This window comes from Chlamydotis macqueenii, chromosome 1, assembly GCF_036417535.1.
Source record: "Chlamydotis macqueenii isolate bChlMac1 chromosome 1, bChlMac1.mat, whole genome shotgun sequence".
In the NCBI taxonomy this organism is placed as follows: domain Eukaryota; kingdom Metazoa; phylum Chordata; class Aves; order Otidiformes; family Otididae; genus Chlamydotis; species Chlamydotis macqueenii.
Genome location: NC_141556.1, coordinates 149,010,439 through 149,154,617, shown reverse-complemented (window position 1 = coordinate 149,154,617; position 144,179 = coordinate 149,010,439). Strand labels below are relative to the sequence as shown.

The 144,179-nt window shown below is 41.1% G+C and overlaps 1 protein-coding gene and 1 long non-coding RNA gene across 2 annotated transcripts; both read right to left on the bottom strand.

The window, feature by feature from the left end:
• Positions 1-20,311: 20,311 nt before the first annotated feature.
• Positions 20,312-24,911, bottom strand: LOC147602316 (uncharacterized). Its single transcript, XR_015261360.1, has 3 exons — positions 24,814-24,911; positions 20,705-20,772; positions 20,312-20,601 (listed from the first exon to the last, which is right to left on the bottom strand). It is a non-coding gene; the product is annotated as an uncharacterized LOC147602316 (long non-coding RNA).
• A 22,158-nt stretch (positions 24,912-47,069) lies between these two features.
• NCK2 (NCK adaptor protein 2) lies at positions 47,070-135,424 on the bottom strand. Its single transcript, XM_086769709.1, has 5 exons — positions 135,174-135,424; positions 101,478-101,549; positions 79,547-79,788; positions 58,316-59,037; positions 47,070-48,447 (listed from the first exon to the last, which is right to left on the bottom strand). Exons 3-5 carry the CDS (start codon positions 79,770-79,772, stop codon positions 48,253-48,255), a joined length of 1,143 nt encoding a protein of 380 aa, XP_086625835.1. The 5' UTR covers positions 79,773-79,788; positions 101,478-101,549; positions 135,174-135,424; the 3' UTR covers positions 47,070-48,252.
• Between the last annotated feature and the right edge of the window lie 8,755 nt (positions 135,425-144,179).

Sequence of the window (144,179 nt, the reverse complement as noted above, 5' to 3'; positions counted from 1 at the left end):
GGTTATGCTGATGTGGCTGAAGGCCACTCATAAGGGACCTTCACTGCTCCCTTCTCCCAGACACTGCCTCCCATGGCACTGTCCTCCAGCCAGAAAAGCCCAAGAGCACCTCGGCATGCCACGGCCAGGGAGGTGGTGGGACAACTTGTAAGGCAGCTACATTGGAAAGACACACAAAGCAGCTTGCAAGCGAGAACAATCCCGGTGTATGGCCTGACCCAGGCTCCTTCCATGGGCTGTGTTTCCCTGCCTGAACATTTGTTACGTGGATCATTATCACAAGTTGCATATCAGATGGAAACCTAATTCCCTGCCTGTCCGGATAAACTACGGACAGGCAGCAACTCCGAGAGAAACCTTCCACAACACAGAAACTGAAATTTCAGCTAAGGGAAAACTCTGTATAAAAGGCTATCTGATTTTGTACACAGCTGCCTTTCTTATAGTCTGTGACCAGGTTTTGCATTTTTCATAACCCAAACTTCCCTGCGCAGGTCCAGTGTCCAGGAGAAGAGCTCTTAAGCAATACCCCAATTCAGAGGCACAAATCTTTGAGCACTACAACCGGTTGCCCAGATTTAGGTTGTTTTTTTTTTTTTTTGCAACAACTAACAAAATAAGGATTATGAAAACAGTCATGAAACAAATCAAATAAGAATGGGTGAGAATTTTGCCTCGGTAGATAGCCTTGTGTTATTAAACTGGTAACTGGAGCGGAAAGTTGCTTCTAGACAGATGCAAAGGGAGGGGGGGAAAAAAAAAGGGAGGGGGTGACGAGTCATTAGTCTGAATTACTGGAAAATGGGCAGCAAACTGACAGGTAGCTTCCAGCAAATTTCTACGTAAAGGTTCAGCAGAATCTTCCCAACTAAAGCTTTGAGAGGAATTTTGTTCCCCATGACTTAGAAAGGCTTAGACATTAGCCCGAGGAAGCGTCAATATTTAGAAATCTGATGATGCAACTGCGATGGGGAAATGTCAGCAGAAGGTGGCTGCTTTTAGCACCAGGGGAGCCAGACAAGAAGGGAAAGAACACAAATCCTGTTCATGAAGATATTTTATTTCAGATTTCTTGACCCATATTATTTAAATAGCACGTCAGCCCAAATTAGAAAGAGAGACAGTGTCCTTTTTTTTTTAACGTTTGCGATTTTGCTTCGTGTTGCCTATAATAGCAGTAAACAAATCCTACAGTTACTGAGCTCTACAGTAACTAAGCCAGCTATTTTGGGGAAATTCTTCCTGTTCTCCTGCAGACTCTGCCTCTTTTGGCTGCTGCCCCTGCCTCCTCACATACCAGCCGTGGCTCTGTTTCTACGGCTGTATTTCACAGCCTGCGTACCAGTAACTCAGACTGGAACGCGTTTATACCTCTCTCCCTTATGCTAACAGACAACGCTGTGAATGGGCCCTTCTGTGAGGACATGGGTGAACTCTCAGTGCTGAGCAGAACTTTCTTGAAGGCATCAGCACACAGGTACTCTGTTGCCAGTTTTATTCCGTAAATAACTGGAGCAGTATTTTTTTTTCTAGGGGGCAGAGGGGGGGAACACACAACATCCCCTGTCCCAGTTAAATGAGTGAATTCCTTCAAAATCCTCCTCCCTTTCAGACTTCAATACTTGTCTAAAGCAGATGGCCCCATAAATAATATATCCTAGGAAACCCGATCAGCCACCTCTGGGATACGCTTGAGCTCCTGCCTCTCATCGTATCATCACTAGATTAGCTCTGGGAATTCTTTTAATTTAATCCTTTTAACAGGTCATGTCTGCAAGAGGCAGTGACTGAGAAATTAGACGCTTTTGATTGGGCTGGCAGGTCCCCACTCACTGCTGTCAGGGGCTTTCGCCACCGCGCTCAGCTGCCAACCCCTTGCTGCCCAAATTTGAGGCAAGGGAGCCCAGGACTGATGTGGCTGAACATGGGGAGGCTGGGAAAGAGGGGGCAGGGTGTCTGAGGGACAGAGTATCTGAGCAGCATTGTCACACGCGGCTTGGGGGCTCAGCAGGGAAAACTATCCTTCAAGCAGTGAGGTGCTTGCTGCCTTCTCCAAGAGTGGAAAATGTCGTATTTATTTCAGGATATAACACAGAAATCTATAAATTCCATTTTCTTTGTCTTTAGTACGCCCTCACCTTTTCAATTTACTGGATTTCAGCAGGTGCTCAGAGAGGTCCCACAGGATTTATTCTTGCCCTCACCCAACTTCACTTCAGGCACCTGGGCAGAAATACCAAGCACCAGTGATGAGGTAGGTCCTCCTCACAGTTACTCCCGTGGTGACCCCAGCCTCAGGTCTTCCTGTCCTCCTCCCCTCCCTCCCCTGCTACAGCCTGAGCTCCATGCACATTGCAAACATTGGTACCAGTCCCAACTTGGCAGCTCAGATCCTTCCATCTCCCCAGCCTCCACTGTGCTGGGAAATGTGTTTACAGCACTGGCCTGTGAACAGCTTCACCAAAATGACCCCAGCCTAAAAAAAAAAAAAAAAAATCCTTCCTCAAAGCAAAGAAAGCAAAAAAACCCCTCCATTTGCTATTGTTAAGCTGGACCTTCCCAGGGCCTCTGTGGACAGAGCTGCTGCCTGGTTTTATCTGCACAGTTCCACAAACTGGGATGCAGAGGATGGAGAAATTGGACTCTTCTGAATGATTTCCCTCCAAGAAAACTGCATTGCAGACCTACACCCTGACACTGCACTCCAAGCACGCAGCTTCTAGCATGGGATGCACGAAACAGCCCCCTTCCCTTGCCGTGCATTCCCTCTCTCCTGATTCCTCCCAGGCGCCAGGGAATGGGCGCAGCTGAAGCCCCGGCCAGGTTTGCGCTACCTTCATTGCAGACATTCTCAAGGTTGGGTATGGAGGATGTGGTGCATCCATAGGTACGGGGGAGAAAGACGAGCACAGGATTGCTTTTCATGCCTCCATGTCTGTGGAGTCACAGCACGGTCCCTGCGGTCACGCAGGCTGCAGCGGGCAAGCTCAAAGACGCTTTTGGAAACCGCTCTGCTTCTTTAAAAACTAGGACCGGAAAAGAAAAGCTGAGCTTGAATACTTTTCTGGAAATGCCTGCAGGGTGCAAATATTTGAAAGTAGCACTGCTGAAACAGCAGGGCTTTTAAATCATAACAAATCATATCTTGCATTTCTGCAATGCCTTTCATCCTATGTTCTCTTCACAAACATAAACACATGGAGTTCAACAACACATCTGGTGAAGTATTGTGCTGTGTGGGAGCTTTCACATCCCAGTTTGGCAGACGAGCAGGCATGAGAAGTCCGTAGTGACCCCCCGCCCCGCCCCAGGCAGGATGTCTGCGGCAGCGGTTGGAACACGACCAAGATCTCCTGACCACCAGCCTTACGCTTGAGTTGGGAGATATCTTTCCCTGGTAGCCCTGTGGATTTATTTGTCAAAAGACCGGGTCACAGATCCAGAAAATAACATTTTGAGGTGGGGGGAGACTGCAAGGGACAAAACAAACTCACTTTTCCCAGCTGTCTTTTTTGAGCTATACAGTTCTACCCAAGGCATTGGCAATGTGGAGATGTCACCCCATTTAGGTTTCTGTCTCCTGCATGCCCGGTTGGTATCCTACTGGAAACCGATTATCAAGAGGCACATTTACTGTGTGGCGAATCAGAATTTGTTATTATCACCACCCCATTAATTTCCACACACATCTGCTGGAGTACTTGTTTCTGCCTGTGTCTCACATTTATCTTCATCTAATCCACTTTTTACTGCCCTTGTCTTGGTGCCAGCAACTATCATGAGGTGCCGTAAATACTTGTTAACCGTTTGTGACCGCCAGCTCTTGAAGCTCTGCATTATGTTGGTCATTGGAGTTTAGCAAGTTCAAGTTCTGTGATATTGCGATTACTGAACTACATTAGGAAATAAGTCACAAGCAAGCACCCTGAGGCGGTCCCAGACCCCCAGAGGTAGGAGGGGAGAAGAAATTGGCGATTTTCAAAGAGGTCCTGGAACCAAGGAGCCCAGTTCCTCCTGGATGTTAGTGGGGCTGGGCTGTGCTCAGCCCATGCCAGATTCTTCTAGGAAGCTCAGCCTAAATCCTTTGATAAGCAAATAAGCCAAGAGGTTTTGCACGACCTAAGCTTTCTTCAGGTCCCACACCAGCCTAAACCTGCCCCAGCAGCCCCCACCCCGCTGGCTGCTGCCACCCCTCCGAGGCAGCAGGAAGGTGGGATGCTGCTGACTGGTATGAAACCTCAGCCTCAGCAGCCTTTTATCTCCTGTCTTTCGGCTGCTGTCCAAATAGGACAGATCCCCAGCGAAGGGGAAATGTTGCTAAAAAGACAACTCATCCCGCTCTCAGACACGCCGGCTTCCTATCCGCGCCTACTGCCTACAGGACACCTCAGGTTAAATTGTTTTCTGCTGAATCAAAAAGAATTTCTCCCATACTACTCGACAGCCTCTTTTCCTCTGTCAAATGTAATTAGCTTCCTGTAATTAAAGGGCTGCAGCCATGCTCAGCAGGAAGTCGGAGGAGCTCAGCCCCTCAACGAACAGCTTTTCATTTCTGCTCTGCGTTCAGGCAGCTGAAGGCCAGAAAGCCCACGTTGACCTGCTCCTGGGCACTGCATCGTGTCAGCCATCTCCTGTTTGCAGACATGAGTGAAGCTTGGCCTCCAACAGCAGAGGAGGCTGCGCTGCTGCAGAGCAGGGGTGGGTAGCTGAAGGCAGTGCGTCCCGGAGCCTGTGGGACGCCATGCTAGCAGGTGGTCTGTGCTCAGTGTGGTGGACACCACCAGATGTTACCCAAAGGTTTCTCCTGGTCTAATTCTGTATCTGGTAGTGGGCTAAATAAAATGCAAAAGAGGTCTCGATACCATCTCCCAGCACCAAACGATTGCCTTGGTGTGCTGTGATCTGTCCTGCTTAGATTTATTGTGCCCAGTTGGACTTACTTTTCTTCTTTCTGCCTTAATCTGAAATACAATTCTAGTAGTCATACACTGATAGGACAAAAATATCCCCCAGAGCCCCTCAGGCAACTGCAGGATGCCTGGATGCAGGGAGGTTTGTTGCCCTAACGGCCTCACCAGCACATGCCAGCACTACCCAGCCGCAGAGCGCTCCCCAGCCTCTCCATGGAGCATGGAGACAACAAATGGGGAATCATCGTATCTTCTTCTGTACAGCCATCTGCAGCAGTGCAAATAACATGCATGTGTCTGTGCCAGAACCTCCCCTGCCCCAATTTCCCCTCTGCAGCTTGCTCCCTCTTACCTACTCACCCCTCCGTGACTTTGTACAGATTAGGCGCAGTCAATTTTAAGAGAGCAGCATTTTGTAGAGGGCATGTGTTATCCTAAACTGACAGAGGTGCCTAGTGTAGTCATGAATGGAGCCCACCTCCTCCCCTCTTCAGGCGCTCCGACATCCCATTAACTTTAGCAGTAGGAAATTACATCTTGTGTCAGGGTTGAATTCATTTGACTTCAATTTCTACCCGCCGGATCTTGTTATCCCCTTGTCTGCAGCTTTATACCACCCCACAGTTCCCTTATCAGACAGATTTTTCTGTGTGTGAGAACATAAGTCACTGCTCAGCTTCCTCCTTGGTAAGAAAGCCAGCCCATTTACCTGAAGTCACACCTGGGAAGGCTTGGTCTCCAGGCTGAGGGTGACCCTGACTGTCCTCCTGTGGACTCTCCCCAGTATTTCCTCATCCTCTATGCTGCGTGGACCCCATAACCGGGCATCTCACTCCAGAAGTAATCTCGTGCATGCTCCATAAAGGCCAGGCAATGTGCCTGCTTCTGCTTGAAGCCCCTCTTCTTGGGCAGCATTGCCCTGGGAAGTCGTGTCAAGGAGGTTATTCATAACCACTCTCACAGCCTTCCTGAAACAAACTATCCTGTCTTACAGGTACTCCTCATATTTTCCAAGCTGCATTTTGCCTCTATTTTAGAAATATTTAAACATTTTTTGGATGGTGATTATTAACCAGACATTATCCTTTCTCAGTAACCTGTCATTATCACCGTAGTTTCGTCCATTAACTTTCCAACAATGTGTTTTATTTTACAGCACAGTTTGATTGTAACACTTAATGATTTAAATATTAGATGAAATTTTGCTGGTTAAAATTCTTGAATTTTTTTTTTCCACAGGTCTTCTTGACCATAGTTAAATATTGGTCTCTTCCTCTTCAAATCTGTTTCAGGTAGTGGCTTGGACTATAACACTGGCTGTCATGATGCTGCACGTGCTAGTGTAGAAGACAAGAAGACTGTTGATCTCCATGCCACAGGTAAATCCCAGAAGCTTATTTAGAAGCAATTTAGCTTCTAAAGTTAATGTTTAATTACTAAAGTACCTGAACATTTACCAGGTTAATTAGACAGGATCAGCAAAATCTCATTCAGATGTGGTGGTTTCCGTATTTCCATTTAGATATGGATTTGTTTCAGCTTCAATGGAGTCTGCTGTGTACTTTCATACGCAAGTCAACAAAAATGTCTGCAGCATTTTTTCTCTTCCCGCTTGCTGTTTTTTTTTTTCTTTTCAATTTTTTTTTGTCAGTGTTGATTACATAGTGGTACTTTGCTTCACTCCAAATGAATAGTTCTATCTGAAACTCACTGAAGCTGATGAAAGTCCTTCCATCAGTCTCAGAAGACCCTACCTGAGGCTCATAATCTGTGCATTACCTTGGTGGTAAGCATCTGAGGTATGTAAAGAATATAATCTTTTTCTATCATTTCTTCTTTTTGTTCTTTTTTTTTTTCAAACATGCCATACGAGCTGTTAATGGAGCAAATGACATGGAAACAGGTTTTGTGGCTGTGCTTGCTGCTTATTCCTTATCAGTCCAAGCGATAAAGCTGTGTTGGTGATACCATAATTGAGTTTAGTGGAAGTGATTTATCAGGTTGCTAACAGAGAATGAAAACTTGGGGGAGGGGGGTGAGGGGGGAACAAGCAGCAGGAGAATATGAACTTTTCAGAAAAAAGAATCTTGTTTTTTATGCAAATGGTTGTGTTAATGAAAACCAAGCAGAAAAAAAAAAAAACATACTCACAACAATTTTGCTTACAGAGCAGATGATAGCTTATCTAAGGAAAAAAAAAGATTTCAAAGTTCTTCCTGAAATGTCATCTGGGTTTTGTTATCTCTCCGATAATGCCAAGTGTGTAGGATCTGTTCTTCACTCCTTGCTGTTAACTGATTAGGGATAAGTCTATAATTCTTCATTATGCAGAGAAAATGTGTAAGAGTTCCATACATGAATACAGGATCAACAAACATACTTTTAGTGTTTCTTTCACAAGAAAAAAAAAATTTTCTCGAGAGCCAAATCAAAGTCCTAATGGGCTCAAAAGAAAGGCCTCACTGATTTCAACAGAGATTGAAACAGAGATTTGTTTAGTTTATTTTCCTGTTCTTACTTTTATGAATTATTATCTAATATTTGCTTTGTAAGAGCACTCAAAAGCCCCAAACTCAGAGTTTCATCGTGCTGAGCTCCAGATAAGCATCCATAAAGACATCAGGTTTTGTAAGTGTGTGCGCACCTAACAGCTGATGAAGCTTGTGAAATGGCAGAGCCCTGCAGCCTTCCTTGGTAGCCTCAGGCATGGTGGTTTCCAATCCACCAGGCCTGAGGAGAAGAGTCCCAGCAGGAACTACTGAGGGGATCATGATCACCAACACCTCCTGAGGGTCACACCAACCTGCAGAGAGGGCAGCTGGTCAGATGTCCCATACCTGCAGCCACATGCTTGGTGAAACTGCACCTCAGGAGTTAATCAGTGAGCCAACAAGTTTAAAATCAAGCCGGTGCTTCAAAGTGTTGCTGAACAGCTTAGGAGGAAGTGCTGAGACTGGTATCCATAATTTAGCAATGCTTTAGATTGAGAGCTCAGAGTTTCTGGGCACTGGTGTCTACATATAGTGCTTACCATCTGAGCTCATCAATTTCCTCACCAAGGACAAAATAAATCCATTATCACAATAGCTTCAATCTTATTTGGGTGTGGAGAAGAAATTTTTGAAGAAATTCTGCTTTTTGTTTAATTCACTGTTTTGTTTTCCTCTCGAATGGTAGAGGAACTATGAAACAGCCCGATCAAGAATTGTTAATTTTGATAAATTAATCATCTCCCTGTAGAGTGACCAATTACATGAGATGCTGGGTAATGCACTTGCAGGTTTCAGAATGTCTCAAATTCGTTAGCTATTCCATTTGAGTTACAAGTTAGTGAGCAAGACAAAGAAAATGCCTTTGGAATAACTTTGCAGCTTCTGTGTTTTTAAATAGGCAGCTAACAATCTACCATTCCCTCCTTTTCATTTGTTTGTTTTATTTTTCATATGAAAGAGAATGTAATCAGCTTTTCTATTAAATAAGAAGATGAGGATAAAGCTCCCATTGTTAAATCATGTCTACCGGCATCTCCTTATCTCCACATAACAATTGTTATTTTCTAAATCTTCTATTTCCCATTATCCTGCGTGCATTTAGTTGCTGCTTTTTCAGTCAAGATTTCTCTAAGGCAGGCCTCTAAAATTGCTGCGGCAACATTTTGTCTCATATTTTCTTCTCTTGTTTAGTAGGTAGGGGTGGCTTCCTTGCTTATAACTCGTTACAGAAGCCAGGTAGGGCTCATCACCATGAGACCAGACTAGATCTTTCTGTCTCCCTTAGACCCTCCACGGAGCTACCTTGAGAAGCCTGAACCATGGTCCCCTGTGCTCTGAGTGTCTGAAAAGCCACCAGGATGCTCAGAGGCACTGGAGGTGCAATGTGTGGTTAAAGCTGCATTCAGACCCTTTGGGCATGTGAATCCATGATGAAGCCTTGAAGAGACACTTGGGTACCTCTGCCTCAGCCCCTGCGTGTACCTTGATCGTTTGCTCTCCAGTTCCCATGCCAGGGTAATGCCTCCTGGCCAGGAAGGTAAAACAGCCATGCAGATTGATTGAACACCTGTGGGGTGAGGATGCTACTCACATAGCCTCTATACACTCACTGTCTAAGAGACTGCACAATCCCACTCGATGAAACAGAAGCAACAAAAGGATGAGCAGGCATGAGACCATGGAGATAAGAACTATGCAGAGGCCTCCAAAACCCCAGAAGAAAAACAAACATGAAGGAGTCACCCACAACAAGTTAAGCCAAATTCTGAAGCAAACTGGTACACCGAATAAGTAGGTGACTGGGTCTGCAGGATTGTGGTGGCTGCCAAAAGTCTTTCCTGTTGGTTGTTGAACTATTGTTTCATGATTACAGCATCCAGAGGCCTCAGGCAAGTTTAGGACTGTGACATGTAAAGAGACTCCATTGCTGCACAGAGAATAAGAAAGTCTCTAAAAAAGCAAATTCAGAAGAACAGTACAGGATTTGACGTCAAAAGGCTTCAAATAACTGAAAGCTGCGGACTTCAGGCAGCGGGCTGCTCCCCTCGGCTCCTTCCTCTGGGTAACTCGTGACTCTCAGAGCTCATTACAAGAGTCCTTGTCCCAACTCAGGCCTGAATGCAAGTAAAGCATTGTCAGGGCAGTAGTTCAGACTCTCCTAGAAGCTCAGCTTGAATAACTAGTATCAGTAATGCAACTAGAAGAAGCCTGTTGAGTCATTAAATCCAGTTTTTGGCAGTCAGAGACAACCATATAATGGAAAGATCCACACCTCTTCTTTACTTTGCCACAAAACCCTTCATTAATCCACGACAAAATTAAGATCTTTGGTGCAGAAAGAAATAAAGCACACAACAGCCACCTTAAAGGAACACAGAAAGGTAGCAGAAGAGAACAAAAAGGGTCCTAAAGTCCTAGGACCATGCCAGAGCAAGAAGTCTGTAAGAGGAAAAAGCCCAGATGTTCTTCCAGAGTGGACTGCACTCTGTGCTACCTTGGAAGGCAAAACTCCTATTGGTTCTTGATATAATTCTCATTTCTAACCTGGTGATAACCTCAGTCTGAGTCAGGATGAAAGAGATGACCTATCCACTTGCAAGGTTGCTCAGTCCTACATGGAGAAGCTTTGCCTCCTGTCCACCTTCTCGTCTCCTATTGTCGCCAGTCTCTGACCTCCAGAAGGAGAAACATCAAGCATGGCCTCTAGTCCAAACCTTCCTTATTCCGCCACAGCTAAACTGAGCATCAAGACATGATGTGCTCTGGGTCCTACAGAGGGCCAGCAAGAGCATGGAATTAATTAATCTTTATCCCAACTTGACAGGAGTCACAATCAATGGAGCCTTTTGCCAGGGAAACTTGCTGATAATCTAGTTGCATTTTCTGGATTAACCTGGATTTGGAAGTTTAATTCTTAAGCCGTGGCTGGTCATCTCATATTGAAACATGAAAGCTCTAGGAAGTCGCAGATGCTAGCAAGGGACATGGTAGGTAGGAGGTCTATTGCTTGCCTAATTAATTTATTCAGGGAAACACAGTTCAAATCAAAGTTTAAGAAAAGAAAAAATAAAAGTTAGGGCACCTTTAAAAGTTCCTCAGCTCCTGCTGTTATTTTCCTGAATGATGTCATGTTCTTCTATTTTTGAGATTATAAACACTTCCACAGCAACAATTTTGATGTCACAAACAGAAAATAATGATTCCAGGAGACAGACAGATGAAGCAGGAGCAGATGACCTCTTTAAAATTAATAATAGTAATAATTCTCTTTTCCTGAAAATAGCTCTGGTAACAGAAAGATAGAAGAGAAATAAAAAATGAAGCGATGTACAAGTCCCAGAACTGTCACTGAAGACTATAGTTTGTTTTAAAGCCTCCAAACAAGACACAAGTGGGTCTTTTATCCTGTAGCTATTGCTGCCCCCAAATAAAACCCAAACCAAAATAAAAATGCTCCTCTTTCTTTTGTGGAATTCTGACCAGAACACAGTCTTAAGCACCACATCAGTGCAGTTCCCACGGAAGACAAGGTCAGAGTTTGACCCTTCACTTTATTTTTAAACACACTTTCTTGCATTTGAACATGTAAATAGTAGTACTTTAAGGGAAGAAAAAAAAAGAAGTCCAGGTACTTGATGAAATATCACAAAGGAATCAGCTGATTCTGCTTCCAGTTGACGCATTTAACATCCTCACTGCAGTGGCAGACCACCACAGTTTACTTTCAGAGGGACAAGCACATAGATAACATTCTTTCATTAGGGTGAAATAAAAGTCTCAGAAAAAGGCAAAACTGACAGAAAGGGAAAAAGAAAAACTCCGCCTATGAAATTAGGGCAAATTTATGATCTGCCTCTGGTCAAGAGAATACATAGGACAAATCAGGGAGAACAGAAGGATGCGATGTGCAGTTCTGAAGGTGGGCAACAGAAGACTTTCATTGAAGTGCCTTGAAAGAAAAGGAGACTTTGGAAAGAAAAGCTTCTTAAACATCAAATGATAAAGGACACCAATCAGGCTTAGCGAGTTAGTCTTTGAAATGCAGTACCAACTTCCAAGTCAGCAAAACACGTATAGATTTAAATATAAGCACAATGTTTATATATTAAGCACAATGTTCTCTTGTACTTCTGCAAAGTTACTTTCACAAACGAGACTGCATGCCTCTATTAACAAAATTCCTTTTTCTGCAGTATGCATTTCCAAAAATAAACCAGTAAAGCAGAAAATCCTCACGTTGAAAGAAATTGAGAGGACTGCCTAAGCTGCCTACTGAAAATCTTTTCCAAAGTTGGATGGATCCACTGGCTTATGTACGCTAGTGCACATCTAACTGCTGCAGGTAACAACCCAACCGCAATATGGAGTTCGGACAGTTTTGCCCACACAGGCCACTTAAATGATTGATTTTGAGGGCAGGCTGAGAGAGCTGGGGCTGTTCAGCCTGGAGAAGAGAAGGCTCCAAGGAGACCTTATAGCAGCCTTCCAGTACCTAAAGGGGTCCTACAGGAGAGATGAGGAGAAACTTTTTAGCAGGGCTTGTTGTGATAGGATGAGGGGCAATGGTTTTAAAATAGAGGGAAATAGATTCAGACTTGATATAAGGAATTTATTTTTTTTTTATGATGAGGGTGGTAGAACACTGGAACAGGTTGCCCGGAGAGGTGGTTGATGCCTCATCCCTGGAAACATTCAAGGCCAGGTTGGATGAGGCTCTGAGCAACCTGATGTGGTTGGAGATGTCCCTGCTCCTTGCAGGGGGGTTGGACTAGATGACCTTTAAAGGTCCCTTCCAACCCAAACCATTCTATGATTCTTAAAATGGGGCACTGTACAACACGACACTGTGTAAATTACTCTGCAGCCCAGACTGAGTACACCCGGTTGAACACGGAGTACCTTCCCACCCTTGCTTTCAGCTGGGAGGATGTTTTAGCGCTAAAACGGCAGAGACCAGATAGAGGAGCAGGAGGAGGACAGCTGCAGCACTGGTTGCGCAGCATATAGCAACCCAACAGGCAACATGTTTAAAACAACCACAACCATCCAGGCTGGTACAAGTCTGTGTTATTGGTTGCCATGAGATAAAAGGAGAGATAGAAAACACAGTTTCATTTACAGCTTGCAAGAGATGATTGCAGACAACTTGGAGAACAGCAGGACCTCTGAAGCCTATTTTCCAAAGGTGCTGCAATGCAGCCAGAGAAAGAAAACCACACTGAACTTTGCAAGAAGAGCTGAACACATATATGGTAACATAAGTGTATTATTGCATACATGCACTTTGGGAGCCACTTCCCCTCCCGTCAGCAGGGAAGTTTGCCAGCAGCCCTGTGCTGTGTGTGAGGTGGGGAGGAGCGGCGCTTCCTCAAGCCGCCCCACAGGATGGGATGAGTGTGGCCACCTTCCCCTTCAGAGGAGGCTTCTGAAGGGAAAACTTCCACAAATTCAATGGAGCAAGACAGAGAGGCCTGCTCTCTATTTAAAAAAATAAAACATTATTAGCATTTTGTTCTGGCCCCCCTAAGGAAGCCTGAGTAAGGGAGAGACAGAAGGAAGATATTTACCTATTAAAAATAAATGATTCAGCCATGAATTTTTGAGATTTGCACCATATGGCTGGAAAACTTCTGAGGGAAAAAAAAGTCCAGTCCTCCTGAGACTGAATTTCCTTTTGATAAGAACTCAAGCAACAGTGTGCTCACCGGGGGCCTTTAAACACGCCTTGTTAAAGCAGATGCCTGGCTGTTTACCTGTGGCAACGACACATGGCTCTTCCTTTCATCAGCGATTTGGTTTACTTTTGAGCGGTTGGGTTTGTAGCTCTTCAAGGACTTTAAAAAAAAAAACACGACTTGTCTTCTCTTCCTGTACACCACTCTTTCAAGCAAAGACCAGACAGAATACAAACTACATGCTAAATAATATTTAAATACATGTCATCTTTAGCACCCCTGTTGTTGGGAGGCAGCTCTTTGCTGGGATGACCTCCCCGAGGTGCTTCGGGAGGAAGGATGGAAAGAAAGGCTGCAGGCATCACACCACCTGCACCGCTCGGGTATGGAGCGGTAGACCAGGCAGGTGCAGCTCAAACCTAAAATCTGCACCAGCCCTGAGGCCAAGTTTCCGAACTGGGAGAGCCATTGCTTCACTACAGACTCCAGTCTGAGACTTAACCAAAGGCACTGGGCAGACTGGGAAGGAGTAGGGGGGGTATTTTGGCCAGGCTTACAGTGAACTTGAGAGGGAAATTCTCTAGAGCAAAACAGAGGCAGGTTAGGCATGCTGCATCCCAGGATTCAGGGTCAGACAGGGAGAGTCTTGACCTTCTCTCTCACCCGCACATTGGGGGCCAGGCAGTACGCTAACCATGGGGGTCCCTTCTACCCCACTATCCTGTCCTTTTGGTTGCCTCTTGTTCATGGAGGGCTGCAGCGGGAGCTGGGAAGAACAAAAACTCAAGCCTGTATGAGGTTTTGGCTCAGACATCACACCAAGGTTTTATCAGCTCTGTGATGAGGTGAGGAGCGGAGAAGGCAGGCTCTTGGGAGAGAAGGGATGAGACCTGCTGAGAAGAGATGGGTTCTGCTGCTTGCTCCTTGCAAAGAATGGGTTAACAGCATGCAATAGACAAGGTTACATATGCTTTTTAATTATGTGTCATTTATTGCTTGAATCCTGAAGGGTCAGGGTCCTGCTCAGGCAAAGGGACTGCGGAATAACAGAGGGAAAAACATCTTTGGGAGAAGGTTGTAGCAATTAGCTGGGAACAGTGCCGGGGAAGAGGCTACAGCCCCTGTATGTCAGCAATACATAGGGAGGGGGCACGGGAGCACCCCGGCAGCTGTAACGCAGCTGATGCAGGTCTGGCAGTTGATGAAGAGACCAGCTACCGTGCAGTAGCTACTTCAACATCTGGAGGGGCTTACACATCCTGGGCCGTGCTCTTTGGCCTTCTGGCTGTCACGCCTAGAGAGGCTCATGGAGCTGGGAGCAGGCTAATGACTTTTCAAAGACAGCAAAGCCTTGGGTGACGGAGGGCAGTGTGAAGCCCTCTGGCCACACGATGTGGTTAAGCCCCAATTCTTTAAAAAGCAAAGATAGATGAGAGGTCTTAGCCCAGGTCAAACTATTGTAACGGGGTCTCTTGGGGATGGTGATCAATCAGTAATTGCCACACACTCACCAAAAAAAAAAGGGCAGAGGAGGAGGGAGATGGAACAGCATCCCTGCGGACTCAGATCCAGCTCTGTTTTATGTTCCCCCTCCTTGGATGCAGGACTTGCAGCCATGCCAGATCTCCTGCCTCTGCCCTGAACCCCAGACAAGCTGGGGGCGGCACTCCCCCGTGCTGGCCGCACTCACCAGCCCCTGCTCTCCTGCTCACTTCAGGAGCCCAGAGGACTTCAACACACCATTACATCTTTTGGCTGCTTGCCCCCAGCCCACTGCTGCTTTTTAAGGCAGTTTCTGAAAGTAGGGCCTGTCCTCCAGGATGGCCGGCACATTCCAGGAGCTGGGGAGAATTGATGTGACTGCTTGGCTGGTGAGCTGCCGTGTCCTGGGGGCACGGGCACAACCCCTCAGCCACACGGCGAGTTGTGGGGCCTGGATTTTTTCCTTTTGTTTAGCATTTTTCCATATCTTGTATGGAAATGGCACCATGGCCCTCGCAAGGGTGGACATGTACCATCATGCGATGCTTAGCTCTCTCCTGCTGCCCCAAAAGCCTGATCTTGCTGCTATTTCCATCAACAGGACAACAGCGCTTTTTGTCTGGGTTTGCTTTGGGCAGCTGGGCCTCTGAAATATGAATGCATATATTTTCCCCTCCTTCCTTCTCCTTCTCCCCTTCTCCATAGACTCAGCTGAAGTGCCTGCGTAACAGATTGTGCCTTTGGAAGTCACATGTTTGTGTGCCGTTCTTTGCATTTCTCCTGAGACAACTCCATTCCTCCTCCCGTACTGAGGTGCCTCTACTCTGTCATCCCAGAGCTGCAGGCAGAACTGGACCCTCTGAGACGATTGCAGGTTTTGAGGTAATATCTGCGTTGCAGCATTGTTTTATTTGACACGTGGTGATCGGGTAGCTGTCATGGCTCTCCCTGAAGCAGATAACAGAGATATCTATGTCCCCAGCGCTGTCAGGCCCTACCAGCGCCTGCATCAGCCACCGAGAGTCCCTCAAGTGACACTTTCCATTTTCTTCTGCTTCTGTCAGCGAAAACACTGATGTTACTTCTACTGTTCCTTCCCTTCACTCAGCTCTGCCTTTCTGCCAATGTCTATTTGCTGCACAGGGCTCCCCTCAACGCCCTGAAATGGCAAACTCCATTTTAGGCCTTTTGCACTTAGCCAGGTTATTAGAAGCTATTAGTCCAGTACCTGAATGTATTGGGCTATGCAGAGAGATCATTACTCCATTTTCTATTCGCTTTTTCTCTTCCGTGAGTTTTCTGTCACAGAAGTCACATGCCAAACCCCTACCCAGGCACTTAATTTTCAGTAGGGATGCCTAGCAAGCGAGAAGCAAGATTGGAAACCCTTCTTCGCCGCTGCATCTGGTAAACATTATCAGCCAGGGGTCTGCAAGCTTTGATTCAGGTCAGCTGGCATCAAAGGAGACTTGAGAGTGTTTGCTTTCAATTCCAAGAGCGAACAAAATAATCTGGCCTAAAGCTCAGGCCTCTGCCTGACCTTCATCAGGGGTCACTTCACGAGGGGAGGAAACAGGAGAGAGGAGAAATGCTGCGCTGAGCAAAAGTCTCCGCTTTGTTCTTCTGTATTACGGCCAGTGTCAGCAGACCTCCAAAAGAGGGAGGTAATTGCGCTACCGCCTGTTCAAACATTTTGAATAATAAAGTTGTGAGTTAATAAATCTCCCGGAGGAGGAAGGGCTGCCCTAGTTTGGTGTTTTCCCCTTTGAGGCTGGAGAAGCTGCAGCCAACGGTTAGTGATCTGAGAGCGGAGACAAAGGGGAGATGGGGACCCAGGTTTAGCTTTTGTAAGAGGTTTCTTTTGTGTTTGATTTTGGACATGACAGCTGCGCCTGCCGGTTCTTCTCCATCTGCTCTTTCCTTAAATCCAGAGTGGCGATGTGCAAAGGTGGAAAAATATTCACTTTCCCTGCTCAGCCTCTGCCTTGCCCCAGACATTTACCTTCCCGTGAAGGCAAATTCTGCATCTGCACATACTCATCATTTTCAGCACCTTTGTATATTCTTTCCTTCTAGTAATTTCACTACATTTAAAATTTATTTTGTGCAAAAGGAATTATTCACTCTGATTTCTGAGTATCAGCTCTGTTCTCTCCCAGGAAGAGCTGAACAGGCTGCAACCCTTCATTCCTGGTTCTGATGGAGAGGAAGAAGGGTCTTGCCAGGACGCTGGGCTGCGACTCCAGTGATCCAGGTTTGCTTCCTCAGTGTCCTTCTGCCTCACCTGCGGAGAGGAGGGCTAGCAAATCTGCCCTCTCAGAGGTGCAAGAGGAAAACAAGTGATCAGAAAAGCGGTCAGATCCCAATGCGATCCATGCAGCTGTCAACAGTACATCATCATCATCATCATTAATATTATTATTACTACTACTACTACTACTATCATTATAGAGTCACAGAATCATGGAATGGTTTGGGTTGGAAGGGACCTTTAAAGGTCATCTAGTCCAACCCCCCTGCAAGGAGCAGGGACATCTCCAACCACATCAGGTTGCTCAGAGTCCCATCCAACCTGGCCTTGAATGTTTCCAGGGATGGGGCACCAACCACCTCTCTGGGCAACCTGTTCCAATGTTCTGCCACTCTCATTGTAAAAAATCCTTTTTCTAATATCTGATCTGAATCTACCTCCCTCTGTTTTAAAACCATTACCCCTTATCGTATTGCAACAGGCCCTACTGATCTTATTATTATTATTGCAACTGCCTTATGTTCGCTCATCTTTTCCTCCTGACAAGTGACTACTGAAGTGAAGTGAAGCAGGTTCAATAGGAAGGTGTGAGAGGCACCCAGTGAGCCCAAGAGAGAGAGGAGGAAGCTAACCTGTACCTACCACATCCTGCACTAATGCTGGTGTTTTCTGAGGGGAGGGGGGCCTCCTATTCCTCCCGCTGTACTTTTTGAGAAAGGCTTGGTAAACACATTTAATTCAGCACATCCCCCTGCGGCATTGCAAGAGGACCTCATGCTAGGGAACAGGGCATGCAACAAGGCCCCACCCTGACACTGAACACAAACCCCACTCAGAGAAACCATGGGAAGCAGTGGTCACTTACTCCTAGAAGAATAAAATCTACCTTCATGCAGCCAGTCATCTCCCAGGCTCATGAGATTTCCTTGGGCTTTCTGAATGTCCCTCCAAATGCTGTGAGCAGAGGCGACCACCATTTAAAAGCACGTTCTCAGCTTCATTGCATGAGTCGTGGTTGTGCAAGTCCTTCCTGCCTCTGGCTGAAGGTGCACCTCAGAAGCTTCCTAACAATTACATATAATGCAGAAGGACAACAGGCCCTCTGGACATACACCCAAATTCTGTACTGAGAATGGGCATGTTGCTCACTGTGGATATATAATCCAATAAACTCAGCCTCTTCTGTATTCTGGAAAAAAAATGTTCCTCAGCTAATTTTGTCCTGTGAGCGGGTTGTGATCTTTTGTAAGCTTTTGCAAATGCTATTAACTGAAATAAGTCACAACAACCATTGGCAAACTGTTATTTCTGCTTCTTCTTCATCTATTTCTCTGTGTGACTGCTGACTCAGGTTGGACGACATCATGGCAAGACCAGCTGAAGCCTTCACCCCACCAGTCCATTCACACCACCTCAACATCTATTAAAAAATGCTCTTTTTAGCTCTTTTTGGTTTTTTTTTTTTATTTTTTCCCCTAGCTGCTTCTTTCAAGCTCCAATCTGGTGGCACAGCCCCATCCCCAGAGACAGGGGAACTCTGCCCTGCAGCACTGCTGCAGAATTCAGTGCTTCATCAGATCACAGCCTACTTGTTAATTCAGTTAAATCACATAAAAAAGTGTTCTGGCTGTGGTGAAAGGCTCAGGAATAAATAATATATCTTGCTCTAAAGCATTATTTCTAGTAAAATGCAGCACATTTCAGGGTACAACAGTTTGATGAATAAGTCTTTCATCATCGACCTAGCAAGCAAATGAAGCGGTCAGATATGTGCCAGGGCTGAAGATTTATGGCTTTCCAATACACTCCCAACACCTTCACCCACACACCTGCTCCACCTCTCATTCCTCCCTTCGGCACCTTCCCCATCGCCGTCTCCTACAGATGGAGACCCCTTCAGCAACTTCAGCCTCTTCAAATCCTCCCTTAGACCCTGCTTCTTTTGCGCTGCCTGTTAAACTGCCCAACAACAGCCCCGCAGTGGCCATGGCACGGCTTTGGTGTCCCATGCCAAGGGAAGCTCTTCCACCCTTAGCTCACCCTGCCTTTCCTTTCTCCTGCTGCCTGCAGATCCGTGTATCTCTCTGGGTCTTGACTCCGAGGACAGATGCAGCAAAACAAAGCTTGTCTTTTCCTAATTATAACACACAGATTGGTTTTGTTTGTTTTCACGATTTACCTTACAGTAGGGACTTGTGATTTACTGCCAGTGTCATCCCAATGGCACAAGCCTTTCTGTGGGTCGTGCCTGTATCTGCTTGGAGTTGTTCATGTCTGTGTAGCCTTCTCTGCTAGACGTGAGGGAATTAGGTCCTGTCAGTGTAACTGCATCCATGCCAGAGGGCTGTCCTGATCTAATTTTTACAGATGGAGTCACCGCCCTTGTGCATCAAGTGAAGACACAGCAGGGCTCTCTATCTCTGCTGAATGAGGATGCTCAATGTAGCCTATTAATTTCCACCTCACAACAACCCGTGAGTTACCATTCATCAACACTTGACCTGGTACTCGCCTACGGAAATCCTTAATACAGCAATTTTCGTTCATGTCAGTGACTTTTTCCATTTTCCCTCCAACTTTCAGAGTCATTCTCCCTTCCTGGCCTTATACCCTCAAGCTTTCTGAAAAAGTAATTGCATGAGCTGCTGGTTTACCTTGATTTCCACTGCTCTAGTCTAGATTTGATCCTAAAGCTTTGTGTTGTGGCTCAGATTAGGGACTCACAGCCTTGGATGTAGCTGGGCTGATCTCAGGAAGCAGGTCTCCTTGTCTTGCTAAGGATCTGAGAAGCTACAGGAGATAATCCTCATTCGGGCCCATTTGAAATACTAATCACTGGAGGGCACATCACAGGGCAAGGATCCATTAACATTTGCTGTTCCATTTTCCAGATGCGTAGCTCATTCCTTTTCCAGATGGAAAATATTTCTCTTAATGCTCCATTTCGCTTTCTAGCTATCCAACACCATCTCCCTGGATTCAAGATAACAGGTATTCCCTCACGGCCCCAGAGTTTGAGCCGCGCATAAGATTTTGCGATTTGCTTGTGGAGGAGAGGAGCTCTCTGGTTGTAGGGGATAGCATGGAGAAAAGCAGCAGCTTCACCAGCTGGCAGGGATCACAGCTAGATCTGCTAGGATCTTCTAGGATCACAGTGGACCCACGGGGGCTGACAGCTCCTGTCTACTGGTGTGCTCCACCTCAAAAATGCTCGAACTCCCCCATGGCCCAGCTACCTATGGGCACAGGAGTTGTTTTGGTGTGTGGTCAAGAATCACCCACTAGTGTCACATGCTATGAGCCCTCCCATGTAGATATGGTGGCTATAGTTCTGGGGCAGATGCATGCTGAGGTTTCTGTACGTGCCCTGGGGGTGTACGCCCCAGCCTTCCCAGCATTAAAGCACAACAGAGGAGATCTAGAAGCCCCCAGTTAGACTCCTGTGACTTGAGCATATTGGAACATGGTGTACCAGAAGCTACAGAAAATCTTCTCTCCTAATACGGAAAGCTTTTTCTGTTATTGTTAAGTTACTTTCCACATGGGCAGACAGAGTTGAAGAGAGGGAAAGGGAAATTGCTTTCAGGACTCAGCTGCAGGGATGCATGGTTTGCTCCAGCTGATGGGTGGGAGATACTACATGAAAATAAACATGCAGTCTTCCTCTCAGCTCCGTTGGCAGGAACAGCGAGAGCCGGACGCAAAAGAACAGGGAGCTGGTTTGATCCCTCTGTTCTGCTCAGTTGGATGCCAGGGGAGGGTCTTCGAGAGTCGGGGAAGTGGTACTTGGCCTGCAGCAGAACAGACGGGAAGATACATGGTGTCTGGAGCCCATGTTATCACCACTCCATCACACAGCCATACCAGTGCACATGCATTACGGACCCATTGTACCCATTTCACAAGGATGTTGTCTGGTCTTCCTTCGTCCCCATAATTAATCACAGACACGATAGTGCTACCTGGCAGATAGAGAGGAAGAATGATATGTAGCACTCACAAACAGCCTAGCAACACATGGCTTTGTTAATAATCTTTAATTGTGCTATGGCTGTGATACTAAAAAGTAGTCAAAAGGAACATAGGTCTTAAAAAGTGAAAGTGAGTCACCTGATAGCCGAAAGGCAGGCTAAAAATTGTCAACATCTCAGCACTGGAATAGCCCAGTTATCCCTTGAATAGTCCAGTTTAGGAATAGTTACAGTAACACAATTAGGAATGGGACAAAACCTAACGTTCCAGTTGGTATTAGACTGCCAAAGCAACATGTAGGCTGAAAAACACTAACAACTGGGGGATAGGCTGCAAAGACATTTCTCCCCTCACAACTTCTTTATCTTGCCCATGGCTTGGTCTCTTTGGCAAATGCTCATCTCACACACAGGGTTTAGGGTTAGGTTTGGGCGAACGTCAAAGCCTAGAGCTCCATGTGGTGTGGGGCTGCCAAGGAGCTCCCCCAGAGGGAGGGACTGTCTTCATTAGGATTTTGCCTCTGACAACTTCATCATTGGTGTGGCTTGTGCTACTTGGTGATAGTCCAGCCAAGGCCAGTGTATAAGGTTAAGGTTAGGAGAGGGAAAATCCTCAAACTCCAGTTGGGTTGTGCCTGAAAAGGGAGGCTGTAGTAATATTTCTCCTCGATAGCTTCTGGATTTCTGCTATAGCTTCTAGTCCTTGGAAAAGGGCTTAGCCCAAGCCTAGAATCAGAGTTGGGGCTGGGAGAGGAACAAAGCCCAGAACTTCCATCAGCTTGGGGAGGGCAAAGGAAAGGACAGGATGCAAAAAGACTTCTCTAGGAATTTCTTCATCCGGGGCCATGGCTTAGTGTCCTTGGCCAAGCCTCAGTCAAGTCCATTTGTCAAGCAATGTCAGGACATATTTTTCTCTCTAAGTCAGTGGGAGTTGGATCATGTCTATTTTTTGTATTTCCCTCCCCAGTGTTCTAATCAAACCTTATTTAGATGTTACGTAGAAGTCCTTTGAAATAAGACTCCCATCCAAGTCTCACAAACTTGACTGCACCCAATGATTGCTTACAGCACTCCAAAGGAGGAAAATATCATTGATGTGAGGTAGACATCATAAATAACTCCATGAGACTGATGCTTCTTGGCTGTGCAAACCAGAGGATATGATCTTCAGACAAATACATCTTTTTTTTTTAAGGTGAGCAAATTCTGGTCACAACTTCGTACTTGCAAGCCTGCTGACATTTGCACTGAAGTAGCACAAAGTCAGTCCCTCCTGGGACATGGCCAATTCAACACTGTATTGCCACAATTGAGCTCTTCAGTGGGCTGTCATACATGCAAGAGGTTCATCCAAAACTTGAACATTACCTACTAAATGCATTCTTCAATCAGGGAGTGGAAGGAGGTAAAGTAATGGTATACTCTTACAACCTGCCTCTGCTAAGAAGCTGGTGGGGAGGGGCAGGGCTCACTTTAAGGCATTGCGATTTGAGTACAGCAAGAAGCCAAAAAGGCACTTGAAACTAAATAAACTCTTCCTGGCAGAAAAACCTGGATTAAGGAGAACTGGGGCAATAATAGGAAAGGTGAAAATGAGGAAAAGAAATCAGTGGAGAAAGAGAAGGCCAAGGGCTCCTGTTAAGGGGAAAGGACAGTTATTAGACTGGGTGTGAAATACAGAGCTACTTCTCATTTACATCTACAGCAGTAAAGGGGCCAAGGAGGAAGACTCTCAAGCTAATGGCAAACAGGTCAAGAGTGTGATGAAAAAGGATGCTCATGTATTGGCACTCATGCCTGGCACTTCTCTGAGGCAAGATAAAGACAGAAATAGACTTGACATCTCAGATAGGTTTGCAGGTATCGATGCCACCAGCTAATAGCTGTGCCTAGGTAACAGGAAAAAACGTGATTCATAGGAAACCCTGTGGAAAAACATTCACTTTGCTATCCATGAAACACTGGAGGAATCTCCAGGACACCACCACCTGTGCCTGCTACAGACAACCCGCACAACGTGGATCACTGATGGTGCAAGTGTTGTGGGTGGCCTTGCGTGACCAGCCAACCTGTGCTCAGACAACTGCGTTCACAGAGCAATGAGACCCAGGAACAGCCTGCCGCGCTGCCCAGCTGCCACACCAGGCACCCAGCAAAACTGCTTTCATGGATAAAGCCAAAGTGCCACAGGTAATTCCCAGCAGCTATACCCATCTCTGGAGGTCAGGGAGAGCGATGCAGGGACTCGTACCTTAATTTGGTATTTCCCGGTTCGCCACCATGAGTTTGGTGCTCTGGAAAGATGTCCATACTCAGCACTAACAAAGGCTGGGGCTGGCAGGGGCAGATGGGCGTAGAGGTTGTCTTGTAGTGTGTTTTTCATTGAAAATACAGTCCAGCACACAGTGAGACGTGCTAGGAGGTCCCATCACGTGCTTGCATCTGTACGCAGTTACACAGCTTGTTGGATCAAGGCCACAAGGGAAATATTTACTGGCATAGAAGAAAAGAAGGACAAAAAAATACAAGATCAAAACAATGCACTTGGCACTAGTATCAAGAACCTGTTCTGGTGCCACAAGGACTCCGGTTCTTCCCAAAAGCATACAGGGCTCAGAGTGTGACCCGTTGCAGGTCATGCTGCGATCTCAGACATGTTACAGGTTTGCAAGCAGCAGAGAAAGCATCGGTTTTTAGAAGCACGGATGCAAAGCTAACATGAACTGAAAGTAAGGTGTTTATGCCCTCACTCAAAACCACGACATTGAAATCCTATTCAGAATTAGCCCTGCAAAAATCGAGCAAACTGAATTGCTTATATTAAAGTTGGCCTCACTTCAGAAAAATTACTGTTGCCTCTGTAAACACAGCTGAGTCTCCATTTTTCTGCTTCCTATTGGCAATGTGTTTCACTTGCTAAATAAAGATATCCAAACAATATATCTTTGTAAAATAATTTTCATGCTTTCCCCATCAGTCTGTTTCAGTCAGCTGCTGTACTCTCTGTAGTACAGAGCAAAGCAGCATTCAGACTATGCATTATAAATGTTCGGCATTTTGGTCAAGATACTAACAGGAAAAACCAAAATTTTCTAGGTGTAAAGGCAGGGTGAGAGAAAGCCCCTCTTTCATCAGGTCTCTCTATGAGATAATGTCCTGCTACTGTTTCCGTAACAAAAATCTCATTTTTCTGGACAGAACTGATGGTGCAAATTTACTCCAGCATAAAATCTAATATTCAGAATCTACCAAAAAACTTTTTCTTGCATAAAGTATTTCATTTCTCTGTTTTATATCCCAAAATCACTATTGCTCAAAATGCATTAGTTATTTCCACAACATAAACACTTACTCTATAATGAAATTGCTTTTCTCTTTACCTTACCTTGAAACTGCCTATAACTAATTTCCATTCATCCGCACCCCCAGAGCGGGGTGAAACATCTGCGGGGCAGAAACATCTGCTCAAGAAGAACTGGAAACCAATAGCTTTTTCCATCCAGTCATTTTAGACTTTACACCTATGAGCAGAAATCACTGTTCAGCAGCCTTCCACTGACTCCAACAGGCTTTTGGGTTGAGGGCAATCCCAGCAGCAGTTACTCAAACATACCCCACCCAGGTGGTTATCTGAAGCAATTGGCCAGCTTCTCCAGCCACCCAACAACCAACGATGATGCATAAGGGAGCCGTAAACCTCTCCCTGCACCTCCAGCTGCAAACAGCAGCATTGCTGTACCCAGCCTGAATTTCTCCCAGCTATTAATCCTAAAAAGCAAGACCAGCATTAGTTTTGAATGCAGATGGGCTAGGCCAGGCTCTCCATGCACTCCAGCCTTTCTTGAGTAATTTCTCATGTGTCAGTCCAATTCCAGCTTTTTTCTAAACATCATCCTTAGATGAGGAGAAACCCTTGTGAAACAAATTGTTATGCTGCCAGTGTAGCCTGGTCGCTATTAAAATAAAATGAGGGATGATGATGAGAAGCCACACGCGTTACTAGGTCAAGAGAGATGAAAACTGTGTACTTACCGGTGGTGTCATCTGGACAGTCGTGTGGGCTCTGTGAGTGAGACATTTTAAGCACGCACAAGTCCTTCTCACAGGCTGCAGGGAAAAAGCAACTCCTCTGAGACTTGGGAAGAAAGATTTACTCGCCTCCCTATGCCTCGGCTTACAAGTGCGCTCCATTAATTTGGTTTTAAATGACTCCAAAGACAGCGCACAGTTACCGCCTAATCTAATCAAATTACTTGGTTTTAAAAAAAAAAAAAAAAAAAAAAAAAAGCTGTTGTCATTTCCATCTGACAGCGTGCGCTTCTCACTTCACCAGCTGCACAGGCAGACCTTTTGTGCAATAACCCTTACGCACATCTCCAGCGGCTGGCACGCAGCAACAGATTGTGCCTGGCAAAGAGAGAATGGGTGTGGAGAGTGTCCCACCGGTGTGATGGCCCGGTGGCTAACCACAGCCGGGATGAAGGCCAGGGAAATTCTGTTCAAGCTGCCAGAGTTCCTTAAGGGAGGTGGGTTTTTTCCTCCTCCCACCCCTGGTTTAGACCAAGTTTTGGCCCCTTGTGAATGTGCCCTATTGCCAGTCATTACCCAGCTGTTGCAGGGCTTGTAATTCAGCTCCATGACTTGATCACTGCGAAAGAGGTGAGAAAGAAGAGTCACGTATAGAGGAACATTGATTTTTAAATGGCATTTTGTTTCAGAGTAATACTCAATTAGAAGAGATTGAAACATCTCCCATTAGGCTTCTGGAAAGGAAACCTCCCCCAGGCTTTGACAGCAACAGGCACAGGCCGTTTGCCCCGGCGCTGCATCTCTTCCCCATGCGAGGGGCAGCCCAGCCTACCTCCCATCTGGGACTGGTGCGAGATGGGGAGTCAGCCCTGCCGTAGGGCTGGGTACAGACCCTCACGGGAACCACTTATCCCAACAGGCTGGGGCTGGGATGAGCCATTTCTCAGGGTCCTGCACAGAAGAGATGGCTGTGGGCTGTCTCTGGCCCTGCGCATAGGAGTCTTGACCCACATGCTAGACGCGTGCCACTGTCCCCATGTTTCAACAGAGAAGATGGTGAGCATTGGGACAGAAGGAAGAAGAAAGGTCTGCCTGATTTTTGCATCCTGCTCAGCTTCAAAAGGGTGTCAGAAGGACTTTTTTCTCCCACAAGAAGACAGAAAGAACCTAGAAATAAGTACTGATTATTGGGTCCATCTGCATTCATACTACTGAAAATAATTTTGAATTACAAACATACTTAGGGAATCTTGTGCTTGTACAGAAGCAGCATCTCCCATGGAGTGATTCAAAAGGAAAAGGTTTGGTTTAGCCTCCAAGTTTCACTTACTGCCTAAATAGCCTCTCTGTTCGGATCCTTGCTTTCCTGATCCCTCTTTCCGTTTTTAAAAAAGTAATGTAAATGACAATGCATTAAAATGCACAAGGCTTAAGATTAGACAACTGGAATGTTTCTCAGCAAACATGCTACTGAAGAGCAGCAGATCCAGAAAGTAGGAAACTTGCTATGAACAGGGATAACCTGTTTTTATAACCACCAGCAAGTGAGGACAGGGATGGAACAGCAGCAATACCACCAACTTCATTTCAGGCAGCTGCATAACTTCTGCATCATAAAAGTTCATGCATGTACTGAAAACACAATTGCTAACTTTCTCTACTGGATGAAGGCTTCTTCGGATCAGATCAGAGGTGCTGAAGTGAAATTAAACTGGCAGTTTAATTTTGCTACTGTACGGTGCCTGCTTTACGAACAGACAGCATCTACACCTGGAACTGTCAATCCCAAACCTTTCATTTACTTCAGAACTGAGCGCGTAAAAATTTATAAAGGGAAAAAAAACAAAAGGGGGGGTGGGGTGGAAGAATGCTATACCGCAATGCCTCGCATTACAAACATGTATCTGCAAAATTATAATAAGAATGCCTCAATCACAATGCTGATTTTACACAAAAGTGGAATGGCTCCAGAAATGAAACAGAAAGGCACCCTTCTGGGGGCTTTTTCTGGCTCTTCTAGTTGCATTAGACATGCAAACTACATGCATTTGCTTTTTCAGATGAACACACGGAGACAATGAAGCAATCATCTCATCCATGGCAGGTGCTGGGTGCCTACTTAATGCCTTTTACTCAACCTCCTAAGTCAGCCTTTCAGTTGAGCCAGAAGAGAAAACACAGTATCAAGCCCAAGTTCATGAACTTTGGCCGATGCCACCTCACCAGATGCTTCGCGAAATGAGAACCTGGGTGCTCGCTCTTCACCTCTCCTCAGCCAGAGCAGGGACAATATGGAGCACCAACAACTGCCTGCTCAGGTGCAAAGCCCTGGAAGAAGCCAGTGGGCTGCCGGCAGAGGCGGTTCCTCCAGTTCTTGCCGTGCCTCGAGTACAAAAACACAGCGTGCAGAGTGAGACGTGCTTTCGCAGCACTGTGAGAAGGAGCAGTGTAGCTGCAGGGTTGGTTAAAGGCTTAAAGACTTTAGAGCAGGAGAAGAGAGAGAGAGACCGAGGCCGAGTTTGCAGCCTTGGGAGAAGCTGCAGCCAGGGAAGGGAGGGAGGAAGATCCCAGGCTTCCCAAAGCATCGCAGACCCTGGACTAAAGAAAGAAGGGAACCATTGAAAGGAAATTGATACAAGCACACCAGAAATTTCTGCCTTAGACTGTATGTTTTGCGTGCTCGCCAAGTAACAAAGAAGAGCTGTTTTTAGACACTCTTCCCAAGCGGCTCATTAATAACTCAACAAACGACCCTGCGTTCGTGAGGTCACCCCGGCTGTGCATGGAGCAGCTCCACGCACGCTATGAGAAAGCCCCTGCACTTTCAGCAAATACGCTCTCAAAGGGGATGCTCTCCCTTGCCTCTCTCTCCAAAAGCTTTTCTGAGACCATCTAGAATCATCGGTGGCCTGTTAAGGGACACCGAACTGATTATGGATGTTTTTACTTCCCAAACGTGCTCACAGAATGACTTCGTTCCTGTTATTAGCCCTTGACACTACAGACTGGTTTTCTGGACACGGCTGCAGCTCCACTCAGTGCTCAGTCAATCCCCCGAGGAGCAATCCTGAGATGTGGCAAGTGGGTCTCACCTCTGGAAGGATTGATACCGGTGACTGAAAGATGTACGGTTGTCTCAGCTGCACAAGTACCGTGGAGCATCCCTGACACCAGTTAGCTCCCGAAATTGTTGGCGTTTATCTGCTCACCCATCACTTGCGTTAGCTCTCTCACTGCTGACTGCTGTGATGATCTGGTTCTAAAAGGTTTTGCTGCTGCTTTGTATGTCTTAAATTATACATACGGTGCTCTGCCATAGGAGAAGAGCAATCAAAGTGATTTATTTCTGGGTGAACAGAAAGCGTCCCCTTTGTCTCAAAACAGTAATTACCGCCAGCCACATTCCAAGGCTAGCCTTAGTCATGGCAGAAGTTACTAGAACAGAGATTATTTGTGGAGTAAGATATTTCTCAGCCAGCATCAGGATGTTGGTTCTCAGCCCTAAAGCGTCTACGTTAAATACCACATCTTTAATTATTTCAATTTATCTTTAATCAAAAGATGTGTAACTGCAGTGCCTCCCTTTCTCTTTGCTGATAGCTGCTCCCATAGATACACAGAAAAGCAATTAATTAGTGCAAATTTTAGAACAGAAATAGCTATGCAGATATCTGTGAAGATGCTAAAAATGTCAGGAGAAAAGCGAGACAAATGTCAATGGTATTAAAAACAAATGTCTACTTAATGCAACATTTACCCAAATGTTTGCCAGGAAAACAGTAAATACAGAATTTAAATCCTGATGTAGCACAATTACATACAGCAGCTCAAAGGGTAAACTCCACCCTTGCACTGAAAGGCAGTCTGAGATGAAAATCTCATTCAAAGCCTTGATATCATCTCTGCTAGCCCTCCGCACAAAAGTGGATTTTATCCAACATAACAGCGACTTTGTAAACAACCCACTTCCTTTTACCAATACCGAGCTTGGTTTTCTAATGTTTCCTTCCACATCCACAACGGCGCTTTATCAAACCCCACACCCTGGCAGAGCATCGGGATTTATCCTCCCTCTTCCACCCATCGGGGCCTCTCTGTCGCTGCTCTGCAGGACCGAAGCCTCGGGCCCCCGCTGGACCTGCTGCCTTGAGCTCTGAATAAAAACCCCTGTACCAGGCAAGTAATAAATGAGCGATTCCAACAATTCTCCCAGTTTATCAAATAAGTAGATGGCTCTTCCAGTGAGCTGACTTATTCATCACCTCGGCGGTCGGCAGCCTGCACGCACATCTGCAAACATTATCAGTAATGATTTTATGTTTTCTAGCAAGCTACCGATACAAGTGTTAAACAGGGAAAGGCCAGCAAACGATCCCTGAGGAACCCCGCTACACACAGACCAGCTCAGAGATTATTCCCTCCATCCATCTCCATTTGGAGATCTGTCAGTGTCAAAACCATTTTCCGTTGGACATTGTTCATTTTGTCTCTGGATCAAGATGTGAAGGAGGCCCGCTCAGAAGACGACTGCATCTTTTATCAGGCAAGCTCGCAATCTTCTTGGCAAAGTAAAATACATCGTGCTGATCTGACAAGATCCGCTTTCCTTAGAGTGAGGCAGATAGATGCTAACAAAGTGGTTCTCCCTTAATTCGTTATTAAAGGAGTCCTATTTCAGTTGTTCCGTTATTTTGCTTTGGATCGATGTCAAGCTGACAGACCTTACCACCAGCACTCTGTTTTCATAGCCTGTTGGCAACATGCTTTTTTCCACTCACTGTCTAAAAAGCAGCATACAGACTCCGCTCTTCAGGTCTTTAAAAATTCTCAGATAGGAATTTCTTTGATTTAATGATCCTAAAATGTTCAGTCAGCAGCTGTCCCATGTAATCTTCTCTAGCTGCTGTCTCAATGGAAAATATTTCAATTTCATCTCCTGAGAGAGCCACATCTTCTATTTGCTAGGCCACGCAAAACTCCGTGCATTAGCACTGGCTTGAGCACCAGTCTCGATAGAAACCATCAAAACTGAGCCAGTCTCCAGGTTGAACATCCAAAGCTTCCACCTGAAAAGCTCCTGGATGCCAGTTTCAGTTCTGCACAAGCTCATTCTCTCAAATCCATGAAAATAACTTTTCTAGATCATCTTTAAGCATTTTTGGCAGAGCTTTGACACTTGCATGATGGACTGGGATGGAGTATAGAGGGCTTCACGTCAACAAGAGTTAAACCTTTCCTAAACTAGAATAACATAAAAGTTTTGTTCTCCTTAACTTGGGTTATGAGCAAGGCCTTGGATCACTTCCTAATTCGACCAAACTGATATATTGCCCGCCACAAAAAGCCATGCTGGAAGCGATCACCTTAACACCAGCATAATGCTCAACTTCACGCACATCACAAGAACAGCGAGAGCAACCAGCAAATGTCCTCACACACACTGGCAGCTCCTAAACCTGCAGGGGTTGGACCGCCTAACAGGGAGAAAGCTGGGACCTTGACACTCTTCAGACTAATAAGCACATGCTTGACTAAGATTTGAACCGCAGGTGTAATTGCCATCTGCATTACTTGGTTCTCTCTTCGTACAAACAGTGGCAGGCACGCAGTTCTTGAATATTCAAGGAAGAAATTCAAGATATGTGCCTCCCTCTCACAGGCTGAGGCCCAGGGTACACAAGTTATCAAATTTTTTTTCACATACACCCTCTGCTTTGGATCACTTCTGACAATGTAGCGCTGCGGCTTGATCTTCTGTGAAGTTTTGAGTAAGCTGTAAAAACTCATCTACCACACGGAGGGCAGCAGGAGATACTTGCAGACCATAACAATTGTATTTGCATAGCCTAGATATTATCAGCTAATACAGAAACAGCATACCTCTTCTTAGTATCCCAGTGATATCTAACCCATCCTAATTTCCTGTTATTTCTTTGAGGAGATGGCACATCAGAACAGCTGTGGCAGCGAACACACCCTTCAACAAGCTGGAGATGTCGCACAGAGTGCTCCTGCTCTCACGTCACAGGAGTTTTAATGAAACAGCCCCCAGTAGATGCCTGTTAGCAACCCTTCCCTTTCCATCGCTTCCACTTACTCCAGCTGCTGGGTGCACAAGAACAGCCAGGCTTGAGTGAACAACGTAGTTCTGCTTAAGGAGAAGTTGGCATTGCCAGAGGCACAGCTCTTCATGCCTCTCGGAGAAAAACCACCCCCTCCCCAACAACGCTTTAAAAATCCATTGCAGACTCCACTGGAACTGCTTCCGACCACAGAAACCACGCTGTCAGTATGAAAGATGACACTCCAGCATCACAAAGAATGAATGCTCACTTTTGTGCAAAAACGCAATCCTAGAAAGCTACAAAAAAACATTCGAAAACAACGGTTCTTTTATTCTGGCCGCAATACGGCCCTCGTGTTCAGCCCAGTTCTCCCATTAAGACAACCACGTATGGCTAAAGATGACCTCATCGAAAAGCAGCTCCTAGGAGGTTTTCCTGCGCAGGAGGCTTTAACCACCAGCCCCGAGGCAGCCTGACCAGGAGCGGTGTTTGCTCAGCACATTCTGGTGGTTTCGGAGACAAAGCCAGCATTCCCAAGGCTCGAGATAATCAAGCAGATGAAGTCATGCACTCCGGATGCTCCAGAAATAGAAATGGATTTGGGGGTGGGGAACATCGCATTTAGCATTACAACATGGAAAAGGAAAAGGAAAAAGTGTTCCCATTTTAATGATTCTTTACACAAATGACACACTGGCATTACCAATAAAATAGTATTTGAAGGGATGAACCACTTAACTCCAGGAGGAATCAGACTCACAGGCAGCCCATCCAAACACAGGCACGGCAAGGGAGCGTCTGGGTCTACGTGCTCTTCCCAAGGACAAAAATCTCTGGTAGCTACAGAGGCAGCCTAAAGACAGTGGCTTCTTATTTTAGGGATCTCAATTAAGCATCAACTCGCTACCATCCCCATCTCTTTTGAGGAAGGTACTGCTAATAGCAGTCAACAACACGTAGAAGTAAAAGGTGAATCATGTGCTTACAACACGCCCTTCGATTTCGGAGGCTAGGGCAGAGGAGGAGCACAGGGCAGCTCTCAGTAGCGACACTTCAAAGGCAGCCCAAGGTTGGGATGCAGACCAGGGTTAGATATTGATAACCACAAACATTTTTAAAAGCAACTGGGGTTTTAAAGAGCCCTCGGATCTTGGAGTTGAACCCCAACCGCTTAAGGGAAATAGATTTTCAGGCCTTTCTAGAAAATCTTGTACTAGTTTCTTAAAAACTGAAATCACTGTATTGACCTACCCCTGAACTCCTATGCCTTCTTTTTATATCTATCTCTGCCTGCAAGCCCTCCAGCGAGGGATCTGGCCTCACACTGCAGCATATTTCTGGAGCTTACATTGCAATTATTATAATGGACAGCTTTCTTTTCAGATTAGGGGAGAGTTTGATGAAAATTCTTTCCATTCACATGTGTTTTCAATCATTTTTCCTCCTTACACACACACACCTCTTTCCAATTCAAAAATACATCATCTCCCTGCAGACAGCACAGCTGGATGGGTACTGCTCATTATTTTCTTAGAAGCTCCTTTCAAACTCCTTATTTTCATTTTAACTCTTGCTTTGTGCTTTCTTCCACCTCAACATGGATTATAGGTATGGTCTCTGCTGCGGGACAGAAGTGTACTATAGTCCAGTTATCTGCTGCATATTAGATACAGTCACCTCTGGATAAACAGGAAAACTCCCAAGGGAGCATTTTTGGACAGAAAACCTGTGCCAGGTGCCATGCCAGAATTTCTCCCCATACAAAACAGGCAGCTGCAGTCAGGTTCTATTCAATCCTTTTGCCGCTGAAATGGCAGCATGAAACTTTAAACAGCAAAAATAGTTTACGCTTAGGCATTCCAGCCGTAGAAAAAAACATAGCTAGCATCTCTGTTGTCAAACATCCCGCCGATTCTCGCCGCATTGATTTCACTTCATGCTGAGTCTAGTGGCAAAATCTCCGTGCTAATGAAGTTAATGGGAGTTTCGCCATTGCATTTGAGAGGGCTGGGATTTCACGCAGACTCTTCAGTCATAAAATTCCTTCCGCTCACCTCTGAGCTTAAAGACTCTGCCCATTACACCCAGCACGGAGGATCTGGGGCTGATCCAATATCCTTTTAAGTTAATGGAAAGGCTCCCACTAACTTTAATGAGGACAGAGATAGATGGTTAGTGGATGAGAGCATTTCACTTGAGAGAGGAAGATGCTGTTCTATGCCCACTGACATTGTCTTTTTAACCCCTCATGTATTTTTTTTTGCACTTCTCTTATCCCCTATGTTGATCTCGGTTGTTGCTGACAATGATTTTGCAAGAGTGAGGGAAAGGAGTTGCCCATCATAATCACTCAGGTTTTTACTCTTTCCTCCTCCTACCATTTAATGCGAGCAGTAACTATCCAGGAAGTCTGAATATCAACAGAAGCATTCAGGAGAGAAAAATACAAAGACGTAAAAATGTGCTAAAAAAAAAAATAAATCTGTGTAACTGTGGTAGAGAACATGGCATGGCCTCAGTTATGCCTCCAGCTCAGAGCAACCTCTCTGCTTTAAGGTAACGTCTTTTGTTGGGAGGAGACCATAGTAACCAAACAGCTGTGACAGTGGAGCTGTACTTAAGGCAAAAGAATGACTTTTGTACTGATGCCAATCAATAGATTTGAGTTAATGCTCTTCCCTTTCTGTGTGAGTATCAGTGGAGGCTCATTCCTCCCCCTGAGCTTTCCTGTCACTCCCCTATCCTTCTTGCTGCATCAAAACCTCACACTTGGGTACCCCGGATTTCTCTTGTTCTATCTCATGCTTATTTTTTCTTCAAATACCATTCTACAGGGCATCTCCTTAAAAAGGGTTTATTTACATCTCTTACTACTGCCCATCTGGGTTTTGTTTTTTGTCCTACAGCTGGGAGGCAGTGTCTTTTATCCTGGATGAAACAAGGCACGAAAAAAGAGGTTGCACTGATAATCCAGCTAAACCAGGTCTGATCCAAGTCCTCGTGCCTGTGAGAGGACTCTGGATGTCAGTGAGAGCTGGATGACACTGAAGCCCATGCAAACCTTCACTGTGTTTCCTCCCAAGCATTGGCATGAAATAGGGCTTTTCTTAATATTTCAAGTCTTTATTTTTACTGCTCTCTTTAAGCTCTATCCCCAGTACGACACCACGCTTGGAAACTGAGCAGAAAGTCACAGGGCCACGTGCAGGACTGAAATGATCGTCATGGGTACCTGAAGCATCAGCCAAGGGGTTTTAATTCCGTGCCACTGGAGGGAAACACATTTCATCCCTGGCCTTCCCAGTCTCAAGTCCCCACGTCCCCATTTTTAATTCTTTTTGATCCCAAGTGTATTCTCTGAGCAATGTATTCAAATGGAAATGAATAATCACCAGCTTAACAAAAGTCATTAATCCCCCGTAAGCATGCTTCTGCATGAATCTATTAATTCTCATTTCCAAGTTTTCAGAATTAAAGTACGTGTTTGATACAGTACGTGTTACCTATTCTCTTTAATTAAACAACCTCCCACTGCTGAAGTGGGTGAAATTTTTCATCTGTCAGCAGCATGCACAGCCCTCATGGAGAAAGTTTCCGGGCTTGCTTGACACACAATAAAACACTGAACATCAGCTGAAGTTTCTCGGCTCACGTTAAATCCCATTTGAGGCAGAAGCAGCAAGGGAATTAATTCCCTGGCATCTTTATGATGCGTACCTCACAAGAGAATTGCACAGTTCAGATTTATATTGAACATCCTCTGCACCCTTCCTCACAGACTAAAGCATGGCTCAGATCAACAGCAAAAATGAATGATTAACAGCACTGCTAATCACCTGAATGACAGCAAATCAGCGACCTACAGCAAAGAGTTTTGCAGCACCAATGCCATTTCAAGGGAACGAACATCCATGCACTAGTGCAGTTCACCACTTGGCAACTCTGGCAAGGAATCTGAGTAGCAGAGGGATACACCGTCTAAGCAGTGGTGAAAAAGGAAGAGACTAGCCATCTTTGTACTGCTCAGTGCTGCAAAGCAGGTGGAAGAAGTGGGAGCTTTAACAAGCAGGTGGTAGAAAAGGCAAAGTACCATTTACTTTTCTAATTCTCTTTTTAATTCTGTCTGGTTTTTTTTTTATTTCTGTACAGCATACAGAAGTAATCTTCTGACATTTTCTGATTTGTTCTTGTTCTCATAAATAGAGAATGGAAACACATCACTCTCTCAAGAAGGTGGGCTTCCATATATCCAACATAAGCAAAAGTCTGTACAGGTTTTTTAATGGTGCCTCATATGTAGGCCCCAGGGTTGTGCTTTGGTTCTATGCGTGATCGAGAAACCTCACACACTAAACACACTGATAGAAGAGAAGGGCACAACCGTGAAAGCACTGGGGCAGTACAGACATCGGGGGGTCATTTGACATGTGTGCCCTGCACACACGTGTGCCCATGACCCTGCTTGCACAGAGGAGCTTAGAACTAGAGAAGAAGCGAGAGGGAGAGCTGAGCATGGGGCGAGGGGACTCACCCTAAAGAGCTCAGGCACTTCAGTAACTCATGTTTTGGGGTCCAGAACTAAAAACTGGTGGTTTCTTTGAGACTTTGAAGCTTTTAGGTCACTTTGAACCAGCTTCCCTTAAATGTGTGCAATTCAAGCTATTCCAGAAAGTCCCAGAGGCCTGACCTTGTTCCCTTGATGGAATCAAATTACAAGGAAAACTTGGGTCATCCAAGAAACATCATCTAATAACAAAGACATCTCTGGAAGTCCCAGTGGACTGCAGCGTAGGAGGCTGTGAATCACCGAAGACGTGGGAAAATGGCAGCAAGAGAAAGGAAAAAAGCCCAGCTTGCAGCAGATAAACAGGTGTAACCTCGCTAAATCCTTCTGCGAGCAGTGGTCAGAACCTGACGCCTGCCTGGAAACTCGCTGCTCATTTCTTTAAGCAGTCAAGCTCTGATAGTAAACATCTTATCATGAATTCCAGAGTAATTACTGCAATATTAAGTTTGTGAATCTGGCCAACTCCAGCCAGTAGAGAAGAAAACAACACCACTAAGCTGCAAGGACTGGGAAGCAGAAACAAAGAACCCAAGAGGAAAAAACTGCCAAACTTAAGCTAAGATTTGTGCTATATCACTATACCATCACAAAGATAAACATCAAAACCCTAGAAATGAAGAAACTGAAAAGAAACATTCATAATTTAACCTTCGAGCTCATTCATGTATTGATAAAATTTTCATTACAATGACACAACAAGTGACGATCTTGAAAACAAGTCCCAAAACTGGGAATATGCCCGGGAACTGTCTGCTCTGTAATTCCAGAAGATTGAGAGAAAGTATGTTTCTAGACTCAGTTTATTTTTTAATGCTGGCTTATTATAGATGAACAAAACATGCAAAATATCTATGGGATGGGAATGTCAAGTCCAAGAGTGCAGGCACCATAATACCGCAGTGTTCTTGGAGAGCTGGAACATTATTTGAAAGATTAAATAAAACAAGAAAGCAATAGCATCATTTTCTTCTCCAATCTGAGGTTACTAAATCCAGAAGAAGTATAATACTCTTTAAACTTTAATAGTAAGAAGGTTTTGTCCATTGAAAATATATCTATCACTTAAACCACTTTCCTCTAGCTAGGATAAAATAACATTAGGAAAGGGAGTCAGAAGGCTGAATTTTAATAACCAGAAAATCTGGGGAAAGCCATAGCAATTCTATAGCAGAAAGCCTAGGAAGTCAGGTTCAGTTAAAGAACAGTGTGATAGTTGATACCAAAGTAAGCATGAAATCCTCTATCTTGTGACATTTTCTTTGCAGATTTGGCACCATCTCCACTTTTTATCCTTTTTGCAAGACTGGTTAAGTAAATATGCTTTGCCTATGATAGTTTAGAAAACATAGATGTATAATTCAGTCAGCTGCTTTGGAACAGAAGTTAACAGTTCTGATCCCCTCTATCCTCTAAAATTAGGACTCTTAAAACCATAAGGGTAAGTGCCTTAATACTTTCTGATATCAAACAAAGAGTCAATAAGAAATGAATTGTTTTAGAGTTTGATCCACAGCCAAGTCTAGTCACTTTGATCTTTCCATTAAATCTCAGCCTGCCTTGGTATAAGCCCACAGAAAACACGCAAAGTAAATGTTGACGCTCGTTGTGGTTACTGGGTAATGTTGCGAGGCTCTTCGCAAACCATTTTCTCTTTCTGCATCTCAGTTCATGGCCACTGCCCATTAAAAACCAAAGCATTACCAGAGTAACAATCAGCATGCCTGATAAAGGATATGAATCTGCACGCAGTATCTGATTGTGGAAAGCAGCCATGTACACAAAGGATCAGCCAGAAGTCTACAAAAACATGTAAAAAAATTAAGTAAACACTATCATGTTCTAACACCTAAAAGAAAAATGTTAAAAAAAAAAAAAAAAAACATATGCAGAGATACATGTGTGCTTATACCAGCGTACACAGCATCACTGACGGTCAGTGATTTTGTGTCTGTGCTCGCATAATTGCGCAGGAATCCTGCTGAAAGTCTACATTCAACAAATGTGGCGAGTGTAAATTTTAAGCATTTACTAGAAGGCAGTACAAAAACTGGCCAGTTTCCTGAGTTCTGGGGCAAGAAATACGGACGGGAAGAAGCATTGCCAAACTTCCCTATGGGCTGGAAAGGCCAAGGCTTACTGGAAGGGTGAACGACATTCAGAGAAGGAAGCATCTTCATCAACTCTTCCCATTTTTGCAGTACCTGGCTATCTGTCATCTTAGATGGGCATGAAAAGCTTTAGTTGTCTAGGTCACAAAAACATAGCTTAATTTCAAAACACTGTTTTTCCTAACTTCTGCTGAAACACATACAATATTTTGGGAAACCATCTCTGCTTTCTTTTCCAGGCCACTAAATTATGGATGTGGTTTTCATCACCAGGAAGCACAGCAGTCAAGGATTAGCTCAGAGCACCATGCGAGAAGTTCAGATCCCACTTCTACCATCCTGCCTTGAAGGAGATGGGTCCCATCCAGAAGTCAGGTCTCACAAGAACTGACAGGGAACCAGCAAAAAGACTGGGTGAGTCAACACCAGCAACAAGAAAGGTGCATTTTAGTCCAGAAGTGAACAAAAATTAAAAAAATAAGAAAGAAAAAAGCCAACCTACTGAGGGAAGGAAAAGATTCACTACTTTTGCAACAATTAGGTACTCCTGCTTTAGAAACAGAAGCAGCACAGTGAATTTCAGTGCTTTTCAGGCCTTACTTCACGCTAACGTATGTGTACTGGTATATCTTCTTTTAGAATTGTACGGCTACAGGAGGGCCAGCACAGCCATTCAGATCTCTGCATTGAAGAGAGACAATTCAGAATTAACACGCATCACACTTTACCACTTCTCATCACGTTTCACACATCATCAGCTCCCAATCCAACTCATATCCACGTGGATGTGGAATGACAACAGTGCTCTACATGGAGCCTCATACTGCCGTTCCACTGGCGATGCGGCAATCCTTTATTTTCTAGATGCTGATGGCATGCAACACATTCATCTGGTTACGGCACTGGACGACCAGGTTCCCTGGCTGGCGTGTGTACAGCTACACGAGTGCAGCCATTCTTAATATTTAATGGGAAAGGCTTGTATGAGGAGAAGTAGACTCAAGTTGGTTTCGTTATTTTTTCCATCAAAATATCAGACTTAAAATTGGAATAAATTTGAACAAGTATCAGGGCTGCAAAACAGTCTGCAGAAGCCAAAGGCATACGCAATCCCAAGCAATCAGCATGGTGGGGAATGTGGAAAAGTAGAGGACTTTTCATACAGTCATGGGCACAACTGCAATTGTTCAAACACCGTCTCTCCCTTCTAGAGAGCACTGAGCTCATCAAAGATTAGTCACCTATGTGCAAGCCTAGGGCAAGTCTGCACACAAGTTCAAATGTAATCAAACCTTTCCCCAATAATCACCCCGCTAAGGAAAGGTGTGCACCAATTCTGAAAAGATAAGCAAGTTAGTTCTGTAAAAAATACAATTTGAAGAAATCTTTTAAACAGAGGGAAAGTAAACACATGCACACACACACACATCTGTGACAAAGGGGATTTCTTAGATGTCTTCATTTCCTGCTGCAGAAGCAGAAGCTGGCTGCTTATTCAATCCCACTGCTGTTTATACTCGGTCTCTGCATCTTGAGAGAAAAAAGAAAGAACTGCTTCATGAAGAAACTGAAGTTCCTCTGGCACGGCCCTGCCAGGCCCAGGCCCTCAGCACACGCCTTGTGCAATCATTTTGAACTTTCCTCCTGCTCGCTGGTGCCAACAGATGTATCATCATGTTCACGTGGGTGAGCGCGCTCCTAATAGCGTTATCTGTCACCAGTCCTTTCATGATGCTTCATTTCCATGGCTCCTCGGTGTATGCTCTTTGTCTGCTTTCTGTCATCATTATATGGTACACAGCAATTATTCCGGCTGCTCTCTTCAGTTTGAGCCATTCCTTCCTTTTGTGCGTGGGCTGGGGGTATTTTTTTTTTCTTTTTTAATTAAAGGGCTTTATTTACACTATCAGGTTTTTGAATGAAGATTTATAGCAGACTCTATAATTCTAACAGTCCCAATAAACAGTGCGAACCGTCATTTACAGCTACAACACAGCGTTATAGTTACATGCCAGCATAACATCTCCACTGTGTCAGCCTAACGATGCATCAATGCACTTCAAGGGAATCAGATATCACAAAAACTGCTAACTGCTGAATTGCAGCTCTTTTGGAGGAATCCTTGGTATTTTCTCTCTTCAGTACTGGAAAATACCATCCAGTAAGTCAGGGAGAAGAAACTTAGGCAAGCAGGAAAGGAGGAGTGGGCAACTATGCTCAAATACCAATGTAACATAAGAATTTCACTGCCCTATTTTGATAAGCACGCTGCGTGACATTTGGGGCAAATATGCAGAAATACTGACCATGTCATTCTCCCCTCCACGTTTCAGAGTTGCAGCTGCTCAGCCAGTTTTGAGCACCAAGCCTTCAACAGCGAGAACACACGCACTGAAGCCCTAAAGTCAAGCTGCTGACTTAGGCTGGGATTATATCGTCCAACAAGTCACCTCTGCGAATGATAAGCATGGGTTTGCTCAAGCCATGCCGTTGTTTGACGGCCTGCTCCTTGCTGTGCCCACAGGACAAATACAGCTCCACCTGGGGAAGGGGGGTTGCTCCTCTGCAACCTGGATGTGTAATTAAGAAGTGTGGAGTAGAGCAATTTTTTTCCTGTCCATTTGGTAGGCTCTAAATATTAAAGGTTGAAAATGGAGGGAAGAGTAGAGATAACTGAAGAAAGGAAGAAGGAGCTGAAAAACTTGAGAAGATTTAGGGTACAAGAGAAAACAGAGGAGGAAAGGAGAAAAGGTGGAGTACGAGACCAAGTGCAAACGGGGCAGGAAGGCAGTGCAAAAGAACAAAGCACAGGACAAGCACGATTCCTGGAAACTCAACCAGCTCAAATGGAAGCAATCCCAGACCACACCAGAAAACACACAAGAAAAATTCATTCATGCGAGTCATCATAAAAGTAAAATCCTTGCAGTTAACAGAAAAAAAAAAAACCAAAAATTCAAGCTAGATGACTGCGTGGTGCTCTATCCTCAAAGGTTCAGAGCTGTATTTAATATGCACAGCTTGGTGTGGATATGTTTCTGAAGGTGGTTGGGTTTGTTTTTCTAAAATTCCATGAGTATTGCAGAATCAATGTTGTGCTAATGCTGAGGAAAGCAGTCTCCTCCTTCCATTGGTAACTAAAGTAGCTCCTGGCATTGCTTTATATAATGAGCTTCTCCATTCTTAGTTTTAAAATTATTCAAAAGCATTTAAAGTGATTTGATTTCAACCAGAACTGCAACCTGTTCCTTTTTTGGGTTTCTTTTCTAGGGAATGGCCAGAGCTCATTCCATTACCATGAAGTGCTTCCAAGAACTAAAGTAGGTAAGCACTTTGGTTCTTACTTCCTCCACCACAGGATCATGCAATTCATCAGGAAAGGTATTATTTCCCATTAAGCCAAGACTGGATGGAATGCTGTTGTTCCAACTGGTCCACAAAGTTTCAGAATGGCGGCCAAGGAGACTTCCCAGGAAGTAACAGGGCTGCCAAAGACAGATGCATGTGCCTTTTTGAGGACAAGGTGGAGGAAAAAGGAAAAAAAAAAGGAAAGAAAAAAGAGAGGGAGGAAAAAGACAAATCTGATGTTAATTTAGTGAGACAAGTCTCAAAAGACCACTATTAAAAAACATGAGATATTGCCATCAAGGGGCCCATGATTGGTAATCTAACACTCACCACATGGCAAAGGACGGAGTTGAGATTGCTGACTTTTGAAACATGCTCAGACCTCTCATTTCTGCAGAAGAGGTTACACCAAAGAGCATCAGAAGGCTCACAATGTAGGTGTGCTATATACGGCACCAGAAATGCCAGCTAAAAAGAAATGACATAACATCTCTTAATCCTGAATTCCATAGCAGAATGATTTCAGAGAGACAAGCCCGAGAAGTGCTGCATCTGATCAACGTCACCTGTTAGCACAAGAAAAAACCCTGTGCCTTGTTAACACAGAACATCAAACAGTGATCACCTCAGCATTCACTGCTGAATTAATAATGGCACTGGACAAAAATAACTGGATTAAAAGGGTTCTCTATGACACCCAACCATTACTGGTGACCACTCTTTCAACCCCTTGCTCTTCTTTTCACTTTGAACTCTGTGCTTAGCCCAAGCCGGCCGCACAAGAGTCTTGACTATGGAAATCTCTTCTAACTCGATCACAGTTACGCTGTCTGCAGTGGAGACAGGTTATGCCAGCAAGAAGTCAGGCCGATGCCAGCGCAAAATCAAGTAATGTGGAGGAGTACCCCAGTTTTCTCTGGGATATAAACCTGGAAGGGTTTTCTGTAGGAAAGCTGCCACAAACAGCAGTACCCTTCACTTTTCTTAAGGCCACTTTACCTCCTGCAGTGCCAATTCCTGGAATTTACTTCTGAATAAACAGACTGGACACCAAAAGAGAGTTCAGTTTCACTTTTACAAATTAGCTATGCATATTCAAATGAAAATAAACATCCTAATTCTCCAAAGATAAACCATCAGATGCTTGCTTCATGATCCCAGGAACCTGTTCTCTCTGCCTGTCTGCTGGTGCCCTTGCCCGCGATGCTTTATGGCTGTATTATCATCATCATCTATGGACTTAGTATTCCAAACATACCAGCCGCCCACAACCGAAGGGCTTCCTTGTATTACAAATTACAATTGCACTGAATGCACTACTGGTTCTGTGACATAAAAAGGAACAACAACAAAAATCAAGCTTATTTTAATGTGACAGAGTTGAGCTCATGTGAAAAGGGAAGCCCACAGAACCCACTAATTACCATATAGATGTATGTATCCAATCTAATAGAGATCAAAATTAAAAAAAGTAACCCATTGTTCACCATCAGTTTCAATTTCAGATGGAAAATAATTCCAGTTAACATATTCTCTGTGGCTTAAAAACTGGAGCAAGACACCTCTTTTGAAGTCTTTCCTCAAAAAAATAAAATAAAAACTACCACCACCAAAAAGTCCCTAAAATCACAGCTCTCCCCTTTTAAAATTAGTACTATTTTCTACAGTAGGACATTGAGATGAACAATCTTACCCATCCATTCCTTCATTAAGACGGACTAAGCTAGCATTAATTTGTTAATCTTTCTAATACTTCACAAACTACTTCCAGATGATGTCAAGCTAAATTCCAAACTAAATTCACCTAAGAAAACAAAAAAGAATATGTCTTACCTGTTACTTTTTTCCTCATAACTGTAGACTCCCACTGCTGAAGATCATCTGTCAAGTTAAAGAGCCTTCTTTTTACTTACTTTTTTTTTTTTTTAACCTCCCACTCCTAAACCATTTAATATTGCCACAAATGAAAAAATGCAAGGAAAAACTTGCCTACTCTGTCAATGGTTACATGCCACTTCTGTTAGTCAGCTTCCGTATGAACTTGGGTAGATATTTCAAATAACAAGGGAGACAATCTATTTTATAACAAGAAAAAAACCACCAAGAATATGCCAGAAAAACTTGCATTTTAGAATGAAAAAGTAGCGTAGGGTTCCAGAGGCATGCAAAGAACCAGGAAATAGTATAGTTTTAAGTGTATTATATATAGGTTATATTTCACATTAAGTCAATTTAAGTCAAAAAACATTGTGTGTAGATTTTCCAATGAACTATATCCCACAGCTACGGATATGAATATCCACCTCAAATAGAGAAAAAGACAATAAGCTCTCGCTTTTGCAAGACACCAGCACAAGAACATACACATATTAGGCATTGTTATCACATACTAAAGTTGGTGCCCATTTGGGTTGTAACTTCAGCACACTTTCGAGAATAGTATTGCACAACTCATTTGTTATTTAAAAGCCTATTCCACCCAGGAGCAGCTACTGAATGAACAGCAGCATTTACCTGCACCCTCCTTTTACTCTGAAACCTTTCATTCATGTGGTCCAGGTAATCTGTAACACTATTTAGGATTGTGCACCCTGTACTCATGCCAGTTTAGACTTCTCCACTTCTTAAAAAAAGATACTCCATTTCAGATGTACTGAAGAGAAAGGAATAGAAAGATTCACAGTTCCTAGTGCATTTTAAGAGCTGAGAGTTACTGTAGCAATACACCTTTAACAGCTTAGCAGTATAAATACATTAACAAGTTTCCATTTAAAAATGAGTCATCCCATCCCCACTGGAGTAAGAAAACAGCACTCATCAGATTCAGATCCTGGAGACTGCACAGGTTTCATTTACCTCTAAATCACTAAATTAAACTAGTTTACGACCAAGAAGGAACGAAAGCCCTCAGAGCATTTAGTAGCTTTTGCGAAGTAAATTGCCAGACCCAATAAAAAAAGAAATGTGATCCCTTTTCTAGTTTTTTATTTATGATTTAGGCAAAATTTGACTCCGTTTTATAAGTAAAACTGTAAAGCGCTGTTTTAAAAGTACTTTACCTTTGTGTTATAACAAAATTTATCATTCTAAGTGTGGAAGATCTCTATTTCCCCTTAGTGAAACCATTAAACTAGGTAGCAAACTTTACAGTATAGAAAAGCTACAATAAAGGCTTGGAAAAACAGCTGTAAACTTTAAGGATTTTGTATAAATTTATGAGACAAAAAATATCTGAATAGAGAACACTAAACAGAATTATTCAAGAATGGGACTTTACAGTCCATTCATAGAGTCAATATTGACATTAATTACCCAACTGCACCTCTTTATTACCTGTTCTCTCCCCAAAAGCAAAGACAAAGCAAACCCTTTGCTAAGACAGTAGATCCATATGAGTTTACCTGGTGTGCTCTCAGTTCACCCTTAGATTAATCCTTTAATAATTTGTCCCCACCTAATACATGACTACCCTCGATACTAAATCAGGTCAGCCATGGCTACCTGGTATCCATCTGTGCAGTATTTTGCCGACAGATGGTCCAAGTCAGCTGAACACTGTGCAGCTCCATTGTTCTTCTCTGCGAGACTCTCAGGCTGAGACTCGTGCTTCTTCCAGTTTGGAACTGGCTAGCAGCTGCTTGGCTTGGGTTCTGTGCAGAAGTTTGTGTGCATTTACCTGCAAACCTTGATGCTCTCCAATGTTTTTGGCCAAATACCACCATTAGTAACAGCAGCATGGCAGCGTAAGTGCATGCACAAAGAGCAGCGGCTCCCAGTTGGCATGGGGCTATACACCACTCTGGAGTGGCTGGCGTAACACGAGCCTCCCCACCCCTTGGAAAATGTCTCATACACAAATATTTTCATAAGACTGGACAACCATAAAAGCTGGGACCAAGGACTACACTGTAGATACTTGTGAAGAACAGCTACCACAGCATTCTTTCAATAAAACATCCTCAGCAGAGGAGTGCTACAGAACGGATGGGCTATGATGTGTAAGTTCAGACGTGACGGGATTTTGACTGTCTTTTTGTGCCTACTAAGGCAAGGCTATTTGGTAATACCACTAACTTCCACATAACTGGAAGAGCTAAAAGTGAAAACATGGATGTCAAATTCCTGCCATTGCATGGAAAGTACAGCAACTGCTATGGATTCAGACGGCTCATTCACATTCTTATGTAAACACCAGTAAGGCAAGAAAATATTAACAGCAGTACACGAATAATACTTAAAAATAAGCCTTATGAACCAGGTATGCCGGAAAAACCCAGACTGAATACAGTAAAAAAAAAAAAAAAATCACCACTTCTACTCCATAGGAAATTATTTGAGGCTTTAATAAAAACTGCAGGTGAAGAAACTCAGGTCATCACAATTCCTCTTATCTTAAAAAGACCCATACACTCCCAGTCCCAAGCTTTGACAAAGAGGCTTTAAGTAAATGATAGAAATGTATGTATAAAATAGGAAAATAAAAATAAAATCCATGTCTATTGCTTTTTTATTAATCAGTTAGCACTGAAGATTGTTAACACTTTGGCCCAGTCCAGCAAATGAGGTCAAAAAGGCAGCAAAACTTGCAGAAACTTATCTCAATAGAAAAGACAGGAACAACTGAAGAACTACTAATGAGCCTGTTCAATGGAGAGCATGTTGATTAAATACAAAAATACAATGTGGGCAAAACTATGATAAGGCTTGTTTAAAAAAAAAAAAAAAAACAAAACCAAAAAACCAAACCAAAACAAAACAAACAACAGCAACAAAAAAATCCCCAAAAACTTTGAGCTCATCATTCACACTGCTGGGTCATAAATTAACTAACTACTTCCAAAATAAGATATTTCAACAATTCACACATCAGTACACAGAAGCTGTTTACAGGAGATGAGGTAACAAGAAAAAAAAATTGATAAATTCATTAGATTATAAAGTATATGGTAAAAACTTCAATTATGTGTCTATCTGATTTAGTTCTAAGCCACTAAGACTAGAAAGGGATTAGGAACTAATAGAGCTTGTAAAAAGGGACTATAAAAAACAGTGACAAAAAGGATCACAAGAGGCATATGAAGGCTCCTGGAATGGAAAACACAGGGAACATTTCAGAAAAATGAACAAGGGGCATGAAAGAGTAATTGCAGTAATCAGTTTACTGAAAAGGAAAACCGCTCCCATATAGCATTTTTCCAAATACTACAAAGAGTCAATGAGACTGAAAAGCACTTCACTCAAACCTGAAAATGCTCATACAACATACAGTTGACTTTCTTAACGTCACTGCCATACTCTGTACATGCTTAGATTCACCTAAAGGAAGAACTAGGTATTAGAAGGCAAAAATCTACATTCTCTGTGGAATTCACTTATGAAGTTTAAGAAGCAGCTCACTGTAGAGTCCTTCTGTAGGCAGATTGCAAACAACTGGTACTTCTCATCAACTTCCTAAGGACAGCTTCTGTATTCTTAGAAGATAGTCATGGGTAGGTGCTCTTCAGGATAACGCACGACCACTCTGGATTGCTCTGAATCACTGCTTTCCTTCATTAAGCTGGACCAAGCAGAAGTGTCACTGCCCAATTTTTAGTTAATGCACATATAGAAAAATACAGTTGTTAATTCAAATACAGTTGTCAATTCAGATCACAATTGAAATTTTGAATAAGATTTCAAAAGTGGTGGGAAAATAGTATGTGTGTAGAACTTCAAAAGTTGTACTTGCCTCCTGGGTCTGAGCAAGACTGCAATTCATTTGCAGATGTACCAGGGCAGTCTCCTGGCAGTGGTGTGATTTACACCAAAGCAAGTTACACAGCACTGGTGTTTGCTTAACCCACACTGGCGTTACGCGCAGAGGTAGCTGTACTACCACTAGCTGAAATACAGAATAGGTAAGGAATATGTTTTAATAGCAAAAAGGTATCAGGAAACAGCTCCATCTTGCAGTTTTCATTAAAGCTATCAATGGACTTACTTATCACAGAAACAAGTAACACAGAGCTCATTAGACACTGCCTCATATCAAACTGTCCTCTGCAGTTGCAGAACTTTTCTTTTTAGGCCACACAAATTCCAAGACAAACAAATTCATTACTCATCACTCTATTTCACCTTGCTAAAGCAACACCAGGACTACCACCCAAGGATAAATCCAGTACTCCATCATGACATAATACCTTTTTTATTACAATATCCAAAAAAACTGAGTATGCAAGATTTTGAGATCTCACGATCCCTTCTTCAATCTCAGGAATGTGCCATCTAAAGACTGTATATTTAAACCATAAAGGAGTTTAAATGTAAAGAAAAGAGAAAAATGCATTTTCTTCATAAACATTCTGTGTGTCTCTTCCTACCAACCACACCATCCTCTGTAAAACCCGAAGATTTCTTTCTGTAAAGCAAATATATATATAGTGTTGGTAGCCCGCCCCACTCCATCCCAAGATCAGTTTTTATTAATCTTCTGTATTAGTGTCAACAATCAGCTACAGATACATATTACTTTGAGAATTAAATACATAATCGTTTAATTCAAACAAGCAGAAGGGCAAGAGGAAAAAGCATTATGTTGATGGCACATTTGGTTGTAGATTACCAAAACATTCAGTCTTTACAATTCAATGATTCTTTCTCTAGTAATCAACTTTCAAATAAAATTTCTCTTTGTTGCAATTACAGACCAAAATACACTAGATAGTTTTCTTTTACTACAATCTTACCATAGTAGTTTAAGAAGTACTATTACAAAATGCTTTTAATTAGTGTACTCTTTACAAAGAGTCAGAGAGGCAATGTAATAGCAGAGTACAGTGTAAAGAGTGCTTCTAGGAACTAGGAGTTTTTGGAATATACTACTCGGTAAGCGATATAGCTACAGAACTCACAGCCACAACTGTTATGTCTACTCTCTCTCACTTAAGTAGCTGCAGCTTCAGTGCATTCAAACTGTGCCCGGTGTCTCTGAACGGAGAGTTCTGCCTGCGTGAGCAATCTGAACAGATTAACACTGGTTTGAATTGAAAACGCCCCTCCTTGATCTGAGCTAACTATGTAAACGTACACAGGAGAGGGGAGTTTTGAACTCAGCTGGGAAGGTGAGCGCTCGCGACGGCCACCCGGGGGACACTCTCAACCTGAAGGGAGATGGTCGGAGATTAACAGAACTGGAACACAAAAAGAGGCAAACAAAAAAAAGAAGGACAAACAGCAACCGACAGAGCAAACACTTTAGAAAGAGCCTATTCCTTAAGCCTGCCTCACATATTGCTCTGCTCTATAAAAGTGAATTTAGGACCTAAGGCTTGGAAGTTATTAGAGGCCCAGGTGGCCAAGTCCATCTTCAACGTCACTGAAGTGCTTTCACAAGATATAGCTTTTCCCCGTGTTCACTGGTGAAGATTGGAGCCTTTTTGTAGTGTTCCACCAACTCATCCATAGTATTAAAGCGACGCTGGCCAATACAATAGACATTGTCCACGAGCTGCACCTTGAAATGTTTGTTCTTCCCCGACGCCTTTAGAGATACTGAGAAGTCACTGGGCTGTTGAGAAGAATTCAAAAAGAAAAAAAAAAAATTACATAAAAGTGAACAAAATGAAGGCATAATTTTGTGGTTTCAGGAACAAACCGTGTCATACAGTTGATGGTAATTTATGCTAGTCTTTGTTCCACAGCTCAGTGCATTAGCTACTTAAGAAACCCAATAGTCTATTATTCAATAAATAATTGCCATCATTATTAACGTGCACAGTTAAGTCAGTTAAATGAAAGCTCCCCAGATGCACAGTCTGAAGTTGCCAATTACATGACTAAATTGCAAATATTATCTTTGTTACTCAATCTAGAAGCACGAGAATGTCAAGGAGAAGGGAAAAAACTTTCTTCGTGCATGGTTTCCTTGCTAGAGAGCCCTGGAGAAAGTAAGTATTGCAATACTGCTTGGCTGAGATGAAGAAAATTCCCCTTATGGCTTTTTTTTAGAGCCGTGACCACTAGAGGGCCTTTCTTGCTTTGCATTGCAAAAGACAAAAACATATTCACCTTCTATCTACATTATCACATATATGGGGAATAATGTCTCCTATTGAGTACATTTTTTTTGTAAAAGAAAGATAAAGTTATAGAACAAAACCACAGTATGAATCTCACCATTAAACCACCGACCAATAAGGATAAAATTTAAGCACTAATTAAGTTACTCAGCACAGAACAATTTCACATGATATATTTCTTCATCTTGGCAACTGGTTGCTTTAACGAAGAGACAGTTGTCATCCAAACAGTCAGGATGAGACCATTCTGCTTTCTGCACTACATGCCACCGTAGGAGGGTAGAAAGGACACGCTGTCCCTTGCTTCCAGCTGAACTCCATCTCCAGCCATCCACTGCTGCTGGCTGGTCAGAGAGATGGGAGTATGGGCGAGAGGTGGCTGGAGGCAAGTGGCGCCAGCCAGCAGGAAAACAGAGTAATAAAAAATAAAAAGCACACACCGGAGTTTATAGCAAGCACTTAATGGAGATAAGTAACGCCTGATGCAACTCTGGAGGTACTGCTGCAGGGTCTTTGCATGCTGAAGGCACGGCTTCAGGCAGAAACCATCCAAGGCACGTGCCACACTTCAGATGCAGCCTTCCTGCAGTCCCTCGGTCCTCCCCCTCACCACGCTGCTTTTTTGGTCAGGCCAGCACTATGAACCTGAACTCGTCCAGGCTAAACAAAACCCACAGGGGACTATCTGGTTCACAGCACTGCCTTACAAACAACCCTGACCGCAGCTGCAGCAGAGGACCAAGCAAGGGGAGCGGGAGCCCTCCCACATTAGTGCTGCCACCAGACTCTGGTTCAGGAAACCACAGCCCCCAGAGTCCTCTCCACTGTGTTTTGGGGGATCAGGTAGACACTTGAGCACGTACCTAAGTAAGCTGAAGGACAGCATTTTCTCAGGCACGCTATCTTTTTTTCCTGCAATCATGTGGGTCTCTCCCTCACATTCTGCCTGTCCCAAAATCTCGTCCCTTGCATCTCTCCTTCACCTATTGTAGTATCGGTGCCCTCTGCTTTTCCTTCCTACTCCATCTGCCCTGCCCAGAGCAAACAAAGCTCCTGCTGCGCCTGTTGAACTGGCTGTGGCCCAACTGCCCAGGCCTTCACCTCAGCTTTGGGCAGCAGCCCTTCCCCTCCCACACTGCTCAAGCCAGCAGCTAGCTTCCCACACCTCTGGACTAAACTCTCTTCTACCTCAAGCCACTACATTCCAGATCCAAAAGTACTGCTTCTTTAACAACTACTTTACATAACATCCATAGGAGAATTATTTCTTCCATCTACGACCTAGTGCCACTGGGCCTTGGCTGGGTCCATGCAGGCTCCGGCAGGAAGGCAGCTTCAGGCATCGAGTTGCTCCAAATCCACCAGCTCAAAATACACGCAACACCCCTGCGACTGCCAAGAGGAGAGGACTGGGGAGGGTGAGGGACGGAAAGAAATGGAATGAAATAGCATATCTTTGGTGTTTCCAATGCTCCACCCGAAGTATGTTTCATGCCGTACCATCTATCCCTAGCTCCACGTTTGAAAACTACTATTTTAAGCCAGCTAGCTCTGATATTAAATCCTTGCCTCAGGAGCATCACAAACAAGCCGCCACAGAGCTCACACCAAGACTGACCTGTTTTCAACCCCTGCCCTACTGGGTTAAAGCTAACCAGGTTTTACCAACATTGCACTGTGGTCAAGACTGACTGTACTGTGGACAAACCCTGTGACAGCCGTAACCACATACGTCTAGGACCCATTGCAATGGGCATCTCCATAACCCTAAGCAGCAGCCATTAAGCGGTAACAAAGCATAGGTCTGCACAAACGAATCTCTGCAGAAGCTCTGAGACCCTGGGCTCATGGAGAAGAAATTCAGGGCCTGGGCTCTGGGCAGTGTGCTGATTGCTTTGTTCTAAACACAGGCTACCATGCAGGTCCATAAGGTCTCTTCAAGGACAGCACTGAGGGAAGAACTTATGGACTAGCTGCTTAGGATTCAAAAACCAAGATCAAGTCTTGCTGACTAAGTTCTGCTGCTTCCATGGGTGACGCCTATGCCAAACGAGAACAAGTAACCAGAAGGTTCTAATTTAAAATAGAAGAACTTACAAATAAGAAGCTCATAATCTGAACTAATATTTTTTTTGTTTGTTTTAGGAATAGGAAAAGATGTTATGACAAAGGTTTAAAAATAAGTGAAAGAACCACTTTGTGCTCAAAGTTTTAATGTTTTCTGATAGAGCACAGTTATTTTCAGCATGTCAAAATTATAAGTTTTCAAAGCTCCTTGTATCTCCTAAGAATCATTATCTTTAGACCAGAAAGGATGTGCTAATGACACACAGCGAGGGGCTGGAATAGGTCTTAGACCTCTGATCTACTGTCCTGTGTCCCAGACACTGGCCAGACTTGGATCTTTGTGAGGTGATCGACACAGTACATTAAATACTTTTCCTGCCATTTTAATTATAACTTTAATGAATGAACATTCTCCTGAACTATTGTCCATTTTTCCCAGCCTTGGAGCTGCTAATTAGATTGATGCATAAATAGAAGACATTATAATCACTTATTTTCTCCAGAATATGTTACAAAGTTCATTCTTTTCACGACCTGATTTAATTTAAAAAAAAAACAAAACAGAAAGGCCGATCTAACTCTTTTGAGAGCCATCATCCGGTGCAAAGGGATGGAAGAGCTCGAACAGCTGTTGCAAAAATCCTGAAACCCTTTACTGGCCTCAGCACAGTAACTTCCACAGGATTCAAGAACAAACAGCAAAAGCAACTGGACTTGCATTTGTTTTTATTTTGGTTCTTTCCCTCTCTAACAAACATGCAAAATGGTTAAAAAAACCTATTTTAAAAAAAAAATCTCTAGATAAACTACTGCTCTTAACATTACCATTTCAAAGTACGCCGGTTCGATGCAGCTTGAATTGGCTCCCTGCTGTCCTCGCTGGATTCGCTCCAAGTCTGTTTATTTTATTTACTGTTTAAGCTATTTTGTTTCAACTGCTGGCCAATTTTTCTTCCTTCTCCCTCATAAATTAATTGCTACGTTTCAATGTTTGCACACTAACTTTTTCAGGAATAAAAGCCTCACATAGACCAAATAAAGGCAGATCAGAAGTAACCCTTAATCCCTGAAATTTATACAGGAGTTGATGATTCCGCAACAGAATTACAGAGCACAGCTTCGTGTCAGGGAACCTGTGAATATTTCTGTACCATCATAATTGCAAAAACCTAAACCTGAAGTTAGATCAATTCCTAAACCAGAAAACTGAGGATTAGCTGTTACGCGTCTGCAGCTCTTCAGTCCAGGTGTAGTAGTACTTTGAATTGTTTCATATTCCTTTATTTTAACTCCAGCTTACAACTAAGATGACCACAGGCTAGCTGGTGCCTACAGCATGTGGTAAACAACAGGTAGGAAGACATTCCTTTAATTTTACTCCTTTGGTCAGGAACTTCACTGTCTTTTCAAAGAAGATGGAAAACTTTACCGTGAAGACAAGTTATAAAGTGATATAAGGGAAAACATGCGAAACCAGGAAAGAATGTTCAATCGTTACAATCTCCATTTGAGAATAAAACAAAACAATTTTATCATAAATGGCAATGTTGGGAAAAATAACTACCTCTGAAAACCTTTTACTGATCCTGTAACTTTTTCTTTTTCCTTTCAATCCAGTTCTACTTGGCAATGCCCTTCCTCCATGAAAGATATTCTCATCCACTCATTCTTCAGACTACTCTAGACTCTTTGAGCTCCCATCTGTGAGCCTGCCCTGGAGCTCCCCAACTCCTTCCACTTCCACACCTGAGTTTTCCCTCACTCTTCATCCTACTTAGTCACCAGTCAAAAAAAACAAGTTACAGGTTTTAAGGCCAGGCCGGACAGAACCATCTGGGAGGGTTAAAAATTCATTTTTCTACCCCTTCCACCTCATTTGGATATAAAAAAATACCCTTCCTCTCTACGTAATGTTCAGTATGCTCCAAAATCAACATTACACAGGTTAAAAACATCAATTGGCTCCATCGATCTTCAAATACACTCTAACAAAATTTCTATTCTTCCACTTAAAATAAACCGTTAGGATATTCCCCTAAGCCTGTTTTTAGATAAACTTTCTCCTCCTCTCTGCTGTACTCATCAGTCACAGCATGTCAAAGAACATGACAAATGCTTCAGTTTTTTAACAGTTGCCACATTTCATTGCTTCTATCCAACACCTGCAGGATTAAAACCCCAGGACTATATGGGGCACCCTGAATGCTACAGAATTAGCACCACAAAAAGCATACAAACTCTCAATCTCTGCCTCCTCCCTCTGCTGTCACTATTGCTGGACAAAGAGCACAGAAGCTAAATGCGATCTCAAAGGACTGACACAAATCCAGTTGCACCTACAATCCTCAGAATCATCTTAATACTATACCCTGCAACTCCATTCAGGACTGGTTACTATAATTTGATAGCTGTGACACTACTGGCAGAAGGTAACTATTACTTCCTAATGAATAATTGCTCCCGAAATTGTAGCAGAAATAAAAGCATAGCTCATTCATGCCAATAAACAGAACTGGTCCGAGAAAAACAGCATCATCTCTGCTTCATGGGAAGAAATCGTAGGGCTGTGAAGCAGTGGCATTTATCTGATCACCAGTTTCACACCCGCTAGCAGAGGAGTGCAAGGGGATTGCACGTCCTGACACAAGCTCCGTTTGAAGTCTAAAGGTGTCAGCAGCAAAGGATCTGCTCAGAAGCTAGAGGTGTGGTGTGGCTGTCACCAGCCACAACCTACTACTGCTTCCTGTCAGCTACAGTACTAACAAGAACATTTATTTCCCAGGGTGAATCTGATCAAAAACTCCCTCTTCCTTCCAAATTTGCTTCTCTCCCCAACGGAATCTTGGATCTTCAAAGCATGACGATCACCCACCCAACCCAGGCCAACAGTGTCAGCCAAGACTTGTTTGTCTTGTGTTAGGTACTATACAAAGAGAACAAAATCTGACTGCTAAAGAGCCTGCAATTCAGAAAGGGTAAGAAGTGGCCGTACAGAGACTGCACAGACTAAGTCTGCATTATTTGTTCAGGACTGCTACTTAAATGAGACAATAAACTTCAGTTTTTATCAACTGAGCAGCCTGCAACAGAAAGAACAAATCAAGCAGCACTTCTAACTGGGTATGTTGCAGTCGGTCTCCTCTTTTACATCTCCAAAACTAAGGTGACACTACTTAGGCATAACAGAGTTGGGCAAAAACATTATCAGTAGGCAACTATGCCTGTTACATAAACTATCGGCTTAATTGGTTCAAATAAGTTTATGGTTCTAATAATAACATCTTGTAACTAATGAAGATAATCAGGCTCCTAGCTACCTGACAGAGTTCATCTCAGGATATTCTCCACTATGGCAGCAGCATCCCTCAGATCTAAGTGTAACTGAGGAGAATATTTTTGGCTAAAGGAATCTAGCTGGGAGACAAACATCCGGTAAGTTAAATCCAGAAAAAAAAATTGTAAAATCTTGTACCTACTAAAATCTGAAATGGAAAAACATGACAGTCTCACCAAGTGAATACAGAATAATACAGAGCTTCCATCTATCCAAGGAGAGCTTTTCATAGCTCAGTAACAAGAGCAAAGTCAAAGAAATCTAAGCAAACTTTTATACAGATGACTTTCTGTAACTATGGTGATGGAAGGCTATAGAAAACCCTAAAACAGGTAAAAAAAATCAGGCATGGGATTAGTAGGATGACTCACAGTTTTATCTATGGGCCTTTTTAGAAAGGAATAACCCCTGCATCCACAGCTTTAATAGGTGCGTTCGTAACACAATGTAATGGGAAGAGCTGATCTGCTGGAAAGACGAGCAAACAACTTTGCTCTGTTCAGTCTGGTCTCTAATCAAGATCTTTTGCTCTGATCATGCGGACACTCCTGGTGACTTCCAGCCACAGCGTGAACAGCCTCTGTAGTCATGCATGCGAAATACAGCAACCATCAACAATTTGAGTTATTTCTAAAATCTTTGTTCCATACATAATCAGCTTCAAATAGATATTTTAGGATCTTTTTCGCAATGCTATCAAGTATGCCCATTCGCTTACTGTATCACTCGTGGCACTTTGGAAAAAAAACCAAACAAAACAAACTAGCAACCGCAAAGCTTTTATAATTCATATATGATGGTATGATATACAAAGATTAGGGCAGACTAAAGTTCAAGATGTGACCTTTAAAGGTTCCTTTCAACCCTAACGATTCTATGATTCTATGTAGTAAAATATTTCTTTAAATCTATTAAAAGCTAAAACTCTCAAGTAGTACTAAGACAAAGGAGGCATTTACATGCTTAACTATGGTCTCATTGCTCAAAAAAAAAAAAAAACCCAAATACAGGATTTGCAAGACCAGATCAAGATTACAAAAAGAAAAAACGTAAGTTCCTCAGTTCAGTACATTTTTTTTAAACGTGTGTGCAAAAACCTTGCAGTTTTTTGAACTGAGTAAGTTTTCTGGGATTCCAGTAAATGTTAGATGCTGGAAGCAACTTGAAGACCACATTCAGAATGAATCTTTTTGGGCTTCACAAGCAACAATTTCCCCAGCAACAATACAGGTAGCAAATTTGAAACTGCTTTGAATACAAGTACATTTAGTGTTATGATGTCATATGAAATTAAAAGGTTACTGTGTCCTTTCAAGGAAATTTGTTTACTCATGAGGTAGACTCTTAAGAGCAAAGAAATGAGACGTAGCATAGTGGTCACTGTGACATGGCGTGCACTGAGAAATGGCCACGCAGTTTTGTATTTTAAGTATTGTATTAATTTGCTAACTGTCCTTCTCGCAGTTTCCCAAAAGGCAGAAGAAAATAGATAGCTGCTGTCTCAGGATAACCCAAAATGCAGCATCCAGATCTGAAAGTTAGGTTCTACATGCTGGACAAACACATCAAGGGTACACTGCATTGACGATACCCGCCAGCCCCTGTCAGACAGGATGCTCCCTTGAAGAGACAGCCGAACCACTGTAATTTAATTATTATCATAGTCCTCTACTGGCTTTCTAAATCTTAGAAGACTGTATGCCCCACCTCAATCTTTTCTTCTGTTGACTAAACAAACTTGATTCTCCCAGCCTCTCAGTCAGTTGTCTAAATTTCTATTTTTCTTCCTGTTCTCCTCTGGTTTATTTGCATTTGGCTTCATTTTGTGATTATAGTTAATTAAGAGCAGAAATAGGAACTTAACGACACAGAGCTTCAAAGAAAGGGCAGTTTGACCTCTATCATCTTTTCTACAGAGCAAATTCATCAAGGAAAGATGCCTGAAATTTAATCAGACAATACTATATCCAGAGGAAAAAAAAAAAAAATAAAAAAAAAAAAAATCAAGAATATTAGAGAGTTGTATTTTGTCAGTAATTTCACTTGTGATGTAAAAATGTCTGGGAATACAAAGAGTCCTAACTTTAATAATAATAATAACAACCACCTACTAAATGTTTTAAAAAAATTAGAATGGAATGTTTGCTTGGAATTTAGAAAATCCTACAGAATTAACAATTTCCTTGTATTTCAGCTGTTGTTCTGCTGTCACTAGAAGCCTTTGTTCATCTCCTTCTCCAAGAGCCAACATGCCAGCCAATCCCAAATTTTAGTATCCTTGTATTAAAAATGCAGGCTCTGTTAATTCAGAAGATGGATTCTGCTCATCTAGAACATTGCCTTTTAGTTTATTAAAGAGTTGTTAGGAAAGAGGTTTTATTCTGAAGGGATAGTGTGTGCGCTACCTAATTAATCTGCCTCAATATTATCTCAGATTTTGACTTCATTCTGGGACCTCTTCTGAGTAGCAGAAATTTTAACTTAGGAAGAACAGAATCAGCAAATGTAAGTGTGAAACATGCTTCCAAAAACTACTGGGAGCTAAAAGGATCTTTACTTCCAGATTTGAGCTCAAGCTTAATTCTCCCCCTTACTTAAAGCTAAATCTTTGTTTCCCAGCACGCAGTCATGCCAACACATACTATTGACTCATTACTGAAATAATTTACACGAAGAATAGTATATGGGAACATTTTTTTCCCAATTTACAGGCAATTATGATAAAGGATATCATAAATTCTAATCAGAAGTGATATATGCAATCAATACAGCCTTCTGAAGACATGTTAGAGTCAAGAAATCTTTTAAAAATCATATTATGGGTCAAACTATAGGCAGCTGACATTGCTTTCATTTATATTCGCAATCTACTTTGTAAAGCAGCATAACCCAAAATATGGGCACAGAGAAACCTGATATAAATACAGCATAGAGATTGATGTCTGTAGCTGTATGAGGTATACTTATTTCAGTAATTCTGTATACTCAAATTAGAAAACTGAGCCAATATATCAATTTTGAATTTTTATACACGAAGCAACAAAAAACTTGGAGACATCTACTAAACAACAATTTGCCTTCATGGAATGGTCCTCCAATTGAAACAATGAATGCAGCAAAGTCCTAATCACAAATTTAGATTCAATTTTTTTTTTGTAGCTTTTGAAAGATGTATTAGGAAATTATTAAAATTTGTCACCTTTTAAAAATCACAGTTAAGGGATAATTAAATTTTGAGAGCTTTAACTATGAATTCTCTGGCCTCAGCATACATGAAAGGTCTTTCGGTGTAATTTTAAATTCAAACTTCCAAAATTACAATTCAAACTTCCAAAATTACAGCATTACTCATATCCCCCGATGTCATCAAGGCTCAATTTACAACGCGTATGAGCTGCTGACTTGACCTTCTCTGTTGTGTATCATAATCTTAACAACTGCGTACAATAACAACTTTACCTTATTACAACCTAAGTAATCTAAGTAGAGTAGAAACATATTAAAATGGAATTTTAATCAATAAAGAACTTAAGCTATTACTCAATTAAAGGCGGAACAAAATGGAACAATGCAAAGATCCCATTTGAAATTAGCTTTGAATTCAAATTAATGACCAAATTTGCAATTCAGAAGAATTATTTCTCTTGTAGCACTGAAAATTTGAAGAGGATTGCACAGGAGGAAAACACGAAAAGTCAAATAGAAGCCTGAAATGTTTAGCTGCTAATTAAGAAACCCTGGATAATACAGTCCACAGCTGTTACATTTTAGTGTAAATGTCACTGCACTTCAGTAAGATACTGATTCTCACCAAGCAGTAAGCTTATCGGTTGCTAACACCGAAGTGTTGCTTGCTTCTTTAAGCCCTCTACTGCAGATAGGGAAGCTATTAACTGTCACGCTTGTTAACCCAAGCACCAGGTATTACAAAGCCTGCCGGGCTGAGTACCACTTACCGAAGATTCACTGTCTCTAACAAGGAAGTCTCCTTCCACTCCCCTTTCGTTCAGGGCACATTCTGCTTGGTGTCGGGTAACATTCCCGTAATACCACTCTCTTCCAGCAAACCGTCCAGTAGAAGATGGTCCCGTGTAGCTTATCGGAGGCGGATGGGAAGTGTTAATGGTAGGACCATCGCTAATGATTACTACATAGTTTTTAGGAACCAGACCAATTTGCCCTCTGGAATTTTTACATTTCCACCACTCTGGGTCATTTTCTGGCTTTTCAATGACTTCCATCGTTTCCCCTTTTTCAAAATTGAGCTCTTCTTCTGTGACGGAGCTGAATGGATACAGTGTCTGAACAACGTGGAGTACTTTGGTGCCCTGGCCGTTACTCATGGAAGCGCCTTTCCTTAAGCTGAGAAAGCTGGGTGAATCTGCAGTTGCCTCCTCAACCTCCTCTACCACATAGTTCGAAGGAAACCAGCCAATCTGTCCATTGTAGCTACCTCTCCACCAGCCGTCGCTGCACTTCTCCATGACTATCACCCGGGATCCTTTAACAAGGGACAGTTCATCCTCCCTCTCCGCGACATAGGCAAACTTCACGTAGGCTGGAATGTTAAGATCGTAAATCCTGTCGGCGCTGCTGCCATTTGATGGGTATTCTGCATCCGTACTAGGAGTGGGCGAGGCGTCTCTTGCGCTCGTCTTTCTCTTGGTTTTTCCCAAACCTGTAAAAGAGAGAAACATAAAGTGGTCACTCGGAATGCTTGTCCCCAGACTGTAAACACTCGATTTGGTGGCGCGCTCCTCCTCACTTTAACAACACTGCTAAATGGAGATCTCTTCTGTAACACTACATAGTCAGGAAACAGTAACACTTTTAAGAGATTATCTTTAACATCCTGCTGCTGAACCATTAAATTAGGACCAATTTGTGTTATAATGGCTCTCTTCCTTTCCCAGAAGGACCAGAGCTTTAACCCACTTAAAAACAGTGGTTTCTTCACTACAAGAACAGCTAATCACTGGAACACTTGCATAGCTTGCTGTTACATTTCTTAAAAATTCAGCCAAATGATCACACCTTTTAATTTTAGTGATGACTTTAATCTGGCTCAAGCAAAACATGAAAGAAAAATCTACAAAAATAAACTAGCACAGTAATAAAAGCTTAAATTTCTCTGCAGATTACACTTTGCTCTCTCCATTCTTCAGTCAGTCCCCAGGCAGCTACAGCTGCAACTCCTTCCAACTGCAAGCCCCCTTTTGAAATCCACACCTCTTTCATCTGCTTTTTGTCACGTACTGTTAAAGCACAAACCTGATGGTGAGGAAGACCATTTGCATACGTTCCCCTATAATCTGTAAATTCTGATGTACTGTCATGGCTTTAATTATAGCATGAAATACAATGTACTAAAGAAACAACAGTAACATTAAATACGTAACTTTTTTTTTTCTTAATTAGAGGAACCATACTAATGTCTGTTTAAATATGGAAGAAAAACTGTGCAACACATTTGGTGTACTTTTTGAACTGCAGCAAGGACTGCTTAAACTTATATATAACAAAGATAAAGCAAACAAGTACCACTCGCTTGTGAAATTCACTTATAAAAAAAGTTCTGAAGAGAAAACTAGAGATGAAGCCTCAATATAGCACAAACAAAACAACACTCAAAATGTCATGCAGGGGACAGAAAGCAAAAACCAACACAGAAATAGGAGCTTTTCAGCTTATCTCCATGCTCCTAGAATCTTGCTTGCAGGCAAGAGATTCACTTGAGACACAATGAGTACATGCTGATTATGGCAGATTGAATAGAAAAAAAAAAAATAGGACTTAGCTTTTGCTTCTTCAAGTAATCTGACAGGAGATGTATGCAAATTCATTTTTTACCATTTGGGACTATTTAATCTGGCCACTCGACTGCTGAAAAGTGTGTTCAGTTTTTAAATATATGTACATGCATATACAATGAATATAATCAGCAAAGCTGTCTGCCCAGTGCAAAACCACCTGGTTTATTTCACAGTTTTTTTTCACAGACAAACAGGACACAGGACCACGCAGGGATTGCTAACTAGAAGGGTTAAATCCATTAATTAATACAGTCTTCATGTCTCAGAAGACTGCAGAAAATTCTGATGATCCTAAAGTGTTTCCTGACCTTCCCCAGCAGCTCCATGCTTCCTGCTGGAGCTGCTTACATCCTCATGTCATTTTAAGTACAACATTTCAGTCGAGAGCCGGTGCCTGCACTTTCAGGCAAAACGAGGGAGAGCGGCTTATTGTATGAGGGGAAACAATCGCAGGAAAAGTATGTCCAAGCAAGCACTAATCGGAAGCTGGCCAGGCTCTGTTCTCTGCCAAGAGTGGAAATTTTCATCAGTTTAGAGATCATTTTCAACCAAAGACAAGGATGCATCAGAACTAGGGAGTATTAAATCAGGGTGATATAAATAAACACAACTTAAAGGTTGTTCTGTTAGGAAATGGGGGAAGTTACTGATTATAACTTCATGGGTAACATGGGTAACTGTATTTCAATACATTCACTTTACATAAAGCCCTACACTGAGAATGAACCTTCCACATTAAAAGCTTAGGTTTTGATGTGCTTTGTAATGGAGATGTGTAGCACCACTTCTCGGAGTTACAGTAGAACTAATAAAATAAAAAAAAAACCCTATCAGATGATGAAGCAGCTGGCCAGGAGAAAACTAGATGAAAATCAGAGCAGAGATAACTGCGAGATATTGGGATGTAGTGTAATAACAGAAAGCCATAAACTGAGGTATCTAGAGAAAAAATTGTTGACAAACAGGTAAAAGAAACAAATTTATCAAAAAAAAAAAAAAAAACAACCTGTGAAGTCTGATAAAGGAAACTAAACATTTAGCAAAAGGTTATCATTCAAGCACTTTATTTCACTTGGAGTTTTGTAAGTTGCATCTTTTTCCACAAACCTTCCAATGCTGTGTCTAACATTTTAAATGTTCCTTTCTATACTCCCCATTCAACACAAACCATAACAACACGGGGAGGGGGGGGGGGGGATTAGAAACGTAACTTTTTTCCTTTTAAAAAAAAATAAATCAATAAAGGCAGTCAGAGCTCTTCAGTTCAAGCTGAATATTTAATATAACCCAACTTTTAAAGGCTGATTAGCATGGTAATGATTAGCCTTTTGCAATAGCAGCGATGTGCACTGAAGATTGTGTTTCCGGCTGGTTTGACCAAGGTACTAACCATGCAGAGACCCATCTGCAACCAAGCACAGCGAAGGGCATGCACAGCATTAGCTAACACTCAGGTTTTTTTTTTTTTTTAATGTGAGGTTATAACATTCATAACTACATCTACGACAGAAGAGGAAACAAGTTGTTCCATGAGCAGAATGAAGGAAATCTGTTCCTGTTTTTCTCCTTACACCTCCTGCTGCACCATTCCTCCTCTGCCTCCTCCACCTCCTGCAGGATCTGCAATTAAGCCCCCTTACCATGCAACTGCCTTTGCATCCTCAGGTCCTTCTTATACCTCCATCTCCCCCTTGCAGTCTCCAACCACCCTCAAAGGACGCTCCATCTCCCCTGGCGTTGGCCGTGCTACCTCCGTAGGGCTGGCCAGCCAAGCACAGTGCCCAGCACCCCACTGTCTTTCAGCCCCACCTGGACCAAGCCAAGATTGCTCTGGCTTCTCCTCCAGTGGGGGACACCAGCAATGACCCTCCCAGGTGCGGAGCTGGAGAAAACTAGTTCGTTTCTCTCTGCCAGTCTGTCAAGTTTGCTTAGAATTGGCTGAGTTATCACGGGTGGACAGATGGACGGACGATGACAGTTGACTGTGACAGCATGACTACTGTAAGCTTCATTTCCTTAGGAAACAAGTCTAAAAATATAATTTAGTAGGATGTCTAGTCATAGCTAAGCAAGAGTAAAGTTAGGACGATTATAACCTTTTATGCATCTATGACAAAAAATAACACAACTCCAGTAAAGTACAACCTACACGAGTAATCTCTGGGAGAGTAGACACTGCGATTATTTGCTACTAACAGAAATGTTCACTTACTACTATTCGTAAGGATATCCCTATTCTTATGTTTGGATGGAAAAACTCAGGTAAGGAATTTCATGGAAAACAAAATATTCAAGCATTTTGGGAGTAACAGTTGGAAGAGCCCTTGTGACTGCAGTCACAATTTTGGCATTTTTATTGCCTTTGTTTTAATGAAAACTTATCTACTAGTGAAATATAACTGTATTCTTGCATTCTGACTCATTGGTTACCGTTTACCTACAATTAGTTCTTGTAAGGAGAAACCTAAAGCAATGGATTAGCTTTCAAGAGAGGGGAAAAGAGTGGGAGCAAAAGCATAGCAAAGTAGTAGAAAGCCTGTTTCATGTTATGGCGTTTCGTAGGAAATAACACTATTCACAATCTACAGTTGACCCACACTAAACTAGTTCATTTTCATGCTTACAAACAAGTTGCCAAGTGATCCGAGTAGGCTGAATTTTTAGCTGGATATATTGCCAAGACTGAAAAAAAAAAAAAATGGTTAGCATCATTTCCACAGAAGGGATTCAGAGCAAATCCTCCTTCTCTCTGCAGTGAAAGAAACGCTCTAGCCCCAAGGCTAGTCCTGGGGAGACTCAGAAACGTGCCTGTCGCATTTCTTCATGCCCTTTTCCTTTCCTTGCTCAATTGCAGCTCTAAAGAATAGCTTGTTTTTCAAGAAGGAAGACCAGTTTCCTATGAATTTGCTTCCTGTCTCTTAAGTTTCCATTGTGCAAAGCCCAGCTCTGCACCCTTTCTTTACCAGCTTGTCCCTGTGACAGGCTTCTCCACTGTACCCACAGGTCCTCCAGCTCCCACCTCCAATGCTCTCTCCCTGCAGCACTTCCCGCCTTCCCACCTCGTGCTCCTTAAGCTCCTCGCAACCCCAAACCTCCAAGTGGTGGAATTTCCTTCTGGTCACTCCCCTTTGGCTCAAAATTGTGATACTGCCAGTTCCCCAACCCTTACCTATGTCTTCTGCCATGCTGGCCATGCTCCCGTTCCAAAGCTTGGCTGGCTGTCAGACAGCACAGATGCCCCAACTGCCCAGCCTTCTCCTGCTAAAACCAGAAGAAGGATCTCTCTCTCCTCCTTCTGAAGGCACTGAAACCAGCTGCTTAGCGACAATCTGTATGAAAATCGGTGCTTAGGATAGATAAGTTCAATTCTCTTTAAAACTTTATCCTACTCTATCAAGTTCATATGTAACGGTTGTATAGAAAGGGAATTTTTTGTCACTAGTCAAGATTTACATCCAATTTGCTAATTTTGGTTTATATTACATACTACGTGTAGCAGAAAAAGCCTATTTACAAAACACACACCTTTTCCTAATTTTAGGAAGATTCATTTGATGAGTTTTTTCATGCTCCTGTGAGCCGGTGTCCTTGCCTGAAACTGATGAGTGATCACATTTTGTATTTTAACTGCTTTTGCTCATCCCCAGAGGTGAAAAAACAGATTCACTGACGCAGCTGTATAATGCATCTCCGCAGGCTTATTTGTAGTCACATTTATTTTATTAAGTTCCATTTAAGAACAACATGCACTAAACACTGAAGATATTTGCAGTCAAGTTGTCTAGCATCCCCCTCCCAAGACTGCTCCTAAATTTATTACATCTCGTATATAGCTTAACTTACACTAAATACAGCTGCATTCCTTTTCCAAAGGAATTTTAAGTTTATTTCATACCTCGGACTACTGACTTTTCCATTCTCCCATTTTCTGTATATAAAAAAGGTCAGTCAGTACCCAAAGCCAATTTCTGAAAAATACTTGGCAAGTGAAACTAGCATAATCTGAATTCTCCTAACCTATCTCTTCTAAGATCTTCTTTGATTTTAATACATAAATCATGAACAAGAATATTTCCTGTAGCTTATCAAATCAAATTCACAGAACAAAAAAAAAAAAAAAAAAAAAAAAAAAAGATGCAATACAAGAAAGCTGTATTGCTTTGAAAAAATCATAAAGGCAACACTAAACAATTTACAAAACAGAATTCCTCAATCCAGAACTCAATGAAAGAGACCATACCACTAAATATGTGAGATACAACTGCTTAAGAAACCTCCAACAACATATTATTAAAACACTGAGAGTAATTAAGGAAGGATTCCCTCCCCTCTCCCAAGTAAGTGACCTTGAAACTATGTAAACCACTGCAAAACTAACAACGAATGTGCCTCCATACAACCGAGTTCTTGGAAACTACTTCCTCTTTAAGGGAACAGATTTCTACTAAATGGCGTCCTTCAAATATCCTGCACCACTTTTGAGCTAGCTAGCTTTAAGTCTAAATATACAACTGGAAATGTAATAACAAATGCTGCTGAGTAAGGTTGTTATCTTCCCTCTCCTTGCGGCAATCAGAAAAATCAAGTTTTTATACGTTTTCCTTTATTGCTATATTTCTATATCTTACACATTATTTTTCATAACAAGTTAGAACGGATTTTTATATCTTGTATTCAACCTTTTACGTTTGAAATTAGTTTTTCATCAGTTACTACAAAACTGTAAATCAGCAAAAAATTAACTCAACTATGATGAGGGTCATCAAACAAGATATCCTGAATTGATATAAATCAAATACTACCAGCTACTTACTTTCATACTCTATTTACAAATAAGACAAGGTTTTCCTCAATTAAAAAACTAAACTATGCTGTATCACCTAGGCAAAACACAGAACCTGATACTAGAGCTGAATTAGAAGCACACTCACATACAGTCAAAAACAAAGGCAAGTGAAAAATGGTATAATTCATTTTTATCTCTCTAAACTAAATTTTGTAGAAGTTTTTACTTTCTAAATCCTCCAGAAAGAGAAACCTGATGCTCTGCCCACTTGGAAAGGCAGGCAGGGCTAGTGAGGATCCCTGCCTTCCCACCTCCTGGCTCCCTTCCAGCTCCCATGATTTTAGCAAGATGAATATAACACGGGGCTGGTTTTGACGGGTCAGCAGGAGCACCGCAGTGTTCCTCGGCTCCCGGCTTCTGCGCTGAGGTTGTGGTTTGATGGGTTGAGTGCCTTCCTCCTTCCACGTGTTAACATCCTTCCCCAACTTCCCAGTTTGCACTTGATGGCAACACTTTTCAGCACGATGCTCAACTTCAGCAATGAAATTTGTAGCTATCTGGTATCAAACTGACTAATATATAAAAAGGAAAGTATTGGAAAGAGGAGGAAAAAGGGAGAAAATTCTGAGATGGTTCGTTCACAGCTTCTGCCTTACATCTTACCCATGCTGCCACAACTCTTACGCAGGCTGCCAAAGCACAGGTTTTAAACACAGTATGAATAACTGTATGAAAATGCATTTACAGCAAAACGTAATAAAAGAAAGGATCTCTCATTGGTCTTACAAATAACCCAGTAACTGAAATTTCTTGACATTACTGGCCATTCTTCTCTGAATTAAAAAAAAACAACAAAGCAGCTACTTGTAAATTTTTTTCATACAAATTTTAATGCATCTCAATTTGTATATCTTCCTTTTAGAGTAAAATGCTTTAAACAGCACTACTTACTTTACAGTTAAAAAAAGATTATAGAAGCCATCACAAAGAACCGAAGTACAGTATGTTTTTAATAAAAATATTTTCATTTCAATCTGATTGTTAAAACTATGTTTTTCCTCATTAAAAATAAACCTATTATAATTCAAATTGAAACAAGGCACTCCAGAGCTGAAAAATCTAACATCACTATAATCTATTAAGACAACTTCCATTAAACAGCCGAAAGGTTCAAGCAAAACAAGTTTGGGGCTGATAAATTTAAGGAAGTAAAACAAATGAGCCAAGAGAACTCCCAGTATAAATATCTAGGGCAAGAGCTTGTTTAAATACTGAGAAATAATAGTCATTTCTGAAAGAGGTAGAAAAAACATTTTTGAAATAATTTGTTAAGTTTAGTGACTTACATAAAAAATTAAGAAATCAGTTTCAGCTGAGATGGAAATATGTTTTAGTTCCTGCAAATATAAAACAAAGTTTTATAGAACAGCTCCCCTAGTTCTAAAAATCTTCAATGACAAGGTAACCAGAAATTCAATTTACTAATCAAGCATTTTGTGTTAGGTGCAGTAGAAACAAGCAAGCTTATCAAAATCTATTTTTATTTAGAGGTAAAGTTTAAATAAACATTGGCTAAAATGTTGAACAATATACTTAAAATAATGATTTTTCTTGTGCATTTTAAAAGAATTGCAATTCCATCTGGCTTCACACATATGCACTTAAAAAAAATGATCCTTTTCTTTTTAACAAGTTATTAATTTTCTAATACTAAGGCTCTGAATTATATTGCATATTAATGCATACAGTTAATAAATATCCAAAGTTTACAGTGTCTTTTTTAAAACAAACAAAAAATTGTATTAAGAAAGAAGTAATTAACTTTTCAGGAGAATTCTTAAGAAAAAACATGAACGATGTAAATTAAGTAATTAATTCACCCAATACAGAGATAAACACATAACTTGTTGACAGTTGGAATGTCCAGATCAGACATTCATTTAGCTTTATGTTATTTATTATTATTTTTATAATTTTGAATTACCTTATCTTTGCTTCTGTATTAAAAAGGAATTCAGCAGACTGAAGTTTCTTTTGTTACATAAAAAAAAAAAAACCCAAACTTTTCTGCACATTATTAGTCTGCAGCCTCCCATCCCTTCTTCTCCCCCTCCACCTACGCTTCCAGTTTCCAAGCAAATGTTCAAAGGCCAAGATCCATATGGGATAATCAGTACTTCAGAAGCAGCATCTCCATCAATAGCACTCTTTAAAGGACACTGCTATAAATTCCAGAAATCTTCAACTGCACTTTTGATACAGAAATGAAGCCTTACAGCTCTACTAATGACTTTTTGTGTCTTCTTTCTGAAGCCCAATATCAAGAAAAGCTATGCAAGAACAAATCGGAAAATGGAAACTCTTCTTTAAATGTCAAAGTGAAAATCTGACATTTTGACAACGAGGCTGCTTTATCACTACATTTTTCAAATACAGGAAAAAGTAGTGTCAAAGTTTCCCATACATCAAACACTATTTGGTATGAAGGCTTCCATAAAGAAATCAACTTGACCGTATATAAAAACAACTACTGCATTAATTCTTGTAAGTTAGACTGCGTTAAACATGCCTATCTGTTTTCAGGAAAGGCACGTTCTAATTCCAGTACTAGAGAGCAAGTTTCCTGTACCCAGAGCATTTTAGAGGAAGTTAAAATGAAAGATGCACTACAGGGATGTATGTGGACAGAGTCTTCCAAAGGTGTCAAACACACAAACCAAAGGCTTCCATCAGCCACCTCGTGTATGTTCTTGCCCCGATAGGAAAGTGAAGCGGATGAGGTCTTACTAGGCAAATTTAAAATTATCTGGGATTTTAAATCCCCTATGGAATAGGAAAACAGTTGTGCCAGTCTCAAATAGAAGGCACACAAATGAATAGAGTTTCACAAGATCTATGACTCCCATTTCTGTCTACAAATTGAAATCGAATACAGCTTGCTTTAAACACAGTCTTTGCTTTCAAATGGAGATCATTTAAAGATATTTCCACCTACTTTGTAATCTTATTAACAATGCTCTCTTGATTTTGTAGGATGCTACGATAAGACAAAATAACCAGGACTGCCTTAAACCTAAGGCAGCTCTGTTATTCTAAGAACAGATTTATAAGGTTATGGGGACAAGGCACAGGAGCCTTGTAGGACTTCCCAGTGCTTTCTGTTCCCTTGATGTAGAGAAGGAAAGCTACGTCGTTTTGCCTCTTTTTCACAAACACTAATAGAATATTGATAATGAAACTCCTAATGTGCATGAGGTGCTCCCAACTCTCTACCTCAATACATCCTCCTGTCTCTCAGCGAGTATACAACAGCTTATGTTTCCCCTCTTCTCCTGCATTCAATGGAAAGATGACTTATATTTAGCTATCTCATATTTACATGAAGTAAAAGAGGTACACAGGACAGCTTTGGATACAAATCCAACTTGCTAACACAAACCCACTCAATTTTTCATTAAAAAAAAAAAAATACATCATACAGCAAGGATAAAGTAGACTACCCTCAATTTAAGATGATGACCCTCCAATTTAAAGACTCTTCCAGAAAACTGAGATGAAATCATTCTATTTTGGATACGGATGATTATAGTACTAACTTGGTCTTTTCACTGCTTCTTGTTTTCTCGTATTTCCCCTCAATTCTGTACATGAAAATTAAAGGCTTAATAGGTGTTACAAATACAGATTGAAGTTCAGATCATCAAGCCCAAACCTGAACAGATAAATTACATAGCAGTAATTACACAGCCCTCAATGCAAAGAAATGCATTAGAAGACAAAGCAAACACTGCCTAAAGAAGGACAATCTCTCTGCATCAAAAAGCTCAAGAAAGCTCCCTCTTCAGTGTAACAAGATTAGTTACTGTTTGAGGTTATAGTGTTTTATTCCAGTTGGTCCATGCCAAAGTCAAGCTTTAGTAATTCTACTGTAAGGTCAGAATGACACTGCTATACTACACTAATGTTTCCAAACATTAAATACCATGTTACAAGAAAATCCAAGGTGTTTATTACTTTTCTCTTTTGAAACGTTGGAACTCCTTAGAAGCCTGTCATAGATACTGCAATTTTATTCAAATCTCCTTTTAGGAAAGGAAAAGAAAGTAAATACAGCTTTTTCTTTACTAACGTCCTCTCTGAATTGCCCATAGCTTCATTAATCAAAGGCTCTCGGGTTATTTGCAACTACATACGCAAAACCAGACCTCCCCATTGCTGGAGGGGAAGTAACAGGGGAAAATGTCTTGCTTAACAAAACAGCCTGTCTCCTCTGAGCTTTGGCCCTCACACCCAAAGCACAAAACCCCTCAACTCACAAACTAAAACAATTTCTTCCGTAGATTAAAACTCAATAATGAATTAGTAAGTAATATAGTAATAAATTTAGCTCTGTTTTGGAGAACAACTTCCCGAATGAACGATTAAAAAAAATATCTTACAGGTTTGTAAATCACGAGAGCCCGTGTACAAGAACAATAGCATTTTCACTACATCAAAATATATTTTCCCTTTCTTTTTTCTTTCACTTTACTTTTTTTTTTTTTTTTCATTTACAAGGTCCCAAAGATTGCTGAACAGAAGCGATGGCAATGATCGCATACAGTTTAGGTAGCCTCCAGCCAAAGTCCTAAATCAGTTTCCTGGTGCGAAATACAGCTACAAATAGTCACCCAGCAGAAACAGCACCCCTGAATGTCCACCTGGCCAACCTGACCACCCATTCACATTAAGAGCAGTGTCTGTCCAAATCCGTTTGCTGAGACCACAAAAACTACTTGCCAGTAAACAATCACGTTTACCACTGAAGTGACTCTCAAAGAAAGTAATCTCTGCCGCTGGAACCCTCCTTCATAAAAAGAACAGAGGTGGGCATTTTCTGTCTCATAGCTGGTTTATGATGGGTGTCTGCCTATACTGCACGCATCTCTATTCCAGCTTTATGGGCACACTCCACACAATAAAATATCTTTGAGACTCAGAAAAAGGACGGAAATCTTCTCTTGTACATTTTAAGGCAAAGCACAATTTTTCCGGCATGACTGCTAATTTAGAAATTTTGTTTGTGCAGAATGAAAACAAGTCACAGAATGGCTACATATTGTTCAAGTCTTTGAAAAACCTGAGAAACAGAAACCAATGGAACTCAAGTGTGCCCACACAGAGAAAAAAAAAATATTACGAGAGACCCTGGAAGATTAAATGTTAGACAACCCAAGGTCTCAAAAAGACATCCAGTACTACTGAAAGAATTATTTAGGTATGCATATTGGAGGAAATACTGACACCTGAAGGAGAAGAAATCCCTCAATGATGGTAGGACGGGGAGCCACTGTCACTTCAATATAGAAAAATCACTTGGCCTTTGAGTTACTGAATTCTTTGGATAATAGTGTCCCTGAGAGTACGTACGCAGGCTACTGATTTTTGCTGGCCATCTTTAGAAGGGTCATCCAGCTATACACACCAAACAAGGTGTACGCAAGACCTCAAAATCAGCTACTGTCAACTGTTTCTGCTCTGCTACCACCTTCGCGTGCTAGGAGAGGATCGTATGCAGAGCGCACAGAGACCACATTTTCTAAGTGTGATCATTACAACCCCCCATAAAAGCACGCACTTACGGGAGGGTTCAACCCAAGCAGCAGGGTGCAATGAGTGGACCCGCACTGTGGCCCCCGGTTTTGCCGCATCGGCAGACTTCGGGAACCCAAGGGAAAGGAGGACAGAAGAAGTCCAGGACAAAACACTACTCGGAAGGGAAAAAAAAAAAAAAAAAAAAAGGTACTCTATTTTCACTGCCTCTGAAAAGGAGACATAATTAGCAGATGGCTTAAAGGAGTTTATCTGATGGAAAAAAAAAGTGAAACATCAAAAGAGCTGAGGGTTCAGACGCAAACTTTTAATGCAAAGAGAGCAAAAGGCTCTGCCTCCATGGCTGGAACAGGGTGTAGGAAGAGCTACCGGCAATAGGGTGACCTTCTCTAATAGGGAACGATGGAACTACCTTGGGAGCTAATTTTTAGGTTTGCTCTAAGGCCAAACACGATTACACATTGAAATGTAACTGGCTCAGAAAAGGGCAAAACCAAGGGTCCTCAAAAGTGACAGTTGAGGGAAGTCATACCACCAAAGATACCAGCACACACAGCCACACTGAGTTAAGGCAATTCTTTTTATCTGTTCAAAACAATTATGACTAAAATAAAAGCTCGTTCTGAAATCTGTAAGTGTTAAATTGTACCTCCAAGCACACACACAGACACTGCATGGGGAGGGGGCGAGAAGTACCTATTACACAAAACTTCTAATACAATACAAAGAATAAATTTATTCAGTCAACCTGTACTAAAACTAGCAAAATTTCTTTACGCCGTCAGCCTTGCAACATTGGACTGCAACCATCACATCAGAAAAATCTGCTGAAAGTTAGGACGCGTCATGGTTTCCATTATATGTTTGTTTCAGACTCCTGAAGCAGCAAATCCTTTCAATAATCCACCCCAATAAATAACTGACTTGAGACATACTTTCAGCAGAACATAATACACGCAACTGTAAACTGAAAAAAGAGGAAACTTCTGCTCCCATCATCAGCAAGCGATGAAGCTCAGGGGCACTGCGGCAAGCTGCAGGTTCTGCTTTCACTGCTGCTTTTGGCCTTTCATCTCGGATCAGATAAAGGGCCTGATGCATACATCCGGCACAGAAAGTCTTTTATCAAGCAGGAAAAGAAGCATTACTCTGTACCTTGTGTCCTCCAGAATATTTACCAATTTTCTTTGCTTTCAAGACTTCTTGCTGCAGGTAACAAAAAAGCATTAAGTTGTATTATTTTGTTCTGGGCTTTTTCTGCATTAGTCTGACCTGCATTTTCAGATTTTTTTCTTTCCTAAGCACATGTTCCTTTAGGAATTATAACATGGTATTTTTCAGAAAGTCTGATTTTAGTTCCACAAAGCAGAGACTTCACATGCATGAAATTATTTAAATTTTTACAGGCATACAACAGGTCCACAACCATAAATTTGTGAGTTTGTTTTGCATTCTGGGTAGTTATTTTAACATGCGTAATAGCAACACTAACTCATAATGAATATATTCTGCTGCCATTATTTATACATCAAATTGAAATAGCAGACCCTACCATGTCAGCAAGATCTTCTTGTATTATTTTCCATATGTAGATCTACTGCTATTGAATATGTCTCCAGATCTTCAAAGATCATCAATAAATTGAAAATTGCTACTTAAGCTAAGTCTTTTGATGACGATCATGAGGCAAACATGTTTCCAGAAAATAGCAAAGCGTTTGAATTCCTTATTATACAAATCATCTGCTACCACTCCAGTGGTATCAGCAGTGCCACCTCCCAACTCCACATGCCCTAGATGTGAATGGAAGAAATCTCTTCCCTGTGTTTTGAAATCACAGTGAGCATCTCCTATTTCTCCTTTCTCAGCATCTAATGACAGTAACCCATGCAATCAGACTGCTCTATTATCACTCTGAAGATGGAAGAAATACAATTGCTCCAGCTTTTTTTTTTCCAAACCACCAAAGACACCACACCTAAATAGAGTTCCCATCAGCTTCTCTCACTACCACAAAACCATGTTCCTCAATTTCATCACTGCTGAAGAGTCAACCCTGTTGCCACCCTGCCCCACAAACAAACATGCTTACTTTGAGCAATGCAACTAAAAAGCAGGATGAAGCACAACTGCGGAAGTGCTTTTGCTGAGCAAATCCAGCCATGGAATAAGTTATTTCAACACACAGATTCTAGGAAACCGAGCAAGAATTTGTGCTATATATAAAAATTTCGTCAAATTCCTCTCTGTAAAGATGAACTTACATTCCTGTATATTGACAGCTTAAAAGTGCCAATACAGATGACTTACCCTCACCCAGTCCTCCAAGACACGACAGACGTGCCACTACTGTCATGCCCATGTTTCTGACAAGCTAGAAAGCTTCAAAGCAACATAAAGTGACAGAAGAAAAATGCTTTTATTTGTGTTTAATTCCTACAAGGGGATTTAACTGCTAATTTAAACTAGAGATGTTTGGCTAAACAAAAGAATTCATATCATTCCTTCTTAGAAATCTTTGCATATGATAAACAATTTGAGAAGTGACTAGATACTGTAGAAAGTCCTGAGGGTTGGTTGTTTTTTTTTTTTTTTTAATCATATTTATTAAATGCCTGCTCTTGAGTGGAAGGACTAGCATTTCTTACAGCTCTGTGCCAAGGAAGTCCAATAACATCAGGAACTTGAAGTTCTAAAGAGATTAAAATAACTTCTGTTTGTCTTACAAGGCAGCTCTATTTTAATTAACAAGAGCTCTACAAGGCTTAAGAGGTTGTGCAATACAATAGTATACTTATTATACAATGATACCATATTTCCACCATTCTTTCAGCAGTTTTATATCCACATGGTGTCCAGAAAATACTAAAATTGAAAAAAAACTAAATAAGAACAAACAGAAATATTTTCAAACTAGTACTTCATCATATTACATAATTCAATGTGTTTTCTGTGATCTTGCAGCTAATATAGCTACGGCAGTTTGCTGATAAACAGAAATTCATCAAGCAAAGAGTACAAGAGACTCAATTCATAGCTATGACTGTGCCAGAAATACTGTACGTGCTTCTCATGATCACATTTTAAAAACTAGTGCTGAAGAACTGGAAAAAGTTCAGTTCAAAACCACAACAATTAGAGTTGCATAAGTAACTTTGACCAGTGAAAGACTTATGTAGTAATCAAATTTCAGTACTCAAGAAAAGACTTAGAAGCAACTTCACGAATGTCATTAATACCATCTTGCACAAAGAATGGCTTTGCTTTAACAGATAGTTCTTACATCTACTACACAGACCACGTCAGAACTACCAAAATTTGGCCACTAAGATATCTTTTAAAAGAAGAAAAAATTCTCAAAATTAATAACAAAATAAAAAAAAAAATAAAGACCACTGAACCACACACTAGAAGTTAAAGGTTGATGACTTCTTTGGTGAATGAGATTTCATGACCACGTCATGCAGAACTACGATGACAATAGTTTAAATTTGAGCTGAAATATTTGTATCTAAAAAGGAAGTACACCAAACCTCTTAACCAACAGTGTTTTTTCCAAGGTTAAAGAAAACACTGCATTAAAAAATGACCTCTTCCACATTTCTGCTTGTTACTAAGTAGTGACTGTCTAAAGAAAAAAAGAGCTAACTTCCCCAGCAATTTCCAAAAAGGCATGATGAAGGGTGGTATTAAATAGCTCCCAAATGGGAAAACGTTAATAAATCATTTTCATATAAATAAATAAAAATAACAAAGGGAGAAGGGGAGAGGTGTAAAACTGTTGATTTGGGGAAGTGACAATATATATAGCACTCAGGAACTGCTGCACACATCTAGAGATTGACCCAGGTAGACGCCGTGGAGGCTGATGAACACAGAAACACTCCTGGACGCTCACACCACCTCTGAAATAACATCCTTAGAATAGTGATGCAAGTAAGGACTGGTTTCTGTACTTTACATCTCAGTCGGCAATTCTTACTTTCCATGTGAAAGTCTGGCACGCTGAGTGAGGTTACTGAAATGTTTTACCGACTTACAGAAGCTTAATAAAAAAGTCATTTGAAGAGTCTTTCATGCAAATTAAGCATCTCTGTGAAACGTTATCAAGATTACTGTTATTTGCCATCACTGTCAACACTCAGCTCTAGTGTTTCTATTGTTCCCACGCATTTTGCAAACACATCTCCTGTATTCTCGGTGTCCAATCTCTCTTTCAGTACCTTTTAATAAACCTTCTTTCTTTTGCTGGGCATCTGTTCAAAAACCTCGCACCAAGAACGGAGTGGAAATGTCTCCAAGGTTTCTTACGTGGTTGTTCACTAAAGGGAGCAAGACCAGACACTTTTGAGAAATCCCTGTTAAGCAGTGCTGGTTGTGAAGCAAAAGCAGTAATGTTTAGAAAATAGTGGATTCCCATGAAAACAGCACTCTGCTGCTGGATCACACGCATCAGTCACCCATGGCACACTGCTGCCTGGGGAGCTGTGCTGTTGCCAGGAAAATGACTTGTAAAGGGATGGAAAAAATGCAGAAGTTTTATTTTGCTTATACAAACAACTGAGTTCTTAATTATTTTTGCTTCCTTCAGATAAGGTTTCTGTTTGGCATGACGGAGATGAGCCAGTGAGCTTCAAGATCATCTTTGTTGCAGAAGGGGAATCCCGTGGAGCTGCACTCAGAGGCAGCTCTGGGGGTGGTGCTGGCAAACACCCGCTCGATCCAAATGGGTATGGGAATTCCTTCCCACCCCCAGCGCATGGGAAGAATTACATTACAGAAAATTACAATTTGGAAGATGCACGTTGGAGGTCTCTTACTTAGTAAGACTTAATCAAAATGTATAAAAAATACCCTCCCCACAAGAAATTCTGTACAAGGAAACTGTTTTAAACTTCATTATAATGAATGAAGATGAAATTTTAATCACAGGCCTGGAAGCTGGCTTTTGCCTTAAGAATAGTAATAATTACCAGATTTCATTCAATATGAGCAAACAGAAGACAGTAATTTGAAATGGCTAAATTGCTATTAACTTTTTACTCGCAGTATCACTCAGTTTAAGACAAAAAAGGGAATGAGAAGATGAATCATTTAAAAATACTTAATAGGTGGCCTATACACTACATTTCCATAATTAAAACCGGGCTGTTGTAGCTATATATCCATTAGAGTTCACTCAAGAAAGATAATTAAGAACACAGAAGTAATATCTATCAAACAGAAAAATTATAAGAACAGACAGCCATCAACAGAAAAATTACACGTCTCAAACTGTTTTCGAGTCACTTAAGGAAAGCTGAAAGTTTTGGAAAAATTCCCTGATGACAGGACTAAAAGCAGACACAGTATAACAGAGTAACCCCTTAGAAGGGGAAAGATAAAGTGAATGGTGCAGAAAAGGCTATTGTTCACTAAAAATATGTAGCATGATCCAAAACTATCTCTTCAGAAATTTCTGGGGATCATCTGAGTTTTGAGGTGAGCTGGTCTTCAGTCCACAAGTAACTGATTCAATGAATATAGGTGAAAAATGTTAATCGGTATTTTAATATGCACCCAACATTTAAAAGAGCTGGCTCTGAACACATTTTATTTGCTGATGATCTTTTCCAAAAATGCTGAAATACAATAGAAATTCCAGAAGCCTTAAGACATTGCTGAAAATGGGCTGATGTTTTAAACCATCAAGCTGCATGTTCTAGGTACCCACATACCCATTAACCTTCCACCAACCCCCAGCCAAACAACAGTAAAGCTGATGGGATTCTATTAGCAAAGTACTCAAGGATGGATATTCAATTAACGACAGTCAACAAGAGTTCCGGGAAAATTAGTTTTCAGCATCAAACAGGCATGACTTCATTCCCTGATGAGATTAAAAGTCTTCCTCATAAAGGCAACTTTGTAAATGTGGTAAACTTCAGTGGTACACTTGGCTTTTTACATATGAGATACCAGTGTATTAACTGGTGTCACAAACTTTCATTAGAACACAGACTAGATGGATTACGAACTATTTAGATGATGCATCTTCAACAGCCAACTATGGGGACTATTAATTAAATAGCAATAGCTCTTACGGGGTCTGCCACAATTTGAACTACGGCTGGCACTTTTCATATTTACTGAATATCTGCGAGTAAGTGTAAATCAACCACCAGTAATTACTGCAGATAAGCATAAGAGTGGCACATAGCTACTGGCCATCACATAGACAACCCACTACATCATTTGTGGGATAACAATGCTTTCAGACGAAATATGTTTGAATACAAGGAAATGGAATTGATTGAGGAAGAGGTTAGGAAAAGTACATCTCCATGGGAGCAACCTTTTTCTAGAGAGCTGCAAGTATGAAAGGTGGGTTCACATACTTCAGAGGGTTCCTCTCTTTAAAGCTCACTAGCCTTGTCACTGGAAGCAGTTAAGAGTCTGCTGGCTTTCTCCTGAGATTTCACAAGACTTACGATTAATTATCGACTGATTATTAAATGACTTTTTAAAATTATTTTTTAGTTCAGTATCTGATATTTTGGTAATAGCTTCAAGATCAAAATTGGAAACTGATTTGGTGTACGGACTAATACTCATGACCACCATTCCCATCTGCGCTGGGTTAGCAGGTATTTTAATATGAATTTTCTTCTGATCTTAGGAGAGGCATGTTTGATGAGATATTAGACATATTTCTATAAAGCGCACTTAAGAACTTGTTTCACTGGGTACAGCAAAACTTTAAAAAGCTGTCTCACTAGATCAAGCATCAGCCTTGCAATTTGCAAGCCTTTGTATAAAAAAAGAAAAAGTGCATTCTTGATGGCCGCTCAGAACAAAGGAACCTCTAAGGAAGGACACACGCTTTCCTTGTTCTGAACGGGAAATTACTGCACAGCTTAAAAACTATAGTTTAGCTGAGGACTCCAATTCTGGAAAGGTAAAAAGAAAATTATAGAGCTACAGAGTGCACAGCATAGACCTAAGTTTCATCATGCTACACAGTTTACAGCCCTTAAACTACAAAAAAAAAATATATTCTTAAGCATCAACTTTTTTTTTTAATTTTTTTTTGGGGGGGTGTCTTAAAAATATCCTGAGCCAACTTGTGGGTCAGGTATGCCTTAGGCAGTTTCGTACTGTCACAGGATGTACAAACGTAAAAGAGTGAGAGAGGTGCTTTGCATTGTGTATGCTTAGCAGGCACTGCAAAAGAAAAAGCTAGGCTCTGCCACATTGTATTTTCTGCCTCAGCTGAACAAACAACGCACAGACAAAACTATTAGAAAAGGTACAGGGGAATCAGTAGATTGTAGTAACGGCCCTTCAGAACTTAAAAAACTGCGTAGGTGCATGCAAAGGGCTGAGGTTTGGATGATGCGACACTAGTAGAGGCTCAGGCATGAAACCACCAGGCTTTGTCCTCACATCACTTCATCAGTCGCCACCACAGTGAAGCACCTCGCAGCATGCAGCTTTGTTAAGATCAAAGAGGTAAACACGCATATATGCCAGGACATGTCTCTGTTCCTTCACTTAAACACATTTCTGTTGATATAAATAAAAATGTGTTTATTTGCATCAAGTACATACAGTCCACATCTTGCACAAACACTTGATATGTTATCACAACAGAAACACAATCCTTTCATAAAGTAGCTTTTAGAAAAAATACATCTATTTTAAACTACAGAAATCCATATAAAAGGAGCTTAAAGTCACAGCTGGGATTTTGACTCAACTAGTTAATTGACGCTGGAAAGGCATAATCACCTTTGCTGGCACTGTAATTAGTATATTCCAAGAGTATCTGTAGAAAGGCTTACAGTTTTAAATATTATCGTGCTAAATCTTGTGATAACCTTGTTTGTTTGCCACCTGTCCTGTAGTCCTCCATCTCTATGTAGTTTACGGCAACTCAGCAATGGAGGACAAAGTAATGAAGAACTGACCAAGAAACCTAACCTGTTAGACACAGCACTAGCCCAGGACACCTGTGACAAACCTACATGAGCTATTGCCGTGTTATTTTTAAGTGAACCTTTTTGCTTTCTAACAAGTCCAATCCCAGATCCTAATTTTTCTGTTGAAGAATGAGTATTTTATACAGCAAACTGCAACAGAATAAGTTTTCCCTCTGTAACATTTTGCAAAATACAGGCAAAAGCCAAAACACAAGCAAAAAATAATCTCAAAACACCTCCAGGTGCATCTCTGTTTCTGTTTTATTCATTACATCCTAAAATACCACTAGCAGGGGTTTTTTGGCCTCTATATGTAAAATGATCAGTTATCACTATGTTTAACCTTTTTTAGTCATATGCAAAGTCCGGTATTTTTTAGTAATTTAGTAAGTCATTCAAAATCACTGCAAAAATAAAGAAAAATTTCATTTCACCAGACTTCCAAATACATTTCTTCAAAATACACTCCAAATTTTTCAAAGGTATATTATTTTATGATACACTGTTGTGAGGAATTTATGTGCAAGTATAAAACAGAATACATATTAAGGACCTGGAAGCAGAAGGAACATCTCAGACCACAGAAACTTAACCCTTGACATTGCACACAATCACACTGTATGCTCCCATTCGTAAAACAATTTAGCTTTGCTACAACAGCTACGCTGAACAATCCAGTTTATAGCCTTCTGTTTCTGAGTGAGAGGACTCAGCATGAGAGGAGAGGATTCAGCAGTTGATATCTCAATGAGAAGTTCTTTAGCCACTGAAAATACACAACCTCTGACAAACTGGAACAAAAATAACATCTTATTCTCCTGGATGTGATGCAAGAAAACCTGTTACAGATTTTTTCCACATGATTCTCCCCTCACTCACACTCTCTCCCTCCCTCCATCATCCACCATGTCACCTTAAACTAAGGATTAAGAAAATGTAAACAAGCATGTTAAAAAGTATTTATGTACACGTTACATTCCCAATCTGAAACCCATCAAGTCTACTAAACTTCTTCCAAAATACAAAAGGACTTACCCAATGTGTCTTTTAGATTTTTAACCAGAGAACCTTTCTTCAAGCTGTTTTTTCGCTCCACATAATTTGATGGCACATATCCCGTTTTGTTGGCCGCGTTTCTTACCCTCCACCATGTCTTGGAATCATCTAATAGCCAAAGACGCTCATTTTTCTTGATGTCAAGTTCTTGGTCCTGCTGTGCAGTGTAATCCCACTTTGCAATAACAATAACTTCTTCTGTCATCTTTCATGGAGTCCTTCTGCAACAAAATATTAAAACATGCTAATCAGTAAATTCTATAATGTAATTCTTATTCAATTTTTTCTTCAAGTTCTTCTGAAATAAGCCAGAAAGGGAAGGGAAAAATGAGAAAGCCATACAGAGAAAAACCTCATAGATTGAAACTCCCCTTTTAAAAAATAAGGGAAGTCATATTGATCTTTCTTTCTTTTTCTGCCGCTAAAATATGACAACACCTTCATAGTAAATTCTAGTTGTAATTATTACATTTGCTTCCTCTGAATGTATGTAAAATATTATTCTGATATACAGTAACAAATGTTAATTTATAAAACCCATTTAGTTCTAGCAAATAGCATTATAAAACTATCCGACACCTGGTATATTCAGAGTTCTGATCTGAGGGAAAAAAAAAACCACCAACCCAAAACCAACAAACTAGCAGCATTCCAAAAACATGTTTTCCTTGTGCCCTAGTTCCTCATCCTCATACTAACTTATTATTTATAAGTTTTCTGCATATAAACAAAGTTATCCAGCTTTTTTTAGTAGGAAGTTAAAAAGACTTCAAGAAGTAATGTAACTCAGCAGGGAAATCTGCCATCAAGAAGAGGGTACTCTCTTTAGCAAGTCTTTGTTGACAATGTTTTTGTGCAGGCAGTACAAGACTGCATTTCAGGAGAAGCCTTCACTCCCAGGAAGATCCCAGCTCACCGCAGTTCAGCGCTGGGCACGAGTCAGCAGGGTGAAGAAGAGTACCCACTGCACTTCCCTCAACTGTATTTCAGTTCTTCCCTACCCAAAATTTATCTAGAGTTCTGTTAAGATTGAATGAGTTGTCTTTTTTTTTTTTTTAACTTACCTGTAACAAGAATGATCTTTTCCAAAGCTATTTGTCAGCTGCATAGAGACAGCTGCGTGCCTCCACGTTTTCCTACGCATCCCAGTAATTACCAGGAACAATGTAAGGGGAACATAACAGTGTGCAAGGAAAAGTCCCATGCCAGTACCAGTGACATTCAAACATACTGTAATGCCAACCAAAACATGTTGATTTCATCTCTAAATTCTCAGAAGTTACCTACAATTTTCTTATCACTGCCAGAGGTTTTTGGGGGAAGAGGGAAGCGGAGGAGGACGAGAGAGAGTGGGAAGTGAGAACGTATTTGACAATCAATGTAGCAGATTAATTTTTTTAAAAGTAAAAGCTGTAGATTTCATTTAAATTACAGATTAGTAGAAACAGGTCTCAGAGTACTTCAAACAATGTTCAAGAATCTTTTTAATATGATTTGACTTCGATGCTTAGTTCTTAACAGTCCACAATCCTATGAATTCTGATACCTAATAGTTTATGTGACAGAACGGTAATTAAAAAACCCGCAAAGTGCATTCAGAAATTCTGTTGAGCACGTAAATTTTATTACCTATATTCAGAAAGGGTTCCTTCTGCAGTCTGTAAACACACGCGCACACACACTTTCTCCCTTTAGCTACAATACAAGCTGTGAAAACTACATGCTAGACAGACCAACAGCCTACTCTTTCAAAGAAAAAGAACCGTTCTCCTTATTTACAGTTAAATCTACAATCATAAGACACAACAGTGGGCTCCATTAAAATTTAATAGCCTCCTCTTATCATTTTTGTTTCCAGGAGAGCATCATATGGAGTTGAGCTATGGTGGCTAAACTATTTGACAGCAAAGCTTTGGGAAGCACCAGAAACGTCACCCTTCGTGGCCAAGGTAGGATGACATTTTTGAAAATCTGAAGCTGAAATCAACAGGCTTAAGCTCTCATTTTTCAATCACAAAACACAAAGGAACCGTTTAAAACATCATTCAAATGTGAGTTTGCATAGCTGAGTGCCCCAAGATAAGTTCAAAAAGAAATTCACGATGTTTTGAACAATGAAGATGAAATACAACCCTTACAGTTGAAACAGGTTGTGACTAATGCAGGTGGAATTTATGACTTTACAAGAAATAAGTCACTACACCCTTCAACATTTTTTTCCCTTAAAATAATAATCCTGTCTGACAATGACATAGGAGAGCCTGAGCTTTGGGACACAGTCTCCAATAAACTGACCTGGTTTCTGACTCACATGAAACGGGCAGATAGCCTACAGGTCGATAAGCTGATGTAGCCACATGGGGACTGCAATCAAGCATGTTCTGGAGGCCAGCACTGTCAATATAATTTCGCTCTCCAATTTACATCAGTTTATTTTATCTCAGCAATTATAAAGTGATCAATTCTTACTATTCCTGGGGACACAGAGAACACGAAATAGGACACCATCAATGCAGATGGCTGATGTTGCCACCACACAGACTCCACTTCTAAAAAAGGTTATTTCCACAACACAGGCAAGTTAAAATTATCTATCAATTTTACAGTATACTAATAATTTAAAACACATAATATTTGACTAGTGACTGATGGAAAACTATTAAATTCTTCCTATCCCTTTGAAGTAAAAAAAAAAAAAGTTTGAATTGGCCGCTGTTATAGGAGTTGCCAAGTGTTTCCCCAAGGTGTTGAGGAAGGACAGAAGCACAGGAAAAGAACACGTCAGGGCTGACGACATCAACTATACAGTTCTCCAAAATTCACCCAGGACAGGGAGCCCCAAGCGACCTGATTTCTACAATTTCAGTTATTGTCAACGTCTAAAACTGTCACTCTGCCTGAGAAACGATGTCGTTTCGCAAGCAGACTCCTTGCATGATGCAATTTTGGCAGAAGTGTGGGGAAGTCAGATTTTTCAAGTGGCATGCTCATGCAGAACCCAAGCCAATAAAGTACTCCAGGTTTTGCTGACTGTTTAATGGCACAAGCATTACTACTCAAGTGAAGAGAGGATTTATAACAAGTCCAAATGCCTCCTGTAATTGCTGCTAAATATTTGCCTATTTAAAGCTGTATACATGTGTGTGGAGGGGTTTGGTTATGCTGGTTTTTTAGAGGGTTCTTCTAGGGGGAAGGTCAGTGTTTGTTTAGTTTTGGGTTTATTTTATTTGGTGAGGTGTTTTTGGTTGTTTTCTGGTTTTTTTGTCTGTTTGTTTGTTTTTACATGTGGGGAACTAGTATTAAAGTTCTAAAATTACTTTCTTCTGGTTACATCATGAGATTGGCTCAGTCACGGACAATAAGGTTCTTCCTGTGACATTTGCAGAGCTAAGATTTCCTTGTATGCGAATAAGGACATTTGTTCCCCAGAAGAGGGGCTGTAGAATTAATAGTTTTTAAATGCTTCTGCAACACAGCTGTGTGCCAAAGAAAAGATTAGAAGCAAACGACATAACTAGATTTGAGGAAAACTATAACAACAACAACAACAACAAAATAATACAACCTTCCAAAGCGTATGAGTGTACAATGTGAAATTTCTTCAGTATAGTGCTTACTGACTGCACAACAAAAAAATATCAGAGTCCTCAAAAATTCTAATGTTAAAACCAGACTCCTTCACATCAAGAAAATGAAAATGTATTACTGCTTAGAGTGTACAACCTTCTGGAACGTTCCTCTTCAAAAACCTCAAAACTCCTAGTGCTGAAATAGAGAGTCTTCTCCTCATACTCGATAGGGTAACAACTGTCACACTTTAAGAAGAACCTGCGAAAAGCTTTGAAACACCTATGTAAAGAACTGTAAATTTATGAAATGCAACACAGCCATTTCTCAGTACAAGACTGTTTCACTTTTAAAAGTCCCTGTATCGCCTTGGCTTTTAGCTTGCTGTATCAAGTGGTCATTTGCTTTACTTTCATAGCAATCCAAGTTCCAACTGCAGCTTTACAAACAAAAAAAAAAAGACACCACACTAAACAGGTAAACAAACAGAACTCCACAACCCAGACCTTCAAAAGGTAATTCTTATATTAACTATAGGACCAATGCACACTTCCAATCCCTTTTAAGTCAGCATTTCCTTCATTGCTAACAGTGGTAGTAAACGAAATTATTTTACCAATATTGTATTTGCTGAAATGTTACAATTAGTCAGCTTAGATTGAGCTCCGGTATTTTCAGCCACTTTGTTTCTTCCCTCCAATTTAGGTTTTATTAGGAGAGGAGTCCTGTCTTCAGTAACAGCTGCCCTACTGCGGAAGTACAGGTGAAAAATGTTCCAACACAAAAAAACATGCTTTGGAGAGAGGAGAAAACTGAAAAATCTGACAGGCTAGGAAGGTAGTGAACAAAACCCAGCCAAAGTCAAGTCAGTCTTAAGAAGACTGTGCTGAAAGCCTGCTCAGACAAGGTGAGGAACATTAGCTAACCTTAGGGCAAAACAAAGGCACACATCAGTGGAAAATCTAGTACTGTAGCTCCTGTGTAGACTTTATCAGAAGAAAGTCCAGAAAGGAAAAGGTTATGTTCAACTATTAATGATTGAAGAATTTATCAATGGCAGGAAAAAACAGAAGACAACCAACCACTTATACCAATGCTTGAACCATGCAAACAATATTCAAGATTATGCAAACTTAAATGTAGAGGAACTTAAGAGAATTTTCTCCCACAAACTTGTAAATCTGCTAGTGATTTTTCATGTAAAATGTTTGCTCAGTTGACATTATTCTGAATATCAGATTATATATAATTGTTACACAGGTCTCATTTTCATTTACGAGGCCCAGACTTATTTTTCTCCTCCCATATGTGTTTCTCCCACAATAATAAATAAGAAAGGATCCATTCCAGCATACCACCTGAACTGGCATCTTCTATGGACTGACATAAATTAACACCCAGATGCAATGGCCAGAAAAGCAGCATCTCCTCTTGCCCCCAGGGAGGAAGACTCGCAGTTACCTCAGGGATACGGTAGGACACTGCAAGCAGGAGCTATGGCTGAACTTGAAAGATGCAGTGAGAAAAGCAGCAGTTGCTCTCCTCGTTCACAACTTATTTTGCAAAAAAGAAACATGGCTGAAAAATGACTGACAGCAATGCTTCAAATTTAATTCCTCACCAAGGGAACAAGCAAAAATTCTATTAATAGGAAGCGACAATTGATGTAACAGACTGTTCTGGAATTGGATGTCCTCCTAAGAGATGCTGAAAGAAAGGTACTGAATTGATACGGAGGCTTTTACATGACACTGATGTGCATAAAACACGTAATTGCTATACAGTATTACATAAGACATAATTACTCTACAATATTTAGTTAATTGTCTTGGGAGAAAAGATAGCTTAATACATATCACAGTTTTCTCTAAGATTTGAAGGCTGAACAACCTCTCCTTCTCCTGCCCCCAGACTCTGAAAATCAAAATGGGTTTTGAATGCTGCAGCACGTGTTGCCGAGGGGCTAGCACTTGGGTTAATCTTTTGTAAGCCATAGCCAATAGGCAGTATTTGGTCCTCTACGGTAAAACAGCTGTGGAAAATAATTTTTTAAAAAGTCTCTTTCCATCAAGGCCTCTTTCATAGTAAGCGGATGTGCCAACTGTATGCTGTAATTAATAAAATAACTTGCATTAGATCACTTCATCTGAAGTACACTCTACATCTAAAGCTTTCTTACTTACGAAGATGCAATCTCTGGTTAACCTGCCTACTGTTTCAGGAAGTTTGAAGCTTTGTTATCACTTACAGTCATTTTTTTGTTGCGTGTGTGGGTGGCTGTGCGCTTAGTTGGTTTTGGTTTTTTTTGTTTTCGTTTTTTTTTTTTAAATCAGCCTGGACTAATAGTTTTGACATACAGAAAGATGCCAAAAAAGTACATCCCTCTATATTTGAAATTGTTTCATTTGGTTCGTGAGGATTAGTAAAGAACCAAACTCAAAGACAGAACTCAAAAGGAATTACAAAGAACAGAAATGTGAATTCAAATGAAAACCTCTGAAAAAGAATACACCTTATAGACATACTTTTAGCTACTTCCAGTAGAAGACAGCATTTTTGGCACTTAAAGTATATATATTTAAAAAAAACAGGAAAATATCATCTCCTTCACGCAAAGGTCAAAGTTAACCTAAACTAAGCAAAATATCATATTTCTAATCATTGCTACAATAAAATCTCAAAATGCAGAGGTATAAAAAGAGTAAACAAACTGACCCAAATTATAGCAAATCGTTGCCTTCTGTTCAAACCAGTAAAACCTTTTTCATGCTGTGTTACACGGGCTATTTGCTGGTGCTCAGGCAAATGGAGATGGATCACATAAAGGCCACTTTGTCTAACTGCTGCTGCAGTTTAACACTTTAATACTGCATACAATGTGTGTCAAGACACTCGAAGGAAAACACTTCCTTGGAAAGAAGTCACTGCGCCAAAAATTATTGTAAGAATACTCCCTCCCCTCTTTTAAAGAAAGTTGACTAAATAGCTGTAATGACCAAATATTCATCATCTGGCTATGCAGTTCTGAGGCGTCAAACCAATAACTGAGCAGAAAAAAAACCCACATACCTGGGCTGCCTAAAATTGCTGACTGTTTTAACACAAGCTTGACAATTAATTTGGGGTATTTCGCTATTAGGTCTCATTAGGGATGCATTGACTACTGAACTAAAACTGACAGGTGAGTAAGTGCAAGTGATTATTATCTAATTTACTTTGATGTGCAAACTGAAGACATAGTCACATTCAATAGAAGCCGCAGTCTGTACTTTAGAAGGGTCAGTTTTCCAAAGCTGAAAGCAAGAATGAGTGAAAGCTGTAAATAATAAATGTGAACAAAGATGTAAATAAGTGGATCCACTGCGAAGGAGATGTTTTATTACATCTCCCAACCAACTCTCACAAGTATTATATGGTTAAAAGAATATCCTAGTTTAAAAGTGAGGTAAAAAGCTCTAGAGATTTTCTGTGTGTTCTCTCCCTGATCCATTCTTTGAAAATTAAAAACTGATAGCAACAAGCTCAAGTCAGGAAATGAAAACTGAAGGTATCAGAAGAAGTGCAGCTCAGCTCATTAAGAACTATTAAAAAGTTAAAGTACATCTGGAATAAATTAAATATTAGCACTAGAGTAAGTATAAAATTAGACAAAATATTAAGTTTCCTGCATGTGATGTAAGAAAAAATATTTAATACTTATTTCTACACTATGGGATTATTTTACAGTGACAGCCATTTTCCTATGGCATTAACTAGGGTATAAAAATAATAAGAAAAATTAAACATTTTTAATCTTCAAATGCACCCCAAGATAGCAGAACCGTCCACAAAGCTTTTATAGTTTTAGTGTCAACTCTGAGGAAAGCCTGGAGCAATGAAGAAGTTCTGGAGACTTACAGTTGTGCCACTAATTTGAAAGCAGAAATTGGACGTCCTTGGTAATACCACCAAGTAGTCAGATGAACTCTAATCCTAAAGAAAAATAAAGGGAAGAACCCAAGGACATCCTCAAAGATTCACACAGCATACCAGTAGATTATGGATGTGTAATTAGTACTTATTAAAGGGGTTTTAAGGAAGACAGGCATGAACAAACTATTTTTTCTGTACGTTTTTCACTTCATTTGAGTTCTTGATTTAGGTCTACCCATCCACCCAAGCCTGCACCCATGCTGGACAGATTAACAACCAGCTGCCAGGCAGGCCCAGCCGCAGGGGTGACTTGAAGGGCAGGCTCGGCAGACACCATGAGCCTTTCTTCTGGCAGGTCCCAAGACATTTGTTCTTAGGTGCAAAAGTCCTCTGTTTCCTTATGAATCACTTAGGAAAAAAAAAACAACCAACAAGAATTACAGATAGAACTGTGAGGGCGACACAGCCCAGCGGAATGGTTTATCACATCGGAGGTGCTGAGGCCTGTGCTCCAAGGGCAGGACCGCCCTGCCGCGGCCCACTTCTACGGGCACCGCAAGTGCGGGTATTTTAGATAATACCTTTTGCTAAAATACAAGCGGGCTGTATATCTTCAAAAAAGTGAAGAATCAGTCTTAATTAACCAGGAATTTAGAACTATACTAGCTAAGTAACTTCATCTTGACGCTACCCAACAGCCTGCGCCCACACACCTCAAACCCTCTTCATTGCCTGCCATTGTTTCAGGGCAAAATTTGGGGTTTTGTTTCTTCAACCGGATGCCTCTGACTGCTTCTAAGCAATGTTTGCTTCTCTTGTCCCCACAACATATCTGATATCCCAATCTCTAACACAACTGCAGCTACACTCCAGCACCTTGTATCTTGCGTTACAGAACAACTGCAAACAGGAAACCTCAAGACTAGTTTAGTGGTAACAAATTTCTGCATAGCTCCAATACAGCACAAAAGTTAAGCTTGTTTTTTGTCTTAAAAAGACTTCTAAGCCATGTATAAGAGACATACAAAGAAATAAAGGAGAATACAAATTAGAAACACCCAGAAATACATCCTTCCTGCTAAGGAGTCAGTACAGCTCTTTACCATTCAACAACAACAAAAAAAAACCTCACTTATTATATGCTTCTATAATAAAAGGATGTTTGTAAAAAAATTTCCCACTCAATGTTTTCATGAAACGTATCACATGAATCAGTCTGCCCAGATGAAATAAACAGGGACTGCTTCAAACAATCTTTTAAAATGTAAACTCATCATTTAAGGAAAAAGAGTAGTTTTAATCACAAAGCGTGCATCTCCGCAGCGAGACTCACATGCATTTTCCGTGCAGCCCAGAGTCTTAGCGATGACCACCTCTGATGGCTGTAGATGACTACAAAGCTCCTTCCAGCTCTCTAAGCCCAACCCAGCAGAAAGGTCGAGCATCAGCATCTACCAGGCAAGAGCGGTGGGGATGCCCTTGAAAGTAGCGGCTGCCAAGCACAACAACCGCAGTGAGGGCAATCCCCCAGCTCACATCTTTCCTCCTTTTTTTGTAAGCCAAGGTGACCTCACAGTCATGGCCGCCCATTATTCAGCCAAACACAGCTTCATAATTGGAGGCATACGGTCTCAGAAAAAAAGTTGAAGTTGCAAGGACACAATGCTGTCACAACAGTAAGACTCTGGAAAATATTATTAGATAAGAATAAAATTGCTAACATTTATTTGAGGAAGTAGCAGATACTCTAGCCTGCTCCCTTCTCTAGTGGTAGAAAGAAAAAGCTGTCAGGGCTGTTACAAGGTAGGCTGCTGCAGCACTAAAAGTACAGAAATCTGAGTTCTGGCCTTCTATTAATTCATGCAATACCACCCTAATTTTATACAATATTCACTCTGTTTTGTGTTATGACTTTCATATAAGCTAACCCTCCCAATTTCATATTTTTTAAATTTTATTAGCAATATTGCTATGCCACAAGATTTCCTGGTCTGAGGCAGTTTGAGATACAAATGCTTAATCAACGCGACAGTCTTTAAAACACATAATACTACCTTTCTTATTTATGTGATAGGCACTCTGCTCTTTCAGGAAGGTATATTTTAAAAAATCTTTTGATGTATTACTTGAAAAGGATATTTCTATATCATTTCTGGAAGAGCATGCTTATTATAAAGTAGGCAGTGTTAATTTTTAGCTTCTGAGAGATCATTTAAATTCAAAATTCTATTTCAAAGGACAAAAAGCTGGTATTCTACAGGAACAAGCTAGTATTATATTAATATATGTTAAAGTTTAGTAGTACTAATTAGGAGCCTTATAACTTACCTATGCTTAAAAGACAGACAATGATAACAGAAGTTACAGAGGAAACACTCTCATAGGTCTTTACCTAAGCTGAAACTGAGTATAGTCACCGACGCACAGGGCAAAGGGCTTAAAATAAAAACCTGGCTCTAGTCTTTCCATAAACATGGGATGACTATTAAGAAATTGCTTAAGAACAACCTTAAGTAATTTAATAAAATGAAATAAATGTATTTCACCTGCTTTTTTGGGGGGGGGGGGGGCTAGGCAGAGGGGGAGTTTTTAAGAAATTTGCATTTTTATTTCATTTGGAAAGCGGGACAAAAATTAACAGACAGTACTGGCAACCTTCTAGAGACCAAGCAGAAAACACTAAGAGAGGATTTTTGTAGTTCTATGATTTTATTAGTACTTCATCCAACCCAGACGGTATTTTTGGAAGAAGGTATCTCAAAGATACCTTCTCAAAGACTATACAAAACTGCATCTTTTCATGCCCTCTTATTATATACTTATCAGAAAACACAGTAAGTGTGAATTATTAACTTATCAGAGCTGGTTTTAGTCTCTTGAAAGAGGAAAAAAAGCCTAAACATCCGACTATAAAGCAACTCCAACCACCATAGATAGATGATAGCCAGCTAACATCCCTTCCTAACAACCCATTCCTCCAGCCTTTAGCCCCTGCATGCTCATTCCATCAGCCCTCCATCTCCCTTTCCTGCATCTGTTGCTGCAAGTTCCAGCAGCAAGCAGGGAACAGGCAGGTGCCCACAGCAGCTGCAGGTTGTTACTCTGCCTCCATCAGCACCCTACGCAGATGCAACTACTGCAGAAGACCCAATCTGCAGCAAGTTTTTCCACTATTAGGGTAAAAAGCTGCTTCTTGCTTTATTTTGAAGTCATTGAGTGATGGTTTTCCACATTCTAGACAGCAATGGTAAAACCCAGGCTATGCAGAGAGGACATCTTCAGACCCTTCAGCTGCAAAGAGCATGAGATAAACAGGAAGGAAGCAGCTTTTTTTTGGCCTATGTTTCCTGGCTTCTGAGTAAACACAGCAGAAGCCCAAACACTGCCTCACATTTAGATAAATACAGCGAGATGGTCAGAAAAGAGCATCAGCTCACCTTTTCCTGAATTCTTTTAAAAGCATTTTCAGCAAAGCCATGCAGCTAATAAACAGCTCAACTGCACTAAAGGAAACTTTCAGGAAAACAGACCTCGTCTCGCCTTTAAAACAGCAGCAATGATTAATGGCCACATGTCTGCATTGGCTTATGGGTGTTTCTACTAAGTCAGAGACATGGATGAGCTTAATGTTTGTTGGTGTTGCTCTGAAGTGTTATCTCTCCATTGCTCCCAGCAGACAACATTTAAGCTTACCTATACATTTGGAAATACATGAAAACAAAACAAAACAAAAAAAAAACAAAACAAAAAAAAACAAAATAAAAGAAAGGGGAAGTCGAGGAAGATTACAATGTACATTAGGTGTCTACACAAGACAGAAATTAGAAATCATTTTACATGTACCCACCTCTCCACAGTCCCTTACCAAAAAAGGGGTAGGAGGGAACCAAGCACACAAGAGCATAGAAAACATCAGACACCCTACTGAGGGGACGTTTAGGTAATATTATCTATATGATAGACTGGTCAAACATGCTTTGCAGAAAAACAAGTCAAGTGTACCTCTGCTCCCGCACTGTCATCCTCACTGTCAATAATCCTTCCTTCTCACCTTGAAATTAAAACAGCCAATCACTCAAGATACAGTGAACACTATGAAGTTTTATAAAGGAGACATCCTTGACTTTCTTTCACAAGATTCAAAAGTGTTTGAATTATTACCTCTGTTGCTGCTTCTTTTCCCGTAGCACAAACATTTGCTGGTCTGCAGGAATTATACTTCACTAGAAGTGTTAGTACATTTATGTGTTATATAAACAAAGAACAGTCCTCAGACATAAGAAGTTTAACCTTGATCTCACACAGAAGGACAAAGCTCAGAATCACTGTGGATTGCTACATTTTACAGCTAATCCCTTGAAACATTGCTACCTACTTTTCAAGGAATTTCACTTTAAACTGTCTATAAAATGCTGAAAATAAAATTGAACCGCTGACCTTCTGTTCCCCAATAGAAAAATCATACATTCGCTTTTTAACTACAAAGAGGAAGAGATGTTTGTTCAGTTCAAAAATGCATTTATTCCCAACCAAAGCTGTTTAAGTAAAAAGAGTACATTGTCCATTTCTAGACAATGTTCACTTAATAGTCTTAAGCAATTTATCAATTGCTTTACAAAACACCCCATTCAATCTACCTCATGACAGTAGGAAAATGTGAAAAATATGTATATTAAAACAACTTTTAACTTTCTAGCTCACAGAGTACTAAATATTTTAAGGGCCCTGTTCAGACTCTGTTCTCATGAGCTTCTCAGTTTGCTGTCATTTCAAATACTGAATAAATTCTTAGACATCTGGATTTTTTTTTTTTTTTTACCAGGTCACCTGGACCAGAATTTTTATCTGATATAAAAAGGTGCATGTGGTAACAGAAAATTAAGATACTTCTCAATGTAACTCTCAAGGCAAAGTTCCACAGATTTTTACCTGAATTTGGGGCTACTGAACACCTGTTTCTCGTATCTAGGAGAGTTTCTCATGCAGAAAGCTACTTTCTAGAAGCAAGGTCTTTGAATAGTACAGGGAAAAATAATCACCGGATGCAAGGTATCATTCTTTATTCTGTGCCTATGTACGTAACCAAAGAGGCAGCTTGAAAGATACAGTGTTAGATTTCATTAAGAAACAGCTAATACCATTAAATTTATTCCTGTATAAATCTGTACATCTTCCCAAAGAAGACTGGACCACAATACGGTTACTCATAAAACTATCCTTTTAATTTCCTGATAGGACACATATCAAGAGAAAGCACAGTTTAAATGAAGAGACACTTTTAGATCTTGTATGAGATATGAGCGAACGCCGCGGTTGCACAAGTCTCTTGTCGGTCAGATTGACTGCTGTGCTAATGCTACACAACCGGGAAAGTAGCAGCCCAGGCAAGAAAGGGCCATTCCAGTCTCCCTCTAAGGAGTTACCCGGTCTTCCACCTAACAGCTCTTCCGAGTCAAGATAGGAATCCTCTCTTACAGTTCCCAAAACACAAATGCAGAGGAAACTATCTGTCACTTTCCCAAATAAAACAAGTTTCAAAACAACCTGTCCTATAGCTCTTAAACATGCTTTAAAGTCAAGACTGCCTTTTTGGTCAGGAATGATGGCAGCATTCATTTATTTCAATCAAATTATTTCTTACATATCTTCCTCCACTTCAAATAAGGTCCTCTTCCAAAAAAATAGTACTTGTGAGTGCTCTGCCACACGATTACAGCAGCAAGCCATTGTTAATTCCTCAGTCGAAGGGGAGGAACACAAAACCAAGAGAGAAACACCATTCACCAAAGGGGAAAAAGGATGAAAGAGGTTTTACTGAAACCCTTCTTCCAGGCGTGCTCCAGAGAACACAGGCTGCTGTAAGCACGTTAGGAAGACGCTCCTTATTCTGAACTCTTACCCTACAGTTCAGGTATCAGTTGCTTTAAAACAGCTTAAACACACAACCTAAAAAAGTTGTTCTGCTACTATTACCCCAATATGATTTTCCACTGCACCACAACTGCTGCTTAAAAAGATAAACTTCTGAAAGTAAACTTTACTGGATAAAGACTAAGAATATCTGACTTTTTCCATAGAAACAGTTATCCAAAACCAATAGGCAAGAGCCTACATTTCTGTGAGCAAAATAAGCATTCTATAGAGCCGAACATAGAGCTGGTGATGCCAGACTCTCATCTTCCTTTATTCCCACTCTCAGCTCCAATACTTGAACAAAACTGAATCTTTCCAAACTCCTCTAAATCTCCTCCTATTGTTTTATCTTCTGCCGGAAATTTTTCCACAGTTCACTTTTCTGAATAAAATCTCCTTGCAATAAACAAATCAGTTCAAAATTAAACATTTGACTTTGGCTGCCACATCACATTCTTTTCATCCAGAAATGTTATGTACTGTTACACTGATGAGACATTCTATCCTCACACACTCATGGACACATTTTCTTCCTCGCTCCTATAAGATAACAATAAAATGCATCAACAAATGTGAAGGGGAAATAATAGTGGCCAAATAATTTCCAATGATAGAGAGAGACTGTGGGGAATAATATGAATACTAGAACCAGGATGAAATAAAGGAAAAACAGGTTCTAAAACACAGGTCTGAAATTTGGTAGTTTAGCCACCGAGTTCTTGTTACTTCTAGATCAATACAAATTTTAAAATGTACACTGGTACTGAGTTTCAATAAAAGTGACGATGCCATCATTGTTTCATATACAAGTTTAGTTGAGAGCCATACAAAATATTTAGTACTTGACAGCTTCTTGAAGAGCAACACACAACTCTGTGATAAGTAATACTACAACAGAAGTAGACAACTTCTTCATTACCTAAATCAGACCTTACTAAGAGAAGCCAGTAGTGTTACCAAACCTGCATCAGGCCTCAATGTAAAAGGCTTTTTAAAGAAAATTCATATACAAATATTGGAAGCTATGAAGCAGTGTATCAAAGGAGCTGCAAGTTACAACCCTTTGACTCATCAAAAGTAGGAGCAAATATATAAAAATTCACAAACTACCTCAAGGTGGGGAAGAGAATAGGGAGAAGGGAGAACAGACACGCATTCCCTCCCCCCACAGATCTCAAGGAGAACAGAGAGATCCCTTTTTCTTTTCTGCATCACAGAACATCTGAATGCTTCAAGTGACTAATATTCCAAGCATTTTTATTTTATTTGTTCTTGTTCTTAAGCTCCTTGCTGAAAATTAAGCTCTGAGGAACAGGTCTTGGATTGAAGCATTGTTTGATGCCTTGTTCCTGCTCCTCTAGTGTGTAATATATTTAGGTTCAAAAACTCAAACCTGAAACAAAGCTTTAATTCCATAAAGGTAAACAGTACTGTGTCATTGCATAAAATGCTGCCCTGAGTTTTTGTTTCTCTTACTCTAAAGGATTCTGCAGAATTAGTCAGGGTACTGACTCAGGATGCGTAGATGCCCAGCCATCACTTACAGGCCAGAATCCTTAGTCTGACAAGTGGCCTGCTTTGTGCCGTCGTTTTCCTTTGCTTCTCCTGAACCACAGCCAGGAAGCAGGTCACAACAACCTACTAATTTCTCTGCCACCACCTTTCTTCCTGAAGAATTCACAGCAGCAGCGGCTCCTCACACAACTGGACATAAGCCCGGCTCACACACGGGAATTCTCATTTTGACCACATGATGATATGTTACCAGTTACATGGTTACAGCTCACACCTGAGGACTTCCTGAAGTTTCAGTAACTTACTGCAGTCAGAAGGTATGTTACAGCAGCCATACATCCAAAGAGTGCCTGAAGTCCAAGTCAACAGCTGAGAATGCTAATTCCCATGATCCCTCTGACAGTAAATTCCGTTTCTAAAAAGCAAAACTGTCAAAACCTTGCTTATGAGCTAGTTTCAGAACAAGTTTTATAAACATACATATATACACACACACACACCAGGTTTGTAGTTCTAGTCAAAACATTTAAGTAAACCCAAGGATGTCACACCCTTTTCTTTTGAGATAAATGCTTTAGCTTGCCAAACACCCTCATTTTCATCACCATAAAACAGCACTCTATCTAGCAATAAGGAAAGAGACCTTTCCAGATTCTATCCAAATCCAGGGCTGGCAGAAAATGCCATTCAGTAGTCTTCAGGGAGAACCAAGAAAGGAAAACTAATACTCTGACTGTTTAATCTTGAAAAACAAATTTAGAGATCAAATATAAAGAGGTCTAACTCTCATTCAACAGCATTTTTTGGGCTGGTATGTGATAACTTGAGAACTAGTGGTATGAGACAACTGAGCTTATCAGGGAATGTGAGGGACAAAGAGCTATTGATTTTTGTACAAGATAGAGAATTCAAAATCAACCTCTTGGGAAAGTCTGGATCCCCCAACTACCTGCTGCTCCAGGGAAAGGATCTCTGACATCACCTGCCATAGCCTGCTTGCATGAGAGGCAGCTATTTAACTTGTATAAAGGAAACACTTCTGTTAAGATGTCTGTATTTCACATTAAAAAAAAAATAAAAATCAGTGTACAGGTAAATTTTAAACATTAGTAGGAAGAGGTGGAACAAGTGGTCACAAGAAGTGCTAAAAAGAAATGCAAGTACTCAAACTAGTGAGGAAAAAAGGTATCGTGAGTAGCAATGACGGTAGCAGGGGATCTGCTGGAAGGATTGCACATACAGCTGCTGAATCAAAAAGAAGGAGTAGGATCACTTAAAAGAAAGGAGGGGCAGGAAAAGAGGGTGACAAAGCAGGTAGAAAACAAGCTACACAGGGGCTCTATTATGGGGAACAGCTAAGAGCAGCTGACACAGACAACAGCCTCCAAAATAAGGAGGGATAAGATGAGAGCTGCAGGGGTGTGAAGGGAGCACAAAGGAAAGCAGTGGCTAAATTCAGGAGACTGCAAGAAGCCTGTGATGTCTTAAAACAAGACTCTCAAATTTAAAATCAAGGAAAAAAATAGACTTTAAAAGGTTTGTATCCGTATGCATGGTATTCTATGCTTCGTGTTACTACTGTCTTAAAAAAATAAAACCACAGGAAAACTTCATTTTCTCAGTACTCTCTGCTTAGGACAATTCAAGCTTTGTTACTACAGTGCAAACAGCAATTCTAATCCAAGATTAATTAACCAAGTTATTAGAAACTGAATTCCATAGCAAATATACCATGCTAACTTTTAAATATTTTCTCTTCTGTGAAATCCACCAATTTCAGCAGTTATCCAGAGTGCCTCTGGTAACACACACATAACCACTCACCAGATATGAAACGAGATGAACGGCATGTACAGTCTCTTCTCATTCATTATAAGGCAGTACTTCTACAAGCCAAACTGTTTCTAATATCAAAAGACATTTAATGTAACGCACAGCTTTTGAATGTGACGTTATATGGAACATGTTAAGAGCACTACTGGAAATACAGTTTACAGTTTTAGCTGTATTCTACTACACACCGAGTCTAATGTGAACAATGAATCATTTGAAGTTCCCTCAAAGCCTCCACAGCAGAAGAACTGCCTTCAAGCCATTATCAAATGGAGCAACAAGCCTTCAACTGATTTTTTAAGTGACCTATGCCAATGCTGGCTGCGTGTCGTCTTCTGCAAAGCACCAGTTCAAGTCCTCTGCCCTACAGAGCTGTGGAAAAGGCCCAGAACCCCTCAGAAACCTGAGGGGAGGGGATCTCCAGGAGGCATTTGCAAGCAGATGACAACAGCTCCTTTATGGGGCAATTAGATCTTGGAGTAACTCTGTGTCACTGGCCTCAGCTGCTAATCTGCTTCCTCCTTCAGGAGGATTTGGGATCACTGACCCACCCCCTGCTCTGATACAGCCTTATCACACTACACAGAGCTGGCACAAGGACTGGTCCCAGTCCCCACATTCGAAAAGCCTCAAGCTAACTTTCCCCAACATATGCCTCTATGCACAAGACTCACCTAAGTCACGAACATTTCCAGAATCTCCCTTCCCTGTGATGTAGCTTAACTGCATAAGCTTGAAGAGATTTTCACAATCATATTCTAAACCACATCAGTTGTGCCTAAGAAGTACAGTGCATATTTACATTTTTCAGCTGAAACTGGTGTAACACAGCGATACGTTTATTTAGAAGCCAAAGAAATAGAGGCTCAACAATCAGTTCTGCCAGTGACATTCCTTTGAACACTAGACAAGACGCCACGGTTGGTCGCTGAGTGTTTTGTACTCTGTTCATAAATATCTTTGGACATTAAGCTTAACCTTAGCTTACTCATATGTATCTATTTTATAAATAAAGCTTAACTCATAGCTATATTCATGAGCAACATGTTACATTCTTTTCAGCACGCAAAGCTTTTTTTGGCTTAGAAAAACCGACATGCTGGATGAGAAGACAGCCAAAGTCCACACTGGCTATCAAACCACAAAACTACTTCCACCAGGAAAAACGTGGTCATACTTTTATTTTTACTGAACTGAATTGTCATGTATTGATGAAAGCTGTACAGTGTTCTCTGATGAGGAATCCATGTGGATTGCAGTTAACTGCAAAGGCCATCTGTGGGCCATAACAGGTACCACTGATATCTGCAAACCTGAGTTGCACCTGAAGCTAGAAAAGCTGGAAAAAAAAATTAGACAAGTGAGTCTTAATAATCTATTTTGATATTATTAGTAAATAAAAGCATGCCTGTATTTTCATGTAAAGAACTACAATTACTACAAAGAGAAACAGAAAAAATGTAGCAAAAAAAAAATCTAAAAAAGAAAGTACTAAAATTACATAATTCAGGGAAGATCAATTTATTTGAGGGGTATACCTGCGGTTATGGTGGTGTAGAAGTGGGATGAAACTGTTCTTCTCTACTGTCCACAATTACAGGTTATGTTATGTGAATAACATAACATAACAAGCAATATTCTAGAAATTCATTTGTCATACTAAATGTCTGTAAATATATTTGAGCAATGCTAAAGTTGCATTCAGAGGCTTCAACACTTCAGGCAGCTGGGATAATTGACGTAATTACCGGAAAATTTTTTTTTAAGGGAAAGGAATCTAGTCATCCACTCAGTACATACCTTTCATTCTCTTAGTTACTGTCAGAATCAAAATTTCCCAGAACTCATCCGAAACACTAAGAATAGGCATTGTTTCCCTGGGGTTTAAACTCCTCAAAAAAACAACAACTACAGACATGCTGAATCACAGAAAAATACCAAGAAATACTTTGATACAGCATCGCAGACAGTTCCATCAAGTTGAAATGTCTGTGGTGCTTCTTCCTCTTCAGACGAGGAGGAGGATCAGCCCTTCAGAAGCTGTGAACAGGTCCACAGTCTCGCAACGCAAGGAGCATATGTGTGTCATGGTTGTTTTGAGTAGCTTTACAGATTAGGCTTTCCACCAAATGCTGTAGTACTGTAGCCATTGACATCTAATTGCAGTTTGGCAAATCTACTGAGTATGAAGACATTGATAACTTTGCTTGTACCTGTTTGCTTCTGATCTCATCAATCTCCCTCCTGTGTACAGAGGTATCCCTGACGAATCAAGCAGTACATTCCGTAAGGGTGTATGGTCTCAAAAAAATTATACTATTAAAGAACATTTCCCAGATGATTTTACCTAAATATTATCACTAAAATACAAAAAATAACTGCTCAAGGCACATATTAATACTGCAATCACTTTTCAAAATATTCTGCTGTGAAAATACAATATGCAATCTATTTTTTGATTCAAAGACTGTAAGTGAATGAGGAACAAGTTCAAAAGTACAGAATACCACTACATGCAATATGATGTTCCAAAACATCAGATGCTTTTAGGATAGTTTCAGATTTGCAGCAACTGAATGATTGTGATAAATTGCCAGAACATTAGACTTCCTCTGTAACTTCATACTAATTTAATTGCAAAAATGACAGAATATTTTTTAAGAGTGTCTTTCCTTAAAAGAAAAAAAAAAAAAAAAAAAAAAAAGGAAAGAGAAACCAACAACTGGAAAAAGCCAGCTTGCCCAGGTAGATAACAGATGAGCTGTCAGATCTTGACAACCACTTACTAATTACACTGTAGTTCTCACTCAAGAAAATCCTGTAAGAACACATTATTGTCTACAGTTCAGTGAAGTTTAAGAATACATTTAATGTAATTTGTGAATATTTACTCTGTTGCCAACTGCATTTCCTTTTCAAAGGGCAAAAGTTTACGATGTTCTGGCTCAACAAAGCATTTCAAGTGTAGGCTTTACTGAACCTACACCTATGCATTCACTTCCTTTCGGGAAAGGCTTAGAATGCTCCACATTTTGCAGAATCACATCTTTACCTAGTTGAATGTAGTTCATTAGAAATAATCACACAAAGGATGGAAAAGATATAAAGTATTAATACAGAATAAGTGTTGTGTAATTGGACATCGCAAGCATTCTGGGTACCCATACTTTAAAAAAAGAGAAGAGGGGGGATGGAGGAGAGAAGAAAAAGAAAAGAAAAGAGGCACACACAACTGGTGTCCAAATAGTTCTTCCTCTCCTCCTTTCAGTGACTTATTATCTACTTATTGCCTTTTTGGGAAGTATAGAAAACCTTCACTTGCTGTAAATACCTTTACTGCAATCATGTTTGGTTCCCCTCCCCCCTTCTTGCTTTAAAGGGTAGAAGAAAAAATTACTCAATAAGCCAAATATCACAGAAAGATGTTCGACAAATAAACACGACTAAATCCAAACATCTATTTCCTTGAAGAAAGCAGCAGATTTTTAAAAATTATTTTCACAGAACATTTAAATGAAAACTATTCTAAAACAGGACAAGAAAGAGATTCTGAATTTCACTTTTGAAATGAATACAAAATCTGGGCCATAGTCAGTAAAATACAAGCTTAATTTTTAATAGAAATTTTAGGAGAAAAATTAGAATAATTTTACTATGAGTAAGTCTCTAGTTTGATGAATCATTGGCTTTGGGACTGTGTGTTTGTTTTGTTTTTACAATAACAGCCATTTCAAGGACATTGAATTTTGCTACCTACACAACACATAAAAAGTACAAAGAAAATTCACTGGAGTTTCTCCTCTAGAAAATTATTACAGAACATTTCTCACTATTAGTCTTTAAACACAAATACAAAATGTTCAAGGCTATACTCTGATCTGTTAGAAAGGCCAGGGTTATAATTTTGTCCATTACATTTAAAGACATACATCAGACAATTTGAAAATGTAGTGCAAAAGCCAGTTGTAGCATCTCAGAGTTTCTATCCTGTTTCTATCCTAGTACTTCAGAATTTGCTTTTCAGTTCGAAGGAAACAATCATTTGCAAAAACATATGTAGATGTTAAACTTAAAACTGGATTGCATTTTTCATTCTAATTGGTTCACCTGCACTTTATTAAACAAATTAAGTCTAACTTCAACATCTGATAACACTTCATTGAACAAGCATTTAACAGAACTCAGCAAAAATCAAGACACATAAGGAGTTCATACATTGCTTTCCATCTGAAGGCTCCAAAACATCAATAATTAGCCTTCATAACTTCCTTCTGAAGAAGGTAACATTATTTTTATTTTATAAACAGAGAATTTGAGTAAGAAATAATAAAACCACCTGGTAAACTATGATTCCCACTTTTCTGCTCTGTGCTGCAGCCACTACAATGATGGAAGTTCATTCAGTGTTCTCCTTTTTGCTTTTATTTTTTGGTACAGTTGTAATGAGGTTTTGTTTTATTAAAAGTTTCTGTTAATAAATCTCCTAAGGCACAGAGATCAACTACAGGTACTAGAAACAGACTACACGGTACACGAATTAACAGAAACGAGACAGTCAACTCTACCACAACATGAATCCCATGGAAAATGTCAGCTTCATTTGGTTACCGCAGATCTTCTGAGCCAGCCCAGGAAGGTACTCTATACATACTAAATGCAATTCTGTTTTACTTTCACATAAAACCCACAAGCCTTCTTTCTTCTCAATACTTTATAAGCTATTACTTAATTTTTCGAATTCAATCAAAGAATAATATTAAGTCTGCTCCACCACAGGCTCTGGCTACCTGCTACTCCTTCATACCTCCTATACCACCACGTCCTGCCTACAGCACCTTCAAGGAAAAACGTCCCAAGGCAAAGTAATAGGTAACAGGAGACAGGAGCCAAAATACAGTGACAGCAGTATCTAGTGCTTAGTTAATAATCTGAGCCTATGCTTTGTCCTTGTCTTTTTTTTTTAAAGGAAGAGCTAAAAATGATTTGTCTCAGGTCATTGAGGAAAAAAAAGACTTGCTATTTAATCATCTATCCAAGAGTTAAAAAAAATTTCTAAAAAAATTTTAAAAATCACAAGTACTACACTACATAAAAGCAAAAACCAAGCAATAAAACCAGTTCACTCCTTATCTTTAGTTATGAAAATAACCACTGAACTTGAACCACTCACCTTTGGCACACTGTTAAAATGGTCCAGGCAGTGAAAAGCAGGACTCTCCAACAAAGTTACGTACACCGCTATCTGAAATAAGAAACAACACATATTTTAGTTTCATCACTAAACTTAGAAGACATTTAGCTAGGTAATTTACTTTTCATACTATCAAAATCTTCTAAGAGATGCTGAAGAGCAAGCAGAATGGCTTTAACTTGATCCACCTGTTTAGCGTAAATAGAATTCATCTTCATATTTAACTTTTCTCAATGAATAAAAGGTCAATTTAATGACAGACCATCCAAAACATTTAGGAAAGAAAGCAACTAGAAAGCCAGCCACCACAATACAGAGAAAAATCAGTCAAGAAATGAAATTAAGAATTCGACCCAGTTTTAGAAAGATTACATTTTTTAAAGCACCATTATTTACTGTTTCTCTCACTTATTTACATTAGTCAGTTTAACTTGCCGGTACTTCCTAAGAAGAGGGAAACACTATTACACATGGAAAACCGAGGTACATCAGCAAAAGCACAGCCAACAGTTTTGTGGGACATGACTATTTCCACTCAGGAGGCACTCGCACACATCTGGATGTGTAATCCACCAGGGTTACTACTGCATGTGGTTTGGGGGTCCTCTGGCACAAGAGATACTGATCCAACAAGAGTGAGCTTTGACAGAGGCAGTGAAGCTGAAGGACTCCCATTAATGGAAATTCTGGCTGAACGTAAAGAAGAAAGGTTTCACTACAAGGGTGGCTAAGCATGGCCACATGCCCCCTGAGAAGTGATGGACCTTCTTCCTGGGGGAGTCACAAATTCTCCTGGACTCGGCCCCAGCTGCAGCCTTAGCCCTGCTGGGAGCTGGTTAGCACAAGTCTCCAGAGGTCCCTCCCAGCCTCCATTGCTCTGTTAAGTATTTCTAGCCACAACAGTAACCTTTCACAAAAGACTTCAAAATATTTAAACATTTATTTCTGTTTTTTTAACAACGCTTCTAATTCCATACGATATCTAAGAAATTCAGGCAGTGTAAACCCATTAAGATCCAATTCAAAGAAAAGGAAAAAATTCTGAACATCTTCCTGCACAGCAGCCCCTAGCTCATAAGGACAACAGATTACAACTCCTACTCAACCTGAGGCTACTTGTGCACAAATGTTCCTGTTCAAAGTCTTCTCTGAGCAGATGCAAATCAGTTGCCACGCTACAAAAGCATCCTACAAAGAAATTCTATTGGAAAGAGCAATTCATCCAATGATCCCATAAATCATAATGACGGGGATAAAAACTATTGACAAATTTGTTAAAAATACCTTACACAGATGTTTAAGAGCAAGACTTAGTCTTCTCCCCATTAATAAGTGGAGTAACAGAACTACTAAAACCACAGTTTGATAAACATTTAAGCATAAAAGTCTCGTTAGAGAACAAAGCAAGAGACAGACCCTGCCCCTCGGTTCCCTGGCAGTTGCAAGGGGAGCCAGAGACTTGCTAGCCCTCCTGAAAAACACACAAGGAAAAAATATGGAGGCGGGCAAATTGTGAGGAAGCATTATTCAAACAGAAGAGTCTCCCGATCCAGTTCAGCGCCTGTATGAAGAAACGCCTGCGACAGCAGAGAGCAGATGGGACTTGAGGGTGACCTACCCCCTTTCTTCTCTGGCACAGTGCTTGCTGGAGTGCCTGCTGCCCCACCACCCAACCTGGGTTTTCAGCTTTCCACAGACACCGACTGTGGGCAACCACACTTTGCTATATCAGTTTTCCCACAGAGTTACAGACCTTAACTGAGTTCTTACCGAAAGTTGCTCTATATGCGAAATTACAAGACAGATCTCAAGTAAATGGGAAGACACTTTAATAAATGAAGCAACACTAAAACCCTCAGGCAGGATAGACCTATTTTCCTACCAGCTGAATGTTTTGTAGCACGTGTTTTTCTCCTGTCAATAATGCAAGAACATTTTTCATATTAAGGGGAAAAAATGAGAAAATAAGTCATTTATGTTTTTGTCACAAGATCTTCTGAAGACTACAATCTTTCCCCTTCCTACCTCACAAATCATCACCTGCCCATTAACATCCACCACTGAAGTACTGTACCAAGGTTCTGATTTTGGGGTTTTTTTTTCTGTTTTGTTCCTTAAAGAAATAACCAACACCTCTGTCAATTATTGTTCCCACTTTCACAAATGCACATGCATATATAGAACTTGCATTTGAAGGTGAGCTGAAAAACAGTACTGTTAATCACCAATACATGAAAAACTAACCTCGTATTTATTAGTCAACTGGAGAGGAAGTCCAGTTAGGGAGTCCAAATTCCATCTAAACACACAAGAAAAGAATGAGTCATGTGTGTTTATCTCAATATAACAATGCTAATTTCCTTCTGTACAGCAAGAACAGTTTTATTTTTGCAGCTCAATTAACATACATTAAAAGTAACTCAGTGTTAATGGTGATAGTGCAAAGAGTCAAAGGAAAAAGACACAAGAAAACCCCATTCCTACCAACACTTTGATTGAATTAAAACTCTGGTAATCTAACAGACACATGTGAGCAAGACGCGTGTCTCTGTCCTCTCTGGGCTAAATTCTGTTGCATTGCGACCTCTGTTTCTATTTTTCTCCTGCTAAAAATCTTCACTTGGCTATGGAAGAGTTAGAGGAAGTTTTTTTTTGTTACAAGTCACACTAAGAGTCACTTCCCCAGAAGAATAACCAATTTCCATCACACACCCCCACACCCCAAAACTTCACCTGCAATGTTGTGACTTGCAGAGTGACTCAAACTCAGGATGGAAACCTGGACCACAAATAATTCGCTTGTACTTTAAATATGTTCCTTGAAACAATCTTTCAGTTACAGAAGTTTAAGATCTTTCTTCTCAAAGAGCAGTAAATGGAAACAGTGGTTAGAGTTTGGGACCATCTGCCCCCAGGCAGAGGGTTTGCACCGTAGGTGCAGTTTCCTGGTTCTGCTGTTGCATCCCACCAGCCAGAACTCTATACAGCTGTATTTGATAGCAAAGCCAAGGTGAGGAATAAAATGTTAAACTTTGAGAATACAAAATAATCTCCATCAGCCTTCAAAAACCTTAGAGCACACATGGCAAATGCTTACTCTCCACCCAAAATAACTTGGCACAACATTAGAAAACTTGGGAAATAAAATCAACAACTTTTTTGAAAGGCAGCAAGGCAAACAGAGGCACACAGCTGGGCAGTTGTGTCCCATGGTATCACCAGTGCCCATCACTTCTTCACCATCTAGTGTGATGTCCACTTGTCACATCTCCATCTTAATATCCATGCTATTGCAGCAACGTCAGCCCTGCTGCATGCAAAATGCCACAGTTCCTTACCACTCATGAGTGCCTTCATATCCTGCACTTACCGTTGATGTCCAGAGCAGAGGAACAGAAGACAACAAGGAACAGGAATGGCAGACTATAGGAACTGGATGAATATATGATTACAAACATGCAAGGTAGAAAGAGAAATTTGTCTACATTTCAACAGCAATCTCAGTCACGCTTGTTTGTTTTCTAGACCAAGGTCTTCCAAACACAAGGACTACAGTAAAAGTCCCACAGCCAGAAGCACTTTTGAAAGGCAGAAATAGCCAGAAATAAGAGCCTGAACTTGATGCTTGCAAACAAGCATCAGAAGATAAGTATCGGTAACATATAATATAAGCACCTTATATTTAACCATGTAATCTTTAAAGATTATAACCTTAAGAATAAATTAGTGCTCTCATAATGGTTCTATTACAAGTAACATCCCAAGTTATTAACCACCTTTCCTTTCACTAATAGCTCTAATGTGCCCCATTTTTTTTATCCCCATGGCTAAACCCCAGATTCAGCCTTACAATGACTACTTCTAATGACAATTCTCCCAGGCTCTCTTCCCAATACCCATCCACCTCCTATTTGAATTCTGACATGAAACAGCTAAAATAATCTCTTTGATACTTAAAATGCTAATACACAAGAATGACCTGACCATAAACTTGTACAGCACAGACTGGGAATTTTAACTCAAATGGCAAGGCATTCGAGTGACTCCGATAACTACGATAAAATTCAATAACTGACGTATTATTGGTGACCTTCTGGAGAACAAATGAAAAGCATCACATTAATACAAATTCTCCTGTGGTGAAGATCAAGCTGGCAATCTGCCAGTTCATTACACCATCTCGCTCCACTCCAACATTAAATATTGCCTTCTTTTGTAATTGACTGAAATACACTGGAGCAATTGCAGGTAACCACTTCGGGCTATTAAAGTATTCCATTAAGACTTCTCCATTAGGCAGATATTTCAAATGAAGTGGCGTCAAAATAGGCTATGTTCAAAATATTTTAACTATGCAGACAATCAGGCAGGCACAATCCAGTTCCACGGAGCAGCAGACAGATCAGCTTAAGCATTCAAAAGCTCAACGCCTGAATTTGCTTAAAGGGAAAAGAAACCCACCAAGTTTATTCAAGACTGTAGTATATGCTTAGTATTTTAACCTCCTAGTCATATATATCTCCTCACAAAACTCACTTAATATTACCTTCTTCTAAAGCTAAGAAAATGGTAATGTTAAAATATGGAACTATTCTTTAACTCAGAGAATTCAAGGCATTTATTAAATACCACATTTTAAAACTAACTATGGAACACAGGGAGAAAACAGAAAGCAAGACTGGATTCACATCGTATTTAAGGTTTCAAAGGCAGCAAATTGCAACATTGCACTATAGTGTGTGTGTAGCATTCTGAAAACAAACAAAAGAAAATCCTTTCATGCTATAAACTCTACACAATTATGCTTTTCTTCTCCAAGATTGCGGTTCCTTAACGGCAAGGAAGCAAGAGAAATGGGGCACAAGAACAGGTTCACTGCCTTGCACACAGAAAAGACTGCCAGATACTTAAAACGCTGGAAAAGATTTAAGCTAGCCGTGAAAATGAGACCAAAGTCCCTGAAGCAAAGACAAACTTCTGTGTTTAAATGGGCTTTTTTAAGTGGTGCAGGTTTGGAGTCATCACCAGAGGCTGTAAGGGTTAGCCAAAGAAATTCAGGTCTCTTCTGAAGAGCGCAGGGGTAGGAGGTGCTGTATTGTCTCTGTGCTGCTATCTGGCATGCAAGAGCCATAGTGCACCTCCCAGTGTCTGTATCAAAGAGGAAGCGATTAGACATGTGGGTATCACTGGTCACTCAAACTATTTTTAGGTTTTTTTTAATAAACATACACTTGGGGGTGTAGAGAGAGGAACACAGCTAGAGAAAACGTGCAGTGGTTCACACTTGAACCACATGCAATCAAAGAGGCTACGCTGACCTATATTCTGATTTCACTCCTGCAAATGCATATCCTCTGCAGACTCTGGTGCATACACGACACATTTTCAAAAAACAAGAACATTTTTGCATCTACTTGCACAACCACCAACTCCCCATCTATTCATGAAGCACAAGTAGTTTAAAATAAATACTGCATTTCAAAAACCAACTTCAATTGCCAGCTTTCCCTGCAGTCGCAATCCAAATACATGCATGACTAGCATCTTTTTAAATTGAACAGAAACGAGGAGAGTTACATCTGTTAGCAACTGCATCTGCTAAGATTTCTACTATATATATATATAGTAGATTCACATTATCTTATTACGAGGAATCACATGCTTCTTTACACTCTCTCAGCTAGAAGTTTCCCCCAAAAGTCTGAGCTACTTAAAAAAACCTAACACTGATAACAAATTACTACCTAAAATCACTGTAATATGCAAATTTTTTAATTCCTGGCTTAAGCAGGATTTTCCATCTTGATACTTACAGATATTCACCTAACTCAAATTTGATTACTCTGAGCTGGCAACTTCCAGGGTAGTCCCTGCATAAGTAAAAGAAAAAACCCAGAAAGCAGAATGGAGAAATAATGAACAGGAGGCCAGGAAGCCTCCACCCAGCAAGACTACAAGCTCTTTGAGAGGAGGTGTAATATTGCAGTCTCAAAAACAAAAACCCCACGACCAACAAAACCCCCTAACATCTGTCTTCCAGTCTGATAGCTGAGCATCAAAATAAACGCAAGTCGTGTCCAATCACTCTCTGAAAACTGAAGGAGGCTCACAATAAAGGTACTGTGCCAACAAAATAGCCCCAGTTTTTTTAAGCATTCCTATTGAAGAGCCATCTGTGAAAGGTGAAGTATTCAAACTACATTTTACCTCAATTCCCCTATTTTTTCTTTTCTATTTACAATAAGGAATAGGAACTCATAACCTTTCTAATCTTCCTTATTTAAGGGTTCACAAGCTGGCTATGTAAGCGCATGTATAAACGTCCTTTACTAAAGGCCACATCGGAGAAGCAACAAAGGTCTTGATCTATGCTTAGGACAGCTCTGAGCACTTCCAGAACCACTACAAACGCAGGCTGAGAGTCCTGAATTACCAATGATAATTACAGATAGACAAGCAGAAATAGAACTATACCTACCAAGGCTGTTCTTAAACTTTGTATCACAGTATCTTTAAAGAAAGGAAAGGATTAGACTTCAACCTCAGGTAGTGCTTAACTAAGCAAGCTTCTCGAGTCATGGTTTGAACATGAGACAATTATCTTAGTTTCCTTAATAGGATACCTTATTATCCAAATTATTCAAATATCAGATTTGATTTTTAGAAACATCTTAGCTTTTATAGACAAACAACTTTCTTCAGCACTTCAGACATTAGTATTTTGTACATACACTTCAATAATTTGTTCCAGTGGAACTTCAGCCTTCTTGTGATTGATATTTTAACTTTTTTTTTTTGTAAAAACTGCACAATGACAGACTTCTCCATTAAGTAAAATCAGCTCAGAATCTTTGAGGACCTGAGTGGTTAACAACTCATCAGACCAAGCAGCTCCTTCACAAATCTGGTTTTCCTATTGCATCTTTGCCATTAAAATGTTTCACATAAAGACATGTAAAACCCACCAAATCATACCAGTTCTTCCAAACCTCTTTACTAGAGTCAGAGCTTTTAATTCAATACACATGGATTTCAGGGCTGTGAAAGATTACTACAAACAGCGTATTAATACACTCTTTACAGTAATCTAGTTATCTGCACATATAAGTTACTGAAAATGCACACCTCCACTGGAAAAAAAGCATTCACAGATGCCTTTTGGAGAAGTGAAAACCACAGATTCGGATGAATTAGCTACCACAGAAGGATGCAACGCTAACTTGCTATCAGAGAAACACTATGCAGAGACTCCCGGTTACTACTCTTGGCTAGAGAGACAAACGTTTAAAATTAGCAAATAAATCTCACATCTACACAGTTAGAGAAGGTTTGCTTTGGGGTGAGATGTAATAGAAAATGGACTGTAACAGGGGCTAGAGAGAGACTGCAGATCACTAGTACAGTAGTCGAGTAAGGCAGATTTGGCCTACTGGCAATTCAAAGTTGAAGGTTGACTGCAACCCTTATGTGAGCTCCTCTTCTAGTAAATTATTCATTTTGTCTTAGTCCAAAGAAAATCTTTCCTACACATATATTCAACACAGCGCTGTCTGAATTAGAAATAACAGGACCACTACTACTGTCTCGGTGCTAAAATAGAAGGATAAGGTGCTGTCAAGAGGGATATGACAAGGTTGAAACCACCAGGCAGACACAGGGACTTGCTGGAAATGCACAGAGCAGATCCTGCCCGACATCCTCAAGGAAAACATTGCAGTCTGAGACTCATCAACAAGTTTCTGACAAAGTGGCAACTTGGTGTGTTATGCTGACAGGAAGGAGGTCACTGGGCACTCCTCACCTGCTGTAAAAGCAGTCATCACCAACAGCTGCAGCCATCACTCCCTGCCCCTGAGCCTGTTTGCTGAGGGCGTTTGGGTTTCACCCTTCCTCGAGGTGCACAGCCACTGAGTGTATAACGATGCTGTAGGCATTACTGTCCAAGTAGAGTATCTTTTTCCGAAGAGTATGCAAGCTTTGTCCTAATCTCTTCAGGCAAACTGCATCTCTAGTACTGTCGGTATAAATGAGAGCCACTGCACTTTGAAGGGTTGGCAGAAAGAAGTCCAGGCACCTTGGCCCTCAGGTGAAGAAATCTATAACAACTTCAGCTGAGGGAGTAAATGGAAGAAATCTCTCTCAACCACCATCAGCTTAAAGAGTAGAAACATTTGTTGTTTACTCAAACTCACTATTTCATTTACAATGTTGAAAAGCACAGGGCTGCAGAACTCACATAAACAGACATTAAACTGGAATCCATTAGTAAAATTGAGAGAGGGGGGAAAAACAAGGACTACAACAAAAAATCCCTTACCGAAACTGGAATATGCTCAAGTAATATCTGGCATTAGAGTTCAGTAATACACTGATGAAAATTATCTTCCTTGGGAGAAGCAAGACATTTTTGTCCCAATATGTTTGTGTATCAAGGGCTGGGAAAAACTGGCATTCCATATTTAAAGTTTTTTTCAGCCTCCTCTGATGGCCCAGCTGAAGAAAAACAACAAACTCCATGCAGTTCAACTATAAAACCATTATAACTAGGGGTGCACAATGAAAAGCCAAAGGTAAGTGGAAGACAAACACTTGGAACTCAGAAGTGGCTTTGGTTCCTACACGATTTGATAGGTGGCATATGCTAGTTTGTGACATGTGGTACCATGACTGTCCTCCTTGGACATGGCAGAATGGCAGTCCCCAAAGTCAGCACCTTCGATGTGCAGGACAAAACAAAGTCACCAGGTTCCCAGATTCACAAAAAGGAATGAACACCTGAGTTGCTAGGATCACTACTTCCCAGAGTCCCCTAAATGACCTGCTTTTCCTTCCAAGTTAATAATCAGAAACTGTTGAAGCAGTTTTTTGCTGAACTGCCCCGGAAACTTTCCTTTATTTTGACAAGAAGAAGAAAAACAGTAACGCAGCTTTGGTTTCACCGCAGAGTACAGCGGCCCTAGCTGCAGGCGCTGCTATTATTGCTATTTGAAAGATAACTAGATATTCCAAAATCTCATAATACCCAAATGAAATTTGGCAACAGCCTACCTTCTGAGGTTTTCAGCACTGATTTTCTCCCTTTCATGTCTTGTACACATTTGATGGTGTCTTATTCCACTCATTTTAATCATGCCAATTCAGTGGCAGACTACAAATGAAAACGCAATAGAAACATTGCAGGCCCTGTAACAATAGTCAAAACAAAGATTTCCTATGGCAGCTGTCAAATTAATGACATCTCCAAAGCTATCTAAATACAGTATCTGGGCAGAAATCCAATTACGTCAATTCTGTCTGAATACCCCAAAAGACAGTCCTACTGGGGTTAGAAGTGGAAATAATTTTAAGTGCGGATTAGCTACATAAGCAGCTCCACACTTGAAGCTAGAACAAGGGAACAAAAAGGCATGACATTTATCTGGACACAAGGGAGAGGAGAAAAAGAACTGTTAGACATCTGGCAAAAGGTCAAAGCCAATTACCTCGTCCAAATTTGCCCCCCAAGATAATAGCTTCCAGGTTCACTTCTTAGAAATAAGACGAATTTACTCCAGTTATTAAAAAGATTTCTGCTTACCTCTACATCCTCCGCTACCACTGTGGTTTTTCCAAAATTTCTTTTTCCCAACCAAATATTAACAGCAGTAGTAGAACATGCCAACTTCCCAGAAGTACAAACTAAATTTATCTAAAACCTATATAAAAGAAAACAATATTCCCCCTCACTTAACTACTACGCAGCAGTGGCAAATAGTATTCAGGGCTTTTAATTCAAGAGTATGATTTCTTGTCGCTTTTGCTGCTTTCCCTAAACCACTGTAACCACTGACTTCCCTTTTGCCTTGCAAGTGTCTGTATTACTGTTTAATAATGCAGCAATTTCAGTTTGCTGAACCTGTTTCTGTTTATTTGTGGTTTTAAAACAGGCAACGATCAAGGTGGGAGGTGGGAAATAGCCTTTTAATTCAACAAAGGAAAAATACTAGGATTATTGTTTTCTTTCTTTGTAGGCATATTAAAATAACTGCCTTTCAAACTACAAATAAATACAAGCTCATCTGTTTTAAAAATGAAACTATTCAAGAGAACGCTACTAAACTAAAGAAAAAACTGCACATGCCAAATAACTGAAGCAATATATATATATTGGTCAGTAACTACATGTTCTGGTTTTGTTAGTGAGGGGGGGGCCTAAGGTGGTAGCTTCTGTAGGAAACTGCTAGAAGTTGCTCCCCTTTGTTCAGTGAACTCGGCCGGGCCTAGGGCGGACCCGCTGCTGGCCAAGGCCGAGCCAATTGGTAGCAGAATGTCCCGTGATAACGCCTCTGCGATAACGTATTTAAGTAGGGGAAAACAGGAAAAAGAGGAGGAGAAGATGTGAAGCAGCTGAGCGGGGGGCAGAGAGGGGGAGGCGCGAGCCTCATGGGCCTTGCAGGCCTCACCCTCTGGCCTCCCGCCGGGCAGCCGACTGGGCCCAACTCGGCCCAGCCTGACTGCAAGAAGTGGAGAGGAGATGAGAAGTGAATAAGATGTAAAAAGGATCCTGAGAGGCATCTGCCAGCCTGTTGTGAGGAACGGCTGCAGACGCCAAGGTCAGTTCAGAAGGAGGGGGAGGAGTAATGTGGCTCCTGGCCAAGATTCCTCTGCAACTCGTGGTGAAGACCATGGTGGAGCGGGTTGTCCCCCTGCAGCCCATGGAGGTCCACGGAGGGGCAGAGATCCACCTGCAGCCCGTGGAGGACCCCACGCCAGAGCAGGTGGAGGCCTGAAGGAGGCTGTGGCCCGTGGAGGGCCCGCTGGGACAGCTGTTCTAGAGGGACTGCACCCGGTGGAAGAGATGACCCACGCCAGAGCAGTTTCACGAAGGACTGTGGCCCGTGGGAGGGACCCCACGCTGGAGCAGAGGAGGAATGCGAGGAGTTCTTCCCCTGACGATGATACAGCGGCGTAAAACAACGCGTGATGAACTGACCGCGACCCCCATTCCCTTTTCCCACCCCGTGCCGCTCGGGAGGGGAGAAGGTAGTAGAGATAGTGTTAAGCTTGGGAAGAGTGAGGCGTGGGGGGAGGTTATCTTGTTCCCTGTCTCATTCTCCTGCTAATTTTAGAAATAAATGAATAGTTTTCCCCAAGTCGAGTCTGTTTTGCCCGTGACGGTAACTTTAAGGATTTCTCCCCGTCCTTATCTCAAACCTTGAGCTGTTTTTTCTTATATCATCTCCCCCTGTTCTCTCGGAGGGTGGGGGGAGCGAGAGACAGACTGCGTAGTCTGGTCCCGATCGGGGCTGAACTACGACACTACACTAACTAGAAATCTTTATCTCTATTATGAATTGATAAATAAACCTCTAAATAAATATAAGTAAATTATGACGAAAAATAGCAGATTCTGACTTAGATAAAGTTCCTAACCCTTTCCACCCATACACTGGAGAGAATACTTTCAAAGGCAAGGACAGAACTCACTGTTACATACATTGCAAGTGTTTCTGCTATCAACACAATACCAAATTCAGGAGAGAGTAAAACATTCATTATGAATGAGTCTATATTTAGGATTGCACATTTGAGGCTGTGCTTCTTACACCAAGACTCTCACAGTTAGAGGTGCGGATTTTTTTTGTTGCTATGGGTGGTTGCGTGTTTTGAAGTTTTGTTGTTTTGGTTTGGTCATCACCCCCCCCCCCCCCCCCCCGCTTCTTTCTGAGCACAGCCACTAGGGATATTCATAGAAGTCTGAAAATAAGAAGCTTTAGTCAAAATCTGGTAGGTTCTACAGCATACAGCTAATTCAAAAATAAATTCAAAGAAATAGGTAACACACAAACACAGGGTTACGCTCCCGAACTCACGACAGCCTTAATTCAGAGCAGTACCAATGAAAACTACCTACCATCTTCACCTGCTCAGTGCATTTCATCTCAAAGTCATTTTGAGAGGCACCCAGAAAGATCCCTTCGCAAGCCAGCAATTTTGGATATTACCAGTTTGGACCAAATTCAAATCAGTAACCCACCACATTTTCTGATATTATAGCACAACTTAGAATATCAGACACAATAATTTTAACTAACTTGTTAATAATATATTTAACTGTCAGGATTTTTTTACAATGAAAAAATACACAGTTTATTCCAAATAGATTCCAGTTGAGCCATGCAGTCAATGAGGCTGTCAGAAACATTTGTTCCAAGCCTGGAACAAATTTCCTCAGCTTCGTTTTTTGTGGAGTTTTTTTTTAAAGCTTAAGAATATATACAAGGAATCCATTTGTTGCCAGTTCTTTATTAGTAGAGATTTCATTTTTCTGTTTGCTCTCTAGAACACACCCAGCACAGTACCATGAATCCTCCTTTGTGTCACACAGGCACTACAAATCCAATTACTACTCTATTAGGTCTCATTTAAATCCCATATGGTATGGCAATAAACTGAACTAAATGAGTATCAGCACGTTTCTCAACCATCTTTACAGTCTGACATAGGTGGCAATCACAGCTTAATAAAATATCATTCACAAGGAAGGTAGCTCTCATTTTTCTCCTCTGCCAGGGGTTTCTGAGAGACTTGGGAAACACTGCTTCTTCCCACCCTCCCTTGAAGAAGCCAGTTGGCCATCGCTATTTCACACTTCTCAAACACCTGAGCCTTCTGCTTGCAGCTCAGAAGTTTGTCTTGGTGCTCAATGTTTAAAACACATGCAAATCCTACCAGCCACCTACTGAATTCAACGTTTACTTCAAAGGTGTGTCAGTTTTTTGTTTGTTTGTTTGTTTGTTTTAAGATTTCCTGTGTAAGGAACCCTTTGACACAGGGTAGTGTCAGGTTGGGAAGGGGGGAGAGGAGAGCAAAACAAAACCCCACCAGTCGGAAGGGTACTGAAAAGATGATGGTATTTTTTCAGTAAGCTCTTCTCCTATCTGTATATAAAAAACTATCATTGCTAAATATTACAAAGTAAATTCGCTCAACTTTCAGAAGCTCTGAATACTTTGCCACTTCAGCAGAGTTAATTTATGTATACACTACAGTCACGTGCCCCTCCACCTTCATTACAGCATTTCCCAAGCTTGTCTCACTACCCAGCTATGAGCATTGATAGATGTCCAGGCCTATACTTCCTTTCAGCAACAAAAAAACAAACAAACAAACAAAAACCAACCAAACAAAAAATCCCTCATTTGTAGTAAGCAGTCGCCACAGTCAAAACTCTCTCTGAAGGATGCATAAGAGCCTTGTTGAATAGCTGTCTCTTAATAGCTGACCTGACTAAATCATCTTCCTCATGCAGGCTAAAAATCAAAATGTCATGCTGACATTTAAATACATGATCTGTTGTTAAAGCACAAAAGCCAGGAAAACATATGCTGTCCACTTTCGAACATATTCCCCAGACACTTTGTTGCTGAGACAGAAAGGTTCAAAGTTTCAATAATAGACTTTTAAATATTTCAGTCATCCCATTAAACAATTTTAGTTATTATTTTATTAAATTCTGTCCTTCACATGTCTACCACCAATAGCCAGTAAAACCATAAGAAACAGGTAAGTTCCAGGCTGAGGGAGAAAGGATGCCAATGGGGGGAAGGGAGGGCAATTAAGTTATTTCAAGGTTTGTGCTCCAATTCTGCAATTAGAATGGGAAGATTTGGGCCAGAGCTTTCTCTGTGCAGAGGAGATTATAAAGACAGTAACATTATTGATTTTTTTTTTCATTTTGCTAGAAAAGGAAAAGGCAGACACATTTTCCCACGCATATTACTCCATCACATGGTCTTTTCTACTGTTTTTTCTGCATACTCTGTAAAATGCCTTCCCCACTGCTTTGCCTATCTTTTGCTTCAATTTAAGTCCTTCCCATTCATCTTCATCTTATATCTAAAACTACAGGCAGGTCACATTAGGGAATAACAAAAGCCAAAGACCACAGACCCTGAATTAACTCTGCCTACAACTTTCAGCAATATAACAGACCTTAAGGAACATAAGCTTCACTTAAAAAAAAAAAAAAACACAAAGATGCCAGCTTCACGATCCAAATGTCTTTGCCTGAAAACGAAGCTAAGAGTATCATGTCTTAGTGTTTAAAGCTACTAAAGAACTAAACCAAATAAATTGTACTTGTATACTTAAATAATTTTGAAAATCCTGGTTCACTTTCAAGGAGATTGAACAAATTTTCCCTCCTTTCTACAGGATTATAATTATATTTGCTTTCGTTATGTTTTACCATTCCATTCCTTTCAGTAGACTATAATGACAAATACAGATCCTGTAACAAGAACTTATCCTCTAGGAATTTACACCTCTCAAGCTGCAAAAGAGCACAAACATCCCACATGCTTCAGAACACAAAGTCTATTGCCATGAAACTTAAGAGTAACAGTCTCAAAAACCTACTGTCGATTGCTAAAGCATACACACAATTTTTCTTTAAAAAATCAGTTATAGTAACCTTTCATTTAAATCAGCAATATCACAGATGCCACAAGTGCTTTCTTCTTGACAAATATAAAGTAACAGTTCCCAGTAAAAAGCCAGAATTTTCAAAACTAGAGCCTAAATACAGACTACAAACATATCAAGTGCTTAAATTATAGCTACTGTATTTTTAGAAGCACTACATACCTTAAGAAAGCAGTGCAACAAGCTTCAAGTTCTTAGCACACTTGACATATGGTAGCAAAAAACATGTTAAAAAAAGAATAAAAAATACCAGTCCAGGAACAGACATCCTGTGCAAACAGAATTCAAAATTCTGGTGATGGTCCAACAGCCAGAAATAAACACAGCACAGTGAAGTAATACCAAGGAAAAAAAAGCACGATTCATCATCTAGGACTGGTTCTGCCTCCTTACGGGGTACACCATTACTTCATTAATTTGCTAAAAAACTATTCTCACCCTACATTTTACTAACTTGTAGTAACTTTACATGTGCAAATTTACTTGTTCAACTAGAACTACCTTACCCTTCCTGCGGATGACAGACATTAATGATCTCAAGAAGGGTCCATCAAAGCTCAGCATTTCAAAATATACAAGGAGCAAAGCAACTTAAGCCTACTTATTTTTATTAGTCAGATTACTGTAATAAAATAATTACTTGTGAGACACAAAGGAAACAGAAGAAAGGGGAAAAAACCAACCCTACAGAGCACATACCCAGCAAAATTCCCTAGTATGGGTTTCTATGCCTATTACTGATCAGTAATGAAATTTTCAAGAAGATAGCTTATAGAATTATAAGCTGTAAGGCTAAATGTTACACACTTTGCATAACTTATGTTTCAGAAGCCAATTTTAGCTTTGCCACCTAAAAAAGCTGGCTAGCTGCACCACAGAAACATGACTCCTCTTTTCTGCAGAGTACAACCTGATAGGAGCTTGACACGACCACAGTGGGTTTGAGAACCAAACTCAGGGCTGTCACAGAGCGAAAACACCTCCTGTTTGAATAAAGCTTCAGATTCTTGAAGGAAAGATCACCTCAAAGAAGGGTGGTATTGTTTCTTCTTCCAGCTTTTTAACATACTCACAGGCAAAAACCTTATTTTTCCTATCAATGCTCTCCCCAGAGCTGAGAGGCTGGAGGACTGCCTGGACCTGCTACTTGAAGAAGAGTTACGCTGGCAAGCGGAAGAGTAGGTAATCCAACATAAACTTTAGCTTTCTTGGCACGCGTTACTCAGTCAAATTTAAGATGTCAAATTAAAGGACAAGTTATTAGACTAATACATACATCGAAGGCATCTTATGTATCTATACAAAAGCTTTACTGAAAAATAGAGTAAGACTGTGAGGTCCTCAAAAATCAACCACAGGACTTCTGTAATTCTCATCAGGGCAGTCAGGATTTCCCCCATAACGCGAAAGACTGACTCAGGCTAATTACCACCAAATGTTATGAAACAATTCTTCACTTAAAAAAAAAAAAAAACAAAAAAAAAAACCCAAAAAAAACAAACCCCAAAACAAAACAAAAAAACCCCCACACATCCATGGTTTTAAAGAAAACTTGCAGAACTAAAAGTATGTGTAGACTGATGGCCTGAGGGCAGCATGAGTTCTGCTTTAGGTCTACAGAGCTTCTCCAAACAATATAAACACATAAACGAAGAGTACAAATCTACAGGGGCATATATACCGGTTGCTAGACCATGCTATCACATCTTCATTACTGCCATTACCTGCAATATCTCGATTAAAGCTTGGATGGGCACGCAATCACAAATTAATTTTACTGCAGAGAGATCTGCCAAATCGCTCCTCACTGGTGTCTTCAGAATGAGAGCTTGGATAGCAGCTGTAGTCTTTTAATAAGTGGCTGGTAAAAACTCCACGCCTTGTGTACAATACAGAGTGGGAGGCTGGTGTGACAACTCACATGAGAAGGTAGAGCAGTGCAAAAGCAGAGGAAGAAACAGGATAAGAGCAGACAAAATGTAAGAGGAACAACACTGAAAGAGATGCAGAAAGATTTTACGCAATTAACAATTCCCTGCACAAACAGGGAACGAAAAATACACACAGAAGAGCTATGCAGAGTTTAGTTTTCTTAACTAAGCTGATGACAAATAACCATGAATTGTAACAGATTTTTTTAAAGTATTCAGAACAATTTGATAGAAAATAAGGGTTGGCTGGTAGTAGCCTAGGTGCAGTCATCCTTTTTGATACACTGAAATTTTGGAGATAATAGATTTAGGAAAATTTATAAACAATAAAGGAAACACAGACCATCTACACTGAAAGATCTCAGGTTTTAGCTAAGGTTTTGTATTTGACAGCTTAAACTCTAATCCTGAAAGATAAAATAAAATACTAATGAATTACAGCTAGTCCCTCAGAAGAGGAAAAATTGTGGAGATTTTTGTTGTTAATTGTGATCCAAGTCAAAGACACAAGATGAAAAGGTTCAGCATACAGGGACTCTTCAAATGTCTGACTGTTCATTTCGTGATTTTTCAAAGTTTCTTTTCAAAGTTTATTTCAAGACATGAATACACACAGCATTCCCAGAAAAAGGGGAGAAGAGTTTTCAAATGAAGAAATTAAAAAAAAAGAGGCCTAACTAACAAATCCACAATGTACTACTACTCCTCTTAAACCATTTCAAAACAGTTTCTACACGGACGGAGATTTGAGAAGTGTATTACCGATCTAGCATAGAACACTATGCTTAAAAGTTATTTTGTGTGTAAAAAAGGTAAAGTTAAAAATTCTAAAATGTCTTTTATTTTATTCCTACCAAAAAAAACCAGAAGTTACATTTCAGAAAAGCCAAATTCTTGATCACAAATAAACATTACATTGAGTACATGCTTACTGCTACATATGGACATGTTATCATAGTTGGGGTTTTCATTTATACTCCAGAAATCTTTAAGTAGAGCATAAATATGAACTGAGGTTCTGTATTAAAAAAAAAAAAAAGGTTTGCTTGAACTATAAAAACAATCCTTTGTTTCAGAAAGAGGAAGATCGACTGAAGATGAATTTTTTCACAAAAAAAAAAAGACCCCATTCAGAAAGAAAGAAAGGATATAGTCTTCCCCTCCTAGAAATTCCCCTGAGTTTTCAGTTACCCAGTGACTCCCACAAAAGAACATGTTTTCAGCATCACCCCAGTTTGTCGGTTCATGCTCCTGACTACGGCTGCTAAGTGGGGAGAGATGCCCCATGTACTGGAACAGGAACACCCGCGCCCAGATCCCAAGCGCAGCTCCTGGCCCTCCTGCCCACCACCAGCAAGAACCACAGCTTCCTGCTTCTTGACTCTGACCAGAAGATACATCCTCATCAAACTGATTTCTTAATCAACGTAGGCCTAATGAATCGGCATTTTCCAGGAGGAAGGAAAACATTTTTCCACCAGAAGGCTGCGCGACTAAGAACATCAGAATTGTTGGTAATTATAAACACATGTAAAACTGCTGCTTTACATCACTGAATACCATCCTTTCGCCGTCACATTTTTATTGCAAGTGGAACACACAACACAGGCTTTCATTCAAGGTCAGAAACAGCAATTAACCGGTACACGGCAAGTTCAACCAAGCCATAGGGATGAGCTAACACGGAAGAAACTCACCACCTTATCAAAAGCCTTGGGGTTTCATACAAATCTCTGTCACTGCTACAGGAAGACAGAATTAATTTTAACATATTCTACCAGCTAAGCAACTACTGTGGCAAAACATTAATCCTTCAAATTATAAATCTGACAAGTAGTTTTTCCCTCTCTTTCTATATAAAGAAAGTTTCAAAATTCATTGTCTTCAATTCTGAAGAAAATTCACATAGTTTATGTAAGTTTACATGAACACAACTAATCTTAAAGAATTTCAGAAGTTTTCATAGTCTCTAGGATTAAAAATAACCCTGGTCCAAATATCTCCAGTAATGCTTCCTCAGCTTTTGCTAACCAACAAGAGCTAAAAAGTGCAATCAATACCGAACCTTTTAAGGAGACACAGCATGTATAAAAATAACATTTCAACAAAACGTAAGAACTAAGTTCAGACATTAAAGCCTGAAAGAGAGGTTTAGGCACATAAAGGGTTGGAAATGAAAGATTGCAAATGGTAACAGAGTTGCCAGTAGCAAAAGGATGCTCAGTATTTCTTAGCATCTCCCAGAATAAACAATGCGGCAGGTAAACTGACAGTCCTGCTGAAATTAGTGCTTATTTTGAAACATAAATTATGTCTACACCTTGCTGAACTAGGATGGAGCTCAGAAATAAGCATGCAATCCCTCCAGCAGAATTTACTTCAAAGTCTCCCCCCTCCTCTGCCTACAGAGCTCCGCAACAGATAAAATTGAGAATGTGGTTTTCATTCATTTCTTCCAGGCACTCTAAAATTCACACATGCACCTCAGAGTGGCTTGAAATCTGGCATGCCATATGGCAGTGCATTTGTCATTTCCAGAAATATGTTGAATACAAGTTCCAGAGATATAAAGCCCCAATAAAAAAAAAAAAAAAAATTAAAGAAACCCACTCCTGAAGCCAACAGATTCTGCTCAAAAGCCACCAACTTTATACTACGCGCAACTGGAGAGTCTGGGCTTTGATCAGGCTTCAAAGAACCTCTTCATTTGCCCCAGAAAATAAATCTGATGCCTTAGCTTGTGGGAGCTTATTTGCCTACTGTTTTGCAACTCTGTAAAGTTATTTACACTTGCCTTAAGTGAGACCGAAGTAGAAACAATATATCAACATCAATACTAGAATTATACATCACGTTGCACTTGGAGCACAAAGTAAATTATTTACAAGCTGCAAAACAGCAGAGAATCAGGATCAAGAGTTTTATGGCTATTTCAGTGTGAACCAACTGAAGAAGAAATAATTACTTCTTCCCATTCTTGCACACGAAGTTTAATGATGCACATTATGAAGTAACATTCAAAAAAATAACAGAACAATTAGCAAACAGATTTTTTTTTAAACCTGAAAACAAATCTCCTCCTAGCTGAAATAATCACACGGTCTCCAAACTCAGCAAATTAGAGCAACATTTAAAAATAAAAATAAAACAAAAAAATTTGGAGGGACTGAGCTAAACATCTTGCTGTTCCCAAAATGAGCAAGTCCTGTGCTATAGGTAGAAAGCAATTAATTCATCATTCTACTACAATTTTTACTTTCCAGGGATGTCTACTTTCCACTATGTGCAATCTGTGATGAACTGATCCTTTCTCTAAGAAAGAAAACAGATTAGCAAGCAGCAATCAAATGACATTACACGACTGGAACAACTTTCCTCCTTGCTTTTTTCTTTCAAGGCTGGAATCACAGATCATGGTATTTTCCAACACAGACACAGAGAAATGGAGAATCATTCACCTTTTTGCTGGCATGCTCAGTTTTACGTTCCTCTCTTTTCTTCTCATGTTGTCTCTTTAAACTAAGTTATTTTAGCATACATGTTTTTACCCCAAGAATGAAAATCAACAGTGAGTAATAACTCTGTTGACAAGTACTGCTTAGGGGGTGGTACTTTGTTTTGAAATACAAACAGAAATAAAGGAAAATAAATAAATAAATAAATCTTACTCCACACGAGTGGATCCCAGAGTCTCTGAAGAACTTCCTATGTGCATATTCCACAGCAAAATTCCTTTTGGAGACTATGTATACTGTTTATCCACAATGGGGAGGTGACTGGAAAGATGGCAAGGAACTACAGGTGATTCTGTAATCAGTCTAATCCAGCCCTACTGCAAGGTTTCTATGTATAAGGAAGAAAATTAAAAGCATTTGCACCCTAACTGGGAGAGAATACTTGCAAGCACAACTTATGGGATCAACTGGGATATTTAACACAGCACAGACATTGTTTCACTATGCTAACCAATCATGTTCATCCAAGACCAGGATCCATTCAGCTGCTCCAGCTGATGAGTGTTTCAGCCATGCAGGGACAAGACTACCGCCTATCTGCCACTTACATCTCCTAATGATGACAGCCTATCCCCTCGCTGCTGCTGCTACAGGCAGTGGGCTTTGAGAAAGCCAGGGCTCTTTCCCCAGGCGTAACAAGCACAGAGCTACCAGCCGCTGGTGTTGCCATCTAGGGAAACTATTCCTAGAAAAGCAAGAAGAATGCGTGGGCTGAGCTGGAAAGACAACGTAGAAACTAAAGCTAGCAGAAGAGTCCTCTGTAATAAAAGAGGTAAAGAAAATTACCATGTCTGCTAAGATTTAGATTAATGAGTAGACCTCTCCCTGCCTTCGCCAGTACTTGGGCTTTTTAGGTATACTGAGCTTGTCTGGGGGACGAAAAGCTGCTTTCACATGCTACAGCAATATTTCATTGTGCCCAGCAGACAAATAAAGTATGCTAAATTTCTTGAACATTTTAAAATTCACTGCAAGGAGGAATAAAAACAAACAATAGCCCTAGAAAATCTGCACTTTACAGAACTTCCTCTATGTTTTGCTGGTTGCATGGAAACCACCTGCTGATGCTGCCAGAACAATTCCAGAAGAACCCAAGTTTGTGTTTGACAGGTCCAGACCCGCTGCAAAGAAAGGAAAATCCCACATGGGAAGCCTAAACGAAAGATGACTTCAGTATGATACATACAGGTGTTCCTGGGTAATACAGAAGAATGTTCTTTAATTATTCTTACAATAAAAACACTTTGAAATTCAATTTTTACCATATTTTTAACTGTAGGTCTAGAAAACAAAAAAGTCATCAGCTATTAAAGATGCACACACTCTACCATCCTCCCACAGCAATTACTACACTGGCAACAAACTATCCTAGACAGACAAAAGTATCTAGAATAGCAATTCTCACATCCTCCCAACAAAATGCTAGAGACAGAACTTAATCTCAACTGTGCCTACTCTTCTTTTAATCATTGTTTTGTTCTTCACATATGTACTTTTCTTGCCAAAGTCCCAAATCTAAGCCTCAGAAAAGTTACCTAAACATATTCATAAGTGGTTTGAGCATCATAACTCAGTTGATTAAATATTTGGAAGGAGTTCACCTGGTGGCTTTGAACCAGAGCAGAGGACCAAACCAGAGCTCTGCAGGTGTTAATACACTCCTTGGGGACTGAAATGGTAACAAACCTTCAGCTGAAGTAAAAGCCAGAAGACTCAAGATGGGAAATGAAGCTATAAACGGTAAGAACTTAAAAGTTTACTTCCCGTACCCAAGGTTAGCAAAACTATTACAACTTCAAGATACGTGCCAGTAAAGCTATTTTTTCCTTTCTTACTTACAGATTTAGCCTTTAAGGTGTTCTATGCACTTTTTCTAGCTCTCACTGCGCATTTTAATTTTATACTTAAAGATCTTCCTGCATTCCGAGACAATTCTTATTATTTTGCTTTGATGCTTTTTTTTTCCTTGGATGTTTTCCAGATGAAGCTCTAAATTGAAGTTCAGCAGAAAAACGATCAGAGCACTACATTTCAATAACAGAAGCACTGAAAATGTGGCCTTCAGTGTATTAAACTCATTGCTGAAAGCTACATATGAAAATATATTACCCACCTCAGAAAACTCTCCATTGTTATAATTTGGTCATTTCACACACCAGTGATCAATCTCAGCTGAGCACATTCTGTAAGTCCACACATAATGATAAAAAATTAGATGTACCACAGAAAAATTAAAGCCCTTCCTTCACGAACAAGTTTATTCACCTAGTGATTTTATGTAAAAATCACTTTTCTACTGCTTCGTGGTATGAAGCTAAACAAGCTGAAAATATATAAGTTGTTGCTTACAAGGGTCAATGACTCAGCAACCTGTATTATGCCCACGTTGCAGCAAAAGCTGGTAGACAGAAAGAATCAACTTTAAAAAACAATTTTATAAGTCTGCCCACATGAAACTTTTTTTTTTTTAAAAAAAAAGCTATATACATATATAATACTACTAGCTGTAACTCTCCTTAAACTCAGGATTTCTATTCACCAACTTCCTTTCCTTTACCTACCCTTAGAAGTTTAAAAGTTTCAGACTGGTGTCGCATATAAAAGGTACAGAATCAGCACTGTCACTAAGTATATTACAGCACATCTACACACTGAAAACCTCAGGCTACATTTCAGTACACAACAACAGAGACTTTTCATAACAGCAACGTTCCGGAGAAATATTAATAAAAAGACAATATCCAGCTATTGGAAAACAGAAAATCTTAAGTAATATTGCATCTGCCATTCCTCCAATGCCCTATCATACTGAGATCCAGCGCTGGATCTCATCACACGTTTCTCACTACAGCAGCTCTCCCTCTCCCACAATAGATAGTGGACAAGCAGGAAAAGGATCCTGCACAGGAAAGCAAAGTACAGTGTTATTTTTACACAACTCATTTTAGTCCAAAGCCAGTTTATACTGGTAAATCTACTCCACTTTGGACCACAGCAATATGCACAAATTCAGTTCAGATTTAATGAATCATTCCCAAATACCAGGTTGCAGGCATATACATACATAGGTAGAAAATGAAAACACACTATTCAACACGGTGTACTTACTCCCAGCCAGAGCGGGTACAGCAAGCAGGTATCCTCATTTCTGTGACTGGTGTGCAACTACACACTTAGAATAGTGAGCCAACAAAACAAGAATAGAAATATCTTAATCCAAGTCCTACTTACACCTGTTAATTTAATGGAAAGACTCTTTCAGCACAAAGAACACAAGAGTAATAGCCTCCACAGCAACTTGAAACAGCAGACAGTTAGACAAGGGGCTTCATAACACAGCAGCTGGATGCTATTCAGCTACCCGACAGCCTTTAAGTCGCTTGGAAAAAGTTAATTAATCAGAAGATGGGTATTTCTAAGGCAATGACCAGTGCCCCCCGCAGTACTGCAAAGAGAGATGGAGGGAAGGAGTCAAATTCAGATGCCTTGAAAGAGGGATTACAGTAAAGGGCTACGCAAATCAAGACAATGTATGATGATCACTCTTACATGACAGCTGCAGGAACATGCAGACTTCTCTACAGAACGGTTATACACCACGGCATTAATTTTAGCCTTCTGTAAAAGTACGATGTTTTAAGACAATTGCACTGAAATTATACAAAAACAACAAAGCATTCATGACTTTTCTCAATGTGAAAATGTTTCTTTCTATCTAGTGAAAGACATTTATCGACTGAAACACGTGGGAGCCCACCCCAATACCCTAACGCAATGCCAGAACATATTAATGGAAGAAGGAAGTTCAAAACAATTATACAGAAATGTTTTATGTGATTTCCAAAACCTCATCAGGTGTATTTTTGAACATCACTTTGAACTGCAATGTTTCAGTCAAACCTTGCTCATTGTTTTTCCCAAATGAGTGTAATCATGGTAGACAGGATATAGGTTTTTTTTAGTTTTAGTTTTATCTAATTATTTTTAATTGCTGAACTATTTCTGCCATATGAATGAATTACAGACAATTCCAAAACATATCCACTTGCAATCAAGTCTATTCCCAATCCTAACTATGTACAAAACATTGCAAAATGGAAAAGAAGGAGGGAAAAGACTAACAAAGACACAAAGCAACAGCGATCACCGTCTGTTTAGATAACACAACAAGCAAGGCATTTGCCAGCTAAATTAAAGTTTTTCTGGAATGAAGATCAAATATTTACAAACTTTGTTAAATAAAATGGCATTTCCCTAAGAAAATCTATAGCTACAATTACACAACCACTGAAACTGTGCATTATATTGATACCAGTTGCAAGTTTTCTTACTGGGTTTGGGGTTTTGATTGCTGTTGGGTTTCTGGGGTTTGGGCTTGTTGGGGCCTTCTTACACCTAGTAGGCACCACAATTTTATAAGGACCATGTCAGCAACCCAAACAGCCCATTGAAATCTGGCTCCTCAACACCAGGCATGGGGTCTTGAAAGTTGGGCACATCCTTTACATTTAAAAAGCTGGTCCCACAAAAATGGGGGCAGAAGCGAGAGCCAAGGGCTGCAGCCAATTTCTAAACAGCCAAATGCACCTGAAATAGCAAAATTAGCAATGCCAAGCTGTTCTCTACATAATCAACACAGAAAAGGCTTTATGTTCACAAGTTAGTTGATTCTGATTTTGCTGATCTATGGTATACTGGAAGAGGCTGCCCAGAGCAGTGCGGCAGTCACCATCCCTGGAGCTGTTCAAAGAACGTGTAGACGTGGCACTTCGGGACATGGTTTAGTAGGCACGGTGGTGCTGGGCTGATGGTTGGACTTGATGATCTGAGAGGTCTTTTCCAACCTTAATGATTCTATGATTTAGAATTTTACTACCTGCTTAGCAAGCACAGTATAATCTGCTGAATACCAAGCTGCTTCTAATGCTATGTACACTTAGTAACGGTACAGATGCCATTACTGCAGAAGAGCAAGATAATGCCCATTAATTCAGACTGCAGTTATGTACGGTATCTTTTTTTAACCACAAGTATGTCACTTATATTATCTCAAAGGAATCCAAATGACCAACTACTTAACCACTAAAATTATCTATCTGGAAAAGAGGAAAAAAAAAAATCAAAGAACAGAACAAATACACACAAGGATAACCTGAAAATACTGAAATCATAGAAGATTGAAACTAAGTCTAGTTGCACCATTAAACAACATATTATAGTTAAAACATGGGAGGGAAAGAGTTTTTATTTCAATGATCTGCATTAATATACTTATCTTCAAACCTCAATTCCTCCAAAACAGACATTATAACCCTCAATGCATTTAAGGGCTCTTCTTGCATCGCATTTTCATTTTTCCTTTTGTCTGCCTTCATAGAGTCTGGTTTTCTGTTTTAAATCCTAGGTTTCCATATTTCAAAATTAAACATTGAACTAAACCATTCCTTGTTTTCCCCATAAGGAATTAACTTCCATTTTCCATCAACTTAAGTAGGCATTATATCAAGCACTGCTTGATCCACCCCTGTTCTTTAACATCTCGATATTTTCATTCATTCAACACCACCAAACTACTAGCAGTTCCAGTGACTTTATGGGACTGCTGACAGAGTAATGGCATACACAATGTATAGGTGTAAAGTGTCTGTAAAAATAAGTTGGCTATGTGACACTGCAGGCATGCAGGTCACCTTACGTGTTCAATATGTAATTTAACATGCATCTCGCCACAAGTTAAAGAATGTATAACGAAAAAAGAGTTGACCTGCAATGCAACTGTGGTTCTTGTCTTGAAAAAGATGTACTTACGGCTCAGCTTTGTGCTTTGTAAATAAGAGACAGTCATTCCAATAGGACTACTAGTAGTACTAAGCACATGCTTGCCTTTTTTACAGGGCCACAGTGGGAAAAGTTGGGATATAAAATAAAGACTAAACATTTCGGCAAAGCCAAGATGTTTCCTCTTCCTGACGTTCCAGAGAGGTGAAAGGAATACCTGAACAAAATAAACATCTAGGATCTCCCGTCAGCAAAACCAGAAAGGATCCTGAAGGAATATAGCCATCAGTATTACAAGACAGAACTAACAGCAGAAGACACACATCGCTGCAATAACAACATTACACAGACTTTAATAGTTTTCAGTCATAGGAGGTCTATAACATTTCAGTTCATTACAATTCCCCATGCATCCCTTAAGAGCCTCAGAGCTCATAAAAATGATGTGTCATATTTTGATACTTGTGCTAAACACAAGCTTCATTATTACCCGTGTTCAAACGCAACACAATCCACACAGCCCTTACCGAGATATTTGATTAAATTTCTAATATTCATGAACTAGAGTTTTAATATTGAATGCTCAAAATGATTTAAGTCTTTTGATGTAACGGAACATAAGTCATTCAGTGTCAAGTGGAAGGCAGATCCTTTATTATAGCATTAATTATTTGGGATATTAGCATTAATTTCTTTCTCTATTTGAATTAAATGGAATTCAAAACAGTGTGAATTTATGAATAGTCCACAATATAATTATTTCTGTATTATCCCTGCAGCACCAGCAGAAAGACTGCCTACAGACCAGAAAAGGAAGTAGGAAGGAGATTGATCATCAATTTTTCTTTTAGTCTTTTTTTTCTGAAAGACAGGAAAGGTAAAGCTCAATATGTTTCTTCTTTACATGGCTTACACTCTTTTTTGATATAAAAATACATGTCTTTATACCTACAAATGCCATCTACATATTTTTGTATTCAACACGCAATGATTAAAGGAAACACATTTAAGCAAGATATACTGTAGCCAACTTCTTCTACAACTGGAACAAAAACATTCTTAATTAAAACCACAAAGCTGCAAAAATAGCAGGGACTTGTACAAAATTTCAACACTCATGGGGAAAAACACTACAACTTAAATTACATTTCCAAAGTTACTACACCCACAGGTTTTCAAGGAGTTCCAGCAGAAAAGACTAAAGATACAAACATGCCATCTTTTTTCCAGCAGCTAAATGGTATCAATTTTTAATTTAATTACATTACAGGTATAGCCAAACAGTATTGCTAACAAAAATAATCCACACCTCAAAATACATAAATAAATGCAACACCACTCATGTAAAACTGCTGTTTGCAGATCATCTGAGTAAGAGTTACCAGAGCACTGGATACTGAAGGATTGTTACCCAGCATAACATTCCCACACAAAACACATAAAAATTAGTATTTACAGGCTTTTATTCAACTTTAAGATTTCTGCAGTCTGGTTAAACCAGAAACAGCTGTCCAACCAAAAACGCAACTTTACCAACAAACAACAGCCAAGGCTAAAAATAAGCCAAACAAACCATCTGTGCCACTGCCCCTGTTCGCAGCCCATCTATACAGGTGTCTCCTCCCCTCCCTGCCCTCCACAGCAGAACTAACATGGGGTGTTTGCATCTCCACTGACTGACAGCACGAATACAAAATAAAAATAAAAATAAAAAAAAAAAATCAGTGAATAAAGTGCCCAACTCCAACCGAAAATATACCCAACACTTGTCCTTCTGGTTTTGTTTGAAGTACCAAAAACACTAAAGTATCTGTAACATACACATCTTTCAAGTGACTGGACCAAGTCTACCTACCTGTTTTTCTTCTGCTAACCTAGCAAACAAACTTTCAATCTAAAATTACCAATTATTTTTTCAACAAACACTGAATCTATTTAAAACAAAACAAACAAAAACCCAAAGGGCACTTGTTTTTCCACCTGAACTCAGAAGCAAGAAAAAGCCTACAGTGAGTTTTGCTAAGCCAGGTGGCAGCATGCATTTGCAGCAGCCGAAGTCTCCTGTGGCGGAATGCAGAATCCTTGACATGCCATCATTCAAGATCTGTCAAATTTGATAACACTCTGTGTGTGTCTGGAGGGACACCATCCATGCAGGGAAATGAACGTGTGATTTGTTGTCACGACAGCTATCAATATTCAGCCCAAGAACATATCATACAGCCACATATCTCTCCTTCTGCGTTAAAAGGTCGAAAAATATTTTCCTTGTCATCATCCGAAACACCATTAGGATGTCAAGCAAGAAGTCAGCTCCCTTGGAACAGCGGTAGCCCAGGACGGCACTGGGAGTCAAGTATGACACACAACGGATGTGGGAGAAAACAAGCGTGATGAATACACTGCTGTTGAAAGAACAGGAAGGAAAACCCTCGCAGCCATGCCATGCTGAGGGTGTTCCTACTCCATTAAAAACAAGAGGTCAGTCCAATCGATGCTGGGGACTCCTCTCCTCTGGTATCAGAGTCAGAGTTTGCTAAACAGAAGGCTTAATTTATTGCTGTTCCTTGAAATGCTTTATTAGTCCAGAATGCTCTACAGAAATTCTGATAATACACCAATTTAACTCTTCATATGCAGAGTGAGTTTTAACAGAATTTAGCATTCCTCTTCTTTCCTAAACCTGTGAAGGGATTACTCCATGAACTCCTTACTATATAGCTAATTAAAAACTTAACTGGTATACAAAAAGGTTTAAGCCAACTTAAATTTGACAAGAAGGACAAGTTCGAAAATCCCAATAGATTTAACTTTCAGTTTGTATGCTTAATAAACACCATCATTCCTTTCTAAATCTTCCCACTCTGCAAGGACCTATTCTCATTTTAAAGGAAAGGTTCTAAAACAGTGTTTATAATGGCTTTTAAAAAATAATACAAATAAGGACAACATAGTTACACCAGAAAAGAAATTGACAATTTCTTTTTAGAACAGCTTACTTCTATTTTCTTAAATAAGAATAAAAAGCTGAATTTTTTTTTTAATGCTGCACTGCTAGCAGAACCCAGAACATCACTCCAGCATAAGCAGAAAGCATCTGCTTTTGCTAACCCTCCTCCCATTCTCCTGCAGGGTCTGACGGCTCCTCTGTATTTGCATGGAGCTGATCCAGTGTAACCTGTTGGGAAAGACAGGCGAGAGAAAGCACCCAGCTAAGAGCAGCCTCTCATACGGTAAGAGGACGTGACCCAGTTCACCTGTGTCAGGAAGAGCATCCGCAGTCTCTAGCCTCTCACTAAACTTTGGTATCTGCTTTCACACCCCTGCCACTTCTCCTTATTAAGGCCCTCACAAATACTCTGATCATGTTTTCAAATTCCTCAGAAGGCTAAAATCTGCTTTTCTACCAAAGTAATAATCTGAAGGCCTCTTCATTTACTTTTGGTTTTTGATCCATTTCAGCTAAACAGTCCAGCCTTGGCACAGCAAACGCTATCCACGCTGCTTCCAAGGACCACATGTTAGACACCTGCTGAAGTGACAGAAGAAAGCACCCTGCCTACCAAAACAGCACAACCTGCTGAAACATGATGCTAATGAGTTACTACCTAACTATACTTTTAAAAAAAAAATAAAAAAATCTTCTTGGAAACAAAGTTTATATTTCATTTCATTTAAAAATAATAATAATAATAAAGGAGGTTTCCTGAGAAAATTACTACCTGAATTTGTAAACATACTAAATATACCATGTTTTGTCTAATAAAATTTCAGCTCTACTCTGTATCTCACTACCTGTTTTCATATCAGCCTCTACATTTCTGTGTACTCTGCAGTCAGTAACTTAGACAAATTGAGGAAAACTCGATTAAAAATGCACCTGTATCATATTTTATTTTGAATCGGTATTTTGTCGTGTTTGAAAGAGATAACTAACACTTTTGAGCATTCAGATATCTACTGAGAGTCCCAGCTCATTCATCCCACTGACTAATCAATATTAGTTACATGTCATCATAGTAATACTTGTTAATGAGATCAAGACCAAAACCAGCACAACAAACCTACAGAAGGAAAAAGCCTCTCAGCCACAAAGTCTGTTTCTACAATTTCGAACAACACTGGCTACACCAGCACGACTGAGCTTCCACTCTAACAGACGTTTTTCTCAGCACGAGTATTTCTAAAAACTTTACTGACCTTGGGTTACTGTGCATAGCTGCCATAATTTCAAATGCAATGGGTTGCTATTCTCTAATTAAGATTTACTCCTCTGCACCCAAATTCCTAAAATTTGCAATACTCTATTAAAGCTTAAAAACATACACTGCCAGGCCACCTCACTGCACGCAAAGTTATTCATGCTGGTTTTAAAATACCAACTCACTTCATTAATGGTGAGAAACAAATTCATTTGTTGTGTCACATATATTTAATGGAATATAAAAATATATATTTAATATTTCAATGCACTTCCAATTTACTCATTTCATTAGCATTTATGAAACAATTAAGAATCCTTACGATGGGTAAAAAAAGGATTACTCCAAGAAAAAAAACAACTTAACACTTGAAAGAATTACTTTACCCACCACTGAACACAGCAATGGTTTAATTGGGCAGAACACTGATGACTACATTATTATGAGGAAACTAATGGGCCTAATTGAATCTGCAAGAAAAATTTAAATGGAACTACCTAAAACAGAAACGAACTTAAGCTACCTGGGCCAACATTCATAAATTTGCAAAGCAAAACAAACAGAAAAGTCATTTTTTTAAAAGGTGTAAGTCACCAAGCTCTCATGTAGCACATTTTTCAGAAGACTGGACAACTGTGCACCGGTTAAATGACAGCACAGGCCTCACTGACACGCTTTAGAAGGAACAAACAATGCTATTTCCCACATTACAAACCCCAGCCCAGTTCTCTCTGAAGGTCTTCCACTTCAGGAACTAATAAGGATTCTTGACTCTCACTCTGTGAAAACTACTGTTGTACAGCATTTCTGTACACCTAGTAAATAAAGCGATAAAGTGTGAGTTTATTGCTTCAGTAGAAGCAGAAAGCAGCTTTCCTGCAGAGCGCCTCAACTCTCCGCCTCTTCACCCTGCCAGATGACCTACTTCAGGGGAGCAGGGTGTCCAGCGACGAGCGCTCAGCACCTTACTCCGGATCTGACCAAACTAACCGAAACACGGTGGCATCTATTCTATGATTCTATCTGGTTTCACAGACCACTTTCAGCTATCTAAAAACTCCTTCAAACATCTCTAATAATTCCCCAGCAGCAATCCTCCTTCCTCAAAACATAGAGCACGGGGTAGGGGGGAATACCCACGGCTTAGAAACCATCAGTCCCTCAATGCAAACAGGAAATATTTTCTAGAACATACGCTTCAGATTCACAGATGCCTTGGTTTTTATTTCAAACCTGCAGCAAGTAAATTGATACAGCACCTGTCTCCATGAGTCTGGAAGCAGCTTTTATGCTCAAGGAGCATGAAAAACACAGATACTCCGGGTAGTTGTGCTGCTGCTCAAGACCATGACTAGCAAACAAAGCTATCTGGGCACCACTTTGAGTTGCTACTGTTACAGTTTTTACAAAGGAAAGCTGCCAGCACTAGGAAGGAGTAAGGTACCAACAGCAACACAAGGTACAAAAAACCAAAGGCTGGAAAAGAAGCAGATGCCACTGACCTTATCCCTCTTCTTTAACTGACAATAAACGCGAGGTGACACGTAAGAGTGCAAAAACCTTTCCTTATGCTCCCAAAGCCAGTCAGGAAACCAAAGAAGAGAGGAAGGGAAGATAATAAGTTCCCTTTCCACTGCGGTAACAAGCCAAAGGCTGAAGTTTTGAATTTATCATATATTCAGTAGCAAGGATTTAAGAAAAAGAAAAAAAAAAGGATTATCCAGACCATCAAGGACTAACTCTGTTGTTGGTTTTGGAAAAATACAGCAAAAGAGATTTTGCGTATCATTATGTCACAACAGCCATCAGAAATGTCATCCGGCAGAATTAAAAGGCCAATACAACAGCTAACATTGCCACGACAGAACGACGGCGATGACGGTTAACATCATAACGAGTCTGTATCTGTTTCATGGCCTATATAAAAATATTTGCTAATTACAGTCTTGATCGTTGTGGTACAGGTGCCTTCTATCTCTACATTTATTCACTGTTCCCAAAAGAGACATCTTCTGTCGAAGTCTCAAGAAGCAAGTCAGTTATGAAGATAAAGTGATCTGCTTAACTGCTTAAACAGACCTGGGTCAGATAGAGGATTTTGATTTCCAGAGTTGTGAAATTAGTATTTCTAAGCAACATTATTTTACTTCAGAAGTTATAATCCTAAAAATGTAACATTAATATCATCTATATGGTGCTGACTGCTTTGGATGCCTAAAAAGTAGTGGCAAAACAAGTACTTTCAAACAGAGATTCTTCCTGAGCTCCTACCCAGCGAGCCTTTTCAAATTCCTCCATATTAAGTTACCAGTCCACGCTCTCGATGATACAAACCACGCATGGTTAGGCCATGAAAATTTGTTTTTACAAAGGCCACTACCACATTTCATGAAAGAGAAGTCTAATTCTCCTACGTTGAGCCACTACAACAGCAGCAGCATGTTCCTCGGAAACAAATATTGCATCACAGCAAGGGAAGAAACACGGCTCGGCTAAAGAACGCTTTAAAATCTTGCCGAGGTTCAGTAAGCATTGAAGTTTTAAAGTAACAAAAGAACACGACTGTTCCGAGTTAAATGCTTCATGTAATTCACAGCATAACCCCGATACATGCAGAGGGCCACATGCACTGTAAAAAAAAACAAACAAACAAACATAACAAAAAACAATCAAACAACAGTGGGAGACGTTAACGTAGGAACCAGAGTCGAGAGGCACTCAAAATGAGCCAGTCGCAGGTCAGACAGAATTACAAACCCGAATCCCGATCCGACAACTTTATCCGAGGTGGGCCACGGTGCCCAGCCTGCCAGCAAGGGCTACCTGCTAGTGTGGGCACATTTTTAAATAAAAACAGGATGAAGACTGATAAGCTTAAGTAATTTTCCTCCTCAAACACCCAAGAACGTGCTTTACCGAGCCGCCAGTACACGAGGTATAATTTTACCTTGTTGGGTTTTTTGTTTGCTTGTTTGTTTTTGGGTTGTTGGGTTTTGTTGGGTTTGGTTTTTTTTTAAGCTTTACGTCCTTTACCTACATTGATATCGACCGGGGGCACATCGCACCGCGCTCCTCAAGAAAAACCCCGGCTCCAGCTCCCATAAAGCCGAAAGCCGGGAATGGAACGAAAGAAAGAAAGAAGCAGAAAGAGAAGGGGGCCCGGTGTGGCCCTACCCTCGCTTGCCCGCCGGTCCCTGCGCGGGGCGGCGCCGCTCCCGCCCGGGAAACTTTCCGGTTGCGCCGCGCTCCGGCCGGGAGGCGCTGCCCGCCCGCCGGCTGCCCCCGCCGGATACACCGCCTCCATTCGCCCGCCGGGCCGGGCCGGGCCGGGCTGGGCTGGGCCGGGCCGGCCGCTGAGCCCCGAAGGAGGCGGCGGGGGGGGGGGGGGGGGGGGGGTGGTGTCCCGGCTCGCCGGTGCCCCCCGGCAGGCACAAAGCAGAGGCTGTCACACACACACACAGCAAGGCAGCAACTCCGGAGAATGAGGAGCCGCCCCCAACACCCCCCCGCCGCAGCTGGACGTGGCACACAAACACACACCCCCCACTCCACCCCCCCCGCCCCCCCCCCTTCTCCGGTCCCCCGCACCGCCCCTGGCAGGTACGGGCCGTCCCCCCTCCGCGGGGGTGGCGACGGAGCCTCCCCCGCCCAGGTGACACCCGCCCCTCCCCCCGCTCCCGGCAGCCCTTCCCCCCCGCCGCCCCCCGCCACAAGTTTACGGCGGGGCCCCGGCCCCCGCTCCGGTCCCGGCCCCATCCCTGTCCCGCCCGCGGCCGCGCTTACCCCCGGCCGGCCGGCAGGCGGGGAGCGGGGCAGGCGGTGGCAGGGAGGCTCCCAGCCCAGGCGGGCTCCGCTTCTTTGTCTCCTCGGCGGCGGCGCCCGCTCGCTCCCCACTCCGCTTCTCTCTGCCCTTCCGCGGGCGGATGCGGGCCGCGTCCTCCGAGAGGGGCCGGCTGGCTCCCCCCCACTTCCCCTTCTTCCTCCTCCTCCGCTCCGCGCTGGACGCGTCCAAGGCCCCGGCCCTCGGCGGCGGCAGCGGCGGCTCCGCTCCCTGCCTCCCCTCAGCTCTGCTGCGCCCGGCGGCGGCGGCGGCGGCGGCCCCTCCCCCGCCAACCGCCCGCCCCCCCCGGCACAGGCACAGCCCCCGCCCCCGCCCTGCCCTTCCTGCCGCTGCCGCTGCCGGGATCGCGCGGGAGGAGCTCTCCCGGACTCCCCCTCGCCCGTCGGGAGGGCCGCCACTCGCCACTCGCCCCCGCCCCAGCGCACGAAAGCCGGGCCGGGCGGCTCCCTCCCTCCCCTCCGCTCTGCCGGGGCTGCGGGCTGGCACCGGGAGGCGGGGCGAGCCCTGCCCGGCGGGAGTGCCCTGACAGCCCCCTCCCGTCACACACACGTCCTCCCTTCAAGCCCCGGGAGACCCGGCACTCCCGGTACAGCGAAATCGCCCGGGGAAAGTCCCGGCGAGCGTTGAAAGAAAAGGGAATGGGGAAAGCGAGGGGTGCGCACTTCGGGGCCGGGCTGGGGGAACAGAACCGGGGAGCGGCCGGGCCGGGGGCACGGAGGAGCCGCCGCCGGGAAACTTCCAGCCATGGCATCAGGGCGCCTCCGCCGCCCATTGGCCGCGGGCCGTGACGTCACGCCGGGGCGCGCGGGGCGGCCGCGGCCCCAGCCCCAGCCCAGCAGCAGCGGCGGCGGCCGGGCCGTACCGGGCTGGGCTGTTCCCGCTCGTGAGCCGGCCCCGGTCTCCACCGCCTCAGCTCTCCTCCCCCCTTTCCGCCCCGGGGCGAAGTTTCAGCCTCAGTGCCCCGCATGTTAACCGGGTTGGGCGGTAATTTTTTCTTACCGGGGCTCGGCGCCTACCTGCCCAGGTGGTGTTCCCTCAGGAGAGGGCGGCAGCAACGCCAAGCCACCGTTTTCTTCCAAAATTGAGCCCCGTCTCCGAGTGCGTCGCTGGGTCGGGCCGGCCCCTCCGCCCCCCGGCTCGTCGGAGAAATGGGCTTCCCCACGGGTGGTTAAAGAGGGCGAGCGGAAGGCTCCCGCGGAGACCGGAGGGGTCTCCCGTGGTTAATGGTTATAAAACCGTTAACCTTTCCCAGCATGGCGGCTTCCAAACAGAAGGGTCTCGTGCATTACCCGTACTGGTTCAGTCTCTCCTCAGGACAGGTTTCTTGGCTTGGGAGGCAAGGCTCTGCAACACCCCCTCTTCCAAATCCAAAATGAAGGCAGCCACCCCATTGTCTTGTTTGCTCTGACCAAGCTGAAACGAGCATGGAGACCGTTGGACAAAGATTTTCAACTCTTTAAATGTAATTATTAAAAAATGCGTACTCTGAGATCTTCTGTGCTCCTACTTAAAGTAGTTCAGAAATCGTCAAGTAACACCCTCTTCCCCTTTTTAACTTTTACTCATTCTCACAGCATTTAATTGATGATTTGGGAAGCCCCAAGCGCCTTTCACATGCCTGTGAGATCAACCTGAAAGGAAAATGCGGCTTCTTCTTTCTTCCAAGAAAGACTTTGCATGCACCTCAGGGAGGAAGAGAAAGCCCCTTTCCCTTCCAGGCGTTTCGTGCACACATTTGACTTCGATTCAGAGAGGTGTTAATCTTTCTTTTGAAACAATAATCCTACCGTGCGTTTTTAGAGCTGGAAAATATTTGGGGTCCCTGCTGCCTCCACCTCACTGTGCAGTGGTCAGGCCTTGCTCCAGCCTGCAGAGGCACAGGCTGAATTTAAATGGGATTGATCAGATACAAGTCTCTGTTGTTCCTGGAAGAAAATGCACTGTGGGAGCGATAATGGAGAGGGGAATTATCCCCGCTCTCCTTTGCATTTATAGCACACAGATAGGTTTCCTTCTCAGTTTTGTCCCTTCTTACCACACCCTTGCTCATTCCACCCTACAGAAGCCTACCACTTTGTTGTTTTTCCTCCAGCACGATTGAGTTGAGGATGTCTAGGGGAAGGTGACACGACCTTGCAGGATTTCCAGGCTAAATTAGACCTCTGAAAGTGTTTGGCTCCATAAGACACCGAGTGAACAGTAGATCTCAAAGCTTTCCAGGTATCTGGGAAAAAAATGATAAAGCACACCTAGCTTTAGCAGATTAATCCTAATAGGATTTATGGAAGATGAAAGTTCTAAGGAGGGATTTGGATGAATACATTGTCTTTGGGCAAAGGACTAATTTAAGGACTCTGAAGCATATTGTTGTTAAATATACTTAATTACATTAAGAAATTATCCATTAAAGCTGTTTTTTCCCGAAACTGTGGCTTATGACGAACAGAGAACACTGCAGAAAGGGTTTGTAAGGGTATGTTGAAGTGTGTTCTAAGTGCCAGACTGCTGAACGGATCCTTAAGTTTCACCAGCAAAAAGAGACCAAGATGTTGCCCTGAGTAGTATTTCAAAATGTTAAGCCTACTGAAATATTAATGTACACTTTTTGAAATGTCATAATTAGCTCTGGAATAACTGTTGTTAAGAAGAGCTGACTGCTTGTGATTTGAGTGAGAATTACATTCTAAATATGAGAAGATGATAGATTTGAGGGAATCTGCATAGAAATGAAAGCGGTAGATGATGTGGCCGGCACGCTATTTTGTGTAAAGAAAGTAAATATGCAAAGCATGCACTTTTTCATATGCATAAGAGCAGTGCAGTCCTCAGAAAATGTATACACAGGAGAGACGAGCATGAGTATTTCTCCCAGCCTAAGGCTGTAGCTGTATAGTAAAAATAAAAGAAAAAAAAATGGTTAAGCAATAGAAAGATGCCTCTTTGTCTTTGGCAAAGAAACAGCCTGCCTCATGCTGCTGCTTCGAACAGGGTTACGTGCAAACAACAAACCCAGAGGTTGCATGACAGACTTGTTTTGCAATTACATAATGACAGTCAATTCATCTTGATGTTCATATCTTGCACAAGAGCCTAAAAAATCATGTTGTGTCTTTTGGCTTGCATTTCTTTATTTTTCTTCATTCTTTCTTTTTTTATGACTACTTATTTTCTGTCCTCCATGCAATGCTGCTTGTGCTTTACCACCCACCCAGCGGAGCGGTGGCTTCCTCAGGATGGGCGTGCGGCCGTAGTCTCCACCACAGATGCCGGCTGTACAGATCCAAACCACACTAACGTTTTTACACCCCATCATGGCAAGGAGACGATTGCCACCTCCCAGATCGGGCTCCTTCCACCTTCTGCACAAATACCTGATCCTTTCTCCAGATGCATCAGGTTTTCTCACCAGCTGCGGTATATGGAGCAAGAGCTAATACTCATTCCCATAGGCCGCTAGGAGACATCTTAGCAGGGATGTGAGAAGAAGGAGGGATTGGAAAGTCGTTTAAAAATCTAAAAAACTGCATTGTCAAGTTCAGATGTGGACAGCAAAGTTTGGTCACTCTGTGTTAGCTCACTGGGGAGAAAATACACCTAAATCTAAATCAACCTGTTTGAAAAATCGCTGCTCCTGCTTTTCAACACTGGCTTCTAAAGGCATCGATATTTTAATAAACTCCATTTATACACGTGGGGTTGTAATACTGTTGTAATACACAAACAGATGGAGAGGTAAAGAAACACTGGGTAGTCTGGAAGAAAAAAAGGTGATTTTTAATTCTCTGTAATCTGAAAAAAAAAAGATGTTCATTTTAATAACACCTTTCAGAAAACTTCCCAGCCGATGATTCAGTTAATTTTAAAATATTGAAAGCAGTGTCAGTGTCTTTCCTCTCTCTCTCTCAAAAAAAAAATCTCCTTCTTAAGGGGTTTACATCACTACACATCATCTAGTTTCTGTTAAAAGCATATGCTCGATTCCCATGTAGATGAAGGGGCATTACATGACGGCTACCAGGGGAGAACAGATCCCAAACACTCAATTAGTTACTGCTGAGTCACTTAAGTATATTTGCACAATGATTCTAATTCAGCCTGACGGTAACGCAGCTGCTTTTCTCACTTGCTGCATGGCTGCTGCATCTTCAATGACATTTATGAAAAATGTTCAGGGGGAAGAACATGTCCTTAGAGCTCAAAATACATCCGAATTCTTCTCTTCAATGGACGAAAGCTACCCAAAGGTGCTGTAAAACTGCAAGCTGAATCTATCAGCAGATCACATTTTATTATGACAAATTCTATCGTTATCTTTTGTAGACAGTTGCTAAGATTCAAAGTATTTATGTAAGGAAAACAAACTGGTGTTTTGGGTTTTGGAAATGTCAGGGCCCTTGATTCTCCTGTTTATTTAAAAGTGAAAGTGTGCTGAGGGACATCTTTTGAACTCTATTCAAAGGTTAAAACTGATCTTTCAAACAGTTTTGAAATTCAAAATATTGCTGCTAAATGGTTGGACTCAGCAGTGTGATCTCCATTTTGCATTTAAATACCAAATTCTGTCCAGAGCTGGCTGTTCTGCACACTGCAGAGATTCGGGCATTGCATCTTCCAGCAATGAGGTGCAACCGTCTCAGGGGAGGAGCACAACCCCCTGACACGTGGCAGGGCTGTGCAGGAGTTCATACGCAGAGTATAGCGTCTCACCGCCAAAGTAGGTTATGTCGGCGAAATGTAATTATCCACCCTGGACTTTGCCCAGGACTGCAAGCTGCTATTTCCTTCTCATGGGGAAAAACATGCAAGGAGAGGCAACAGCAGAGAAACAGAGGAGCTTTTCTCTTGCTTGGAGATCCAGTAGACTGCATGACCAATGTATGGATTGCAAAAGCCCAGGGACCGGTGCTTTCTTTGCTTGGAAGAGCATTTTTCAAGTGTATGTAGTTATATATCCCTGCCAACGGAGAGAAGCTCAACACGGTGGGTCCTCAACCTATTCAAATTCCATGGCAGCTTCCTTGGGGACCCACCAGCTGCAACCTTGCAGCATCTATGTGCTTGGACAGAACTTCTCTGGCCCATCCCAGCTTGGCATGGCAGCCACAGTCTGGGGAGGTGGGCAAAGGGACATGCTGTAGATCCATAGTTATGTTGGTGGATCCTGTTGACCTTGGGCAAACAGAGCAGAGGGACAGTGGTACTGATTTGTGCCAAAAGGCTGGAAAAGCAGCTGCAGGTTGTGAGTGAAGGCAACACAACGATCCTGTAAGTTGATGCTGACCTGGGTTTAAGTTCCTACTCAGCTCTGTAGTATGTGCCTACAGCCTTAATTACCAACTTCAAATGCGAGAGGTGACTTCACCCTTAAGAGCTCTAGCTGGTGTCAGAGTTTCACAAGCTAACAATACTGTAGTTGGCTGCAAACAAGGAAACAAATGCTCCTTATTAGCCTTCCCATTTCTAATAACTGATGACTAATTATAGGCCCTGCCTTTGAAAACTGTATTGCCAATTATTATCGTGTTGTTGCTGTTGTACAAAATATTTGGTATCTCTGAGAGCACCAAATCCAAGAAGCATAAAGCTAAGCAAGAAGCTCAACCTTCAAACAATGTTTTCGTCCTTCATGACTGCCAGGGAAAGTCTGGAAGCCTGATCCCAGTGAACTTAGAAACCTGTAGATAAAAGAAAAATCAATGTACTTTTAAATCAGGATTTTACATTAGCTTCATGATTGGTGTCCTGATTGAATTTTTGAATGTTTGAGGTTGGCGATTCTGAACTAGGTCAGATACTGTAAGTAGTTTTCTGCTATTATATGCTGTCATGAAGTTTACCTTCATGCAACGTTTCCTATTTGAATAGGTAATGCAGACTGTTACCGACCGGTACACAAGATTTTAGTCTACAGTCTGCACAGATGTACAATCCACACAGATCAAACATCATCTACAATTTACACGGGTCATAGCCAAATCTGCTTTGTCTGGTTCAGAAAATATGAAAGTATAGTCTGTATGTTACCTTTCAATCTGGAATTAAAAGACAAAAATGACCATAACAGAAGAGTGATCTCTAGATGACTTTCCGTGCACCTACATGATCTACAATAATGGGGTAGAACACAACGGACGTACAATAACAAACCAAGACTCCTGATGAAAATCTTAACTTCAAGATGTTTTGTATGGTCAGTTTTTAAATTTCCTTATTAATGTTAAGAGCTTATGATCTCTGTACTTAAAAAGTAACGTCATTCTTGTTTTCTAGTGAGAAATAGGTTTAAAAGGAAATACGTAAGCAGGTGTGACTTTAAAATCAGCATTTGGATGTATAAGATGATGGATCACTGTTTTCAGTAGAACTGCTACATAATTATTGTCAAATACAGAGCACTCTGGTATTTTGCTGTCACTCAGCAAGTAACCTCAGTCACCACTGTGGAATTAATTGAATGGTACATCAGTACAATCAATTGCTGCTCTAACTAATTAAAATTAGAATTAGCTGAAAGAAAAATAGTATAAAGAAGTAACATGACTGAAAGATAAATTGTCCTGTGACTCCGTCAGCTATAATTGCAATTGCTGAATGATTGTACATAATAGAAAAACTGAATACAAGACAGCAATATAAAAATCACTGGTCAAATACAAATATTGTAAAAGAATCTGGAAACACTGAATTGTTAAATCATAGAAGGAGAAAATTTTAACTATATAAAATTATAAATACTGGTTGCTAACTGAAATCAAGATAAAGTAAAATTTATTTTAAATATTGATTGTCTTTTAAACAGAACTCATGTTCTGCACAGTTAATGATTTTAAGGAACAAACTTAATTTTTAGTTGTTGCAAAAGAGCTGAAAAAAAATGATCAGGTTGCAAAATACAGTTACGAGTTTCTTGGGTTTGGGTGCGTTTTTTAAATTTTAAAGCAATCCCTTTTTAAGCAGCTGTTGCACAAAGACCTGGCAATAGCAAATGGCTGAGCATATCTAACCTCAGATCTGCTCTGCTACCATTCTTTTAACTGATCTCTAGTGCATACAAGAATTGTCTAAAGACAAGAGAAATAATTCAGAAGCAGTGTTCCCAGCCTTTGTTTTCTGTCACTGTCACCCGAGTGCTATATAGCTTTAGCTTAGCTGGTAAAGCTTTGGCAGTTTAGCATTCCTGTCTTTTATAAGATTATAGTAATAGTTCACCGAGATGATGGAGGGCTAATTTGTAGATGTAAAGCACAGAGGGCATCGTATACAGCTGGTATATTTTAGTGTTGTGACTTGTAGCAGCAAAGTCAACTCTGATTTAGCTGAAAAATCCAGCGCTCCACTGAAACGTATCAGGTGCTATTTTTTCTGCACAAACTTTCGGTAGGTCTGTTGTATTTACAGTTTTGACCCTCATTAGCCAAATACCTCTGTCATGCTAACATAAGTCAAGGGGTGTTTATCTGTAGTCTGTGAACTTACATGGGCATATGAAGCAGAAGAGTCTGGACGAGCGTCTGAGCTGGTGCCATCCACCAAAAGTAGAGCAATTTCTACCCTTGGCAAGAAATAGGCTATTCCAGACCAAGGATCTGCACAGTTCCCCAAATTCCTGATTTGAAATATCACAGCTCTTTCAATGCCAAACCTCTCTTGAGTGGAGATAGCTCGCCTTAGCTACAAGCGCACGCTCTGCTGCCAGGCCAGAGGCACAGGAAGTCGGTGGCCACGTGCTGCTCAGCTGCTGCACGAAAATGCAGTGGTCCGATGCAATAAGGAGTTATTTGACCTGACACTAATAACCAGTTCTATTCCAGGTTTGAAATTTAAAGCATCAAACACACTGGCGTTTAAATGGATGTGAAATGAGTGATTTCTTACAAACTTTTATATGGTGTTTTCCTCCTTTTCTCCTGGAGGGTTTTCTGCAGAGCTCTCCACCGCAGCATCCTTCTGCTCTCCTGGGATTTCAAATTTGATTGGTGAGGTCCCTAGCTGACAGGGCAAAATTCTGTAAGCAACCTTAATTGCAACTCATTTACTTTCTGTTCATACTGCTAGGTTTTCATGGTCCTTTTTCACAGATTAATCAGGGAAAAGACTGTTTCCTCTGCCTGCATCTCACAAAACGGGTTCATTTACTTTCCCTTCAGACCACAGGGAACCCTGCAGAGGGTCAAGGCTCAAGTGCCGTTGCCTCTGCAGCCCCCCTTAAAGCCCTTGCCAGCACAGCTATAGCTGGCTTGCCTTCCCTTGCCATCTGCTGGCTTTGGAGCTCCTGTGAAAGGGTTGAGGCAGGAAAAATGCTCCGCACCATGGGAGGGTGGGTGGGAAAAATGATAACGGGGAGTGGTTGCATTCTCCCCATTCCTGTCCCAAACCTCCTAGTCACTGGGCCCTCTCTACTGAAATATCCTCCGGAGGGAATTCCTAGGAAGTATCCAAGCTAGAGGGAATAAATTATGCCTTTAGGTCTAGAAGTTATGCTTCAGGTAGGTCCAAAGATGTTGTGAACTGGGCTTTGTGCTGGTCCCCACACTGTTCTTTGCCTGGTGCAGTGTCTCACATCGCAGTGCAGTGTGTTTTAATTATATCCTCCCATAACAGGTGCCTAACGCTGCGCTGCCTTGTGCTTTGGTGTCTGTAACTTTGAAATTGTTTACGGAAAAGCTCATGGCTCTCACTGATTTCATCTGCTCCTGCAATTTCACTGTGAGTCATCCAATATGATCTGTACTTTGTTTTGGTTACAGACCAAACTGCCTGGATCGCATCTTTTGTTAGGTGGTAGGCAAAAGAAGCAAGCAAATAAAAACTTTCTTGCTCTCAAAGCTGCGGAAGCACACTTTAAAATGTATACTCTTCAGCTTTTTTACTAGGAGGTAAATAAAAATAAGCCTGCCATGGCACTTGTAATAGTGTTCATTTTGGGTTACGAGTTATGCATACCAGTG

Coding starts and splice junctions, on each gene's coding strand:
- NCK2 (XM_086769709.1), bottom strand. CDS start 79,772: ATGACAGAAGAAGTTATTGTTATTGCAAAGTGGGATTACACTGCACAG. Junction 59,038..79,546: donor AAATCTAAAAGACACATTGG/GTAAGTCCTTTT, acceptor TCTCTTTTACAG/GTTTGGGAAAAACCAAGAGA. Junction 48,448..58,315: donor TTAGAGACAGTGAATCTTCG/GTAAGTGGTACT, acceptor TCTTCTCAACAG/CCCAGTGACTTCTCAGTATC.